Below are 144,179 nucleotides of genomic sequence, written 5' to 3'. Positions count from 1 at the left end.
TGTCTTGCATCCCATTTGCCAAAATGGCAAGCAAGGCAACACAACGCAATGCATTAAGTATGCTGAGTTTTATACCACTTTAAGTTGTTGTTGATGTGACAAACTTAGCAGCAACTTCAACTGATAAACTTAGCTGCAACTGTGCTAGAGATTTATGGGAGATGTGCTAAAATATCTGTCCACATGATAAAGCTTTTCATCAAGATTTCATGATATAATAACAATTATGAGCAATAATGGCAGGGCCGGCCCGCTCATGAGGCGGGGTGAAACTTTTGCCTCAGGCGGCAAATTTCTAGGGGCGGCATCCGCCCGTCGGTGGGTGCGGGGAGCCGGCCGCCCAGCTGGAGGGGTAGCGGGCAGGACGGGGGTATTGGGCCTAGCGGCGGGGAGGGGGGTCGGACCCCCCCTCCCTCGCCTGGGTCCCCCATCCTCCGCTCCCCTCCAGCCTTAAATATATCAGAAGCGCAACTCTCGTAAGAGGCAGTGGGCGGGGAGGACTCACCTCTTCCTCGCTCGATCCAGCGTGCGCTCCACTGACGTCACTTCCTGCAACGCCGCCCACTGTATTGTAAATGGACGGCGCTGCAGGAAGGGACGTCAGTGGAGCGCACGCTGGATCGAGCGAGGAAGAGGTGAGTCCTCCCCGCCCACTGCCTCTTACGAGAGTTGCGCTTCTGATGTATTTAAGGCTGGAGGGGAGCGGAGGACGCAGGGGCGTAACTAGAAATCACTGGGCCCCCCTGCAAAACTTTGGATGGGGCCCCCTCCCGCCAAAGAATGGGGTAGAAAGACTGGGGGTAGAACAATGCTGTACCCAAGATCCTGCTGAACACAGCATAGGGACTGTACAAATCTTTGCAAAACTTTTTATGATTCGTTATCAGTGGCAGAGCAGATGCAGCCATTAGAATAATTGTGCAGAGAGCAGAAAGTTCTTTCTCTCCTTGCTCTTAGTTATCAGTCTCTCAGGATGAGGCCCCCTGTGGTCTCTGGGCCCCCCTGCGGCTGCATCCCTTGCAGGGTCTATTGTTACGCCCCTGGGAGGACGGGGGACCCAGGCAAGGGAGGGGGGGGTCCGACCCCCCTCCCCGCCGCTAGGCCCAATACCCCCGCCCTGCCCGCTACCCCTCCAGCTTGGCGGCGGCGCCCCCCCCCCCCCCCCCCCACGGGGGGGCGGCGGCAGCAATAATTTTTTCAAAATTTGCCTCAGGCGGCAAAAAGTCTAGGGCCGTCCCTGAATAATGGGCTATTATATTTTAGGATGGTTGGAAAAGCACATATAGTATTTTCATAGGGCTTTGTAAGACTGTCGTTATCAATATTAAAGGGAATCTAAAGTGAAAATAAACTTATGATATAATGAATTGTATGTGTAGTACTGCTAAGAAATAGAGCATTAGGAGCAGAGAACAGAGTCTCATTGTTTCCAGTACAGGAAGAGTTAAGAAACTTCACTTGTTATGTATGCAAAAGAGCTTCTCTGAGCTCCCCGACCAAGCTTGTTTGGCTACAGTGCTGTTTTCTGAAGCACCTATCTCAACCTGTCTCTCACTGTTTCTTGTTTGTTTAAGGTTTCAGTGCAGGAAAGTTCAAAGGGTCATTAGCTCTGCTCTATTTCATAATATAGAGTAAAGTTAGTAAACTGCAAATATTAGACGATGATACAATGATACTAAGCAGCCTGGCGTTCTATTAAGATCGCCAGTCTGGCGACAGGCCGTTTTTTTTTAATTTAAAAAAAACTATTGCATGCACCCAACTGAAAGTTGGCTGCATGAAAGCCCACTAGAGGGCGCTCCTAATGCGTAACAAGAAAGGCCGCGATGAGCGCCATGGCGACGAGCGGAGTGACGTCATGGACGTCAGCCGCCTCCGATCCAGCCCTTAGCGCTGGCCGGAACTGTTTGGTCCGGCTGCGCTGGGCTCGGGCGGCTGGGGGGACCCTCTTTCGCCCCTGCACGCGGTGCATCGCCGCGCTGCGGCGGCGATCAGGTAGCACACGCGGCTGGCAAAGTGCCGGCTGCGTGTGCTCCTTTTTATTTGATGAAAATCGTCCCAGCAGGGCCTGAGCGGGAGCCTCCGGCGGTAATGGACGAGCTGAGCTCTTCCATACCGCCAGGCTGGTTTTTAAAATAAGGCAATATAACTTAAAATAAAATGAAGAGACTTTGCTACTGATTATATATTAATATTCCGTACTACACATACAATTTATTATCTCATATGTTTTTTATTTGCTTCAGTGTCACTTTAAGCCTACAAAACCAAGCGGAAGGAATGGTCGGAATTGGAGAATTCTGAATCTGCAGACATTCTGCAAAAATACAGAATTTTGTGATATTCAAGTTTGCATAGCGAAATTCCAAAATCTTAATTTATTGCTAATTTTCACGTTGTTGGCCCTCAAGCATGTAGGTACTAGCATGCTTATGGCAATCCACAAGCATTTTTTGTTTGCTTTTATTTTGTCACAATTTATACGAACACACTGTCACATAACTTTGTGATTTTATTTATTGGAATTTTATGAATACTGACTTTTAACTTGGAATTGCAAAATTCTGATGCAGAATTTGGAATTCTGCAAAACCTCTGTGTTCATCCCTACCAATTTGTAGCCATGACTGCACAACTCTGCCTTACACCTTACACATGTTGAAGACACCAGCCATAACTCCCTCAACCATGCCACTCCCTAAATACATACATGTACCATATATACTTGACAATGAGTCAAGAAATTTAGGATGGTCTCAATAGAGGAAAGTTGGGGGGTGGACTTATCTTCGAGTCAGACCTAAATTTGGGACATTACAACTGCAGGGAGCCGATAGAAGCCACAGGTAAGTGTCCGTTTTTGCTTTCCACCACACTTGCCCCCCCCTCCCCAGAACCCCTTTAAAGAGAAATTAATTGATTAAAAGGTTAATGCATCTGTCAATGCTGCTAGTCTGACATTGTCAATGTCTAGTAAAACAAACTCCTTATGGTCCACAAGCATCTTCTCCCACACTGTTCTGCTGTTATATTAACTGTATTAATGGCTGCACTTGGGGGGGGAGGGCATATTGATTGGCTGCACTTAGGGACCAGGAGGGGCTAATAGCTGCACTTGGGGAACAGGAGGGGATAACGCGCGCAATACATTTTCACTGCATCTGTTAATCCCTCCTGATCCCTAAGTGTGGCCATTAAACCCTCCTGGTCCGCAAGTGCAGCCGCTACCTTTGCTGGGTAGACTTTTATTCGAGTACCGTAATTATAATTAAGAAGGGTCAAATTTAGGGGTCGACTTGTACACGGGGTCGACTTGTATTCGAGTATATAAGGTACATAGGCCAATACAATTAAACCTTGGGTTGCAAGTAAGAGCGCTTTGCAAGACAAACAAATATTTTTACAAAATTTTGACTTGATAAGCAAGCAATGTCTTGAGATGCAAGCACGGAATGTATATACGCGCATGTATATACGTCATTGCAACTGAGCTGATGGTTCTTCTCCCTTTGATACTACAGGTTTGTAATTAATCAGATTGTAGTGACTGTTCAATGTCACATTTGGGGTGAGCCAGAAGAGAGCAATGATTCTGTTATAGTGAAAGTCTTGTTTAGAATTTTACTTAACATGATACAGTACTTTGCATTACATTTTTTATGTAAATGTTTTTGGATTGTGGAACAAATCATCCTTATTCGGAAATTTGCTTTGATATAAGAGTGCTTTGGATTACAAGCATATTTCTGGAATAAATTATGCGCGCAAACCAAGATTTCACTGTACATTAGCACCCTCTTTGGAGATCCAGAGTGGGGGACAGTGACGTGGATCCAAAGGGTCTCTACCTCCTCACACTGGAGCGAGGAGGCGACTCGACATCAGGGGGAGTGACCGAGGTCAGTGTCAGCTTGAATGCTCTAGCTCCACAGTGTCGGATTTAGGATAATGCATCTCTGCATTAGTCTTCTGAGAAACACAAGCACAGATTTTGGGACCCAGTTACCGTTGCAACACACACACTCTCACACATTCACACCTCACTGTCAGAGCCGGGACAAGGTCCTCCAGCACCTAAGGCTAAGACACCAAAATGCACCCCTCCATCCCTTCTACCACAGTCGTCACACACTGATTGCTATGAGACTAAGAGGTGCCCCAGGACCCCCAATCCCCCCCAACACCTTAATCTCTAGTTATCTGGCTTGCTGTCACTGCCATGTATCCCCTTTTCCTTTTTCTCTTTGTTTCAAACACAGTAGGGGAATGATACCTGAGTGAGTTGTGCGCCCCCTCCTACCCGGTGCCCTGAGGCTGGAGCCTCCCTCGCCTCTGCCTCGGCCCTGCTCACTGTTACAGCTGCAAATGAAGCAACACTGTTATGTCATATTTATCGTTCTGTTAACAGTCCTGATGATTATCAGATAAAATCCTTTTCTACCTAGCTTCATGCCCTGAAGTAGAAATCACAAGCAATATTTTTAAAAGTAATTACAGTACTCAAACTAGACATGAAGAAATAGTTCTAAACCTAAATGCAAATGTGATCTTATTTTACTTTTCAAACTATACTGCACAAATGGCTTAAACAATATAACGTATTTTATGCATAAAGGAAGGAATTGTTATATAATTAAAAGCAATCCTGAAGTGAATGTAAAAACAAAAAAAAATACTTACCTCATTAGTCGGAAGATAGTCTTCAGATAACTTAATTCTCATACACATATACGAGACTTGTCAGCCAGGAGGGATCCAGATTTGACCCCTAGCGTAACAATGTGGGGCAGAGGCTATACTGACACGTCACTACCCTCTAGACTAGTGACATGTTTTTGTTGTTTTGCAGGTTGGAGCAGAGCCGACATAGAGGCAGTCGAGGAGCGTCACAGAGTGAGCAATGAGTGGGGAGAACAATGCCATAGGCCAACACTCAGCTTAATCGATCTGCTAGGCAGATCACTCGCTGGTGCACTGAGGGGGATGGGGGAGGGGGCTCAGTCAGTACACACACTAGATTCTTGACAGAGGGAGTCCTTATCGGCGTGTGTATGTATCTTAGAGTCCAATTGTTTATTTACCGCTCGGTGTGCCAAACTGTGCTCATGTTCCCTGTAGAGTAGGACTGCAGGTACAGAGATAGTCTTGATATGCAGTATATATATGCAATTGATATGTTTTCTTTTAAATAACACAATCATTAAATGGTTCATCAAAAGAATACATGCTTACCTTGTTGGTGGAAAGCATCTGGGTAGTCCAGAGGCCTTCCATACCTTCTTACACTTTGTTTGCCTTCTTAAAACAGAAGGTATTTGTGATAATTCAGGTTGGAGTGAGCATATGAGGTGTCCCATAATGCATCGCTGCTGAATATGCGAATCATCCTTAGTTGTCCCTGTAAGATAACCACACCTCCAGAACCACTGGAATGCAAGGATGTACCAGCTTGTTCATTGTACAGAACCACGATAATCCAACATGCATACTGACTGTTTTGGATTGGTTGATCCTCATCCATGCATAGCATGGAATAATGTGGCTCTATGGAAGTACCAAGCTCTGGAAGAGTGGGCTGTAAGAAGATGTGGTAAGCCTCCGGACTATCCACTCAGCAATGTGTGTGTCAAAACTGAATCACGCTAGAGAAACAGCACGTTGCAATTCAATGAAAAATGGCAAATCTTTGTGATTGGAAACCCACATGCATCAAAATAAAATCGAAATGGATGCAGTGAGAAATGGCCCTAAATGGCACTCGTACAAATTGGCACTACTGTGCATGTGTGTGTATGACTGCAGTAGGGACATTAGACGTAAGGTTAGTTTGGGGACAGGAACTGACGTGAATAATAGAAATATGCATTTTTATGAGCAGAGCTAGATAAAGCAATATTTTTTTTCCTGGCAATAATGTTAAAAGACAAAACGGGAGAGAAATATTGGCAAAATAGCTGTCTGCCTTACCACAGCTGCTGTACAGATTAATCCAGTGTATAAAAAAAAAGTTCTATCAAGAATTAGAGACATAATAAATAAAGATAGTAAAGTTGACTGTCTTAACAGGAAACTCCTCAAAAATGTCTTACTGATATTAAAATTGTGCTCTGGCAAGTTGACCCTTAGTATTTTAGTCAAGTACATTTGGATTCCTTAAAAGACTACCTATGCAGAGCTGTACAATACACTATGCAAACTCACTGCTCACACAGGTATATGGAGAATCGTTCTTTCCGCTCGTGTAATTATCTGCTCAGCTGTCTGCACGGGCAGACAGCTGTTTGTCCATTCTTTAGGTCTGAATGCTGCAGGTCTCTGGAAAAGAGACCTGTCTTCGCTTTGCAAGTTTCAGAGTTGCTCTGCTGAGGAATTTGCATACACTTGTCATGCAAATCGCCTAGCTGCCACAATTGAAGGCTTGCAGTATAAATACCATGTTCTCCCAGAATCCCTTGCTGGTCATGGTGGTTTGTTCCTGCAAACCCTCCTGGAGTGTCAGCCTTGCTGTCGTTTGCTAAGATTATCTTACAGTAATTCCTGGGGACTGCCCTAGGCATCCCTTCTAATGCAGTCAGGTTGTATTATCTGTATTGCCTTATTCTGTCTCTCTGTCTCGATTGTCTTGGCGCCAGCGGCGGTCGACAGGAAATCGTTCTGTCTGTCTGGGAGTGTAGGCCAGAGCTGCGGTTGCTACTGGCTGCTCCATCTGTCTGGATCGCATCCGCTCTAGTGGTAGCAGCGGTGGTTCCTTCTGTGCTCTGTCTGGGAATGTAGTTCCCACTTCATTTCCGTTGTTGTGTGTTCACCGTCGCTGGGTGGCGACTAGATTGGTGGACACACATACATTCTGTCTCTGTGTTCTATCTCTCTGTAATGCCTTGCATTGCTTCAACTCGTACAATTCCCATCTGGCATCTGTGGCAGTGCAGAGGCTGTGTTCGTCTGCACTCCACAGCTCCATCTGCCGGTGGGAATCTCCCTCTACAGGTGCATAGCACCATAGCTGGGTTCTCTCAATTTACACGCTTGTGGAGGAGTTCCGTAGTGTCGGCGCGCGTCCTGTGCGCTGACCACGGAAATAATTCCGCAATCGTTACACCTCCCTTTCATTCCCCAATAACTTTATCACTACTTATTACAACAAAATGATCTATACCTTTTTTGCCACCAATTATGCTTTCTTTGGGTGGTACTTTTTGCTAAGAATTATTTTAACAGGAAAAATAAGGAAAAAATTGAAAAAAATCATTATTTCTCAGTTTTCGGCCATCATAGTTTTAAAATAAAACATTCTAGTGTGAATACAATCCACACATTTTATTTGCCCATTTGTCACGGTTATAGCAATGTTTAAATTATACCCCTAGTACAATGTATGGTGATAAGGGCCTGTACACACTGCTGCGCTTGCGTTGCGTTTTTAAAAACGCAAGGTCTTTTGAAAAAGAATGAAAATCGTGATGACTTGTACACACTGGTGCGATGCGTTTTTAAAAAAACGCAAACGCAGTGCCTGCTGCGCTTTTTTAAGCGCAGCGCATGAAAAACGCATTAAAAACGCATGCGCTTGCGTTTTTGCCTGCGTTTTTCAGAAGTCAGTATCCCAGAAGACTCTGCAATGTCCTGATTCCTGTTGAAATGTAAACTAGAAAAAAAACAAAGGATTCTTTAGCCAATCAGCAATTACAAGAAAAACGCAAACGCACAAAAAACGCAGGCAAAAGCGCATGCGTTTTTAAAACTACAGGCACTTTAAAAACTTGCGTTTTTGCCTGCGTTTTTCAGTGTGTACAGGCCCTGATACTTTATTTGGAAATAAAGGTGCATTTTTTCATTTTTACATCCATCACTAACTATAAGCCCATAATTGAATGGGTCTTTTTCTACAAATTAATGTATATAGGTGTATGTGTGTAGGTGTAATTTACTAATGTCCTTGTGCATTACTTCCTATTAGCGTACTTTAAAGTGGATCCCAGATAAACTTTTACTCATTGCATAATTGTGTTCCTTTCATATAGTTTATAGGGCATTCCTCAAGCCAAATACTTTTTTTGTTTTGTTTGAATACTCTCATTCCCTATAAACTAAACAAGCCTTGCCCACAGCTTTTTCACAGTGCCTTGGCACTGTAGCAAGGGCTTATGGGAGCTCAGTCTGGGCAGGAGGAGGTTACTAGCAAGAGATTTCAGAGGCAGTGGGGAGGAGGAGAGGGGACTGAATTTACACACAGGCAAGCTGATAGCATCTCCAGCCCTCAGCCTGTGACAATGTGACAAACAGAACATGGCTGCTGTCATTGTATCACAGGAAGAAATAATCATATACTGTTGAAGCTGTTTGCAGCTAGATTTGCTGTGTAAACTATCTAAACTTTAGATAAGATATATAGACAAGTTACTTGTTATAGTTAGTTTTTCATCTCGCATCCGCTTTAAGTATGCAAATAGGACGTAATGCGTGGACATGATACGTCGGAAGTTACAAATGATCACGGCATCTCATTGATTCTCCTTCGTCCGCTCCTTAAGACCCCCCGAAGCTACTTCCGAGTCGGTCAGGTCTGTGAGTAGTGTGCAGGCACTGGCAACGCATGTCCTTCATCATGTGCCCAAGGTCCGAAGCGCTCTACACATGTACACGACATCATGACTACAGTGTGCAGAGCGCTCCCAGGCAGGGGAGCGCAATCAAAGATGCACGTTGCCGGGCTTCACCTGTGCACTATTCACCGACCTGGCCGATCCGGCAGCAGGGCCGGATTTCTGGCTAGGCCACCTAGGCCATGGCCTAGGGCGCCAGAAATTCAGCCCTGTTTGGGGCGGCTGAGGGGCAGTAAGTGTATGAAGCAACAGGGCAGACAGTAGCAAATTACCGGCAAGACGCCTCCGGGCCGCGCAGCCAGTAGTTGCAGCTTGCACTCCCCCAATCCACTCTGCTCTCCTCCCTCCTTCCTAAACACACACTTTGACTGTGCCTGTGGCCTCACCCATTCGCCCGCGGCCACCCGCCCTGCATTATGAGTTTGCAGATAGGCATTGGCTAGCAGGCAACGGACAGCAGGCTTAACGGGCAAGGGTCTTGCATCTGGTGATGGATGATCATGGATGGATGGATTAGATGCGCCCGACTCTCCGCCGCGATACATACATGAGCGCTGGCAAGGCTGGATTCTGTACACCATGGTCAGCAGCCAATCGCAGTGCTCATAGACAGCAGGAGGCGCTTGGGCTTCCAATGGCATGGCTCGGGGTGTGGCTTGTCTAGCGCTTCTAACTCACTGGCAGGTGTTGGACAATGTACTACTTGTGGCGGCAGTGGGGGACAATTCAAGATCCCTCCCGGTGGGCAGCGATCATCGTGGGGTACTGGCCAGGCAGCGCAAAACAGCAGCCACAGCAAAGGCAACTCACATCATGTTAAAAGCACATGGCTCTGGATTGGGAACTTCTCCAGGGCGCAGACAGAGTGATGTCACAAGTAGTGCACAAAGAGAAATGAGAGTGTTGGATGCCTAGTGGTGTGTACGGTGAGGGGTTTGTTGTGCAGAAGAAGAGGAAACAGAGGGGATTTACTTCATAATGTATGCATAATGCACTGTGTGCTGCAATGTTGGACCAGAGCTTTCTGCAGTGATCGGTGCTGCGTGGGCTCTCCAGCCCGCAGCACCGATCAGGATTGAGCCTTGGCGATCAGACTTCTCCCCTTTTTTCCCCACTAGGGGGATGTCCTGCTAGGGGGGGGTCTGATCGCCGCCGGCTGTTTGTGATCTGCGGGGGGGGGGGGGGGGGGCTCTTCAAAGCCCCCCTCCGCAGCGTTTTCGGGGCTCCCTCCTTCCCCTTACCTCCCTCCATGGGCTGCGCAGGACGGATTTCCGTCCTGCGCATTGAAGGATAGGCTTCAGCCTATCATATGCCGGCGATCCCCGGCCAATCAGAGGCCGGGGATCGCCGATCTACACCACGACGCTGCTGCGCAGCAGCGCCGTGTGATGTAAACAGCGGGGATTTCTTCCCCGCCTGTTTACAGTTCGCTGGCGAGCCATGATCGGCGGCTCTCCGGCTGTTCACGGAGATAGCCTCCGTGAACTGGCATGGAAAGTTTCCATGCTATACCACTAACGACCCGCCGACGCCTATTGGCGTTAGGCGGTCGTTAAGTGGTTTTAAGGGGATTACTTTTGCACACTACCCTCCCCACTATGTCAGTAGCTGTACTTGGAGGAATTTACAATCTAATCCCTGCTGTGTCATGTCAGTGACTGTTCTCAGAGGAGTTTACAATCTAATCCCTGCCATCATATCGGTAACTATACTCAGGGGAGCATACAACCTTATCCCTGCTGCCATATAACTAACTGTAGTCAGAGGATTTTACAATCTAATCCCTGCCGTCATGTCGGCAACTGTACTCAGTGGAGTTTACAATCTAATCCCTTCCGCCATATCACTATCTGTATTCAGAGGATATTACAATCTAATCCCTGCCGTCATGTCAGTAACTGTACTCAGGGGAGCTTACAATCCACTTCCTGCCACCATGATGTCACTACCTGTACTCAGAGGAGCTTATAATCTAATTCCTGTCCACCATGTCAGTAGCTGTACCCAGGGGAGCATACGATCTAATCCCTGCCGCCATTGTCAGTAGCTGTAACCAGAAAACTGTGCGTATGTTGAGGGGGGGGTTGCGGTTGGTCATGGGGTGGCTGGTGATCTTTGGCCTAGGGCAGTAAAAAGTACAAATCCGGCCATGCCCGGCAGTAGCTTTGGGAGCCAGTAGGAGGTAATGGAGGGGGGCAGAGGAGAATAGGGAGAGATGTAGACATATGGACTGCTTCCTACACATGTCTAACCCCCCCCCCCCCCCTTTTTTACAATTAATAACCGCTCCGGTATTCTTTAAACTAGGGTGGTTGTTTTTGGCTGCTACAAAAAATTACTAATTACTACTACTTGTAAGAAAAAAAGATTATGTTTATCGCTTATAGGGCCACAAATGATGTGCTGCTCAGGGCCACAAAGACCTCAGCTGCACCTAGATAGCAAAAAGGCAAATTGATATTTAAATACTGTTTAATTTGTGGTTCAGAATAAAAGGAAGAAGTCGCTACACCTTGTCACTTTCCATATAGGTAAAATTATACTTCCCACCCCTTTTGAGATAAGAAAGAAGGACACTTAAAGAGACACTGAAGCGAAAAAAAAATGATGATATTATGATTTGTATGTGTAGTACAGCTAAGAAATAAAACATTAAGATCAGATATATCAGTCTAATTGTTTCCAGTACAGGAAGAGTTAAGAAACTCTAGTTGTTATCTCTATGCAAAAAAGCCATTAATCTCAACGACTTTCAAAGTCGTGGAGAGGGCTGTTATCTGACTTTTATTATCTCAACTGTAAGTGAACTAATTACTTTTTCTCTGCCAGAGGAGAGGTCATTAGTTCACAGACTGCTCTGAAAGAATCATTTTGAATGCTATATGTTGTGTAATCTGCACATATTAGAGAATGATGCAATGTTAGAAAAAACACTGTATACCTGAAAATAAAAATATGAGGATATTTTCTTTGCTGCTAATCTTCTAGTAATTATTCATAGTACACAACCAATTCACTATATCATATATTTTTTTTCGCTTCAGTGTCTCTTTAAAGAGAAACCGTAACCAAGAATTGAACTTCATCCCAATCAGTAGCTGATACCCCCTTTCCCATTAGAAATCTATTTCTCTTCTCAAACGGATAATCAGGTGGCTCTATATGGCTGATTTTGTGGTGAAACCCCTCCCACAGTGTGATGTCAGTGCCTCACAGTTCTGAATTCCTGACATCACACTGTGGGAGCTTTGTTGCATTGTGGGAATGCCAAAAAAGCAAGCAGCATCTCCTTCCAGTGACATCACCTGTCAGCAGTAAAAAATATCTCCATGTGATAAATGTCTGAATGTGAATCAGGGAGAGGAAAGATTTTACAATAAGCAAACACTGACAATCATTTATACATAATTATTGTAAAAAATAAGCACCTTTTTATTACATTATTTTCACTGGAGGCCCTCACCCGACAACAGAAAGAATTCAGAATTAAAAAGACACAGTTTTATAATTCAGACAACACTGCCTGGTCCTCTCTATCATCATTAGTTCTCTCTTCAGTAGAAAAATACATATATATTTACATAGATCTGTACACGAATCCTGAAAGATGGACAAATGGGGAACAAAGCGGGATAGAGGGATTTAGTTCCCAAAGAGACAGATGGGAGCTGAAGCTCATCACTTGAACGGATTGGTATACATTCTTCTGACAGTACGTTCACCATCTCCTCACTACCTCTCACGTACTACATTCACGGCTAAAGTTTCTCAGTCAGGTGTATAATATAGTAACAGGCACAGAGGAAGCAGCTGCTGTGCTGCACGTTGCGCTGGCCAGCCGGGCCCCCTCCTAGCCCTGTGTGCTCTCAGGGCAGCTGAGGGTGTGTAGAGCAGGGCGGGGCGTGTCCCGGAGTCAGTGCCCAGCACACAGCTTGCACCGAGCCGCATACCGGGAGGAGGAGAGCTGCAGCCTGAGCATCCAGGAAGCGGGGCTGACACATTGCGGGGCTCCCCGGTACCACACACCGCCATGGGCTTAGAGAAGGAGAAAGCTGACGCCCGGATCTTCATGGATGAAGAGGAGTTCAATCGCTCCACTATGCCTATGCTGTCTGAGAAGACCTACACTGCCAACCACCATGATCGGGACCCGCACAATCTCAATAGTCACCTGAAGGTAAAGCGCTGGCATGATGGATGGGTGAGAACTGTGTGCTTGTTGCTGTCACTCAGAACTGATCGCCAGCTGGTTGCGGAGTGCTATCGCAGTGTATGTGGATGGGAAAACGAGTCTCCTGAACTTGCAAAACTACAGCAACTTCACTTGTTGACTGGCAGATCACGTTTTGTTTTCCAAGTGCTGATGGTGCTTCTGCTCCTGTTAGGGTTAGACATAAATACACTGTATGTAGCTGTATGTCTGGGGTAGCAGTGATGATGACATGATACTGATAGATGTTCTCTGTGTTATATTTTACAGCTTGGCTTTGAAGATGTGATTGCAGAGCCAGACACCACTCACAGCTTCGACAAGGTGTGGATCTGCAGCACTGCCCTGTATGAAGTCAGTAAATACCTCATCTACAAGGTGCTCACTGTGCTCCTCGCCATCCCGCTGGCCTTCGTCATAGGACTGGTCTTTGCCATCCTCAGCTGCGTGCACATTTGGTAAACTTACTTTGCAAAAAAAAAAAAAGTTTATTAAGTTTATATGTTTATGGTTTTTTAAGTTTTTATGTGGTTATTAGGACAAAATTACTAATATACTGCGCACATATCACCAAATATACTCAGGCCTATCTGAAGCAATGTCGACGACGCTCATATCCTATCATCCAAGCATTCATGTTTTTAGTCCTGGAGAAAACCCCAAGCAAGTAGTGGTGCCCCCTACCCCTTTTTCCTCACTACGAACCAAACACTTCCTCCCCCCCCCCCCCCCCCCTTTTTTTTTTTTTTACGGAAATCTGTCACATTGAATCCTGGCAACCCATCCGCTATTTTAGTTCTATTATAGATTCCATGATGGAGTCCTTCCCCTCCTATATTTGTGGAGTAGGAGAGAGCAGAGCATCTGTGGCAATGTTTCCCATTAAAATTTGCCACAGTTTAGTGCTTGCAAGTGTCAACATACACTGTATTTTGTTCATGTGTTCATAGGGATGTTTTACACTGAAAATCGCAGAATGCAAACAACACGATTTTACAATGCTATTCCACAGCGAATGTGCTTTGCAATATTTTCCAGGGATACAATGAGAACCCATGCAGGATGTTTGCGATCAGGCAAAATCGGATTGCAAAGGCATTGTACCAGTGATTTCTATTGTTGCTGTCTGTGTCAGTTTAAATATTCCTCTAGGCCTGGGACCCACAAGCAGCTCTTTTCAAAGCGCTTGTATTTTGAAAATCTCTTGCTAATGCAAAGCTATGAGGAATTTTGTAAAAAATCACATCCCTCAAGTGGGATCCCACTCATAGCATTACATTAGCAAGAGCTTTTCAAATCACAAGTGCTTACAAAAGGCTTAGAAAAGCACTGCTAGAGGGTTCCAGGCCTTATAGAGTTTGGTTCGCTAGTCCACTTTAGAGGACCCAGCAGGAAACCTCATAGGGAACAGTTCTTCAATCACAGCACCCTCTACAGCACGAAGTGTGACTGAATAATGTAGGCCTATTTGTAACCTAGCAGTTTGAGAGGGTGCTGTCCACCTAATCACATTAGTGGAATTTTCCTTTGAGGTTTCCTGCTGGGTCCCCTGAAGTAGACTAGAGCACAGCTTTTTATTTGTAAATTGATTCGATCAGGGATGTGAAACTCCAATCCTCAAGGGCCAAGGTCCTCACACATTTTTGGCAAAGTTCAAATTCATTGATGGGGCTGAGTGAAGAAAGGTGTGGTTCATCAAGCAGACAGGAAGACCATGAGAGTCGGGCCTCATTCACATTATGTCCACTTCTGTCCGCTTTTTATCAGCACATCAGTGTTACAGATTGATACGTGTTGCTGTAAAGCAGACAGAAGCGCACCACTGTTTGGTACTGTGACAAGTAATACAAAGCTTGTGGCTTCAGCTGACATGGATATTAGAATGGATCTCTGCTGCCCTAAAATTGATCATTTACCACATATAGGATATTTATTTCCAGCTTAAATACACCTGAAGTTTATTTTTTTTGTTTTGAAAAAGTTATGTACAAACCTTGGACCTCGGTAGAGAGATGCCGCTCTATGCTGCAGAGGCTTCTGTGTCCCCTTGCAGTGCACCGTTCAAGGAGAGTGTTCATACCAAGCTTATTTGACTTGCTCCAGTCGAATGCTGTAATTTTCTTCCAAATGTGCTCCAGGCCATCAGAATTCATCCTAAATTGGCATACATGAGTAAGGTCTGGGCATGCCCAGTAGAACAAAGTTGCTGTTTGAACACTCGATCGCTGGGAAATCGCCTGAAAATGGTGCAGGCGACGCGCTTGCGTTTCGAGATTTTGGGCGATTTGCAGCGATTAGCGCAAATCGACGCAAATCGCCCAAGTAAGAACGAGCCCATAGGGTTTTATTACACTAGCGTTTTTAAAAAGCGCTAGCGTTTGAGCGTTTGCCGAAATCGTGGCAAAACGCTCTAGTGTGAATGGGCCCTTACTGTCTTTCGTGGCAGTTGTTTCACATGCTTGCCTAGAGTTCAGCTTTACACCATGTTCCCTTTTGCTTTGATGACCTATCATTCTGTAAGTCCTTAAAGTTTAGATATAGTCAGTGTTCTAAGACTAGCTGTATAGAACGAGTTGCTCTGTTTCTTCCCACACAGCTATGGAAAATTCAGGGCTGTCCTTTCCAGCTATGGAAAATCCTCCAGTCAAAATAGCAGCGCCAACAGGGTCCACTTGTAACCTTCACAGGACCTTTAAACATAAGCAGAGACAAAGAGGGGAGCCCTCATAGGTAGTAATGCCTTATCACAACACCCTTGTGCTCAAAAGGTTAGCTGAAGTGATCAAGGCTGTCACCAATAGGTCAGGAGGAAATCACACTCCCCCCCCGTTTAACCCTGCTCACCAGATATCTGCTTGGGTATGTGGCATATCAAATCTCAGACGGTTTCTAGAGAGTGTAGACAAAGCAACCTTGCATAGTGTAAAACAGTTTAATAAGGCGCCCACGGCCCCCCTTTAAAATCCACGTACATAAAAGATTCTTGTATCAAAACATGTCATAGTTACACATCCAGGAACAGCTCCGGTCGCCTCCTCCGCGTCCCCGGCCAGTCTCCTGTGTACAGCGTGCGTGCGTCTCCTAAGCTCCGCCCTACGCGTTTCGTCACGGCTCGTGACTCATCAGGGGCTGGAGTGCGCACGCGTCCCACCGCATTAAATATGCGTAACCACTCCCACCCCTCGCTTACCAGCCAATAGATCTGAGCACTAGCTAATGCCTGGACAGCGTACGAGGCGGCCAGCTCACAAAGTTTCGCATCCCCTGCATACCCCCCTACCCGTTCTCCCTCCCCGTTCGCCACACATATGTACAACTCTACACAATCGTTAGATTCACTCATCCACCCTTCCCCCATACTGTTGCTACTTAAAAAAACAAAATAAAAGTCATCTATTAAGGACACTCTAGACGTTCAATAAGATATTAGCAATATACAAAACTAAACATGCAACACCTCCTAGATCGATGAATTGACTCCTAACACTTATATATAGAGCAAAATACTAATCCACACCTTGTTATACCGTTAGCATATAGTAACAGGGTACCCCTTTGGGCAAATCTAATGTACTCCTCCCATTTATATTATCAGGTATCCCCAGTTCAGATACAAACTAGTACACTTGCTATACCTCTTGTCCAGGCAGTTAATACCTCAATCATTAGATAAAGTAGTCCAACCGATATGCAATTCTGTGGGATTGAAAAATTAGAAGCACATTGGAGGGGGTGCAATAGGTTACGAGAGTTGTGTAAGTTGGAAACAAAATGGATCTATAAATTACAATCATTAACCCCGCAGGGCCTCAATATAGAGGTGGACATTAACTGCTTTTTATCTAATGATTGAGGTATTAACTGCCTGGACAAGAGGTATAGCAAGTGTACTAGTTTGTATCTGAACTGGGGATACCTGATAATATAAATGGGAGGAGTACATTAGATTTGCCCAAAGGGGTACCCTGTTACTATATGCTAACGGTATAACAAGGTGTGGATTAGTATTTTGCTCTATATATAAGTGTTAGGAGTCAATTCATCGATCTAGGAGGTGTTGCATGTTTAGTTTTGTATATTGCTAATATCTTATTGAACGTCTAGAGTGTCCTTAATAGATGACTTTTATTTTGTTTTTTTAAGTAGCAACAGTATGGGGGAAGGGTGGATGAGTGAATCTAACGATTGTGTAGAGTTGTACATATGTGTGGCGAACGGGGAGGGAGAACGGGTAGGGGGGTATGCAGGGGATGCGAAACTTTGTGAGCTGGCCGCCTCGTACGCTGTCCAGGCATTAGCTAGTGCTCAGATCTATTGGCTGGTAAGCGAGGGGTGGGAGTGGTTACGCATATTTAATGCGGTGGGACGCGTGCGCACTCCAGCCCCTGATGAGTCACGAGCCGTGACGAAACGCGTAGGGCGGAGCTTAGGAGACGCACGCACGCTGTACACAGGAGACTGGCCGGGGACGCGGAGGAGGCGACCGGAGCTGTTCCTGGATGTGTAACTATGACATGTTTTGATACAAGAATCTTTTATGTACGTGGATTTTAAAGGGGGGCCGTGGGCGCCTTATTAAACTGTTTTACACTATGCAAGGTTGCTTTGTCTACACTCTCTAGAAACCGTCTGAGATTTGATATGCCACATACCCAAGCAGATATCTGGTGAGCAGGGTTAAACGGGGGGGGGAGTGTGATTTCCTCCTGACCTATTGGTGACAGCCTTGATCACTTCAGCTAACCTTTTGAGCACAAGGGTGTTGTGATAAGGCATTACTACCTATGAGGGCTCCCCTCTTTGTCTCTGCTTATGTTTAAAGGTCCTGTGAAGGTTACAAGTGGACCCTGTTGGCGCTGCTATTTTGACTGGAACTTTTGGGGGAATCATCTTTCTCTTTTATAGTGTGCCGCCTGGAACAGTGGTGATTATAGGACACTGAGCGCAGTCTCACTTTGATAAGTACTGTATGGAAAATCCTGAGATCTCCTTTAGAGGTGCAGCAACCATTTTCACACATGTTGCTGACTCTGAAGTTTCCTCTGCTGTCGTACTAATGTGCTTAACACATAAGGCATTGTAATGTAGCCCCACAGAATGGAAGGTATGGGACAGTGCAAGCTGGACTAGTACTCTAGTTCAGTGCACAGTCCCACAGTTCAGTGGCTGGATGGTTTAATGGTTAAGGGCTCTGCCTCTGACACAGGCGACCAGGGTTCGAATCTCGGCTCTGCCTGTTCAGTAAGCCAGCACCTATTCAGTAGGAGACCTTAGGCAAGTCTCCCTAACACTGATACTGCCTATAGAGTGCGTCCCAGTGGCTGCAGCTCTGGCGCTTTGAGTCCGACAGGAGAAAAGCGCGATATAAGTGTTCTGTGTTTGTTGTTTGAATATGTTGTCGCTTTATATCAACAATAATTCTTAGGTGTTAAGAAGACCTACAAGGACTTATTGAAATATAAGGTGGACAACAGTATGACAAACGTGTTATGTGTACAGTGCGGCAGTGGGTGCATCTGGGCCTTTTTATTTACTGTACTTTATACACTGTTGCCTATATGCAGAGAACAGCACGGTAATCACATCCACTTAGCAAATGCACTGCTCTCCGTTACTGTGCGCTTTGCATCTGCTCCGCCGCTGTTCCGCCTGCTGTCATCCACCGCCACTGAAATACTCACATGTCCCCCGGTTTTGCCACTAATGACTCCTCCGTTTAGTCTCAAAGCCGATAAACGCGTACGTACGAAAAGGGCGTCGGGAAAAAAGGGCGCGTGGTATAAACGTTAAATGGAAATATCGTTTATAGAAATATTGTGTAGAATTTCGTTTAGAAATAGTGTTTTAAGAATTTATAAATCACTAAATAATGTGTATGAGATCCGCAATTCTTAAAACGTTAATCTTCCCTGTTTGTAAAGTGAAACTTATATTTACGTTTATTAAAAACCCTCCCTGTACCTATCCCTAACCCCTAGACCCCCTGTTGGTGCCTAAACCTAAGACCCCCCTGTTGGTGCCTAAACCTAAGACCCCCCTGTTGGTGCCTAAACCTAAGACCCCCCTGTTGGTGCCTAAACCTAAGACCCCCCTGTTGGTGCCTAAACCTAAGACCCCCCTGTTGGTGCCTAAACCTAAGACCCCCCAGTTGGTGCCTAAACCTAAGACCCCCGTGTTGGTGCCTAAACCTAAGACCCCCCTGTTGGTGCCTAAACCTAAGACCCCCCTGGTGGTGCCTAAACCTAAGACCCCCTATGGATAATAATGTTTTACAGACATTAATAAATAAAAAATGTAAATAAAAAAATGTAAATTATTTTTTGGGGTGGATAATAATGTTTTAGAAATGTTTTAGAAATAGTGATTTAGTATCTTTATAAACGTTATTCGTCACGGGCTCATTTTGTAAAGTTAAATCATCACAAACATAGTTATAAATCCTTAAAAATCTCCGGGCGCCGTTTGTTAAAACGTTAATAATCTCCGGCGCCTTTTTTTCCCTGTTCGGCGCCCATTAAACGATATTTATAATGGAAGTGAATGGGGCGCCCTTTTTGTCCACTCGTCTCATGCGCCCAAATCTACTGCTTCCCGATAAACTGAATGGAGGCCAGCAGGAGCATGGGGCACCCCATAGGATTACAATAGACTAATTCTCCCTAGCAACAGAGAGAATTTTCATTGGTTAACCATAAACCAATGAGATTTCTCCTTGATGCTGAGGATTCCCATCAGTTTTTTGCAACCCATTAGAGATCCCCATGCTTTTGCCTGGCACCGATCTGTTTACCGGAACCTCGGGGAGGAATCAGCAGCAGCGGAGCCTGGGGAACATGTGAGCATTTGTGTGGCGGTGATCATAGCGGATGCAGCGACCAGCCTAGTGAGAATGGACACTGTCCATTGTAATACGCTTTAATTCGGTCTATTTTGTGTATTCCGGTTCGGACTCTGTGTTCTGTTTGGCACATTGTGTTTATTTTATTTTTTTATAGATAGAAGGGATCTTATTTTTAACAATAGGATCCACTTCCTGTGTTTAGTAGAGGTGCAGAAAACATACCAAATTGGTACATTTTCTTCACAAATGGAGACCGAGCTTTAGTCTCATCATTTTGGATTGTTCAGAGAAGCTCCAGGTTATCACAGCACAACCATACCAAAATTAGAATTTAAATAAGTGTAACTTAATCTGCATCTTAGAGCACACCTGAACTATGAAAAATAAAGATAACTTTTACTTACATGAGGCTTCATCCAGCCCCTCTGGTATTTGAGGCTCCTTTGTGCCTTCCGGGTTCTATTCGTTGTTCAGCTATCCACCTCAGAAAGATCTCTGACAAGGTTTAGTTATGGTCTACTGTGCATCCATGGTCCTATCTAACAAGGCTTAGTCGTGGTCTACTGTGCATGCATGGTCCCATTTGTGCACCTACATGATTTGCTTCTGCCATTCTGTGCATGAACAGTACAATTGTTTTGCAAAACGCGCACGCGCAGAATGCTCCTGACGACTGAAGCTTGATCGAGGAGACCCATAGACGTGACCGCTCATGTGCAGTAGACCACGACTAGCATTGTCAGAGGTCTTCCTGAGGGGCTGAAGCAGAAAGCTCTACCTTTCTTATTTGTACAGAAATCTGAATGAGAACATATTTAGGATGTGTTCATCACTATGGTATTATTGCTTTTACTCCTGACATGCATAGGCAAATGACAAGTACTACTACAGAGACCAAAAGAATGCCAGCAGCATGCCTGATTTATTTCTTATTGCTTGACCTACATTTGAACCTGCAAATTATCACCTTCCAGCTAAGAAGTAACAGATTTACACTGTACTTGGTGTTCCTGGCCTAGGGGAGAGTGTGCCTGTTGCATAGTAGCTGAAGTATTGGGTGGATGAGTAGGCCATCAGTATACAGAGGCAGGTCTATTAATTATATTTGATTTAATGGTCAGATATGTCTCAGTAAAGCAAGTATAGTACAACCATATATGCACATTTTCTTTTTTGGCATAATCACATTGCAATAATCTGTAACTCCTCGGAATGTGTTAAGATTCTTTTAAAATCCAAAAAGTGAACAATTGCATTGTGTGCCTTATGCTGCTATACACTTGACAGTCTGATGGGCAGAGGGCACTCCTAAATAAGATCTGTTCAAATTAATGATATCATCAACACTTGCTTTTTCTCCTATCATACTCAAAGTTCTGCATTTGGCATGTAGCTGGAGATAGTGGTGGGTCAGCACCACTTGTAGCAACAAAGAGGTTAATGTGTTGTATGTCCAGCAACAAAGTGTGAGGTAGGTCCATGGTTGCTGGGTGCCTGAACTCAGCAGTGTAGGAAAAGGGGTTGTAGAACTTGCTACTGCATTCATGCCCCAGCTCTATGTAGGACCCTCTGTCAGCCACCTTTTGTGCACTTCGTTGGTGTTAAATGAAACCTGTAGGGAAAAAAGTGCGGTACTTTCCTCAGGAGAAGGCAGCCTCTGGATTCTCCAGAGACTTCCCCCGTCCTCCACCGGCCCCTTCCCTGCGCTGTCTCCGTACGAAAACCTTGTTGTGACGGCTCACACATGCGCAGTACCACAGGCCTGCTCGAGCTTTGGCAAAAGAAGCTGTCTACGCAGTAGTACAGATCCTATAGGGCCTGGCTTTTTCTGCCGAAGCCCGAGCGAGCAAAGACCATGCTTCTGCAAAGGCGCAGTGTGGCCATGCTTTGGTAGTCTCAGAGCTTGACCAGCCTGGAAGAGGAGGACAGGGGAAGCCTATGGAGGGCCCAGAGGCTTCCTCCTCCCTTGGTAAGTATCTAAATTTGGTCATTGCAGACCTCAAAGACTTGTTTGAAAGTCATAAAAGTTACAATGATGCGCGCTTTGACTTGCAGCTGCCATTAATAAACTGTTCCCCACCTCTTGCTCAGCATTTCTCACAGCTGCAGTCCTTGGAAAAATAGCCTGCATGTGTCAAACCCTCAATTACCAGACGTCTTGGCCCCTCTACAAGCTGGCTTAAATTTGTATTTCGCTCACAATACTCTTAAAGGACAAATGTCATCACGAATATCCTTGTTCTGCACCAAATTGTCTTTGGATCAATATTGCTAGACAAACTTTTCCAAATGGGGTGTAGCCAATTTTCTGCTTTTAATTATCTCTCTCTTTTACATTTCAGGATTGTTATGCCTTTCGTGAGGACCTGTCTTATGGTGTTACCATCTGTGCAAGCAATATGGAAGGGCATTACTGACAGCCTCATATCTCCTTTATTTGAAAGCATGGGACGGTGTTTCTCAACTGTCAGCGTGAAAGTCGATCATAGCTAGGCACGTTTCTGCACAATTCACATGTCAGGAATATGCTAAATGTTGATACTGCTTAGTACTTCACTGCTCTGTTCAATATGTACTGTTGATGAAATATGTCTTTAACAGTCCCATGTGTACATTCCAGCTCTACTTCAGATGCCACTAAAATATAGGTGCACGTCTGTGAATTGCCTTCTCAGTGTTGGGTAACCTGCATATTTTGTAGATCTTAAGAATCCCTAGAATCCCGCCCCCAGAGGCTTCAGTCTGATGCCTGGTTATAGATGATTAGAATACTAGGCTGCCCTGTTCCTTGCCACCACACGTCAGATCATTCAGTGGCTGCTACATTAGTAGTTTACCGTCAGTCGGTATTGAACCTTACACAATCCAGGAGAAGAGAATAAATCCAGCAGCGTGAATCTGCCTCAGAATCCAAATTATTTAATTCTGAATACCGTAATTTGCTATCAGGGAGTTCTAAATTTAGTTTTAAATACCAAAAATATCTGTTTATTTCAGTGCTCTGCGCTGAAGGTCCTCAACCCCTGTGAGAAGCATTCTCAGGAGCTGCAGTGTGCAAAATTTGTGAAAAAAGGCACTCACATTTGTGTGAAGGAAAGTGCCTGTTTGCTATTATGTATTTAAAGTAAACCTGGGAAACAGTAAAGGCAAACATTCAGATACTTACCTTAGGAGAGGGAAGCCTCTGGATCTCCAAAGGCTTCCCTGTTCCCCTCTGTCTAGGCGTTGGGACCCCTGAAGTTCCACGTAGCTCACCCGCACTGTGTAGACAGTTTGCACCTGTGCAGCAGCAGAGAGCCGCGACTTGGTGTAAAAACCTGAGCTTGTTTGGCTCGATAATAGTGCAGAGACATGAGCTGACTGCCCAGTGTGGGCAAGCTCCTTTGACAAGCCGTTGTAGATGGTCTTGTGGGGCTCTTTGCACTGGAATGGCGAGGAAGATGCCAGTGCTGGAGGCCTCTGGAGGATCGAGAGGCTTCCCTCTCCCAAGGTAAATACCCACATTGTTGGTTTTTTTTCTCTTCAGATATACATTAAAGAAACACTTAAGTCTCCGAAAATTCAGCTTTTTATTGCAAAAACCTGTTCGACATTATTGCCCTAACTAAAACGCTGCATGCCCGCGGCTGAACTCTATCTAAATCGCCCCCAAACTCCCCTTGCAAAATCCACGACTTTCTTGGTCGTGGATTTTGCTGCCCCGGGAGGCAGAGCTCTCAGCTGCAACTCTGCCTCCATGCGCGTCAATCCGCGCATATTTCGGCCGCTCCTCTGCCCCTCTCAGTGAAGGAAGACTGAGGGGGGCGGGGGAAAGGCGGAGATACACGCTGATAGACGTGTTTAGAGGCAGAGCTGCAGCTGAAAGCTCTGCCTCTCACGGAAGTGCTCCCCGCAGTGTGGTCACACTGCGGGGAGTTTGGGGGGATTTTTCAGCTGCGGGGATGTGGCGTTTAGTTAGGGCAATAATGTTGAACAGGTTTTTGTAATAAAAAGCTGCATTTTTGGAGACTTCAGAGTCTCTTTAACCAGTTCGGCCTATCTGGACGAGCTTCCTCGTCCAGATAGGTGCTGCTGCCGCCGCCTCGGGCGCGCCCCCGCGCGCGCTCCCGCTGCCCGCCGCTAGCCCCCCGATCAGTGAATGGGAATAATAATTCCCATTCACCGATCTATCTTCCCCGCAGAAATACCGACGCTTTCTCTCCAGAGAGCGCGGTATTTCTGCCCCCAGGAAACATTTCCCCTGCTTTAAAGAGACTCCGTAACAAAAATTGCATCCTGTTTTTTATCATCCTACATGTTACAAAAGCTATTCTAATGTGTTCTGACTAACTGCAGCACTTTCTACTATAACAGTCTCTGTAATAAATCAATGTATCTCTCTCCTGTCAGACTTGTCGGCCTGTGTCTGGAAGGCTGCCAAGTTCTTCAGTGTTGTGGTTTTGCTATGAACTCACCCTTTCTGGCCCCTCTATGCACACTGCCTGTGTGTTATTTAGATAAGAGAGAAGAGAGAAGAGAGAAGCTGCTCTAATCAGCTGGATAAATCGTCCTCTGAGCTGGCTGGGCTTTCACATACTGAGGAATTACAAACAAGGGCAAAGCTGTTTGCAAGAAGAAAAGAGCAGCCTGAAACTTCAGTGCATGGGGAAAAGAAACACACAAATGATCTCTTGAGATTCAAAAGGAATGCTGTATACAGCCTGCTTATGTATGGATGTATTTTCTATGTGTGGACATACTGTACATCAACCTACTTCCTGTTTTGGTGGCCATTTTGTTTGTTTACAAACAAACTTTTTAAAACTGTTTTTAACCACTTTTAATGCGGCGAGGAGCGGCGAAATTGTGACAGAGGGTAATAGGAGATGTCCCCTAACGCACTGGTATGTTTACTTTTGTGCGATTTTAACAATACAGATTCTCTTTAAAAAATTTTTCACTGTGGCCATCTTGTGGCCGAATAGTAAACTGCACCACAATTCATTTTTAATAAAAAAAATATATATATTTTACATTTAAAATTAACAGTTTCCCTCCCACACCAAAAATTACCCACATACACTTTTTTTATTAAAAATAAAAATAAAAAATACAATTAAAAAAAAACAAAAACAACATTAATAGTTACCCAAGGGTCTGAACTTTTTAAATATGCATGTCAAGAGAATATGTTATTATATTATTTAAAATTATAAGCTTATAAATAGTGATGGACGCAAATTGAAAAAATGCACCTTTATTTCTAAATGAAATATCGGCACCATAAATTGTGATAGGGACATCGTTTAAATGGTGTAATAAGCGGGACAGATGGGCAAATAAAATACATGAGTTTTAATTACGCTAGCGTATATTAATTTCAAACTATAATGGCCAAAAACTGAGAAATAATGAATTTTTTTCATTTCTTTCTTAATCTTCCTGTTAAAATAGATTTAGAAAAAAATAATTCTTAGCAAAATGTAGCACCCAAAGAAAGCCTAATTAGTGGCGGAAAAAACAAGATATAGATCAATTCATTGTGATAAGTAGCAATAAAGTTATAGGCGAATGAATGGGAGGTGAACGTTGCTCGGATGCATGAGATTTTCGGACTGCGGTGCTGAACCGGTTAAAGCAAACCTGAACTGTAAAATAAACTTATGGAATAATTCATTGTATGTGTACTGCTTATGGTAAAAAGGCCTTTCCTGGAGTTTCACATTCTTATTTTCAATTTATGGGCTGCAGTTTTAAGTGTGAAGTCGGCCATGTCAACGTGGTGTAAAATCTGGTTCATTCATGTCTAACACAGGGAGACATTTTACAGCCAGATACAAGCGTTTTGACTTCAATTTACTTTTCAGAAGAGCTGCATCCCACTGCATAATTTGCCTAGATAAAGCACTGCATTATTAACCATTGCTATGAAATAAAAAATGGAAAGTGAACAGAGGCAAACTCTTAACCGTGACCCATGTTTATCCTATCATGTTACATGTCAGTTCAGGTATGCTTTAATACAGTACATGGGAGTGATTTTCTAAAGGAGACATGCTGTGGAGGGAAGTGTACCTCATTTCAAGTTTCCAAAAGGTTGCTGTAAGGTAAATTCCTGTGCATCCGAACGGATGTTTGTCATAAACCGCATCAAAAAGGAACAATGGATTTCTACAAAGTCTTCCATAGTAATTCCTAAATCTTACTCTGATTAGGTTCAGTTTTTATATATATATATATATATTTATATATATATATATATTTATATATATATATATATATATATATATATATATATATATATAATTTTTTTTTTTTTTTTTTTCTTCAGGAAAAGATCTTGGCTTTAAAGCTAATGAAAATGGGATGTTTGGAACATGAGGTAGAAGATGAAACCCCATTGCCCACAGTCATTAAATGATGAGTTTATCACAACTAGGAGCAGTATAGAGGGTTGTTCTGACAAGGGTAAACACTAACATACCTGTAGTACAGTTGTACTGCTCTGACTCAGACTGCTGCAGAAGCTGGAATGGAAGACTAAGTGCACCAACATTTCAGATATACTGTAAACAATTTCTAGTGATCACAGGCTAGTGGATTTCAGTCTGGCCACGAAGAATGCAATATCATCCAGTTTTTGCAACCAGAGGCACCCTTTATATTGCCTGCCACCTGATTAGCTGCTTTCCACTGTTCAGCCCCTTCAACTAATCATCGGTATAAAGTGGACCCAGCTTGCTATTAAACATGGATGACAGGGTGGGGTACTGAGAGAATCATCCTAGCTAAACTCAGTGGGAACACAAGCCACTGGGCGTGTATTATTTAAAAGCTTCTTTTCAGATATTATTTGGCATCTCTGGTTATATTTCATTCTTTCACAAGTCAGCTTTTCTGTGAAGATGCAGAAATCCTGCTTTCTACTTCCTTTACCTTTGCAAAGCAGAATGTTTATTATTTCTATGTATACCAATGTGTCAACAACACTATTTGTACATTAATAAGAGAAAAAATATTGTATATTAACTGAAAATGCACTGAAATGCTATTCTTGTACATTTTAAATAAATATATTGAAATATTTTGTTTATAGCATTTGTGCATTTAATTCCTATGTGCTTTTTGTTTAACTTATTGTTATTGTTGTTATTATTCAATATTTAGCACTGACCTCTTCTGCAGCACTGTACAGAGTATAATGTCTTGTCACTTACCGTCCCTCAGAGGGGCTCGCAATCTAATCCCTACCATAGTCATATGTCTATGTATGTATCGTGTAGTGTATGTATTACAGTCTAGAGCCAATTTAGGGGGAAGCCAATTAACTTATCTGTATGTTTTGGGGATTTGGGAGGACACCAGAGTTACAGGAAGAAACCCATGCAGACATGGGAAGAACATACAAACTCTTTGCAGATAGTGCCCTGACTGGGTTTCGAACCAGGGACTCAGTGCGCAAACTGTCTACGCAGTGCGGGGTGAGCTCCGTGCAACTTCGGAGCACCTTTATTTACTCATGAAGAATACAGGAACATGACAAGGAAAATCAAGCTGTGTGAAATGTCAATGCCATTTTTAGTGAATATTCAACATATGTTTGTGAGAATTCTTCTCATAACATTGTATCTGAAAACAATATTTTTGTGTCAAAATGACACAAAAATGTGTACATTTTGCGTGTTCATCTAATATACTGGCATGCAGTTCTTACTGAAGGTTACCTCTGTTTATACCACTGATATTTAAAAAGTTTAGACCCTTAGGTAAATATTTACATGTTTTTTTTTTATTGTAATGTTTTGTTTTGTTTTTATATTAAACATTTTATTTGGGTATTTTTTGGGAGGGTGGGATGTAAACAGTAGTCTTAGAGTGTAAATGTGTGTTGAGTTTTACTTTTTTTACTCTTAGTTGTAGTTTTACTTTTTGGCCACAAGATGGCGGCCATGAGTTTGTTTACATGATGTCACTCTAAGCTTAGAGAGACGCATGGGGGACGCAACAGCCAGAAAAAGCGAAGCTTCTGAGAGAAGCTGTCGCTTTTTCTGCAGGGGAGAGGAATCAGTGATCGGGCACCATAGCCCGATTCACTGATTGCTAGGCTAACGAACCGCGGCCGGGAGCACGCGGACGCGCACATGGCCTCCTGGGCGTAGCTAGTACGTCCAGGAGGCCAAAGTAGTTAAACCTTGTTGCACTGTGGGAAATGACGGCTGTTTCCAACTGCCAAGCAACCTGTATTTCCCTCTGTGCACATGTATATCTATAAAAAAAACACACCCACATTGTTAGTGGGTGTGGTTATTGATAATAACAGTTGGTGCTGTCTTGTTTTTTTCTTGTCTGCCAGTAGTAAAGATGATTACGTGCAAGCTCATTGTGGATCAAACAACATGAACAAATTACTGTACATGTCAATATCAATCATTTCTTGATCTCTCTTCTATTTTTTATTGTCTCACTTTGCTATGTACTTTTTCTTTTTTTACCCTACTACTATGGTATTTTTCAGTAAATTTCCTCTTTAATGAGTTTCAAAATAGCCATATTTTGTTAACCACTTGAGGACAGCAGTGTTAACCCCCCCTAAAGGCCAGGCTATTTTTTGATGAATTGGCCACTGTAGCTTTGAGGCCTCGCTGCAGGGCCGCACAACTCAGCACACATGTGTCCCCCCCCCCCCTCTTTTCTCCCCAGCAACAAAGCTCTCTGTTGGTGGGGACTGATCGCACCCCAGGTGTTTGTTTCTTTTTAAATAAATATTTATTAGTTTATTTTGCTAATATTTTAAATTTATTTTTTTATTCATATTATAATTCCCTCTGCCTCCCTCCCCCCGCCAGTCAATCAGTGTGATCGGCTGTCATTGGTTTCAGCCTATGATAGCGGATCACTTCCGCAGCTACAGTATAGCGTTGCCTTAGATCACAGCGCTGCCTTAGATCACAGCGCTGTATGGGTTAATTAGACGGGGGTCTCACCGTCTAACAGTCTCAGAGCGGCGATCGCTGCTGGGAGACTGAAGGCGGAGCTGCGAGCGCATCGGCACGCGCGATCTCCTGCAAAAGCCAGGACCTGACGCTAATTGGAATTAGGTGGTCCTGGGGCTGCCACGGTCACGCCCATTGGGGTGACGCGGTCTTTAGGTAGTTAAACTATGCAGGAATGATGGTGAACCTGATTTGTGTACAGTCTTACCACCAATTTTACCTTAATGAATCCACTATAAAGCCATACCTTGATGAAATGATGAAAATATTTCTAACTCTTTAAAGAGAACCCGAGGTGGGATTTCATTATGTTAGTGGGGCACAGAGGCTGGTTGTGCACACTAAGACCAGCCTCTGTTGCCCCATGGTGTGCCTCCATGTTCCCCCTGCGCGCCGCTATACCCCCCACAGTGCTGGCGACACGCAGCGCGTCGCCAGCACAATGTTTACCTAAGCGCTGTCTGTCAGCGCCGCTCCCCCGCCTCCTCAGCATCGGCGCTACCCGCCCGCGTCCCTTCCCTCCCGCTGATAGGAGGGAAGTGACACGGGTGGGTAGCGCAGAGGCGGGGGAGCGGCGCTGACTGACACCGCATAGGCAAACATTGTGCTGGCGACGCGCTGCGTGTCGCCAGCACTGCGGGGGGTAAAGCGGCGCGCAGGGGGGACATGGAGGCACACCATGGGGCAACGGAGGCTGGTCTTAGTGTGCACAACCAGCCTCTGTGCCCCAGTAACATAATTAAATACCACCTCGGGTTCTCTTTAAGACTTAAAAGATGTTTCTGTCAGAACTTCTGCCTTCATAACAACAAACCTGGTAGATTAACTGTGGCACAATTACGAACACAGTTGAACTCCTACACCACTTTTTGTGCTGCCCTGGACTATAAAGAAAAAACATATTGAACTAAAAAAAATATGTTTTTCACTGCTTTAGAATGAATACAGAATGAATTAATGTCTATGTTATTAACATATCTTCGTCAGAAGTTATGTAATATTTTCTTCTGGTTCCATGGCAACAGAAGTAAACAAGGCACATACTATGTTTGGGTTAACACCAACTTTCATACAACACACACTTTGTCATACATGATACAGTCAATCAAAGTGCTCATTTTCTGATGACTGTTTCATTGTGAGGAATACCTGCAGCAAGCACAGACTGATTCAGGGAAGACAGTTCCTCCACAGAATATGTCACATCTTGGTAGCTAAATAAAAAAAAATAACAGAAACTGAGTGACTGAGAACACACGATGGAAATCCTCAGGTCAACACAGTTCAGAGCCATAGTTTCCATAGTAAGTTTCCTTACTAATTAGTACGGTATACCTTATTTCGGCGCATATTGACACACTGTTGTGCTGCTACCCTATTTGATTTAAAAATAAAAGAAATATACGCATTGCTTGATTAGATTGTGAGCCCCTCTGAGGGACAGTTAGGTGACAAGACAATATACAGTGCTGCAGCGCTATACAAATACTAAAAATAATAATGACCATTGCAAAGGCGATGCAATTATATTGCAAATGGTACGTTCAACATTAGCAGTGTAGAGCGATGGACTCCACAGGCATAACGCAATGCATGCAGTGCAGTACCAGACTTGTCTGCATTAACATTTGCTTCACTGTAAGTGACGCACTGCACGCGTAACATGGTTTGCAACTTTCCCCTGTGTTGATTTGCTATCCTATTTTCACAGGCAAAGCAATATAGCTCCCCAGTGTGAACCTTTCTGTGACTTTCCCTGTCTCCACCTTTCAGAACTATGATATGCCAAAGATAAGGAGTGTCTACACACAACAGCTTTTCATTATTCTACGCCTGTGGCTTTATGGCAAAGAAAATGCACAGAAAGGGTTATTGCTCTTAAACTATTTGTGTTTTCTTCTTAGGACGAGCAGAGATGCAAATTATACCAAGTTCATTATTCTCACTAAAATCTTGTTCTCTGTAAGACTCTTATGAGATCTCAATTACGTTTGCTGTATTAAACTTTATGACTGCAAGGATGGTAAATCTTTTGACGTTTTAAGACCCTCATCCCTCTGCCTTATTAGGCAAAAGTCAATCCAAACATCTGTAGTGAAATAGCAGCTATTTTTAGGATTCGCTATCAAGCAGTTCTAAAAACAAATGGCCAATTGCTGAGAAACATCCAACATTTAACTGGATCAGACTCCCCCATGATTAAAACTATTTTTAATTTTATGAATGCAGTTTTTCTAGTGCTAACCTACAGTTTATAAAACAAAAAAGGACTTCTGTGGCTAAAGATGGACCAAGACATGAAGAGGACCTGTCTCCAAAAGCATTTCAATATAGTGATACTGTATATCTGTAGCTGTTTTGACATTCATGAGGCCTTAACCCTGCTGTCCACCTGTACAATACAATAAATGGAGGAATCAGGCGGAGTGAATTTACTTTTCATTGATACTTTAGGTAGTTCCTCATATTACAAAGTTAAGAAAAGGTGGGGGGAAAGGCTGCACGTCCCTAAACACATGCTGTAATTGAATGGTTAATCGCACAGGCATACACCGCCTCTGCCAGACTGAAAAATGCATGCCCTGCCTGTGCGATTAACCATTCAATTGCAGCATGTGTTTAGGGACGCGCAGCCTTTCCCCCCACCTTTTCTTAACTTTGTAACTATGTAACTGTCAGGTTAGCTGCTCCCAGCCCCTCCTCCTGAGTTTCCTGTTTGCATAATAAGTAGTAGCAGATTTGCATATGATTTGCATCTGAATTGAATGCAAAGTGTGCAGAAAATCTATTTAGGTGCTGCACACTGAGCTGGTGGTCATTTCAGATGCAGCCTTAGTGGTATGCGCTGGCGTTCTCCTCGCTGTTCAACCAAATGCAAGTTACACATTTTTTTTGCTTGGCTGCTTCCAAGGTTTTAAATTTAGGTTAGGTCACTTGCCCGGAGGTCTGCCTCACCGTGGCACAAGTGTCTAGTATAATATATTTTGCATGCAAACCATATTGGAAGCTAAAGTTCCTCCTAGTTTAATAAATGTTAGCACTTGTCTTGGATGCAGGGCATGCATTTTTCAGGCTGGCAGAGGCGGTGTATGCCTGTGCGATTAACCATTCAATTGCAGCATGTGTTTAGGGACGCGCAGGCTTTCCCCCCACCTTTTCTTAACTTTGTAACTATGTAACTGTCAGGTTAGCTGCTCCCAGCCCCTCCTCCTGATGCTGAAACCAGGAAAGTTAATGTAAAATTGGGTATCCTGAATAATTAATTGCATTCTTTTATAAGTCATTGCAGTGCCTCTAATTTTTTCATATTATAAAATAATAATAATAACTAATATTAATATTAATGTATACCATTAAAATTCATGTATTCCTTGCATTTACATTAAGTAAAAAAAAGACTGCACTCTACTCATTCAGGATGAAGTCCTGTGTGAGTACACTCTAGAGAAAGTCAATGTGATGCAAATAATTTCAGCTTGTATGTAAAATGAATGCACATTTTATGCAAATTATAAAACATCCGACGTTGTACATTCACTTGCATCGTAGAAGCTATATGCTGCCTAGATTAAACACTGGGGCCTTCTCTGGAAAATAATGGAATATTGGAATATATTCTCATGGAAACATTCTTCTCTGTTTATGGGAATGCTTCCTAGCAGTTGCCATGATTTCTACAATTTTCCATGCCTTTCATTTGTGTGGATTTAAAATAATGTCAGTATTTGTGTGACAGTCTCTTCAAATTATGTTCACCCCTTTTGAGCTGCAGGATGAAGGAGGAAAACAGGATAATTTAACCCATTAAACTGTGAGTCATCATAGGTGACATAACACTCTGTCTAGTAGTTGGAAAGTATGGGCACTATCTCCCTCCCTCTCTGTAGCAGGTTTGTGGCTTCCTGTACACTGCACACATTGAAAAACTGATGGAAAAACAAGAGCCTCAGTATCTGTATTTGTATCCATTTTATATTATTATTATTGATTTATATATATTTATATACATATTACGTGGTGCTGTACACAGTAGGAAAACAAACAAGGGGTACATAATGATACAGACAATTATTTATTTATTTATTGTATTTATAAAGCTCCAACATATTACGCAGCGCTGGACATTAGTTTAGGTTACAGACAATATTTAGGGGGGGACATACAGCAATATGACAATACAGGAATACAAGAAAAAACAGATCACACAGCACAGTATGAGCATAAGGTAATGCTTAGTCAGTCACTGGATGGGAGCATGGAGATTAGGCAAGTTAGGTTCACTCAAATGCATAGCATGGGTGCACAGTAATGGAGGTGCATGATCAGGTAGGACACAAAAGGAGGAGGACCCTGCCCAAAGGCTTACAATCTGATGGGAGAGGTAGGGACACAAAAGGTAGGGACCAGAGTTCAGCTGCTGGTTTAGAGCACTTGTGAGGGGTGGTAGGCCAGAGTTAAAAGGTGAGTTTTGAGGGCCTTTTTGAAGATGTTGAAGGAAGGGGCTGCCCTAATGGGTGGAGGTAGGAAGTTCCATAGGGTTGGTGCAGCTCTTGAGAAGTCCTGGAGGCGTGCATGGGACTGGGTGATGCGGGGGGGGTGGGGGGGGGGGGTCAGGTGAAGTTCATTGAAGGAGCGGAGTGAGTGGCTATGTGTGTACCTCTGAGTGAGATCGGAAATGTAGGATGGACAGGTTTTGTGGACAGATTTGTAAGTCAGGCAAAGTATCTTGAATCTGATTCTGGACTGGATAGGAATCCAGTGGAGGGACTCACAGAGGGGAGCCACCGTGGTGGAGCAATGGGAGGAGTGGATAATTCTGGCTGCCGCATTCATGATGGACTGCAGCGGGGCAATTTGGGTCATAGGGAGACCAGACAGAAGGGCATTGCAGTAGTCAAGGCGGGAAATTATGAGGGCATGGATGAGGAGTTTGGTGGTGGCAGAGGTCAGGAAAGGGCGGATCTTGCAGATGTTACGGAAGTGGAGGTTACAGGACTTTGTGAGGTTTTGGATGTGGGGATTGAAGGAGAGTGCAGAGTCCAGGGTGACACCTAGACAGCGGGCTTGAGAGGTAGACAATGCTATACATCAAATTTGGACACAGGTGAAAAATACAGAACTGGTGATTACAATCACAAATGTAACATGATGAATAAAATGTATGACAGAGTGCCAGCTATGAAATGAATAACAAATTCCAAGACACAAAAAGGTGAGGGCTCTACCCTTGCGAGCTTACAATCTAAAGGAATGGGGGGAAACAGGAGGTGGGGAAGTATGCAGTATACACACAGGCAGTGCGTGTTATCTAGTAAGGAGGAAAACTTGACCAGAGGTCGAAGGGGGAACTGCATAAGTTAAAGCATATGCATGTCAGAAAAAGTGAGTTTTAAAGAAAACCTGAACTGAAAATTAAAAGTCAAAATAAACATACACAAGTCATAGTTACCTCCTGTGTAGTCTACTCTTCAATCTATTTTTGCTCTCCTGCGTCCTGTTTGTCCACTGTGATCAATGGAATTCTTCGTCCTCCATTTTGAAAATAGCCATTTCCCCATAACAGCTACCTGGTCAGCACACAGTTAAACTGTAACATCGCCCACTTGAGCCATAGGGAAACATGGACACATCAGTTCTGCTCTCAGCTGTAACTGACAGCAACTGATATATAACTGACAGCAACTGACATATTTTAGTTCTGACAAAATGTTGTCAGAACTAGAAGGGATCACTGTAAGAAGAAAATGGTGATCTTCTGAGAGGAACTGATGGCAAGGTAACTATGTAATGTTCATTTGAAGTTACCTCATGTGTTTATTTTAAATAATTTTACTCAGTACAGGTTCTCTTTAAGGGACCGTTTAAAGAATTCAAAGTTTGGAGAGCAACTGCTGTGCTGTGGAGGGGTATTCCAGAGGAGGGGTGAGGCACGTGAGAAGTCTTGTATACGTGAATGTGAGGAGTTAATTCTAGAGTACAAAATTCATTTTCACAGTCCATTTGCTTCGGTGAGTAGTGCTGTGCAGAAGATGACACAAAATCAGGCTTGTTCCACTCAAATCGGAAGTGATGTAAACAGTGCACTGAAATGCACTTACAGGAGGCATTGTTTTTGGAGGAAACAGATCCAAAATTGCAGACAAAAATGTACCTGAAAAAAATCAAAGAGTGCATGTAGCCTTAAAAGATATCTGAGCTGAAAAAGAAAAGTTAATCTACTTACCTGGGGCTTCTCCCAGCCCTAATGCTGGGTACACACTATGAGATTTTCTGGCCGATTTACTGTCAGATCGATTATTTCCAACATGTCCGATTTGCTTTCCGGTCGATCTCCAAACATTTTCCGATCGATTTTCTATTAAAGTTAACGGAAACCGATCAGAAATCGATCGGAAAGCAAATTGGACATGTTGGAAATAATCGATCTAACAATAAATCGGCCAGAAAATCTCATAGTGTGTACCCAGCATAACAGTCTCTGTGGCCCCTAGTTGCAATTCCATAACCCTTCTGTAAAATCACCAGTATTTGCCCCTCTGGGGGTTGCACTCCTGTAGATAGCAGTGTTCTGCGCTTGCACAGTTTCAAGCTATGTACCCACGTTGTGATTTTTCCAATGATCGACCGACAATTTTTGAGTGCCGAGTGGTCATTTCCGTGATATTGCAACATGAGTACAGTCACACGACCACGCAATAACGACCATCATGGTGGATTGGATCGCTGAAATCCCCAACGATTCCTGCGCAAAGTACCGCGATTGCTTGAAGTCTCGTTCACTTCCAACATGTAGTGTGGTGTGACGTGCATACTCGCCAACAAGAAGAAGCGTCGCTTGACGACTCATCGGGTGGTGAGTACGGGGTTTAAGGGCTGGTGCCCACCACTGAGCGCTTTGTGATTTTAAAAGCTCCTGGTAATGTTATCCTATGTGTGTGTGTGTGTGTGCACACTGGAGCGAAGTGATTTTGTAAAAATCCCCCATAGCATTACATTAACAAGAGCTTTTAAAATCTCTAACGTTTAAAAAGCTCTTGTGGTTTGCACCAGCCCTTAGTCTCTGTGAACTGTGCAAAACGCTCCTGGCCTGGGAGCCCCTATGGCAGTGTCCTTATAAGGAGCTGAAGGTTATTCTTGGAATCGTTTCTTACCTGGGGCTTCTTCCAGCCCCTAGTAGTCTATGTGGTCCGGTTGCTTTATTAATCACAATCGCTGAATGCATTGGTGGTATCAGGGATGTTAGGCCTCATCTCAAGGTACTAGAGTTTCTGTCATAAAGTCTTCAAAATGTTTTTCTTGTTTTTGATCCATCCCTTGAGTAGTGGTTCTGAAGGTTACCATCTCCTCATCTATAATTAATACTCAAGCAATGCCAAGACACCTCTTGTTATAGTATTACAATGCAAACTAAGTAGTAGTTCTCAACATCAAGCAGCAAAAAACAAAAAAAAAATAACATTGGGTATTAAATAGGCAATTAAAACACTTGAAGCATGTGTATATGTATTACTCTATAGATTACTTACATATTTATTTATAATATAATATCTTATAAATAGGGTCAATAGATCAGTAGGGATGACGGGCAACTGGTATCGTTTTATAATGAAATAAATATGGCAGGCTCCATATTCTTCTCCCTACAGTTGTCTTTTAAGTTGGCCTTACAATCCAAACTATTTCAATGTAGCATTTACCGTTCCTGGGTGAAGTTCTGCTTGCTGTTCTTGAACTGATCTTGCTGCAGATGCTGTTTAAACTTGTCTAAATTCTGTAGTCTTGACCCTGTGACCTTTGAATTTTCTTTTTTCCAGCACATTTTACTCTGGTACTTTGATCTGGGTTCTCTGGCTACAACCTCTAGCATTTTTTCTAATTACTATTCAGACTATACCTATAGCATTGTCTACCTCAGACTGGTTCTTACTCCAGCAGGTTTGTTACTGCCCTGGCCAATGCTGAAACTGCCGCAGGACTGCAATGTGGCTACAAGGTCATCTTTGTGATCTTTTTGGCACCTGGCCTTTACAGCACCAGAACCACTTCAATCAATTGTACATACACTGCCGCTAAAGAGATCAAATTAGGGCTACATAAGCTGGCCAATGGCCTGTGCTGATAAACTTGACTACATTACTGTGCCATCTCAGCTGCTTTGATCCCTTTGACTCATATCTATTTAGCTCTGGGCTCTTCTCTTTGTCTGCATCATCAGAGGTCTGGAGGCAATTGTTTTGAGGTGGGGGTTACTGTTAAATAGTAAGAGATCTTGATTAAGGAGCCACCTAACAATCGACTGTCTTGCTGCACTATACTTGCAATAGTACACAGAGAGCCTTAGCTGAAGCGTCTTTGAATTCCTTCCTGAGGTTGATTGGTCAGATCAAAGGAGCAATAGTAATCCCCAACAGAAAATTTGATGATGCCTTTTGCTGGGTCTCCACACTGCCCTCTTTTGAAGGTGTATGGATCCACTCCAAGAGCCCAGGCGTCCAAACTATGATTAAAGGGACACTTAAGCCAGAAAAAAAATGAGTTTTACTCACCTGGGGCTTCTACCAGCCCCATGTAGCAGTCATGTGCCCTCGCAGCAACTCACTAATCCTCTGGTCCCCCGCTGCCAGCTAGTTTCATTTTTGCCGTCAGGCCCGACAGGACTGGCCACGCATAGCTTTCTCCGCATTCCCGACTGTAATTAACGCTATTGCGGACCGCAACGCGTACAAAGATACGCGTTGCCGCATTACCTACACATAGATACGCGGCAACGCGTATTTTTGTACGCGTTGCGGCCGCAATAGCGCTAATTACAGTCGAGAATGCGGAGAAAGATACGCGTGGCCAGCCCTGTCGGGCCTGTCTGCAAAAACGACACTAGCTGGCAGCGGGGGACCAGAGGATTAGTGAGTGGCTGCGAGGGCACAGGACTGCTGCAGGGGGCTGGTAGAAGCCCCAGGTGAGTAAAACTCATTTTTTTTTCTGGCTTAAGTGTCCCTTTAAGCCTCTTTGAGATGGATGACTGAACTCTACACTTATCAGGCAGTTCAGCATCCAATCTGACAGCCATGAGCGCAATTCAGGTGCATTTAAAATGCAGTTGAATGGCAGTGTTTGTAACACCACACGGACCATTGTTTGACATGCAGTGACGTTACCCAGCAGAAAAAATGCCATATCCAAAGCAGGTGGTTTCCTGGTTCGGCGCTCAGTCTCAAACGCCAAAGCTAGGCACCGCTATAGCACTTATGTAGTGTAGTGCAAGGCCAATTCAGGCAATTGCCAGACCCTGAACTACTTCTCCCTCTGACTTGCTATGATTGGAAGGGGAAATGTTAGCGGCAGCTGGGTATGCCGTAATTCGGCTCACCCTGCGCTCGGCTCAAGAGCGGCTTTATGAAACGTATGTGCCATGTCTGGGCCAACTCGGAGGTGACTTCGTTGGAGGGGCTCTTCGCGTATGTGTTGTATGCCCGTTGGTGAGTTGGGTGTCGGGAGAGCCGAATGATAGCTCTCCCTGCTGCTGCAAAACACACCGGCAGTGTTCAATACTATTGCCCCTCCGAGTTGTAGCAACACTGAGGGAGATGTAATTCAGAGTCCATCAACCGCCGGAGCGGAATTACCCTTACACGCTGCTATGGGGCACCTGGTTTCGATACCCGGTGGTGAGCTCCATGCACCAAAACCACCTGCTTCGAGATCTTCAACCTCGCTGATGCATGGGTGCAACTGACAGGCGGAGAATCCCCAACCTTCAGCCTCCGGTGTGAGGAAAGCTTTAATCTTAGCCAAATTGGGGAGTTTTCATGATCGTGAGGGAACCCCCACAGCCATTCCCCATAGATTGGGGAAAGGTTAATCTCTATTAGGTGTTTATGATCCCAGTCAGGAAACAGCCATTCAATTCTTTTTTGTTGAAAGTGAAAGGAGAATTCTTTCTATCAAAGACACTGACAGCATTAAAAACCTTGCAGGCTTATCCTTTTCCTACACAACGCCAAAACAAATACTGAAGTCCTCAAGATAAGCACGTAGTAGGTTTCACCAGGGGAAATATTCCAAAAGGGAAATACTTCAGATAAGGATCACTGAAGCTGTGATGACTGAGTATTCTAAGCAGAATGTGTAACATGGGTCGTAAATGAAATATATAGTGTGGTTTTGCAATAACAGGTTTTGTGCAATGCATAGCTACGTTTCAAAGCTAATATGTCATAGATGTTCAAAGATGGCAAATGTCCTTTCTTTGTTGTCTAAACTGTATTTTTCTTTTCCATTTCACTATAATTGACTTGTATTAGACAGCTTGCTTAGTGTTCTGTTGGAAGAATGCACATTTTCTAACAAAGCACACTTCCAACTAAAATATTTTGTTGTTTTTGTTTTGGTTAAAGTTTTGTTGGTAAAAGTTTTGTAATTGACCTCTGGTCTAAAGATTCCAAATCAGATTACTCCCTAGTATGGATGATCAATGAGATGCAAATATTTCCGAGTTTGTGCAGGATTATGTAAATTTTATGCAAATGTATGCACCTTGAAAATGAACCAAACTATTTGAACCTGGGTGGGATATGATTGGTCCATTTTCAAGCTGCATATGTTTGCATAAAAAAATTACATAATCCTGCATGAACTCAGAAATATTTGCATATCATTGATCATCCCTACTATGTAGGTTGTCGGTGCAGAAACAGAAGTTGTAGAGGTCACAATTGAAACAGTATCCCTCCTATGTGACCATTATACAGTGCTGCCATTGTCTTGTGTATAGTGACCACTGCCGATGTGGTCTCCACTATGTATATTACAGGTCAATTCCCCAGCGCTCCATGCACAGTACTGTTGCGGTAGCAGGATCAGGTGAGATGCAGCAGGTGTTAGGTAGTGAGGTGTAGTAGGTGGTAGCAGCAGAGGTTAGTTAGTTAGTGAAGTGTAGTGTAGTTGATGGTGGCAGCAGGGATTAGTGAAGTGTAGTTGATGGTGGCAGCAGGGGTTAGTGAAGTGTAGTGTAGTTGGTGGTGACAGCAGGGGTTAGTGAAGTGCAGTTGGTGTAGGCAGCAGGGGCTAGTTAGTGAAGTGTAGTGTAGTTGATGGTGACAGCAGGGATTAGTGAGTGTAGTGTAGTTGATGGTGGCAGCAGGGGTTAGTGAAGTGTAGTGTAGTTGGTGGTGGCAGTAGGGGTTAGTGAAGTGTAGTGTAGATGGTGGTGGCAGCAGGGGTTAGTGAAGTTTAGTGTAGTTGGTGGTGGCAGCAGGGGTTAGTGAAGTGTAGTGTAGTTGGTGGTGGCAGCAGCAGGGGTTAGTGAAGTGCAGTTGGTGGTGGCAGCAGGGGCTAGTTAGTGAAGTGTAGTTGATGGTGGCAGCAGGGATTAGTGAGTGTAGTGTAGTTGATGGTGGCAGCAGGGGTTAGTGAAGTGTAGTGTAGTTGGTGGTGGCAGTAGGGGTTAGTGAAGTGTAGTGTAGATGGTGGTGGCAGCAGGGGTTAGTTAGTGAAGTGTAGTGTAGTTGATGGTGGCAGCAGGGGTTAGTGAAGTGTAGTATAGTTGGTGGTGGCAGCAGTGGTTATTTAGTGAAGTGTAGTGTAGTTGGTGGTGTGGGTTAGTTAGTAAAGTGTAGTGTAGTTGGTGGTGGAAGCAGCAGGGGTTAGTGAAGTGTAGTGTAATGTAGTTGGTGGGGGCAGCAGGGTTAAGTGAAGTGTAGTGTAGCAGGGGTTAGTGTAGCTGGGCAGTGTAGCTTAGATACAGTTTAGAGGGGAAAGGTCCATAAGACACCCCTGCACCATAGATACACCTAGTTTTAGGTTATTTTTTCCTTTGATTTTTGCGTCTTATATTCCGAAAAATATGGTAGTTACAATAGTGCACATTGTATTATGGCTGTGTTGTAGTGCAGGTGTTCTATTAAAAACGTAGCCTTGCGTTTGTAATAAAGATATATATTTTTTGCCTGTTTGAATTTGCTGTTAATCTTTTACACCCAACATGTCCAAAGTCCAATGAATTGGGCAGCACGGTGGCGTAGTGGTTGGCTCTCTCACCTTGAAGTGCTGGGACCCTGGTTTGAATCCCAGCCAGGTCAACATCTGCAAGGGGTTTGCATGTTCTCCCCATGTCTGTGTGGTTTAAAGGAATAAATACATTTCAGTTAATGGATCAAAAATGTGGAAAGCTTACGCTGAATAGGCAGTATGAGATCTACAGACACGTACTGTTGTACTGCAGAAAGTGGTACAGCCACAGCTGTAATACACAGTACAGGTATATGTATACTGTAATAAGGATGAGCAGTTTTGTGGATTACAGCACCTATTTTGTTCTGGCGTTTCACAAGCCCTCGGGATGTGTATGAGCTCAACAGGGCTGTCATCTATGCCAAAACCAAGCAGAACAAACATTGGAAGATGGCCAGCAGCAATCATGCTCACAGCCACCTCCTTCCCCTCCTTCCCTAACTGTGCCTGTACACAATGCTGTATCTTCCTCCCTCAGATCCCTTAAATCATACCTCCCTGAAATCTCAATCAGAGCTCCTGGCAACTGAAGGACAGCATGTCTGGTGGAAAATACATAGATGAAGAGGTAGGACTGCTCAGAGAGTGTGCAAACTGCGTGCTGTTTACTTATAGAGTGCTATTTCAAACTTTTTTTTTTTTTTTTTTGAGCTACCTGTGTGCTTGCCTGTCCCACGTGTAAAGAAATGCACTGAGGCATGGGATGAAATAATGTGCTTATTATCAGTCCTGTAATAGAGAGACAGAGGAATTCTAGCTGGTACAGCTCTGTGCAAAATCATTCTCAGTTGATAGCCCTGACATGGGCTCCTTACCTCCTGGAAAATACGTTTATGTAATAAAACCTTTGCTTGGGGGAGTAGAGAATGGAATGTTGGCTCTTTTAGCAGAGGATTTATGCTGCAGGAGTGGTGTTTGGCACCCCTGTGCCTGTGCAGAGAAGGGAGTTGAGGAGAGAAGATTTGTTTTGCACAGGTGTGCTGTACATACCCACATGGTGAAGTCAGTTGTGTTCCATGCAGCAGCGCACATCTCATCTCCTCTTGCAGCTGTGTGACTGTGAATGAGAGTCTTGTAAGAGGAACTGCTCACAAAACCAAAATTACAGACTTGCACTGGAAAAGCCTTTCTACATAGGAAATCTTCAAAGTGCATTTTTGTTGAATCATGGGACGCCTCTCCCTTTTCCATGCTAGGAACATTTAATGTCTTTGAGTTGTTTTACTGGCAGACAAGCACTGAAATAATGCTACTAAAGTGCAACAATCCCAAACTGCACCACCTAATGTACTTAAGCATGTCAAAATATATAAAGTTTACACAGGAGAATAAGATTCCATGACACTTTATCGCTGGGTTCAGTTGCTGTGCTAGCTGTACATCAGTAGTATATAGAGCAATAAATCTCAAACTTCTATGACTCATGTATACAAAATGACAGATGCCTGGGGACCACCCACTTTTAATTTTGTGAAATCATTTCAATGAATGTGTAACTGATGCTGAATTACATTTATGGAAGGCGCTGATATTTTAAATTATGCATTTTTGTTTTCTGCAGTGCTTATGAGAGGGTTAATGTTGGTCAAGATTAGGCATTTGAAAGAGGTTCACTTTAAAGGACAACTGAAGCGAAAGGTGTATATGGAGGCTGCCATATTTATCCCCTTTTAAGCAATACTTGTTGCCTGGCTATCCTGCTGATCCTCTGCTTCTAATACGTTTAGTCAGAGACCCTGAACAAGCATTCAGCAGATCAGGTGTTTCTGACATTTTTGTCAGATCTGACAAGATCAGCTGCATACTTGTTTCTGGTGTTATTCAGACACAGACACAGTTGTACTGTTCGAACTCTGAAGCTACAGAGGCTGGAATGGAAGACTTATGCTGGATACACACGTTGCGTTTTGCCGGGCGATTCATGGGATCGATTCCATCGATTCGATTATTTCCAACATGTTCGATCGTGTTTCGATGGATACAGCCGTCGATTTTGCATATTAAGTATGCAAAATCGACGTCTGTATCCATCGAAACATGATCGAACATGTTGGAAATAATCGAATTGATGGAATCGATCCCGCGAATCGCGCGGCAAAATGCAACGTGTGTATGCAGCATTAGAGGTAACCTGAGGTGAGAGGGATATGGAGACTGCCATATTTATCCCCTTTTAAACAATACTTGTTGCCTGGCTATCCTGCTGATCCTCTGCCTCCAATACTATTAGCCATAAACCCTGAACAAGCATGCAGCAGATCAGGTGTTTCTGACATTATTGTCAGATCTGACAAGATCAGCTGCATACTTGTTTCTGGTGTTATTCAGACACAGACACTGTTCTAACTCTGAAGCTACAGAGGCTGGAATGGAAGACACATTGGGCTTGATTCACAAAGCGGTGATAACTCAGTTATCACGCCTAAAAGACTTTAGGCGTGATAAGCGGTGCAAAGCTGAGTTATCACCGATTTGTGCTGCTCTTCGCGCGAAGCTCCCGCGCGCAAAGTTTTGCGCGCGTAGCGCACCGCGCTGCGCGCGCAAAGTCCCATAGGGCTCAATGGACGCTGCGCGCGAAGCACGGCACACTGCGCGCGCAGCGCGGTGCGCTACGCGCGCAAAACTTTGCGCGCGGGAGATCGCGCGAGTTTCTTCTTATCACTCCTAAACTGAGTTTAGGCGTGATAAAGGGCTTTTCACAGGCGTGCAAACACTTTGCACCGCTTTGTGAATCAAGCCCATTGCCTGGCTGTCCTGCTGATCCTCTGCCTTTGTTTAGCTATAGCCCCTGAACAAGTATGCAGCAAATCAGGTATTTCTGCCATTATTGTCAGATCTGACAAGAATAGCTGCATGTTTGTTTCTGGTGTTATTCAGACACTACTGCAGCCAAATAGATCAGCAGGGCTGCCAGGCAACTGGTATTGTTTAAAAGGAAATAAATATTGCAGCCACCTTATTCTTCTTACTACAGTTGTCCTTTAAGAAAGGAGGTTTAGGTAAGGCACTAGGAATGGCATTTTGTTATGGGTATCAGTTAGGGTAGCTGAATGATAGGGAACAAACTATGATAGATTTGGCAATACTAGCATTAGGTTGCCAAACTGCTGTACCAATATCTGAATAAATGGTGAAAAAAATCAAACATATCCCCCAGTCATACCTTATGGCTGAGCACCACCCCACACATGGCAGAGGCCCATCAGTGCTTCCTGAGCTTCAGCTTTTGGCTAAGTTCACACTGGGGCATTGTGATGACTTGGACAATATAATCGCATAGCAAAAGCGATGCAACTATCTATGCATGTATTTGTACTTGTATTGCTGGATATCGAGATTGTACAGTGTTTAAACTTTTCATGTATCTATGCGCCACACTATTTGTTTAGTACTATATGTACAGCACTATGCAAAAATGTTGGTGCTATACAAATAAAAAATAATAGTAAAAGTAATAGCATGTTCATATCACTACTTTAGCAGTGCAATGCAGTGGGATCCGCCAGTATAGTGCGAGGCATGCTGTGCCGTATCCGACCACGTGGGTATTTACAGTTACAGTAAAGCACACTTTTCATTAACTGGTTGCTTCACTACATGTGTCTCATAGTGGGCATAATGCAGCACTCCCCCCTCAGTTGCATTGCAATCTTGTTTTTACAGGCCACACAATGCCTCGGTGTGAACGTAGCTTGGTACACACATCCAATTTTGATTGGCCAATAATACGACTTCCATGTAGAATGAGAGCTTACCTACACAATCTGTTTATAGTATTCAAAATCTATTCATTTTCATTTTAAATGGAAATAGTAAATTTGGTCAATCATTAGCCAATCAAAATTGGATGTTTGTAAGCACCCACGAGCTCCTTTCACACTATGTTCATTGTGTCACAATGGGCAATATAATCACATCAAAACGTAATGCAATTATATTTAAATGGGGCCTTTCACACTGGTAGTTTTGCAGTGCGGTGCAACGAGTCCCACTGGAACAGCAGTGTGTTACTGGGCGACGTCGGCAGTTCAACGTGCAATGCAAGCACAAAGGTTATTTCACACTATGGGCTTGATTCACTAAGACAAATAGCATGCCTTATCCGAGTTAACACTCCTTTTTAGAAATAACATGCCATATCAAAGTTAACACGCCTTATCAAAGTTAACACGCCTTATCAGAGTAAACGTATGCCTGCTAATTGGCAATGTCGGGAGTTCCACTCGTCCTGACCTGAACCCCTGCAGATTCGTAGCGCTTGCTATGCTACTCTGATAAGGTGTGTTAACTTTGATAAGGCGTGCTAACTCGGATAAGGCATGTTATCTCTGATAAGGTGTGTTAACTCAAGTAAGGCATGCTATTTGTCTTAGTGAATCAAGCCCCACGTCTGTTGTGTCATGTCCCAATGGACAATATCATTGCATTATAACGCAGATGCAATTATATTTCAATGGGGCTCTTATATTGATTGTGGTGCGATGCAACAGGTTCTAGTGGGATAATGCACTGCATGCAGTGTACGTTTACAGTGCAATGTACCTTCATGGTAGTGTATGCCTCACAGTATGGTCGTACTGCACCGTTATTGCGCAATGTGACTTTTCAGATGCCTTGTGTTGTGATAAAAGCACAATTTCATCACAACGTCATCTTCATATTATGAAAGGAGTCCAAACCTATGGACTGTATGCTGCAATGTACGTGTCGTATCGCATTGAAAATGTGCAATGCAACTTTTCGGCAGCGTTGACGTGCGATCCTATTATTTCTGTAGATGCGCACTGCAATGGATCTAGCATGAAAGTAGCCTAAAGATGGCAACAAACGATACATTTAAAAAAAATCTATTTTACAGGAATGCAATAAAAAATGATCAGTTTTTTTATATTTGAGAAAGAAATCTGATTGAACGTTCAGTTTTTATTGTACAAGTCAATTGGGAGTGGCTGATTTTTATGAAAATTGAATAGCGTAGGATAGATTGTAGATTTCTTGATTTATACACCCAAGCAATTTTTTTCATAATTGGGGAAAAAAATGTACATGTGTGTGTGATGCCATCAGAAAAGTTGATAGTGAATCTCAAATTAAAAAGAAATACAGTATAAAAGTGTGTATCACCTTTAGAGAGATGCTGGATTATGACATTACAACAACTAGTTTAGCTAATAGGATAACCCAAAGAGTGATGGTTTGCTTTACTAAAGCCTACATTTTTCTTAAGGTGGATACACACATTCAGTTTTGATTGGCCGGCCGGCCAATCGGAACCCGCCGGCCAATCGGAAGCGCCGGCGGGTTGTTAACCCGACGATCGCCGCATAGGAAGCGTATAATACGCTTTGTAATGTTTACAAAGTGTATTATACAGGCTGCCTCCTGCCCTGGTGGTCCCAGTGTCCGAGGGACCACCAGGGCAGGCTGCAACCACCCTAGTCTGCACCCAAACACACTGATCTGCCCCTCCCTGCCCCCTGATCGCCCACAGCACCCCTCAGACACCTCCCTGCCCACCCCCCAGACCACTGTTAGCACACAATCACCCCCCTAATCACCCATCAATCACTCCCTGTAACTATCTGTCAACGCTATTTTTTTTTTTAGTCCCTAAACTGCCCCCTGGGGACTCCTGATCACCCCTCAGATTCTCCCCAGATTCCCCACCCCAGAGCCCACCCCCTGTGTACTGTATGCATCTATCCCCCCTGATCACCTGTCAATCACCCATCAATCACCTCCTGTCACTGCTACCCATCAATCAGCCCCTAACTTGCCCCTTGCGGGCAATCTGATCACCCACCCACACCATTAGATCGTCTGCAGACCCGACGTCAGATCACCTCCCAAGTGCACTGTGAACATCTGTTCTCTCCTCTAAACACCCACTAATTACCCATCAATCACCCCCTGTCACCACCTGTCACTGCTACCCATCAGATTAGACCCCTATCTGCCCCTAGGGCACCCAATCACCTGCCCACACCCTCAGAACGCCCTCAGACCCCAGCCCTGATCACCTTGCCAAAGCATTGCTTGCATCTATTCCCCCCACTAATCACACCTTGAGACACCCATCAATCACCTCCTGTCACCACCTGTCACCCCCTAGCACACCTACCCATCAAATCAGGCCCTAATTTGCCCCGTGTAGGCTCCCGATCACTCGAACAAACCCTCAGATCCCCCTCAGACCCCCTTCCGATCACCTCCCCAGTGCATTGATTGCATCTATTTTCCCCTCTTACCACCCCCTGAGACACCCATCAATCACCTCCTGTCACCCCCCTAGCACTCCTATCCATCAGATCAGGCCCAATACAACCTGTCATGTAAGAGGCCACCCTGCTTATGACTGGTTCCACAAAATTCGCCCCCTCATAGACCACCTGCCATCAAAATTTGCAGATGCTTATACCCCTGAACAGTCATTTTGAGACATTTGGTTTCCAGACTACTCACAGTTTTGGGCCTGTAAAATTTTTTTGTGAAAAGTTAGCGGAAATTGATTTTTATTGTTTTTTCACAAAGTTTCATTTTTCACTAACTTGTGACAAAAAATAAGATCTTCTATGAACTTACCATACACCTAACGGAATACCTTGGGGTGTCTTCTTTCTAAAATGGGGTCACTTGTGGCGTTCCTATACTGCCCTGGCATTTTAGGGGCCCTAAACCGTGAGGGGTAGTCTAGAAAACAAATGCCTCAAAATGACCTGTGAATAGGACGTTGGGCCCCTTAGCGCACCTAGGTTGCATATAAAAGTGTCACACATGTCGTATCGCCGTACTCAGGAGAAGTAGTATAATGTCTTTTGGGGTGTATTTTTACACATACCCATGCTGGGTGGGATAAATCTCTCTGTAAATGGACAATTGTGTGTAAAAAAATTCAAAAAAATTGTCATTTACAGAGATATTTCTCCCACCCAGCATGGGTATGTGTAAAAATACACCACAAAACACATTATACTACTTCTCCTGAGTACAGCGGTACCACATGTGTGGCACTTTTTTGCACCCTAACTGCGCTAAGGGGCCCAAAGTCCAATGAGTACCTTTAGGATTTCACAGGTCATTTTGCGACATTTGGTTTCAAGACTACTCCTCACGGTTTAGGGCCCCTAAAATACCAGGGCAGTATAGGAACCCCACAAATGACCCCATTTTAGAAAGAAGACACCCAAAGGTATTCCTTTAGGAGTATGGTGAGTTCATAGAAGATTTTATTTTTTTTCACAAGTTAGCGGAAAATAACACTTTGTGAAAAAGAACAATTAAAATCAATTTCCGCTTACTTGTGACAAAAAATAAAATCTTCTATGAACTCACCATACTCCTAACGGAATACCTTGTGGTGTCTTCTTTCTAAAATGGGGTCATTTGTGGGGTTCCTATACTGCCCTGGCATTTTAGGGGCCCTAAACCGTGAGGAGTAGTCTTGAAACCAAATGTCGCAAAATGACCTGTGAAATCCTAAAGGTACTCATTGGACTTTGGGCCCCTTAGCGCAGTTAGGGTGCAAAAAAGTGCCACATATGTGGTATCACCGTACTCAGGAGAAGTAGTATAATGTGTTTTGGGGTGTATTTTTACACATACCCATGCTGAGTGGGAGAAATATCTCTGTAAATGGACAATTGTGTGTAAAAAAAAAATCAAAAAATTGTCATTTACAGAGATATTTCTCCCACCCAGCATGGGTATGTGTAAAAATACACCCCAAAACACATTATACTACTTCTCCTGAGTACAGCAATGCCAATTTTTTGCAGCCTAACTGTGCTAAGGGGCCCTAAGTCCAATGAGCACCTTTAGGCTTTACAGGGGTGCTTACAATTTAGCACCCCCCAAAATGCCAGGACAGTAAACACACCCCACAAATGACCCCATTTTGGAAAGTAGACACTTCAAGGCATTCAGAGAGGAGCATAGTGAGTCCGTGGCAGATTTCATTTTTTTTGTCGCAAGTTAGAAGAAATGGAAACTTTTTTTTCCTTTTTTTTTTTTTTGTCACAAAGTGTCATTTTCCGCTAACTTGTGACAAAAAATAAAATCTTCTATAAACTCACCATGCCTCTCAGTGAATACTTTGGGATGTCTTCTTTCCGAAATGGGGTCATTTGGGGGGTATTTATACTATCCTGAAATTTTAGCACCTCATGAAACATGACAGGTGCTCAGAAAAGTCGGAGATGCTTCAAAATGGGAAAATTCACTTTTTGCACCATAGTTTGTAAACGCTATAACTTTTACCCAAACCAATAAATATACACTGAATGTTTTTTTTTTATCAAAGACATGTAGCAGAATAACTTTTGCGCTCAAATGTATAGGAAATTTTACTTTATTTGAAAAATGTCAGCACAGAAAGTAAAAAAAGTCATTTTTTTGACAAAATTCATGTCTTTTTTGATGAATATAATAAAAACTAAAACTCGCGGCAGCAATCAAATAGCACCAAAAGAAAGCTGTATTAGTGACAAGAAAAGGAGGTAAAATTCATTTAGATGGTAGGTTGTATGAGCGAGCAATAAACCGTGAAAGCTGCAGTGGTCTGAATGGAAAAAAAGGCTCTGGTCCTTAAGGGGTTTTATGACTGCATGGCTCTCCCTTTAACTCATAGTTGACTTCACTGAAGCAGGAAGAAGAAATGCGCAATCCTTTATCCTTTGGAAATATTTACAGTAACCATTCTCAAAATAAAAAAAGTCTGCTAGGCAGATGCTTTTCCTTCAAAACCAAAAGGAACGCTTTCCATGAATTACTTAAAAATGGCGTTACCAGAAGTCCCTCAATTTGCTGGAGTGAACAGCTTGGTGTGACTGGATAGTGTTCTTGTTTCAACCAGGGCTAGATCAGCACTTCACTGACTATCTTCATGAAAATGTTATATCTTCCATCATAGGTATAATAAAGGTCCCCAGTTTGATTTTCACCACAGACAGCCCCAAGCTTCTAATTTGTTATAGCTACTGAGGTGTGGAAAACACCTCCATAATCAACTCAGGGAGTAAAAGATGATCAATAGTTGACATTTTCATTGACTTAAGAAGTAAGAAAAGATTAATTAGAAATTTACAACTGCCACACTTGATTAATTAAGAAGTTAAACTATATGACAGGTAGGTCCTGAGGCGACAAACATGTTGGTACTTCTTAGTTTTCTACTTTTTAAAATCAACATACCTGCTACATAGATGATGTTCTGGTATTGAGTCTATGTGACTTTTTCCTGTAACACAGAATCTATAGGCAGAGCAGAACATACACAGTATGGCTAAGTTAAAGAGACACTGAAGAGAAAAAAAAATCTGCTCTAATGAATTGGTTGTATAGTACGGATAATTACTAGAACATTAGTAGCAAAGAAAATATTCTCATATTTTAATTTTCATTTATATAGTGTTTTTTATAACATTGCATCATTCTCTAATATTTGCAGTTTACACACTACTCAGCATTCAAAATGATTTTACAGAGCAGGCCAGTGAACTATTGAACTGTCTTCTGGAGAGAAAAAGAAAATACAGTGACTGACACTTGAGATAACAAGCTTCAGAAGATAGAGATCTCTGCGACCTTGAAAGTCATGGAGCTCAGTGGCTCTTTTGCATAGATAACAACTGGAGTTTCTTAATTCTTCCTGTACTGGAAACAATATTAGACTTATGTCTTTGCTCCTAATGTTTTATTTCTTAGCTGTACTACACATACAAATCATTATATCATAATTTTTTTTCGCTTCAGTGTCTCTTTAACATGCGCAGGCAGTGGTACATGAGTAGCTGAGCATTGCTAAGGTAATGTGTGTTATGTGTTAGCATATGCTTCTGTTACTTATGTACAGTGGATCACGCTAATTGTGCAAAGTGCAGTAATCTGCTGATAATAGTACCAGTAATGGGCACTTGTTGTGCACTTTGCCTGTGCATATCAAATTTACTGGTGGATCGTGCATAAAGCCCCATGTGTGTTGTGTAATGCCTGGTCTACAATGTGGGCGCAATGCACACTGTGTAAGTTAAAATGTGTACATTATTTACAAAGTATAAAGAATTGGTATGCAATGTATGTAGAGTTATCCATAAACACACTGTAGAGAGTGTTTGGATAAATGTGGTCTGTTACAAGTATACAGCAACACAGCGAGAAGCTTAAAAACAAGAAGAGAATCGAGAGCCCAATATGGTGCAGTATTGTCAGGTAAAATGAAGAGTTCAATACAATTTTATGTATATATATACTCACAAACACGGGTTACCAATAGGCAACCACTTTAAATGCAGGTGGGGAGCATTAGGACCTGACCCCACTCAGGTTAAGAAGTCGCTCTCTGTAGATAGTAGATGGGGATGCACCCCTCCACCCAGGGTGGACTAGAAGATCAGCAAAAACTCGGTATACAGAGGCGCCAGAGTAGAGTAAAACGTTTTAAAAAACGCTTAAAAGGAGAGGGGGATGTTAAAGAGAATCTGTATTGTTAAAATCGCACAAAAGTAAACATACCAGTGCGTTAGGGGACATCTCCTATTCCCCTCTGTCACAATTTTGCCGCTCCCCGCCGCATTAAAAGTGGTTAAAAACAGTTTTAAAAAGTTTGTTTATAAACAAACAAAATGGCCACCAAAACAGGAAGTAGGTTGATGTACAGTATGTCCACACATAGAAAATACATCCATACACAAGCAGGCTGTATACAGCCTTCCTTTTGAATCTCAAGAGATCATTTGTGTGTTTCTTTCCCCCCTGAGGGGGGAGTGCATAGCAGAACCACAACACTGAAGTACTTGGCAGCCTTCCAGACACAGGCTGACAAATCTGACAAGGGAAAGATACATTGATTTATTACAGAGACTGTGATAGTACAAAGTGCTGCAGTAAGCCAGAACACATTAGAATAGCTTTTGGAACTTGTAGGATGATAAAAAACACGATGCAATTTTTGTTACGGAGTCTCTTTAAGGTGGACTCACCTCCCTCTTACAAAAAAAGAAAACTCACTTGAGTCTCAATAAAATAGAATTGTCAAGTAATTTATTCAACTCCACAAATGCAACGCGTTTCGCGGGCGTGACCCCGCTTCTTCAGGCAAAAATGGGAGCACAACTCAGTGGGTCAAGCAATAAGTTTGAGCGCCTCTTGCATTTGTGGAGTTGAATAAATTACTTGACAATTCTATTTTATTGAGACTCAAGTGAGTTTTCTTTTTTTGTAAGAGGGAGGTGAGTCCACCTTAACATCCCCCTCTCCTTTTAAGCGGTTTTTAAAACGTTTTACTCTACTCTGGCGCCTCTGTACAGCGAGAAGCAAACGTACTGTATGAACTCACCCTGGGAGAGCCATTATTTGTCTGTAGGCCTTACATCAGAGTCATCACTAGACAGTTCCTTGTAGAGCCACTATAAACTTAGAGCACTTACTTAACAGGGTAGAAACAGGTATGCAAATGCATAAGAATGTCCCTCCCAGCCCAGGGTCACATTATAGCTGATCATCCACTTGCATGTATTATATTCACTTGAAATGGGATATTTGCCTTTCTATTGGCATACACTATGAGGATAATGCTAAGTTGTGCTGTCATGAATCTCACCATACACTGGAAACCTATGCAGTGCAACAATGTACAGTATTGACATGTATTGAATGTACTGAAAGAGAACCCGAGGTGGGTTTGAAGAATATTATCTGCATACAGCTGCTGGATCTGCCTACACAGCCCAGCCTCTGTTGCTATCCCAAACCCCCCTAAGGTCCCCCTGCACTCTGCAATCCCTCATAAATCACAGCCACGCTGCTGACAAACAGCTTGTCAGAGCTGGCTGTGTTTATCTCTATAGTGTCAGTCTGCTGCTCTCCCCGCCTCCTGCAGAACTCCGGTCCCCGCCTGCATCCCTTCCCTCCCTGCTGATTGGAGGGAAGGGACGGGGGCAGGGACCGGAGCTATGCAGGAGGCGGGGGAGCAGCTGAGATTGACACTACAGATGTAAATACAGCCTCACAGCACGGCTGTGATTTATGAGGGATTGCAGAGTGCAGGGGGACCTTAGTGGGGTTTGGGATAGCAACAGAGGCTGGGCTGTATAGGCAGATCCAGCCTCTGTATGCAGATAACATTCTTTAAACACACCTCGGGTTCTCTTGAAAAACAATTCATGCCTTGTTCACAGTGTTCAGTTGTGTTGCAGAATAATTGTGCATGTCGACTTACTGCCCATACAATTCTATGGGACAGTTCACAGCACTACGTTGTAACTGATCACATTACTCTAACTCGCTGCATGCAGACTTTGCATTATAGGGACTCTGAGGAGTAAAAATAAATGAAATTGGTACTCACCTGGGGCTTTCTCCTGCCCGTCATCACGAGCATCGGCTGCACGTCATCATGCCGGCCGATGCGCGTCATCACGGCGGCCGGCGTGACAGTACTGCGCATGTGTGAAACCGACAGGGGACGCCGTGAAAGAGCCAGGAGGACGCCGAGGGACCTCCCGACCTATGGTGGGCTGGAGAAAGCCCCAGATGAGTACCAATTTCATTTATTTTTACTCCTCAGAGTCCCTTTAAGTCTATGTCCAGTCTCCATTGCAGTTCACTTTCATTATAACATGTATGTTATGCAACTGACCACTGTGAACCTAGCCGAAGAGATTTTTTCTTGTTGTGCATCCTTTTTTTTGCTTTCTTATTGCAAAAGGAAATGTAAAGGAACTATTTTTGAGGGCATTTCTTCACATTGCTTGTGAGTTAAAGGGAACCTGATGTGAGAGGAGTAAGGAGGCTTACATGTTTATATCCTTTTAAATAATGCACTTTGGCCACAATTCACTAAGATCATCTCTTGTGTTACATAATTCTGTGCTGTTTTTACTGATCACCATGTTGAGAAATCATTTAGTATTCACTAAGCAATTAACCTCAGGAAAACCTTAAAATAAGGATTCTGTCTTTAAATTAAGGAGTGATTTCTAAAGTTAAGTTTTCAATCCTTAAAGCAATAGGATCAGCCATACTATGCCAGAGAAAAAAACACATATATAAGTAGATAAATACTTGATCTACTTACATAACACATGTATTATACTGTCCACGTTTTGATTTCAGTGAATGTTATATAGTAAATGATGAGAATTCTGTTCCTGGTGGGGACCATGTCTTTTGCCCACAGTTAAGGCTAACTTGTGATGTCATTTCTGCCCTTTACTTTTTTTCTTGTCTCCTCCAATCGCTGAGTCGCCTCAGCCTTGCTTGTAAACACAAGTAAGTAGGGGATTAGGTTTCAGATAAGCAGCTGGCAGGGAAATAAAGGGAAGAGGAGGAATAGATTATAGATAAAAAGAACCCCCAGCATGCAATTATTTGGCAACGACTACTAAAGGGCCAGTGCTCCTTAAGTATGTGATAACTCCAAATCAGCAGAAAAAGTTTTGAAAGTTTTGAATGCAGGCTTAGCATCTTTATCACTTAATACACTCAGACCAGTTGCTGTTGAAATTTGATTTTTATGGTGACGATACCGCTTTAAAATAATGACATACTTCTAAAGTGAAAGATAGGATGTTAATTTAAAGAGAGGAATGCAAGTGTTAAGTGTGTAAGGAGTTATCACCTGACTGAGCTGTGTCATTAAGTGGAGTGTTACTACAGACTGCAATGTACAGTGAAGCATTCTGACCTGTCTGCTCTATTTTTTACTAGTTTATGCTGAAGGGGACTCTGTATAGAGAGAAATATACACAGCAGGTACAGAGAGATGGAGGGAGAAAGAGCATATACATACACACAATCAAGCATACACATATACTCACTCACCCACAAATTCACATACAGAGACACAGAAACACACTGACCTAGCCAAACACAAACAGCCACAGCCTCTCTCTCCATCCCTGGCTTTCCTAGCTGTAATCATCCTGGCAGCAGGAGGAGTGGAGCTACATCCTGCCTGCATGTGCTCCTCCCGTCTCTACCTATTGCATGTGAGAATAACTACAGAGGTGATAACTTAAGGACTGTAGTGATAACACAACACTCTCACTGTGAAAGCTTATCACTACATGTTAATAAGGCAACTCTTTAGTGAATTAAAACTTAAAATACAACTTTATGTAGGGTGATAAGTTTTCACTTATTTTATTATCACCAGCACGTTGCTAGTGAATTGTGGCCATTGCCTGGCTGTCATTGTGACTGTGCGGCAGAGCTCTGGCCAGCGTCTGGAACCAGGACAAGGTGAGTCGTTCCCCGCCCGCTGCCACCACTGCACTAAAAACTGGAGGGGGAAGCGCAGGAGGAGGAAAGGGGGCCCAGGTGAGGGAGGTGGGAGTTGGGCCCCCTTTCCACCACTGTGTGCTAGCAATTTCCCCTTCCAGGCTACCTATACAGGGATACCTGTAGCTAACTACCTATACTGGGGACACATATAGCTAACTACCTATACTGGGGACACCTATAATGTGCTACCTATACTGGGGACACCTATAACATGCTACCTATACTGAGGACACTTATACTTAAATACCTACACTGGGGACACCTATAGCTAACTACTTATACTGGGGACACCTATAACGTGCTAGCTATACTTGGGAAACCTATACTTAACTATCTACACTGGGGACACCTATAGCTAACTACCTACACTGGGGACACCTCTAGCTAACTACCTACACTGGGGACACTCACAGCTAACTACCTATACTGGTAACACCTATAGCTAACTACCTATACTTGGGACACCTATAACTTGCTACTTATACTGGGGGCACCTATATCTAACTACCTATACTGTGGACACCTATAGCTGTCTACCTATACTTGGGGGCAACTATACCCAGGCTCTAGGCCCTTCATATGGCACTTGCCTCAGGCCCTGCATACTTTAAGGCCACCCAGCATTGCAGGCAGTAGCAGCACCCAGCAAAGCCCTCCCCAGCTGATATATATATGGGCACATTGTTACTTAATTCTGTTTTCTGGGGAACATGGCTACTTCATATATGTATACAGCGCCCCTTTGGCTACTAAATTATTTTATTTTGACGCACCAGGCTATTTATGTGAGGTTGACACCAAGTTGTGCCAGGTTGTTGTGTAGGATGTTGGGGCAGATAGTATTAAAGGCAGACTGAAGTCTAGGAAGAAAATCTTAGCTTAGGTGTCAAGTCTGTCGAGGTGTTCTGTGATGTACACCAGACTGATGTTGATAACATCCTCAACAGACCTGTTTGCTCTTTATGCAAATTGAAGTGGGTCCAGGATGGAGTCGGTGGAGTGCTTTAGATGAGAGAGGACCAGTCTTTCAAGGATCTTCATGATGGTGGGAGTGACTGTAGTTATTAAGCTCACTGATCCGATCCCTGGCTTTTTGCATACCGGAACGATTATGGATTTTTCAAGTCAGGCAGCCTAAAGGTAGGTTTCAAAGAGCCTTTATTTCATACTGCAATAATTATAATCCCATGTTTCGAGGCAACATAGCACATGGATCTGGAGGGACATTCCTCATCAGCACACAATGAAATCACACTGCTTTCTTAGATAAAGAGGCACCCTGTTTCCTCAAACCATTGGATTATTATTGGTGCATAAAATAAAGGTTTTTGAAACTTGCCTTGGGATCAGTTCAGATGCAGGAAAATGATCTTAGAAAGCATATGCAAAGGCAATGAATGGGCTATAGGATGAGTGCTCACTATGCATGCTGCCTTGCACTGCATTGCTGCATGTGAGCACACTGCCCATAAATTGTATGAGATGTTGACACCTCTGTGATGTAATGGACCACATTGTCCAAACACATTTTCTACCCTGTGATTCTGGTACGGTGCATTAGTGCACATGTTCCTTAGCAATTCTACATACTATAGAAATAGCGTGTGCATTGCATTATGCACATCCTTCCCAACCCATCACACTGCAGTCTGATGATGACATAACTGCATCCCATACCATTTCTCTCTGCAGTGACTTCAGTGCTCTTACTAGAGACCCACGTTTAGCATAGCCTCAGGATCCCCAAAGAAGTTCTAACAACTCTGTTCCCATTATACAGGGAGTGGCTTCCTGCAATTCTTTTCTGGTAACTCGATCATTTCTCATCTACAGCCATGCCAAAAAAGGTGGTTGCCATTGCTAAACTGTGTTGTCTGCCAAAAAAACTTTACTTGTGAGGACTTGCAGAGGATTCTATTGCCTGTAATATAAAAACACTTTCAGAGCAGAAGCTGACAGAAAAATATTACATTTATTTACTAATATGCCTGTTTTTAAATGTAACTGGTTGTTTATAAAGTAGATACTGTAGATAATTACTGTGCTGAGGACTGACCTAAAGAAAGATCTTCTTTCTATTCAATTCTGAAGTGAGTCATAATTTTACTTAAAGAGACCCCCTAGCAGTGCATAAATATGAAAATCTGCACTTACCTGGGGCTTCCTCCAGCCTCCGTAGCCTGCGGAGTTCCTCGGCATCCTCTGGGTCCCATCCATAGTCCCGCTTGCAGTCCCGTTAAGCTGGCGACTTTGGCTGAAGTTGTGAGCTACTGTGCCTGCGCGGCCCATCAACGCACCCAACACTATCACGCACCCATCGCCGTAAGCCTCTACGCATGAATGGTTCAGTCTTTATAGATAACCCCTCATGTGCAAAAGGCTCATGGTGACGGGCGCATGATAGTGTCGGGTGCCTGAATGGGCTGCGCAGGCACAGTAGCTCACGACTTCAGCTGAAGTCGCCAGCTTGGCGCAGCAGCCAGCAGGACCACGGAGGGAACCCAGAGGATGCTGAGGGACCTCACCAGCTAAGTGCAGATTTTCATTTCTATGCACTGCTCAGGGTCTCTTTAATGGAAGTTTTGTTGCAACCATGGCAACATTATTTCATTTGTGTCCGGAATGCTCAAACTCTTGACTACTGGGAATGGTCAATAGGATGCAAATAATTTTAAGTTGATGCTATTTTTTATGCTAATTGTATGCAGCTCTAAAACTCCCACAACGGCATTTAATTTGCTTACTTAGCCAAAAATGTATTCAAAGACACTACTGGAACTAAGTTCGTGTTAATATATCAGCTCATTTATTTCGGCTTGTGAATGCTTACTAAAATAAACCTTGATTAAATTGTAATGAAAACCTTTTACTACCTATAGCAGTAAGCCATAGACCCTAGCAGTAAGGCTTTAGAACCTAGGAGTAAGAATAAGACCTCTTGCACATATGCAAATCTAATTTTTTATATGATCCGATTTTTGATTCTGATTAAAAAAACGTAGCAGCGTGCAGTACTGTTTTTAATCGGAATAAAAAATCAGATCGTATAAAAAATTGGAATTGCATCTTGTGTGCAAGAAGCTTAAAGACTCGTACACACACCTGCCTATGTCGGTTGAGGCCTTTGCACAGCGACCCCTGACGTCCAACCGGCAAGCGATCCACCCGGCAGATCAACTCAGCGACGGTTGATTGCCTTGTTCACGCCTCTCTCCTGCCAGCTGCGTGACATCATGTATGTGCCACTCTGTCATCCCTCTGCCTCCCTGCATAACAACACAGCATGTAGTCAGCTACACAGCTAACATGCGTCTGTGCAGCCCGGCTCATCAATGTCACCCAAGGGGATCGGTTCCCAATCCCAGATGGGTGACATACATCAAAGGTGTGTATGCACCTTTAGACCCTAGCAGTATGCCTTACAACATAGCAGTAGGCCCTATACACTAGCACTAAGCCTTAGACCCTAGCAGTAAGCCTTACAACATAGCAGTAGGCCTTATACCAGAGCAGTAAGCCTTAGATCCTAGCAGTAAGCCTTAGACCGTAGCAGTAAGCCTTAGGCTCAACATACACCATACAATCTTGGTTGTTCAATCTTACCACTTTCATGTAGTAGAAGAGCTTATCCAATCGATCATTCAAGGTATTTTCAATCTGTTGGCCTTTATACTACATAGATGTGGTAAATCTGTACAACCAAGATTGTATGGTGTGTGTTGAGCTTAAGGCTCTAGCAGTAAGCCTTAGGCTCTAGCAGTAAGCCTTAGACTCTAGCAGTAAGGCTTAGACCCTAGCAATAAGCCTTAGACCCTAGCAGTAAGCCACAGTCCCTAGCAGTAGGCCTTACACCCTAGGAGTAAGCCTTATACCCTAGATATACCTTTATATCTGCAAACTTGGCTCTCCAGCTGTTAAGGAACTACAAGTCCCACAATGCATTTGCCTTTATGAACCATATCTGTGGCTGTCAGACTCCCGCAATGCTCTGTGGGACTTGTAGTGCCCTAACAGCTGGAGAACCAAGTATGCAGATCACTGCCCTAGCAGTAACCTTGACACTGTCTGACACATCTGTTTAAAAAGATCACTTCAGGCGAATGTCCAGCAATGTGATGCAAATGAAGCAGTGAATGAGGAAAGTCCATTGAGATTTGTCTGGTGTTCCCTCATAAACAAAACTCTATCATATTCTTATGCAAAACAAAAAAACTACACGTCAGCTGCCTGAGTGTCATACAGACATTGATAATTCCTCGGGTGTAGCAACTATCAGCTAACTAACCAGGCAAAGTATGTTGGGTGCATTGAAAGTAGAATTCCACACAAAATTAGGAAACCTCCCCTTATTCCAGGTAAAAGTTCACTTCAATATTATTAGATGATTTGTACACAATGAATATCATTCTATTAGTCAACTAAACATGCAGTGACATTGCTGAGTAAGAAGTAGTGGAAACTCCAATGGCTCCAACAAGCCTGCAAGTAGCTTTACCTTTTGTGCTGTGCTCTGTGCAGAAAAGAATTTAATATGGCCACAGGCCACACTTTATATCAATGTATTGTTGTATAATCCAAACACTGCAGGATGTCCAGGTATTCCTTTGTAAATTACATATAAATTAGGGATAAATGATCAGCAGGGCCGGCTTTACCATAAGGCACTGTATAGGTGCCTGATGATGTGCTTATAAGTGCCTGATGATGTAAGGGTGGCTCACTCCCCTCCCCAGTGCCTCCCTTCCTCCCTCCCTACCCAAAGTCCTGATGAGAGGTTACTCACCCGGCTCTTAGCATTCCACTCACAAGATCTCCCTTCAGTCGGGGGCACCTCTAGCTACTTAATACTGAGGTTCCTCTAGCTACCTAATACTTGGAGGACCTCTAGCTACTTAATATTGAGAGTACTTTTGGCTACCTAATACTAAGGGGCACCTGTAGCAACCTATGATGGGCAAGGAAAGTAAGGGATAAGTGACAGCTGGGCCAGTCAGCACACTTGCGGTGCAGTTTGGGGGTTTGTAGGTAGTGGTGGGCTCACGAGTCTGTAAGCACTCAAATTCGTGATTTAAATGAGGCTTAATTGCCTCAGGTGTGCGGCTGGGAGAGAGACGGTTACTTACCCATAGGTCTGCTGTCTTCAATGTGTTTCAAACGTCTTTCACGCGTCCTATTGGATGCGTTGCAAGACTCACTACCGTGCACTTCCTCCTTCAAGCTGTAAGGAGGAAGTGTGCGGTAGTGAGTCTTGCACATGCCCAATAGGACACGTGCAAGACGTTTGAAACACATAGAAGACAGCGGACTTATGGGTAAGTAGCCTCCTCTCTACCAGCCGCACACCTGAGGCAATTAAGCCTCATTTAAATCGCAAATTCGAGACCTTGCGACTCGTGAGCCCATGCCTGTTTGTAGGTTCATGGAGGGCAAAGTCTAAGGTACCAGGACATCTGTGCCTGTAGGCTCCTGTGAGGTAAATCCAGGCCTGATAAGTGTGTGCAATAAGAAATATATAACGGTAATCTTTTAGGGCCCTTTCACACCAGAGGGATTTTTCGGCGTTTTAACGCCACGGCTGAAGTTGGCGTTTTGCTAGGTAAAAGAAAGTCCATAGACTTTCATTTTACCTTTCACATCTAACTCGGCGTTTTGAAGCGTTGCGTTTCAACGCTCCCAGGAGCTTTTTCAGGGCTGTTAACAGCCAAAGTTGGCTGTTGGCGTTTCAATGATAGTCAATGGAAAACGCCAACTTCAGCGTTTTCAAAGCCTTTTCAAAGCGTTTTACAGCTATCTTGTTTACTTATTTTTATAGAAGAAAAAAAAAAGGACGTTTTCATATGGGCTGTAAAACTCTTTCAAAGGGCTTTGAAAACGCTTTGAAAACGCTATGTATTGGCGTTAAGCAAAAGGCTGACTTTCAGCCTTTTCTACCGCAGCCTCTAGTGTGAAAGAGCCCTTATGCAGGCAGTGATGATCAACTTCTTAATTTCTAGGCAAAATGTAATTATTTCTTCTTCATTTTGCACCCTTCCACTCAAAGGGCTGGTGCACACCAGAGCGGTTCTGGAGCGTTTTTTAAAACGCTTGCAGGGGGAAAACCGCTTGGCTAATGAAAGTGAATGGGATGGTGCACACCAGAGCGGTTCATTTTTTCCACAAACGCAAACTCTAGCTGCAGCATTTTTTAGATTTCTGAGGCGTTTCTGCCTCAATGTTAAAGAATAGGAAAGTGAAAAACAGCTCTGAAAAACGCTAGATCAGAGCGGTTTTCCAGGCGTTTTTGTTACAGTAGTTGTTCAGTAACAGCTTTACTGTAACAATATTTGTAATCTGCTACACCAAAACGCTCCAACAAACGCTAGGCATGTGTCGAAAACATGCCTAGAATCGCTCTGAAATCTGCTACAAAAACCTCTAGTGTTTTGCAGATCTGCTAGAGGTTTTTGGTGTGCACTGGGCCAAACTGCTGACATCCTTATAGTCGTACACCTTGCGATCATATGTACGCAAGGATCTGTCCTCTGAAATCTCTTTCCAAACAGCATATAGAGATAGGACATGTAGTAATATTCTTATTATTTAATTCTATAGCACTGCCATCTTTCCATTACAGAGTACATAGTCATGTCACTATCTGTTCTCAGAGGAGCTTGCAGTCTAATCACTACCATAGGAATTATTGCCCAATAACGCTACCATAATCTAAGGCCAATTACCAGCATGTTTTTTGGACACATATATAAGCACCCTAAATACAAACTCTATGCAGGTAATGTCCTGGCCCAGATTTAAAACTGAGACCATTTACAGGACATGACTTTACATTACTTCGACATTTTTTCTTCTTCTCATATTAAAATATTAATTGTATTTGCCAGGCATCTCCAGATACTAGACATGTTTATGTGCCCCCCCCCCCCCCCCCATTCACATTTATGATCTAGCTTCTACACCAATGTAGAAGACATGACAAACGATTTAGTCAGATCCAGATCTACTTAAATTCCATAGGAATACTATGCAGCATTATTATTATTATTATAACAACATTACAATGGCTTATGTTTAAAATCACAAAAAAAAAAAATTGTGGAGAAAGTGGAGTCGGCATGTAGAAAGACTTCTGTTTCTTCATGAAACTTAGGGTCCTTTTCCATTGGCGAAAGTGATGTGATGCAGCTATGCATCACTTTCGCCAGCGCCTGCGTCACTTCCGCATCTCCTGATGCGGAAGTCAATTGAAGGGATGGGACTCGGCTGCCGTCAGATGCAGCCATGCGAGAATCTGCAGCTCGGATCACTCCGCACAACATGCACGCAGTGGAAACTCTTCCCTTGCCGTGAATTGGCTTCAGCGGCGATGTAGCCCCATCGCACAGATTCTAGTGGAAACGGGCCCTAACTTGAAAGTAGAATGCTGCCTTCCCTGACACTTTTTTTTAAAATAAGGGGTTAAGTATTTGGAACCTAAAGAAAGCCATATCTCTCCTTAATAAGGGCCGGTTTCCACTACATGCGGATTCTGGATGCAGAAAATCTAACACCAATGAATGCCCATTTCCTATGGACCCATTTCCACTAAACGCAATTTTTCTGATGCAGAATAATTATGGATGGCATGTTGCAGATTTCTGCATGAGATTCTGAATGCAAAAAAAACTGACTCCAATGAATGTCTATAGACCTGTTTCCTCTAATGTGTTCATTGTATGGGAAACAATGCATGATGCAGAAATCTGCAAATTGCGTTTAGTAGAAACAGGCCCATAGGCTTTCATTGGAGTCAGTTTTTCTGCATCCAGAATCCGCGTGTAATGGAAACAGGCGGTAAATAGGCACATCCAGAAATCTGGATGCAGAAAAACTGATGTAGAACTGATCCAAAACTAGTGGAAATAGTCCCTAAAACATGATTCCAAGACTGTCTTTGTGGACTGTTTTCACTTTTTCCACTAGAATTAAGGAAGTGACATTCCTTGGACTTTTTGCCTCTTGTTCTTTTTTTATTTATTTATCTGTATTACTATGCTGTCAGCAAAAGAGAATGTTTTCCTTTAAACCTAAACTGGTGTTATGATTTGCTTTACTACCTAATCACTTGATTTAGTCTACAAACTACACAAGATGGCAGAGCGGTGAAAGGAGTTTGCAGTACATTTTATGTACGGTATATCCATCATCTATGGACACCGGCATACTACTTTTATCTCTTTCTTCTATCAGTCTCCCTGGAAAATAACGGGCCTAAATCCCAGGACAAATAAAAATGCTTGGAAACTAAAATTAGTTATAGCCCTCATTCAGGAGAAACAGACAATTGTAGAAGACCTCATATTCCGGGAAAAATCTTGAATGGTGAAGCTCTACAGAGCACTGTCTTGTGTATAGAAAGCTGAAGAGGTTGTGTTAATCAATAAATCATTACAACAACATTTTCTATATAAAAAAGCAGACACGGGGAGAACATACAAACTCCATGCAGATAGTGCCCTGGCTGGGATTCCAACCGGGGACCCAGCGCTGCAAGGCAAGATCGCTAACCAGTACGCCACCGTGCTGCGCATGGTTAATGAAAAATGATATGGAAATAATCTAACATAAGCTAATTTAAGGAGACAGTATAACATTAAGAAAACTCCTGTCCCCATCCATTCCCTAGACAATTGCCCAAAATGCTCCGTCTCTAAACCAGATTTAATCTAGTTGTGAATTATAATCCAATTTTATAGAATTTCACATTGATGTTCATGCCGTTCTATCTGTGTTACCCTGAGGCAAAGCTATGTTTACCTTGTTAAGGTCCATACACTGACTATACAGAAGTTGCCACAAACAAATGGCAAATATCGTGGAAACAACTGTACCAGTGACAAAGACAAATGACGAGTGTTTCCAACTACTGTATATACTTGCATATAAGCCGACCCGTGTATAAGCCAAGGTACCCACTTTTACCTCAGAAACCAGGGAAAAAAGTGATTGACTCGCGTATAAGCCCCTCCCTAGTAAAACCTCCTCCATAGTAGCCAAATGTGCCCCCAGTACAAGTCAGCCCACCTCCCCATAGCCAGATGTGCCCCAAGGTTGATACAGCTGTGTCTCAAGATGCCACTAGATGGCATCATTGATATGAGACACAGCATTGCCACACAGGAAGAATCCCCTATCATTGAACCGTTGATACATTGCTTGCACACTCACTTCCCAAGCCAGGGGACACAGGCAGTCTTGAGCAGTGCACTCTGCCAGGGCCGGCCCGCCCATGAGGCGGGGTGAGGCGGGTTCCTCAGGCGACAGGAAGTGGAGGGGCGGCACCAGATGAAGTGGCTGTGACCAGGGCCGGCCCGCCCATGAGGCGGGGTGAGGCGGGTTCTTTAGGCGGCAGGAAGTGGAGGGGCGGCACCAGATGAAGTGGCTGTGACTGAGCGGGGGGAGCCAGAGCCGCGGTGAGGGCAGCCCGACCTCTCCCTCCCTCTCCCCGGGCCACCCTCCATGCTCCCCCCTCGGACTTGCCCTGCTGGTCTCCTCTCTGCAATGTAGCCGCTGATATAGTATATATCAATGTAGTCGCTGTTTACACAGGAAGCAGCCGCGTGTGTATCAGCCGGCTAGGCAGAGAGGAGACCAGCAGGGCGGGAGCGGCGATCGGATCCAGGGAGGTGAGTAACAGGCTGTGTACAGCAGTGCTTCCCTGCGCGCTAACTCTGCTGCCTAAAGTCCGAGGGGGGAGCATGGAGGGCGGCCCGGGGAGAGGGAGGGAGAGGTCGGGCTGCCCTCCCCGCGGCTCCGGCTCCCCCCTCCGCCATTATGAGGGGGCACCTACCTGGGCAAGCTACCTATCTATCCTATACTGGGGGGCACCTACCTAATCTAACCTGTTTTGGGGGCAGCTACCTATCTATCCTATACTGGGGGGCACCTACCTAATCTAACCGGTTTTTGGGGCAGCTACCTATCTATCCTATACTGGGGGGCACCTACCTAATCTAACCTGTTTTGGGGGCAGCTACCTATCTATCCTATACTGGGGGGCACCTACCTAATCTAACCTGTACTAGGGGCAGCTACCTATCTATCCTATACTGGGGGGCACCTACCTAATCTAACCTATACTGGGGGCCATCTACCTATCTATCCTATACTGGGGGGCAGCTACCTATCTAACCTATACTGGGGGGCAGCTACCTATCTAACCTATACTGGGGGGCAGCTACCTATCTAACCTATACTGGGGGGCAGCTACCTATCTAACCTATACTGGGGGGCAGCTACCTATCTATCCTATACTGGGGGGCAGCTACCTATCTAACCTACACTGGGGGGCAGCTACCTATCTAACCTACACTGGGGGGCAGCTACCTATCTAACCTATACTGGGGGCAGCTGCCTATCTATCCTATACTGGGGGGCACCTACCTAATCTAACCTGTACTGGGGGCAGCTACCTATCTATCCTATACTGGGGGGCACCTACCTAATCTAACCTGTACTGGGGGGCAGCTACCTATCTAACCTATACTGGGGGGCAGCTACCTATCTAACCTATACTGGGGGCAGCTACCGGTCTATCCTATACTGGGGGGCACCTACCTAATCTAACCTGTACTGGGGGCAGCTACCTATCTATCCTATACTGGGGGGCACCTACCTAATCTAACCTGTACTGGGGGGCAGCTACCTATCTAACCTATACTGGGGGGCAGCTACCTATCTAACCTATGCTGGGGGGCAGCTACCTGTCTCACCTATGCTGGGGGCAGCTACCTATCTAATCTATACTGGGGGCACCTACCTAATCTAACCTGTACTGGGGGCACCTACCTAATCTAACCTATACTGAAGGGCAGCGACCTAATCTAACCTATACTGGGGGGAAGCTACCTATCTAACCTATACTGGGGGCACTTATCTAACCTGTATTGGGGGCACCTACCTACCTAGCTAGCCTATACAGGTGGCAACTATACTGGCTACCTATACTGGGGGCACCTACCTAACTAACCTATACTGGGGGTACCTACCTATCTAACCCATGCTGGGGGCAACTATACTGGCTACCTATATTGGAGGCACCTACCTAGCTAACCTGTACTGGGGGCACCTACTTATCTAACTTATACCGGGGGGGGGGGGGTGCCTGCCTATCTAACATACTGGGGGCAACTATACTGGCTACCTATACTGGAGGCAACTACCTGGCTAACCTATACTGGGGGCAACTTTACTGGCTCACCCATGCCTGGCCACCTATACTCGAGGGGGACCTATAGCTGGTTACCTATACCGGGGGGGGGCGCAATTTTTACACCCTCGCCCTGGGTGCATTTTAGCCTAGAAACTGCACTGTTGCCGCCGGCCTCCGAGTCCGATGACTCTGAGCTCTGCGGCCTCTCCTGTCTCCTCCAAGGCTGCATGCTGGTGACGCTGCCTAGTGCCTAAGCCTGCTGATTTGATGGCGGCGGCTGCCGCCCGCTCTGCTGCCCTGGCTGCGGCTGATTGTCACGGTCAGTCACTGAGCAGCGAGCGCCGCCGACGTGTCGATGATGATGATAAGGCTGGCTGGCGCCGGCCGCCGCTCATGTTATGTAGAAATATTGGGGGGGGGCGCCTTTACGATCTTTGCCTCAGGCAGCAGAAAGTCCAGGACCGGCCCTGCACTCTGCACACCATGTTGCAGGAGATGGGGGGAACAGACACAGCAGGGAACCAGCTGGCAAGAGCAGGATCACTAGTGCAGGATCCTTACACTCTTCTGTCAGTAACAAAACCTGCTCCAGCATCCGATTTGTTTCACTGACTTGCATATAAGCCGGGGGGGGGGGGGGGGGGGGTAACTTTTGAGCACATTTTTTGTGCTTAAAAATTAGGCTTATACGCTAGTATATTAGGTATGTTATCGGCACACCAATGTTGCAAATGCATTTAAATACTGTGTGCAAGTGGAATCGACATTACATCACATGACTTGTGCATTAGTTAGGACAATGCCATTTCAACTACACTGTACACACATAGCCTGAGTTTATCCGCTGGATGGGTTGGGAAAAATGCCCGATATGGATCTCTCATCATTGTCATTTTCTGTGATGATTGTCACTCGATACAGCGAAATCTGTTGTTTGTTGGTCACTTCTACCAACTTTTGTATAGTGTGTGTACATAACTTTACTCCATTGTTTATATCAGTTACAGCCTCTCAAAAGTAAGAAGTTATCTGAGCTTTAATACCTTATCAATCAGAATGGGTATTCTTTCAAACTGGATCTCTCCCTCAGCCTTTTCACTCTGTGAACTACAAGAGTGTTTACATAAACTTACTACTAGATAGATTAGAAGCTGAATTCCAGAAAAAGGAGTTAACCCAAAAAAATTCCAAGACCTGGTCTCTGAAATGATTCTTCATCCTGATCAAATAGAACCAGTTATGTAAATTGTTAAGCTTATTATCTTTACCTATTTATTTTACCTAATAAAAAGATTTAAAGGGGGTTTACATAAATAAGATATAGGTTAAAAGCCCCTTTACTATTAAGTTTACCACTCCTGTTGCCGGGGGACACATATGCTTTAAGCAGAGGCTGTCAGGAATATACTGGGGTGCTTATGATGTAAGGATAATATTTTCATTTTCCTGACTGCTATGTACTTCAGATGCGTATGTATGGGTCATCATCTGGCTTTGGGGAAGCTGTACTTGTCTGTGTGACAGTGTGGAATACAATTACCCTCAGTTTCTCTGAGAGCAGGGAGCTAATTAGAAGCCCTATTGTCCCACTATACAAATCAGGACATAGTCAGGGAACTTCAAAGACCTACATTTGCATCTAAAGAGGACTTCAGTGAATAATGCTTGGGTAATCAGACAATGGCAGAAGTGAAGTGTTGAAGTCCTTGACACTTGAAACATTTACACTTCTGTTGAGGAAGTGAAGAACTGTAGGCTAAGTCAGGAAGAGTAGCTGCACCAAAAGTTGACATGTGTGTTAAACACTATTTCATTGTGAGGAAATTGAATTATTGCTGGAGGTGCAAACTATACCCTGTAAATTACATCTATTGGAAGTCTTTTCATGTATGTGGGCTATTGTACATTTTTCACAGGTGGATGTTAGATCTCTGGGGATCCAATTATGACTGAGGATGTAATTAAATCTAGCCCCCCCCCCCCCCCTCCCCCCCGTCCACACAGGCTTACAGCCTCGGGGCGAATATTTCATTATAAAAACCAGGGGACAGCTACCTCAAATCAGTCCTTTTCTGACGGTAGCGGCAGCTGGTCTCCTGGCCCAAGCTAGTGGACTCCTGGTCTAACCAGAATTGTGTCCGTCCACAAAAGTCCAAGGTTCTTCTATCTGGATTCCTGTATTTTTGGTAAGCAAATTGCTTGGTGTGTATCTTTGTAACCTCTTATTTTTGTAACTTTTTTACTTTGTTTTTGTAATTTCTGTATATATTATTTTCTGCATTGTTCTATGTTTTTATGGAATATTAAATCGTTATTTAATAAGCTTGACTTCTGCGGTACTAAACTAACACTCATAGCCTAGAGGAGACTGCAGTGTAGCTGTGTATAAGTCCATGCCTAATTGTATGTTTGAGCAACACTACCATATGAAATTGTAATTGCATTGTGTGTATGGGGCACTTCTGCGCTCGACAGCCGAGTGGGAAGCCTAACCGTATCGTTCGGAACGACTGTTAGTGGTTTTGCTGCACGACAGTGTAACTTGCATTACAAATCATTGTCTGATTGTGCTGTGTTACTGTACAACTGTACTGTGTGTGTGGGTGCGTGGCGTTCTCGTATTCGGCCTAAGCGCAAAGCTGACCCAAATACGAAAATGCAGATTGCGTGTTTAGCCCTCGACAGCTGAGGGGACGTGTCTAGCAACGCTAGTGGTGGCAGCGGGAAGTGTTTGAGGGGTTCCAGCCTTGTTTGTAGCTTAACCACTTGAGGACCGCCCCCAGCCGATGGGCGGCGGCAAAGACCGGGCCCAAACGACCGCAATACGCCCATCGGCGGGGGCGGCTGCGGGAGTGTCTGTGCGGCGATTGCGTCATTCGTGACGCGATCAGCCGCCGGGGACTGGCTCCGCCCACCGTTCGTTGTAACCCGCCGGCCGTTCGGAAGCGCCGGCGGGTTACTAGCACCCGGATCGCCGCATGTAACAAGTATAATAGGCTTTGTAATGTATACAAAGCCTATTATACTGGCTGCCTCCTGCCCTGGTGGTCCCAGTGTCCGAGGGACCACCAGGGCAGGCTGCAGCCACCCTAGTCTGCACCCAAGCACACTGATTTCCCCCTCCCCTGCCCCCTGATCGCCCACAGCACCCCTCAGACCCCCCCCTGCCCACCCCCCAGACCACTGTTTGCACCCAGTCACCCCCCTAATCACCCATCAATCACTCCCTGTCACTATCTGTCAACGCTATTTTATTTTTAAGTCCCTAATCTGCCCCCTACTCCCTCCTGATCACCCCCCCACCCCTCAGATTCTCCCCAGACCCCCCCCCCCCAGACCCCCCCCATGTACTGTATGCATCTATCCCCCCTGATCACCTGTCAATCACCTGTCAATCACCCGTCAATCACCCGTCAATCACCCCCTGTCACTGCCACCCATCAATCAGCCCCTAACCTGCCCCTTGCGGGCAATCTGATCACCCACCCACACCAATAGATCGCCCGCAGATCCGACATCAGATCACCTCCCAAATCCATTGTTTACATCTCTTATCTCCTCTAAACACCCACTAATTACCCATCAATCACCCCCTATCACCACCTGTCACTGTTACCCATCAGATTAGACCCTAATCTGCCCCTTGCGGGCACCCAATCACCCGCCCACACGCTCAGATTGCCCTCAGACCCCCCCTTATCAATTCGCCCGTGCAATATTTACATCTGTTATTCCCTGTAATAACCCACTGATCACCTGTCAATCACCCATCAATCACCCCCTGTCACTGCCACCCGTCAATCACCCCCTGTCACTGCCACCCATCAATCAGCCCCTAACCTGCCCCTTGCGGGCAATCTGATCACCCACCCACACCAATAGATCGCCCGCAGATCCGACATCAGATCACCTTCCAAATCCATTGTTTACATCTCTTATCTCCTCTAAACACCCACTAATTACCCATCAATCACCCCTTATCACCACCTGTCACTGTTACCCATCAGATTAGACCCTAATCTGCCCCTTGCGGGCACCCAATCACCCGCCCACACGCTCAGATTGCCCTCAGACCCCCCCTTATCAATTCGCCCGTGCAATATTTACATCTGTTATTCCCTGTAATAACCCACTGATCACCTGTCAATCACCCATCAATCACCCCCTGTCACTGCCACCCATCAATCACCCCCTGTCACTGCCACCCATCAATCAGCCCCTAACCTGCCCCTTGCGGGCAATCTGATCACCCACCCACACCAATAGATCGCCCGCAGATCCGACATCAGATCACCTCCCAAATCCATTGTTTACATCTCTTATCTCCTCTAAACACCCACTAATTACCCATCAATCACCCCCTATCACCACCTGTCACTGTTACCCATCAGATTAGACCCTAATCTGCCCCTTGCGGGCACCCAATCACCCGCCCACACGCTCAGATTGCCCTCAGACCCCCCCTTATCAATTCGCCCGTGCAATATTTACATCTGTTATTCCCTGTAATAACCCACTGATCACCTGTCAATCACCCATCAATCACCCCCTGTCACTGCCACCCATCAATCACCCCCTGTCACTGCCACCCATCAAACAGCCCCTAACCTGCCCCTTGCGGGCAATCTGATCACCCACCCACACCAATAGATCGCCCGCAGATCTTCTCTCCTCTAAACACCCACTAATTACCCATCAATCACCCCCTATCACCACCTGTCACTGTTACCCATCAGATTAGACCCTAATCTGCCCCTTGTGGGCACCCAATCACCCGCCCACACCTCAGAACGCCCTCAGACCCCAGCCCTGATCACCTCGCCAGTGCATTGCTTGCATCTATTTCCCCCCTCTAATCACACCTTGAGACACCCATCAATCACCTCCTGTCACCCCCTAGCACACCTACCCATCAGATCAGGCCCTAATTTGCCCCGTGTGGGCTCCTGATCACTCGGCCAAACCCTCAGATCCCCCTCAGACCCCCTTCCGATCACGTCCCCAGTGCATTTATTGCATCTATTTTCCCCTCTAACCGCCCCCTGAGACACCCATCAATCACCTCCTGTCACCCCCCTAGCACTCCTATCCATCAGATCAGGCCCAATACATCCTGTCATCTAAGAGGCCACCCTGCTTATGACCGCTTCCACAAAATTTGCCCCCTCATAGACCACCTGTCATCAAAATTTGCAGATGCTTATACCCCTGAACAGTCATTTTGAGAAATTTGGTTTCCAGACTACTCACAGTTTTGGGCCCGTAAAATGCCAGGGCAGTATAGGAACCCCACAAGTGACCCCATTTTAGAAAGAAGACACCCCAAGGTATTCTGTTAGGTGTATGATGAGTTCATAGAATATTTTATTTTTTGTCAAAAGTTAGAGGAAATTGGATTTTTATTGTTTTTTTCACAAAGTGTCATTTTTCACTAACTTGTGACAAAAAATAAAATCTTCTATGAACTCACCATACCCCTAACGGAATACCTTGGGGTGTCTTCTTTCTAAAATGGGGTCACTTGTGGGGTTCCTATACTGCCCTGGCATTTTAGGGGCCCTAAACCGTGAGGAGTAGTCTAGAATCCAAATGCCTCAAAATGACCTGTGAATAGGACGTTAGGCCCCTTAGCGCACCTAGGTTGCAAAAAAGTGTCACACATGTGGTATCGCCGTACTCAGAAGAAGTAGTATAATGTGTTTTGCGGTGTATTTTTATACATACCCATGCTGGGTGGGAGAAATCTCTCTGTAAATGGACAATTGTGTGTAAAAAAAATCAAATAATTGTCATTTACAGAGATATTTCTCCCACCCAGCATCTGTATGTGTAAAAATACACCCCAAAACACATTATACTACTTCTCCTGAGTACGGCGGTACCACATGTGTGGCACTTTTTTGCACCCTAAGTGCGCTAAGGGGCCCAAAGTCCAATGAGTACCTTTAGGATTTCACAGGTCATTTTGCGACATTTGGTTTCAAGACTACTCCTCACGGTTTAGGGCCCCTAAAATGCCAGGGCAGTATAGGAACCCCACAAATGACCCCATTTTAGAAAGAAGACACCCCAAGGTATTCCGTTAGGAGTATGGTGAGTTCATAGAAGATTTTATTTTTTGTCACAAGTTAGCGGAAAATGACACTTTGTGAAAAAAAACAATTAACATCAATTTCCGCTAACTTGTGACAAAAAAAAAAAATCTTCTATGAACTCACCATACTCCTAATGGAATACCTTGGGGTGTCTTCTTTCTAAAATGGGGTAATTTGTGGGGTTCCTATACTGTCCTGGCATTTTAGGGGCCCTAAACCGTGAGGAGTAGTCTTGAAACGAAATTTCTCAAAATGACCTGTGAAATCCTAAAGGTACTCATTGGACTTTGGGCCCCTTAGCGCAGTTAGGGTGCAAAAAAGTGCCACACATGTGGTATTGCCGTACTCAGGAGAAGTAGTATAATGTGTTTTGGGGTGTATTTTTCCACATACCCATGCTGAGTGGGAGAAATATCTCTATAAATAGACAATTGTGTGTAAAAAAAATAAAAAAATTGTCATTTACGGAGATATTTCTCCCACCCAGCATGGGTATGTGTAAAAATACACCCCAAAACACATTATACTACTTTTCCTGAGTACGGCAATACCACATGTGTGGCACTTTTTTGCAGCCTAACTGCGCTAAGGGGCCCAAAGTCCAATGAGCATCTTTAGGCTTTACAGGGGTGCTTACAATTAGGCACCCCCCAAAATGCCAGGACAGTGAACACACCCCACAAATGACCCCATTTTGGAAAGTAGACACTTCAAGGTATTCAGAGAGGAGCATAGTGAGTCCGTGGCAGATTTCATTTTTTTTTTGTCGCAAGTTAGAAGAAATGGAAACTTTTTTTTTTGTTGTTGTTGTCACAAAGTGTCATTTTCCGCTAACTTGTGACAAAAAATAAAATCTTCTATGAACTCACCATGCCTCTCACTGAATACTTTGGGATGTCTTCTTTCCAAAATGGGGTCATTTGGGGGGTATTTGGACTATCCTGGAATTTTAGCCCCTCATGAAACCTGACAGGTGCGCAGAAAAGTCAGAGATGCTTGAAAATGGGAAAATTCACTTTTGGCACCATAGTTTGTAAACGCTATAACTTTTACCCAATCCAATAAATATACACTGAATGGTTTTTTTTTTATCAAAGACATGTAGCAGAATAACTTTCGCGCTCAAATGTATAGGAAATTTTACTTTATTTGAAAAATGTCAGCACAGAAAGTTAAAAAAGTCATTTTTTTGACAAAATTCATGTCTTTTTTGATGAATATAATAAAAAGTAAAACTCGCAGCAGCAATCAAATAGCATCAAAAGAAAGCTGTATTAGTGACAAGAAAAGGAGGTAAAATTCATTTAGGTGGTAGGTTGTATGACCGAGCATTAAACCGTGAAAGCTGCAGTGGTCTGAATGGAGAAAAAGGCTCTGGTCCTTAAGGGGCGAAAAGACTGTGGTCCTGAAGTGGTTAAATAAGGCTGTTCCCCACTTAATCTGATCAAACCCGCAGTCGGGAACCGTATACGCAGGCGTGCCACGGGCCGGTTCCTGACAGAGGCAGCCTTAGATTACGTGAGGCCTGGGGCGAGTGTCAAATAGAGCCATAAGCGTAGGCCATCTAACATACCACCATGCTCATGGCCTTTTCCACTTCTAATGCAGTGCACCTTATTATTGTTTAAAAACAATTAAGTTTGTTATAGGCCACTAAGCCAACTAATAAACTGGAGATGGGTACTAAGCTGGCTGGAGAGCTAGGGATGGGTACTAGGCTAGCTGGGGTGCTACGGATGGGTACCAGGCTGGCAGGGAGCTAAGGATAGGTAGTGGCTGGCTGGGGAGCTTGGGTGTGTACCAGACTGGCTGGGGATGGGTGCAAGGCTGAATGGGGAGCTCCTAATGCAGTTTCTGCACCACCACCAGGGGACAGGGTGATATTTGTTATGTCTGTTGGCCTGACTTTACTGGCTGACTCTGATTCTTTTGGTGGTATTGTAGAGTCTTTACCTGTTTAGCAAATTCCAAAATAAGATGCTCCTGAGTCCTGTGAGAGGTTGTCGCAGACTTGCAGTGGTCGGTGCTGGGTCAGTGGTATTTTGCGCACCCATGGCCGGGAGTGCTATGCACCGGACATAAATCAGCGGGTCAGCACCTGAGCATAAGCCATCCAGGAAGAACGGGGCTCTCAGTGCAAGCGCAGTGGGCACTTGCCCCCCCCTAAGGTCACCTCTACTTTAAGGCCAATACCACCCCACCTCACTCACCTTTCCATGAGTAGTACAGGAAGAGCTACAGCAAATGAATGGTTAAAAGCAGATTAGTAAAGCTACAGCTATCTGTTATTAATACCTTTTATGAATCTCTTCATTCATTGCTATTCAAGGGTAATATAAGGGTAAGGGTAGGACTAACGTAATGTAAATTTAGCTATAATCATGAGAAAATGTTAGTGTTAAAAAAAATAACTGGTCTCTAGCTCCCAGTATGGTTTGGTTAGGAATCAAACATGTTGATGGAAATCCTGTCATTTACCAGCTTTGCTACTGATGAATTACTAAATAGCTATATCTCTCATTAGCGGAAGTGGACAGCGGTCCTCACGAAGATCTTCCATGCGTACGTGCAAAAAAGGCATCTGGAAAAAAGGGTACAGCATATAGACAAAATTATACGTTTTTATCTAAAACAATATTTTTTGTTTCTATATTATAAACGGAAATCAAGTGCAAAATATGTTGAAATAACGGTTATGAAATTGCAAAATAGCGTCTGTAACAAAAAACAATATTTATACTTGTATTAAGCATAATAATACAATTGTAGATATTACAGGTATTTTACTGCAACTATACCTAACTGTACTATCACACAGAACTCTCCCTATACCTATCCCTAACCTCTAGACCCCTCCTTGGTGGTAATAAGCATAGTTTAATAAATTGTATATATTACAAATATTGTACTGGAACTATACCTAGCCCTACTCTCACACAGAACCCTCCCTGTACCTATCCATAACCCCTAGACACCCTAGCAGTGCCTAACCCTAAACCCCCCCTGGTGATGCCTAACCCTAAAACCCCCTGGTGATGCCTAACCCTTACCACCCCCCAGGTGGTGCCTAACTCGAACCACCCACCTGACGGTGCCTAACCCTAAGCACCCCTAAGTGGTGCCTAACCCTAACCACCCACCTGGTGGTGCCTAAACCTAACCAATCTCCCTGGTGGTGCCTAACCCTAACCAGCCCCTGGTGGTGCCTAACCCTAAACATACCCACTACACAAACACCCATACACACATAGAAACAATAATATGTTTGATACCGTAAAATACTTCACTACAAATAACATGAATAGAATAATTTATATATTTGTAATAGAATAAATAGCCTTACAATCACGTACGCATTAAAAATCTTAAATTAACGGTAATATTAAAAGCGATATATTAGTTAGATAACAAATATGGAAACTATAATTTACGTATTATAATTCTGAAAACAAGGTTAATACCAAAAGCGATATATTTGTAATACAATGAGCTTGATATTTAAGCATTATAGTTATGAAAATGAATTTTAAAACTATAAAATATGTGAAAACGAAAATGTACTCATTACACTCCTGAAAGCGAAATTTAAAAACGATAAAATAAGTTAAACCAAAACTTAATTTGTTAACGAATTTGTAAACAATATTTGTCATAAACCTTATTCTGTAAACGAAAAGTTTTGTTATCACGATCCCTGCAACTGCTATTTGTCGGGTGCCCTAATTTCTTCTCTGGCGCCCAATAGCCGATATTTTGCATTGCAGCCCATGGTGCGCCCTTTTTGTCTATTAGCCATATGCGCCCTTTTTTCCTTCTTCCCTCAAGACTTTGAAAAGTTCCTGAATCTGTGTGTGTCTGTACATATAGTTGGGCCTGTTTCGAAAACAAGCGCTAGAATCTATGCCCGCGACCCCTGTCCAACCAAGGCAGCTTGCTGCCTGCACACTCAGGCTGACATGGACGCAGAATATATATAAATATATAAAACATCTCACAGCTACAGATTGCAGCTATAGATAATTGATGCCCAATGTCATTTTCAAGACACACTGACTGCAAGCCTGGGGATAGGCACATACATTTTATTTGCTTCTTGGCAATGTCACAGGAAGAGGAGAAGGTGTTTGTTGCCATAACTTTGACAGAGTTCATTTCTGCATATACACTTTAAATTTACAGTTCTGTTGCCATTAGTGATCATTTCAGGTGACTTTACGGGAGCCATTGCTGTATAGACAAGCTGATTGTCTATCCATTAAACAGCTTGTCCTGTTTTATGAAATGGGAAAGACAGATGAAGAGGACCTGCCCAGCAGTTAGAAATTCAGTGGACTTTTCAGTTGATGAAAATCTAATCTGGTCACTTAGCTTTATAAAATTTTAATGTGGACCTTCCGATTCCATTTTCTGATATCCTATGACTGAGTTTGCCTAATAAAACGGTTTGACATATGACTTCATTAAATGTATTAAGGTAAGCTAAAATTTGGAAATTAGTGTAGCCAAGTTACAGACCTGGTGAATTCTGAGAAGAACGTAAATCTGTATTGAGAAACCTCAGGGAATCCTTAGACATTACCTCTAAACTTCACCTTCAGGCAACCTTGTATTGGCCATGCACTCCAAGTGATACCAAAAATAAACTTATTTTAAATTGTCCTCTAATCCAAAAACATCCCCTGGCTTGCTGTTCTGATGAAGAAATGAGCTCAGACAAATGCTATTGAGAGGCAGTGGAGCAGCAACAGAAAGGACATGGCATCGCTCAAGAAGAATAGCTCTGTGAATATATTACCATGATATAACTGCTTCCATGAACCAATGCCACAATGCACACAAATGTTCCATTTTACAAGAGGAGTGTGCTAGATGGAAAACATTTTTGGGGGACGAGGGGGGAGGTTTTGACACACATTTCCCAAACATTTTTTTTTACATCGCCCTATTTTATACTGGTAAAACTGGCCATATAAATACTTTACGAGCCTGGTTCACACAATCTGCACATTTCCAACCAATCCAGTACTGTCCGGTCTTGTCAGTTATGCATCAGTTTTGCATCCCTTTTTTGTATCAGTTTTACCTGACTGGACCAGAAATGTACGCCTATTATGTGTGAACACAGCCATAGAAATACAAGTCGTTTCCCCACTTTACATTATATTTGGCGCACTCTAGACCACCAGGGAAGCTATATTGGAAGTGAAGCCCTAGATCACCAGAAAAGACATATAGGGAGGTAGGGGAAAAGCACTAAACACTAGGAAACTGTATAGGGGACGGTGGGGGCCACACGACACCGGGGAACTGTAGGAGGACCACTAGACAAAAGGGAACTGTATAGGGGAGGGAGATGGACCACTAGACACCAGGGAACTGTATAGGGATTGCAGGGGAGCCATTAGACACCAGGGAACTTTATAAGGGAAGAAGGTGGCCAGTAGACATTGAGGTTGGCCCGCGACTAGGTTCCAGTGTTCAATTCCAGCCCACCTTTGTATTTGAGTTTTACACCCCTGCTCTAGCCTCATGAACTCTGTTGCCTCCCTCACCGTCCTCCCCAGTGGCTCCATTCCACTGTAATACCCCCAAGTAATATTGCTTCATTCGTGCCAGTCAGGCCACTGTGCGCATGTGTGGCCCAGCCGCGCACAGGCCGTCATAGACTCCCGTTGCCGGGAAAGTTTTGCACCTGCACAGATAGTACTGCACAGGTGCAGAATGCTCCCGGCACCGAGAGCGTGAAGGGGGTGTGTGCGGCTGGTCCATGCATGCGCAGAGTTCTTGTCTCAGGTTTCCTTTAAATTCTACAAGTCGTGTGACAAAATTGTTTCATACATTGCTATAGTCTTTGTACCATTTTTAATCCATTGGGCACCTCAGACATAACAAACTGTCAAACCTCCTGTGCTGACTTGAGGAAGCCGCAGGTATGTATAATTTCTTTCTTTTATTAGATCTCAGGTACACTTTAGGTATGTATAGGCGATCCCCTTCTTACAAACAGCTTATGTTCAGGGAGTTTATAAACTGAATTTGTTTGTAAGCCGAGTCATATATTATACATAGGGGAGTGAGGATAAATGACTTACTTTCAGATCGCTCTGCATTCGGACTAGTAGTATAAACATTGTTTAGTTTGTTTTAAAATTCTCACACAACAGTTTATACAATACGGTAAGATTTAACAACAAAAATAAGTAATAATAAAAACAATACTGTATGTTTTGAAACAACTTTGTATGTATAAAAAACTGTAACTTGTGTTGTTTGTAGGTAGGGGACTGCCTGCATGTGTATATGCATGGTTGGATTTACCAGTAGGCACAATAAGCATGTTCCTAGAGCAGGCAGGTGCTACGGAGATGACTATGGCCAGCTCTACTACCCTTCCTTTGCCTGCTGATATCTGAACAAAGCTGAACTACTGGGGTATCAGGGGCACTTGAAACCAGGATGCCGGGTCTTCTTACTCTCCCTCCATCCGATACAGGCCTCCCCGACCTCTCTAAAGCTCCTCCAGTAGCCTCCAATATCCGCTATGCAAGGTGGCAAAGGAAAGCAGGTGGTGTTATAGCTACATCTCCTCGCACATTGCAGTCCCTCTTCTCCCTCTTTACCTACCCGAAGACTATTTTAGCCTCACATTAATCTCCTGACTGCAATCCCGACACTGAGATTATTTGGAGGTGGGAATCGCCAGGAGAGTGAGGCTGGCAGGACAATAGGGACTGCAGTACATGTCAATAGAGGTAGAATGAAACCCATTTCCTCTTCTGCTCTGCATTGGGGAAAGGGTATGGCAATATGGGGGCAGGGTTCGACTGGGCCACAGTAGTACAGTTTTTTCCCTCGGTGGGCCCCACCTCCAGGTCTCTGGTGCCCCCCCCCCCTCCTTGTCTGACAGAGCTCCAATTGCTGCCTGCAGCACAAAAATTATCTTCTCAGTGCTATAATCACTCATGCTGAGAGCAGTGGCGTAGCTAAGGAGCTGTAAGCCTCGATGCAAATTTTACAATGGGGCCCCCAAGTACTCTATACATAACAATTGATACGACGCACCAAAACCTGGCAATGGCAACTACAGTGTCAGAGGTGCAAGAAGGGGATGGGAAATAGCTTGTTAATGATTACCACTGTTCAAAGTATCTACAGAAGTGATTATTATGAGCACAGGACCAATAGAGAGGTAATACTGTAGTTGAGGGAGGGCCCTTCAGGGCCCCTTTGGCCCAAGGGCCCCGATGCGGTCGCAACCTCTGCGGTCCCAACCTCTGCAAAATAGGACATTACTTTATATTGAAGGAGGGGGCTCTATGCAAAGTTTTGCTGGGCAGCAGTGTCTCTGAATTACAATGCTGCTAAGATCATGTACATTTGGCCCTGTCCATAATACATCATGACCACGCCCACCGTCCGGTGCATGGCCATGCCCTTTTTTCACCGCAATCATGGGATGTGTGGGACCCAGGTTGAAATTTCTTTGGTGGGCCCCCAGTGTCCCAGTCCGACCCTGTATGGGGGTGACATACATTGGGGACACTGTCAATCTTTGGAGAGGGAGGGGAGAGTAAGGGAGTGGGGCATGATTACATTTGGGGAGCATGGCCATACAAGGCTGCCAGGTGTCTAAAGGCGCCTATCATTGGAAGTATTGAAGGTTTTCATATTGATTAATCATTTTAACCTGCCTGGCGTTCTATTAAGATCGCCAGGCAGGCTGCGGGAGGGTTTTTTTTTAATAAAAAAAAAACTATTTCATGCAGCCAACTGAAAGTTGGCTGCATGAAAGCCCACTAGAGGGCGCTCCGGAGGCGATCTTCCGATCGCCTCCGGCGCCCAGAATAAACAAGGAAGGCCGCAATGAGCGGCCTTCCTTGTTTTGCTTATATCGTCGCCATAGCGACGAGCGGAGTGACGTCATCGACGTCAGCCGACGTCGTGACGTCAGCCGCCTCCGATCCAGCCCTTAGCGCTGGCCGGAACTTTTTGTTCCGGCTGCGCAGGGCTCAGGCGGCTAGGGGGGCCCTCTTTCGCCGCTGCTCGCGGCGAATCGCCGCAGAGCGGCGGCGATCAGGCAGCACACGCGGCTGGCAAAGTGCCGGCTGCGTGTGCTGCTCTTTATTTCAGCCAAATCGGCCCAGCAGGGCCTGAGCGGCAGCCTCCGGCGGTACTGGACGAGCTGTGCTCGTCCAGACCGCCCAGCAGGTTAAGGGGCTAAATAGCTGTTAGGGGAGTTTAGTCTGTTTAAAGGTGGCCACACAACATACAATTTTTTAAATATCTGTTCAATTCAAGAATTGCAATACATTTTTCTGAATGATTGTAACATTTCAAAAATCTGACCAATGTACCACACACATATGTTTATATTTTTCCTCAATTATGATCAAAATGATTAGGAACTCTGAGAAAATTGCTTGGGTGTGTATATTAATAAATTGACAATCTACCACACACCATTTAATTTTCATAAAAATTGATCCGAAAAATTTACTTTTATCGGATAAAAACGGGAAATCTGATCGGATTTCTTGCTCGAATGATGAAAAGCTTTCGATTTTTGGGGGTAAATTGAATTTTTTTATCAAATTGCCGTAAAATCGGATCATTTTATTGTATCAAGTGTGGCCACCTTAAAGAGACTCTGAAGTGAGAATAAATCTCGCTTCAGAGCTCATAGTTAGCAGGGGCATGTGTGCCCCTGCTAAACCGCCGCTATCGCGACGCTAAACAGGGGTCCCTTCACCCCCAAACCCCCCACTGCAACACTTGGTCGCACACTTGGTCGCTCCTGGAGGCAGGGCTAACAGCTGCAGCCCTGCCTCTAGTCGCGTCTATCAGCGGCGCATCGCCGCCTCTCCCCCGCCCCTCTCAGTGAAGGAAGACTGAGAGGGGCGGGGGAGAGGCGGAGATACGCGCTGACAGACGCGCGTGGTGCAGGGCTGCGGCGGTTAGCCCTGCCCCAACCAGGAAGCGCTCCCCTGCTGCACCGAGGGGATTTGGGGGTGAAGGGACCCCCGTTTAGCGGCGCGATAGCGGCGGTTTAGCAGGGGCACACATGCCCCTGCTATCTATGAGGTCTGAAGCGAGATTTATTCTCGCTTCAGACTCTCTTTAAGTTAGATTTATCACTTAGTCTTATGAGAAAGCATCATGTGAGGACGCCAAGTGCCAGGATTATGGGTAGTGTAAGAACGTATGTAAAGAGCACAAAAGTGTTTTATTGCCATCTGTGTGCTCATCTGACAACCCACACCCCAATTTCTATCTGTGGAGAAAGTGGGTGGGAAACGTCTCCAACAAAGACCGAGATCACAACAAATAAAACCTGTTATGTAGTATGCGAGTGTTAGTACCCCCCACTAAAGATTAATTGTTGCCCCTCATTCCTTGTCCCTGGGACCATCAAAAGGATTTACATTAGAGGTCTACGGGAGTCCCAGCAATGGGTTGGGAAATCAGCCCAATAAATCTACAGGTAGTAGTAGGAGCCGAGACAAGGTTCCCAACTTCCCATCTCCTTTCATGCAATCCTGAAATAAAGTGATAAAGTGATTTAGTGTTGGACAACTTCTTGTGGTGCTTTGGGTCGCAGCGCATGGTGAAAATTATCCTGTATGCTGCAGTTTACAATTGTTGACTTGTGTTTTTCTATTTTATTAGTCTACTTTAAAGTGCAATGCGTTTTACATAATTTGCAATTAAGCTTGGAGCTCATCCTTTATTAAGTGATACAATAGTACATTTGAATGTACATTGAATATTTCAAATTTTTGAAATAAATTAAAGGGTACCCGAGGTGAGAGTGATATGAAGGCTGACATGTTTATTTCCTTTTAAATAATACACATTGCCCAGCTGTCCTGCTGATCCTCTGCCTGTAATAATTTAAGCCACAGACCCTGAACAAGCATGCAGATCGTATATGGCAAATCTGACAAGATTAGCTGCATGCTTGTTTCAGGTCTGTGATTTAGACCCTATAGACCAGAAAGATCAGCAGGACTGCCATGCAACTGGTATTGTTTAAAAGGAAATAAATATGTCAGCTTCCATAGGTCTCACACCTCGGATTCCTTTTAAAATACCAGGTTGGTTGTCACCAGGCAGCGCAGTTGTATTAGACATAACTGTAGCTTTGGAAACTCCTGTGCCATCATTACTCACGGATTACACTGGGTTTAGCTGGGAGGACGCAGCAGTAAATACGTGGGCACAGTTAACCTACAAGATGCCTCTGCTAAGAGATTAACTCTCTGTGACCTGCACTACAGTTAGTCAGTCTTTATAAATGGGTAAAATACAAGAGAAATGAGAAATGGTTTCTTACTGCAGGCAAGACAGGGGATATGAGAGGTACATATGGCATTTATAAATACATTGGAGAAGGATTGGGAAAGGTTAAATGCTTTATTATAAAAACAGCACAGAAGAACTGTAACTGTGGTGCTGGCCACAAAGAGCTGGTCTATCTTTGTATAGGGAAAATATAGATGGGGTCAAGTGATGGATCTGTGCTTTGAAAACAGCACTAACTCCATTGGCAGCAAGCAACTATGGGGGCCAGCCTGGCAGTTATTATAAATATATTTATTGCAAAAAGTATGCATTGCAAAGAACTTTATCATTCCTAATGCAAATTTACTGCATTCACATGCATCCAAAAATGGAAGGCTTCACTGTTGCTTTAATCACCCTGGCGGTTTATTTTTTTGTGGCGCTCGGCCGCGGGTGTTTTTTTTTTTTTTTTATCATGTAGCTAGCCTAGCGCTAGCTACATGATTCCCCCCTCCCTGCGGCATCCCTCCCACCCCTCCGATCGCTGCCGGCAGGGGCGTAACAATAGACCCTGCAAGGGATGCAGCTGCAGGGGGGCCCAGGAGCCACAGGGGGCCCTGTCCTGAGAGACTGGTGGCAAGGAGAGAAAAAACGTTCTGCTCTCTGCACAACTGTTCTAATAACTGCATCTGCTCAGCCACTAATAAGGAATCATACAAAGTTTTGCAGACAACGATTTGTAGACAGTCCCTATTCAGTGTTTAGCAGGGTTTTGTGTACAGACTGCTGTACCCCCAGCCTTTCTACCCATGCCCAAGTGCTATGTCCTGTAGTGATGCTTAAAGGGATACTGTAGGGGGGTCAGGGGAAAATGAGCTGAACTTACCCGGGGCTTCTAATGGTCCAACCGCAGACATCCTGTGTTAGCGAAGCCACTCACCGATGCTCCGGCCCCGCCTCCAGTTCACTTCTGGAATTTCTGACTTTAAAGTCAGAAAACCACTGCGCCTGCGTTGCCGTGTCCTCACTCCCGCTGATGGCACCAGGAGCGTACTGCGCAGGCCCAGTATGGTCTGTGCCTGCACCATGCGCTCCTGGTGACATCAGGGGAAGCGAGGACACGGCAACACAGGCGCAGTGGTTTTCTGACTTTAAAGTCAGAAATTCCAGAAGTGAACCGGAGGCGGGGCCGGAGCATCGGTGAGTGGCTGCGCCATCACAGGATGTCTGCGGGGGACCGTTAGAAGCCCCGGGTAAGTTCAACTCATTTTCCCCTGACCCCCCTACAGTATCCCTTTAAGGAGTCTGGGCACAGAAAGAAAGCGCTTTCTGCTGTGTGCACAATTGTTCTAATGACTGGTGGGGGTGGGGTTTGGTGGGAGGGGGCCCCATCCAAAGTTTCGCAGGGGGGGCCCAGTGATTTCTAGTTACGCCCCTGGCCGCCGGCGATCATACTCAACAGCAAATCCCACTCTGAACGGGATTTCCTGTCAGGGCTTCCCTCGTCACCATGGCGACGATCGTCATGACGTCAGGGGGAATCCCGATTCTCCCCATAGCGCGGCCTGGCAGTGATTGGCCAGACTGCGCTGAGGTTCTGGGGGGGCCCTCTTTCGCGGTGCATAGCGGTGGATCGGCGGCAAGCAGCGGCAATCGAACTAAACACGCAGCTAGCAAAGTGCTAGCTGCGGTGTTTTAAAAAGAAATTGTAAAAAAAGGCCCACCAGGGGCTGAGCAATTCACCGTGGCGGTAATGGACGAGCTGAGCTTGTCCATACCGCTAAGGTGGATAATACAATACCCATGGATGCATTTATTTTCAAGAGCATCTAATGTGGTGATAACATGCAGCTGTCCAAGCCATGCAGGGTCTGATTTAATTTTGAACAGAGGTGCCAAGAGAGCCAGGGCAAAGGCAAAGATGCTAACTTGAGCAGCCACCCAATAGGATTTCAGTAAACCAACGAATGACACAAGAATTCTAACTGGTTGCTGTATGTATGCTCCAGTTTTGTTTGTACTGGTTGTGTTAAAACCAGTCTGCCCCCGCTTTGCAATTAGGGCCCCCTACCCCCCCAAAAAACTTTTTTATACTCCCACAGAACCCCAAAGCTGCAGCAGAGACATCACACTGGGCCTTCCAGATAGGTCTCTGTCTTTTCTAAGATTAATGCTGCCACTTAATTTGGCTGCATGGTGGCTTAGTGGTTAGTGCTCTAGCCTTGCAGCACTGGGTCCCTGGTTTGTATCACAGCCAGGGTACTATCTGAGAGAGTTTGTATATTCTCACTGTGTCAGTGTGGGATTTCTCTAGGCACTCTGGTTTCCTCCAACAACCCAAAAACATACAGATGACCTTCCCCCTAAATTGCCCTCAGACTACGATATATACACTACATGATACATACATGGACATATATGACTATGGCAGGGATTAGATTGTAAGCCCCTCCGAGGGACAGACAAGACAATCTTCTCTGTACAGTGCTGCAGAAGATGCTGGCACTATATAAATACTAAATAATAATAGTAGTGGCCTGGCATCTTGCTGAAATCTATGTCTAGTGTATGGAAGGATTCAATCCCTCTCTGATCAGATTCTGATCTGAGAGCGATCTATCTTTGGTATGTCTGGTGCCAATCTATTAAAGTATGGGCACCTTTACAGTCTGGAAAAGGGAGTCGTTTGCCAATCATTAGAGGGTGGCATCTGGCATGATCCAGAAACTCCTTCCCAGTCCCATACCCGCACAGTTTAAAACTGATTAACCAGCAGCAATTGGTTCTAGCACCTTGTATGCTTCAGCTGAAGTCAATTCAAGAAACAACCAACCTGCTAGCTAGTGACCCTTCCACCCTCTTGATACTTCCATCATCACACTTCTATCATTAAACTGCCCAAAATTCATCAAAAATTAATCAGTCAGACATGTTGGTAGCCATATCTATGGCAGTTTTAATATAACATATTAAGGCAGCCATACATCTAGCAATTCTGATTTCAATTCTGACTTTATTAAGTGATCGATTTTCAATTCTGACTTTATTAAGTGGTCGACTTCAGTATGTTACATAGTTACATAGTTATTTTGGTTGAAAAAAGACATACGTCCATCGAGTTCAACCAGTATACCAGTATGGTTGACCGATAGTCGATTGACTTATGGCCCACACCCTACAAGTGATGTTCTATGTGATTCAACTTCACTAATCGATCTGACCGATGTTGTGTTTCCATGCTCTGAATGCAAGAGTCGATATAATGACATGAACATTAGCCGATTCCTGTGCGACCAATCAATGTCTTCCATCCTGCTCAATCGACTAAACTGGTCAATTCCACATATCGGCCACTTTTCATCGATTGGGCATACTGGAACACACTTGATTCTCTTTTGATTCTATAAAATGAACCAATCAAATGGCCAATAGTACAAATCGCTAGATGTACAGTATAGCCACCTGTAAATTAACTATAAAAATTGATCGATACCTGTATGACCATCTTACATGCAACATGTGGCATATCAAGGATGAAACTTTGGTCACTCTAGCACCCAGGACATTATAATCTGCATTCTGGCCCTATGGACTCTGTTACTAACTTCAGCAATGGATTAATTGGTAACACTGAACGCTGACAGAGACAGAAGTGCATTCCAGCACAGTAACCACCCCAGTGATACATTCTTTCCTGCTTTCACACTGAGATGAAATGATAGAGCACTGTAGGGCCAGTGATGAGCTGCGTGCTAGTGGATGAGGAGAGGAAAGGTCCCGGCCAGCCGGGGTGTGGCGCATCCAGCAGCTACTTCTCCTATGGAAAGTTTGCGCAGTCCACCGCCCGAGGGTGTGACAGGCAGGGATTGCCTCTCTGGGAGGGGGTGAGGGGGATCGGAATCCCCGAGGAATGAGGAATATTCCCGATGTGATGACCCCTGCTGGAGAGAGCCAGTGCTCTGGTACAGAGGGGTGTGGTATTTTGCATGGATCCTCTTATAAACCAAGCCTTAGTTGTACACTGCTAGAGAACTTTGCTGTGCTCTAGTGACAGCTCTGCCTCTGCCCATCTATGGTAATACGCTGCTAAAAGTCTTTCTTTTCCCTTTTTTCTCCTTCTCCGTGTCTCCCATCCTATACACCTCAGGGTGTACTGTATACAACACCCATCATCCGAAACCAAGGCAATATCTATAAGCCGAACAACAAAGTCATGGCAGACGACAGTGAGAAGAGTGCCCACGACGTCCTCACCAAGGAGATCGACCTGGTGGACAGAGACCCCAAGCACCTGAACGATGATGTAGTGAAGGTGAGCGCTGGGGACGGGGGTGGTGGGAAGGGGTGAGGTGACAGCAGTCTGACATTAACCACGTGTGTGCTGCACTGGATGCTTCTCACTAGAGGGACTGCAGCACTGCCATCATATATAGTCATGGGTAACTGTACTGCCTATGGGAGTTATGAAGTTATCTCTTTATTGTGTTGTACATCTGCATGTATGAGCTTGAAATTATTTCTAACTTTTATAAAGTTGTTATTTATTTATTTATAACTTATCTCTTGTACAGAGCTATGTGCAGCTATTATGTGAGTCTACTCTCCCACTGTCAGAGAACGTTAACTATAAAGTGCCCATTAACGGCACAATTCTCCCAACAGATGTGATCTTTGGATGCGATTTTTACGATTGAATTGCACATAACACTTCAATGTGTGGCGAAAATCACTGGTCTGTTGGAACAGAAAACGTAATTGATCCAAATGTTGGATTTTACGATCGAATCGGAAGAGAGGAATTGCCCTAATTGACCCGATTATGGGAACAATCGATAATTATCTTCTGTTTACTTTTGATCGTAAAAATTGCATCAAAAAGGTTGCATCTGGTGAAAAAGTTTTTCTGTTAATGGGCACCTTAAGAAAGATGCCATGCTGGCACATGTAGTCCTACAGCTAGGGTGTCATCTGGTGTGTGATATTAATTGTCTACTTTGCAGAGAGTACAACTTGTTCATGGGAAGAAATTAGATGTCAGAGCTCTGTATAATGCAATATTATATATTAACACTGGGACTAGATCCTGCATATACTCCATGGTGCCCTGTTCCATTTCTCCATGCAAAATACATTTTCATTATACTTTGCAATCGAGCATTACATGTGTTCTTTTATAAGTCACTGCGAGGAACAAATAATGAGATGTAAAGTGCAGTTCCAACTTCAGCCCACAGTATCCAGATCATAGATTACAGCTAATGGGTACTGTGATGCCATACTGTTTGTGCTTCACTAAATAAGCTTACATACTTCACTGAGTTTACAATGTCTTGAACTTCAGATGGATGTGTGTCGCCAGTTTTATCTTGCGCTTGTCTGCTCTTAAAGTGAAAGTCAATGCAAAAGTTACTTTGTTTAGTTTCAATGCAAAAATTACTTTGTTTAGTTTTAGATAGAATAGGAAGTGTCTGAACCTCTTTTAAGTTTTTATAGTTTTTTGTGTCCCCATTTTAATGATTTCTCCATATTGTCTGCCCCAGAAGCATAGCAGGAACTTAAAGGACTTGTTGCCAAATAAACCCAACTACAGATGTTCTGGCTACAGTTGGATTTGAATTCACCTCAATTTCTGTGCCAATTCCAGCTGTCACAGTGGCAGGCAGTATGGGGAAATATCCTGAAAGGAGATGAAGACAGCAATAAAATCCTAACTGAGACTTTGACCCTTCCATAGTTTCAGAAACTGAGAGTAAAAATATTAGACTTGTTTACCACTTTTAAGAGTGACTTTTAAAATGATTCCTGTGCCATATCTGCTACGGGGCCTAAAATACCACTAAGAAAGTATTGCAATCATGGACTTTGACATCTGCTTATGATCCCTGACCTGATGTAATACTCAAGCCTGATGATTGCATTGGGGGAGGGGCCTAACTGCATGAAAACCACATGATTGGTTATATGTGGAGCTGAGAAACGGTTGGCACAGGAAGAGGTGCTGGAAGGAAAGTGTGTCACAGCCACCACCCTAGGCCAATGACTGTGTAGTAAATGGGAGGAGTTAATTTTTTTTTTATGTCTCTTCAGGTTTGTCTTAAAGGACAACTGTAACGAGAGGAATATGGAGGCTGCCATATTTATTTCCTTATTAAACAATACCAGTTGCCTGGCTATCCAGCTGATCATCTGCCTTTAATACTTTTAGCCATAGACCCTGAACCAGCATGCAGCAGATTCAGATCTGACAAGATTAGCCACATGCTTGTTTCTGGTCTTATTCAAACAGTACTGCAGCCAAATAGATCAGCAGGGCTGCCAGGCAACTGGTATTGTTTAAAAGGAAATAAATATGGCAGCCTCCATATCCATTTCAGCAGAGATGTCTTTTAAAGCAGACCTCTACCTAAATGAAAAAAATATATAAATAATTTAATTTGGTCAAAACTTTTCTTACCATTCACTGGTGTCTGCTTGCTAATCTGATGCTCTGTGGAGCCTTGGCTGGTCCTCTAGTGAGCAGAGAAAGATGTAGCTTTAGGTAATCCTGATGTCGCCTCTACAACTACATGATCATTTTATGACGTCTTTTCTCTAGTGGTGTAATGCTGAATACACACGGTGCGTTCGCGCACTCGATTTCCCGCTCGATTCCCGTCGATTCGTTTATTTCCAACATGTCCGTTTTGGATTTCGATGGATCCTTAGGTCGATTTGACATACTTTGCATGCGACCTAACGATCCATCGAAATCCAAATCGGACATGTTGGAAATAAACGAATCGACGGGAATCGAGCGGGAAATCGAGTGTGCGAACGCACCGTGTGTATCCAGCATAAGAGACCAGTGGATTATAGCAGAAGGGCCTGCTTCTACTACCTGTGTAAGCAGGGCTGTGGAGTCGGAGTTGAGGAGTCGGAGCAATGTTGGGTACCTGGAGTTGGAGTTGGTGGTTTCATAAACTAAGGAGTCAGAGTCAGAGTTGGAGTCGGATGATTTTAGTACCGACTCCACAGCCCTGTGTGTAAGACATAACAGGTCCCATCAAGACTGAGGGCTGTTTAAAATTCAACTGTATTAAATTTTATATAATTTTGTAAAGGAATGTAAATTGTAAAATGGCAAATCCCAAATACAATTTCCTACATGAATATTGTAGGATTGGTACTATGTGTCGCTTTGAATTCTATAGTGAATTCATATTTATATTACTGTCAAGAAACGCACACTACAACACATTTTGTGTGAGTTCAGATGTGTTTGAATAGATGGGGGGAGGGGAAAACACACACTGATGCAACAAAAATAACTAGCACACCTGTGTTTATGCAGGGCAAACACAAGAGGCGTCAATGGGAGATCATTTAAACCAAAAAATACATCGTAAGCCCACACACCAATATGAAAAGGTTGAAGTTATCGTCTTTAATCCAATAAATGGTGCATGGTAAAGCAAAAAAGCCAACAATTGTTTCAGGGCATCACCGGCACACCTCTGTCAATGCAAGGAACCATTGAACAGCCAGCAAGCTTACGATATATATTATTTTGGTTGTACCTGCAATGGCATTCTACTATCCCCTATCCCAGAACCACAGGAAGGTGCTTGGCCTCAGGCCATAGACTTTTCATTTGAAAGGGAACCTGAAGTGAGAGGAATAAGGAGGCTGCCATCTTCATTCCCTTATAAACCATGCCAGTTACCTGACTTCTGTGTTGATGCTCTGCCTCTCATACGTTAAAGTGTACCAGAGGCCGATTTAAAAAAAAAGTTTTATACATACCTGGGGCTTTCTCCTGCCCCATGCGCACGGATCGCTCCCATGCTGCCGATCTCCGCTGCCTGCAGCTCCGGTATTGGGTGCCGTTAGTTCTGCCAGTCGCGACCAGTCTGCGCAAGAGGAAGTGCGCTCTCTAAGTATCTCTCCGGCGGCATGAGAGCGATCCATGAGCATGAGGCTGGAGGAAGCCCCAGGTATGTATAAAGCTTTTTTTAATTGGTCTCTGGTTTCCTTTAAAGCAGAAATGAAGATAGATTTAAAACAAACTGTCTCACTTACCTGGGGCTTATGCAAGCCCCTAGCAGCCGTCCTGTCCCACGCCAGTCCTCCACAGGCCTCCGTTCTCCTGCCGCCAGCTACTTTCGGTTTTGCCACTGGGCCACTGCTCCTGCGCAGCTCTGGCCACACGTATCCTTTGTGAGCCAGTCCGCAATAGTGCTATTGCAGATGGGAATGTGTAAAAAGGATACAATTGGCAGGGCTGCACTGGCCTCGACTTACAAGTTGAGGATCTTAGCGGGAGAACGGAGGCTCTAATACACTAATGTCTGTACACTAATAGCGGATGGAGCACTGTAATACTTACCTGGTCCATGCTACAACAGGTCTCTTCTTCTTCCGTGAGCTCTATGCTGCCACCCTTCAGCTCCCGATCACATGACATGCATTGTGAGCTGCAGCAAGGCAGCATACAGCGTGCGGATGCAGGAAAGCAGAGGAGACCCAATGCTGCGTGGACCAGGTAAATATTACAGCGCATCTTGCGATACTCTGCAAAATGGGAGGGAGGAGGAATGGGCTTCAGTAGCCCCCTACAGCAGTTACAAAAAAACAGTATTGGAGAGAAACTAGCCCTTGTGTGCTTGAAATCTAATGGGTCAGAGAGGATACAAGAGGTAAGACAATAGGTAAGCTGTGTATCTGAAAAAGATGAGCTCCTATGTCACATTCTGCAACAAGCAAAGCCAACGATAGTTACCTTTTAATACCTTTTAATATAAGAAGTTGATCACGTTTGGCCAGCATGTACATGAGCATACTTCTTTCCAGGTATGAAGAATTCAACACGCCTATTCATATATCGGCCATGTTAAAACATCTACTATGGGTGGTCATGGCGCAAACACTCCCCACCTCAATACTGTTCATTCATCTTTTATCTTCATTTTTTTAATTTTTTTATGTGTGTGAGTTCCTTTAGGGTTTTGGGCGCACTGGTAAAAACAAAATCTTGGTTTTACGGCATTCACAGGGATGGGCCTTTCCTTCCTGTTTGTGCATGATCTGGGAAAGTCATCCAAAGGATGTTCCAGGTGAAAGCTCTGTTTTCTTTCCTTGTTTTTACATTGTGTTTGACATCTGTTCTTTTGCCAGGAAATAAACTCAGTGTCAACCTGGAATGACTACAATGTAGTGGAAGACATTATTCTTTTAGTTTAATTAAACATCAAGAGACTAATCTCCAGAACCTGAAAGCCAGAAAAGAGCACTGAGACCAGATTAGCTGTATCACCTATTGCAAGCTGCTGGTGTACAGTTCAGCTATTCTTACACATGCAAGTACAATTATCTGCTTCCTCCTCCAAAGTGTGTGAAAAGAAAAGTACATTGGACTTAACCTCTAATGGAAGGTAGAAGGCAAGCCTTCTGATGGTTGGTGATATGACTGACGACAGTGTGGGGACAGGGTTTTCTACTACTAGGCATGGCTATTGCTGGGTTTCAATGTCTTTTCCTCAGACAGCTGTGATATTGATACTTCTAGTAACAGAAGAAGCTCCTTCAGCCTTACAAGGCACACTTAGGGTTGCAACGGTATGAAAATTCACGGTATGATAACCGTCAAAAAAAATACCACGGTATGACGGTATTACGGTATACGGTATTACGCAATTATTCTCATTCCAATCTACCTATAAAAATGTCAAAAAAACAACAATCCCAAACAGTACCAAAAGTAAATCTCATTCTCCCCGTGTCACATGACTGCCTATGGCAGAGAGGGCAGATAATAAGGCCATTTAAAAGCACAGTAGGTTAATATGTCTGCTTCCATGAATCAGGAAGTAGAAACTGTGCAGATTTATTTTAGGATTTGTATCAGCTGTAACAAAGAAAGAAATTGCTGTTGCATATCTTTTTGAGCAGAGAGGACGTTTTGAGTTCAGGTCCACTTTAAAAATGCTGGTGGTAAACTTTACTTTACACCTTAGTGTACCAGAGATGAAGCATAGTGAAAGTTTTATATATACCTGCGGCTTCCTCCAGCCTCATCATGCGCACGGATCCCTCCCACGCCGCCATCCTCAGCCTTTTCTATCGCTGGTATTGAGTCCGGTAACTTGAGCCAGTTGCGGCCAGTCTGAGCATGCGCAGTGCGTTCTCTGCAGCGGAGAATAATACTACGTAGGCATAGTAATATTTTCTGCCAGAGACAGAGGGAGCACACTGCGCATGCGTAAAACTGGCAGCGACTGGCCAAAGTTACGGGACTCAGTAACAGCGATAGAAAAGGCTGAGGATGGCGGCGTGGGAAGGATCTGTGCGCATGATGGGGCTGGAGGAAGCCGCAGTTACCTATAAAACTTTCACTATGCTGCGTCTCTGGTTTCCTTTAAAGGGAAGGTTCAAGCAAAATAAAAAAAATGAGTTTCACTTACCTGGGGTTTCTCCCAGCCCCATGCAGCCATCCTGTGCCCTCGTAGTCACTCACTGCTGCTCCAGTCCCCCGCTGGCAGCTTGCCGACCTCAGAGGTCGGCGGGACGCATTGCGTACATTTTTACGCATTCCCGCTAGTGCAGGAACATTAGCACATAAATTTTTACGCGTTACTGGTTCAATGCGTACATTTTTACGCATTGAACCAGTAATGCGTAAAAATGTATGTGTTAATGTTCCTGCACTAGCGGGAATGCGTAAAAATGTATGCAATGCGTCCCGCAGACCTCCGAGGTCGGCAAGCTGCCTGTGGGGGACTGGAGCAGCAGTGAGTGACTACGAGGGCACAGGATGGCTGCATGGGGCTGGGAGAAGCCCTAGGTAAGTGAAACTCATTTTTTTATTTTGCTTGGACATTCCCTTTAAAGGATACCAGAGCTGAAAAATAAAATGCAAATGGGTGGAGCGGACATGAATTAGGTGAAGTCCTGTGCTAAGCCACTGCGGACGATTTCTTTTAAAAGTAGGGGGACAGAGTAGAACAGGGGGGAGCGGTGGGCATGAGGACACATGACATCACACAAACACACGTACATCAGGCAGACACACACACACACTCACACACTGTACACACACACACACACACACACACACACACACACACACACACACACACACACACCACTCACAACATCACAAACATATACATCAGGCAGACATTCATCCATCAGGCAGACATAGCTCAGGCATCACACACACATGCCATACATTACACACTGGCTGCATTCAAACACAGCACCTCTCACGCAGCAACATTGCTTATCTTGTGTCATAAGCTTCAGCTTGTCCACGTGCAGTGTGTCTCTCGCTCCTTCTCCCGGGCGGGCGGCATACTCATTTTCATGGGGGAGGAGAGCTGGACATTCCTTTGAACACTGATCTGTATCAGTGTTTATGTCAGCTCTGCAGTCGGGGGAGGCAGGGGGCTGCATACATCTAGCAGGAGGGAGAACGGGCTGTTGCTTTTTCTCATTTCCCGTATTTATTTAGGTAGGAATGACCTGGTGACTCCCCCTCTGCCTTTGTGGTACAGTCCACAATAAAAAACCACAAGCGGAAACATTGCGGGCGGGCGGGGGAAGGAAAGATCTCTGTGTGCTCTCCAGCCATGGCCGCCCGCGTCATCACAGGACGCGTATCACCACCCAGCTCCTGCTCTCATGTCGGCAAGCCTCCCGCAATCAGGAACTAGCTTTGGGAGCTTGCCTTCCTAACGGAGGGAGACGGAGAGCAGGACAATGCCGGAGCGGTGGCGGGGGAAACGGAAATGCAGCCTAAACCGGTATTTCCTAAAAGTGCTTACCGTGATTACCGTGCATTGTAAAACCATGGTATACCGCGATACCGGTAAATCGCGGAAACCCTAGGCACACTTACAGTAGGCTTGACTTCTGCCTCCTTTTGAGCTTCTTTCTGGAGACAGGATAAGATGTTAATTAAAGCGGACCCAAACCAAACATTTTTTTTAATGCAAAATATTTAGTTGCACCACTCTGACACATACAAAGATAAATAAACACTTCTTCAAGCCTATGAGCATTTCAGTGCATGCTTTTCACCCTTCTCTTTTCATAACTAGGGTTATACAGGTGGCAGCCATTAGCAAGATTTTGTCCCAGCAATATGAAAGGAAGGGAGGGGTTCCTCCAATAAATGTAAAATATTTTATATTTGTCATCATGCAGCTGAAAAAAGGCTGCTATTTATTATTATAATTTAGAAAATAGATTTTATTTCTGAAATCTTGTATTTTTAATTTGGGTCCACTTTAAACGAGAGCGAGATTAGGGGGAGGGTGGTTTGGGGCCAGCAATAGTCGGAGTCCAGATCTGGATATACTAGGGGACGGTCCAATTTAAAATGTTGTTGTACTATGGAGGCATGCAATTGTACATGTGTGCTAAAGTACGTTTCTTCTATAATAGTTAAAGCCAAAAGTTCAGACATATTTTAAATGCATTTTATAGAACATTGTTGTGTATGAATTATTCCAGCTCACGCCTCCTCCCAGTCAGTCTAAAGCAGGGGTCTCAAACTCAATTTACCTGGGGGCCGCAGGAGGCAAAGTCAGGATGAGGCTGGGCCGCATAAGGGATTTCACAAAAAAGTCAGCTCCCGCCCTTTCAGCTTCAGCTCTGCCCCTCTTGACGTCAATCACGGCGCATCGTCGCCTCTCCCCGCCCCTCTCTGTGAAGGAAGAGTGAGAGGGGCGGGCAGAGGCGGCGATGCGCCACGATTGACGTCAGGAGGGGCAGAGCTGAAGCTGAAAGCTCTGCCCCTTCCAGGAAATGCCGGCGGATTGCCCCCCCCCCCCCCCCCCGGGTGATTTGGGGGCTCTGCAGCCCTCGTTTAGCGGCGGGGATGCGGCAGATTACTTGGGAGCACTGAAGCGAACAATAAGGAAGCTTTTGCCGGCGCGGGCCACAAAATTTTGTATCGAGGGCCGCGAGTTTGAGACCCCTGGTCTAAAGCCATGAGAGGCTGTCAGCAGGGAGATGTGGCCTTTACTTACAGAGCACTCACTCTCCTCTGCTCATGACCATGTGATTGAAGGGGGAGTGGTTCAGGCTGGCTGGATGTGTGCATGTAGCTACCAGTCCATTTAGATCTCTGAACTGGTGGAAAAGAGTTTCCTTTATTTATTCTTCAAAAGCTACACTTTTTTTTACCTAAAACTTTTTTGTGTTAATTCAAATCATGTTCCATTAACTGCACAGGAAAACTTTGTCTGAACTGGGGCTGTATATAATGGAAGAATTTTGATTAGATGTTGTAGGCAAGTGCTTTTTTCTATTTCATTTTTATCACTTTTCCTTGGGCTCACTTTTTTGTAAATCAGCCCTATATTAAAGATAATGATACATTCTCAAACTGGCATGGATGTCAAGGTGCTGGTTTACTATATGAGTATCATTTTTTTTAATACTGCTTTTGCCAGTTTGCAGCAAAGGCCAAAACACATGTGAATGTAATATTTGTTTTGCTATGACTTCCCTTTGATTGAATATTTGACATTAAAAAGAAACTCAACCTAGCGCCACTTAGGCTAATATCAGCAGAACGTGCCTCCTTAGGCCTCGTTCACATCTAAGCGGGAGTTGCGCAATTCCTGCTAACCGCAAATCGCTAGCATTTTTACAAAACGCTACTCCTATTCTACCCTGTGGCAGTGTTCTCACTGCCACTATCATGGGCGTTTTGCGATTATTGCTAATCACAAATGTGTTACCTGCAGTGGTTTGCCGGCGATTCTGTAGCGATCACGATTAGCATATATAGAACCGCTAATCGGTATCGCTCCCAAAACGCTACTTCGTCCAGTGATTTTTCCGCATTTATAGTGGAAAAATCACTCCCACAAAACGCTAGCGGTAATCGCTAGCGTTTTGCGATTTCCTAGTGTGAACTAGCCCTTAGGCACTCGTGAATCACCTCTTCTGCTGTTTAGTTGCATTTTTTTTGTTTGTCTATACAAACTGCTTTTGCTGATGTATAATCATCGTAAGTGCTTATGTTTTATATTGTGTGTTTAAAATGAATCTAACGCTGCTGTGATTTGAACACCTAAGCCCAATCAATAGCAGAAATGCTTTCACTTTAAGATGACTGGATCTCAGAGGTTAATATTCAGATGCACAGTAAATGACAATTCCTGTCTCTTTCTTAGACTTTATTGTGTTTATTGTGTTCTCGTCTTTTCCCGTATAATGATTTCCTGTTTTATGGATATCACTCTTTCACACTTAAAGAGAACCTGTACTGAGTAAAAAATATTTAAAATAAACACATGAGGTAACTTCAAATGAACATTGCATTGAACCTTGCCATCAGTTCCTCTCAGAAGCTCACCATTTTCTTCTGACAATAATCCCTTCTAGTTCTGACAATATTTTGTCAGATCTGAAATATATCAGTTGCTGTCAATAAAATATCAGTTGCTGTCAGTTATAGCTGAGAGGAAAACTGATGTACCAGGTAATGTCCATGTTTCCCTATGGCTCAAGTGGGCGATGTTACAGTTTAACTGTGTGATGACCAGAAAGCTGTTATGGGTAATGGCCATTTTTAAAATGAAGGATGGAAAATTCCCTTGATCACAGTGAACAAACAGGATGTGGGACAGGAGAAAGACACTGAGGAGTAGACTACATGGAAGGTAAGTATGACTTGTGTATGCTTATTTTGACTTTTAATTTTCAGTTCAGGTTTTCTTTAATCATCTTTCTTGTAGTTGTCTTTCAATCTCGAGTGTTTATCCTTGGCCTTCCCAGATGCTGAACTTTGTGCAGTAATGTTTTCTTCTCAGCCTTCATGCAAACAAATTATCTCTGTAACGTGCCATTTCCATGATGCACCCATAAGTGCTGTTATAAGTCCTTACTAATATGGTTGGAAAGGGTTTTCAGGGTGGTATGGATAGCAATGGTTAAATTAAACATGTGCTGGGAACGGAGGTTGGCCCTTTGACAAATATGAGGGTTGGGGAGAGGGGGGGGGGGGGGGCAGCAATTTAGGGACAGTAATTAGACTGCTCAAATGCAGCCTGAAGTTTGCTTTAATGGACTTGCAATCCCACTTTAAAGTGAATCCTGGTCGTCAGCATTGGCACCACACTTGCCTGGTCAATAGCAAGCAAAGCTACTGTACAGTACAGTCATAGGGATTGAGAATGTATTTCATTATGGTTTTCCCTGACAAATATTTGATTTGTCCCTTAAGCATCCTTATTGGTTTATTTATATGGACTGATTAGTCACCTCACCAAGCACAAGGTAGGGAGGAGCCCCTTGTTTAACATTGGACAAGTGCCCCCTAGTGCTTAGCAATTTCAGTAGCACTAAGATTAGGGGTTATTTATTTATTTATTGTATTTATAAAGCGCCAACATATTACGCTGCGCTGGACATTAGTTTAGGTTACAGACGATATTTAGGGGGGGACATACAGCAATATGACAATACAGGAAAGAAAGACCAGATCATGCAGCACAGTATGAGTACAAGGTAAAGCTTAGTCAGTCACTGGATGGAGCATGGAGATTAGGCAAGTTAGGTTCACTCAGATGCATAGCATGGGTGCACAGTAATGGAGGTGCATGATCAGGTAGGACACAAAAGGAGGAGGACCCTGCCCAAAGGCTTACAATCTAGAGGGAGAGGTAAGGACACCAGAGGTAGGAGACCAGAGTTCAGCTGTGGGTTTAGAGCATTTGTGAGGGGTGGTAGGCCAGAGTGAAAAGGTGAGTTTTGAGGGCTTTCTTGAAGATGTTGAAGGAGGGGGCTGCCCTAATAGGTGGAGGTAGGGAGTTCCATAGTGTTGGAGCAGCTCTTGAGAAGTCCTGGAGGCGTGCATGGGACTGGGTGATGCGGGGGGCAGTTAGGCGAAGTTCATTGGAAGAGTGGAGTGAGCGGCCAGGTGTGTACCTCTGAGTAAGATCGGAAATGTAGGTTGGACAGGTTTTGTGGACAGATTTGTAGGTCAGACACAGTATCTTGAATCTGATTCTGGACTGGATAGGAAGCCAGTGGAGGGATTCAAGGAGGGGATCCGCCATGGTGGAGCGATGGGAGCAGTGGATAATTCTGGCTGCCGCATTCATGATGGACTGCAGTGGGGCTGTTCGGGTCATAGGGAGACCAGACAGCAGGGCATTGCAGTAGTCAAGGCGGGAAATTATGAGGGCATGAATGAGGAGTTTGGTGGTGGCAGAGGTCAGGAAAGGGCGAATCTTACAGACTCCAGAGAGACCCCAGCCATCCTGTACCATCACGGATTGGGGCTGGATGATAAAAGGATTAATACCTATTCCACAGAACTTTCCAGAATTGGACTACATATCTCTGTGGGACTTACCGCAAAGGAAACTGCTCAGACTGTAATCAGCTATTATTTTCATATTGAACCCTTATTATTTCTGTATCCATTTGTTTCTTTCGCTATATTTTGTTCTGCATTATTTCTTTAAATAAACGATTTAAAAATCGTTCGTCTAAGTGCTGTTCTGAAACAAATCTCCGCCAAAAGAATTCACATCTTCAGAGAGACATGTTACCATAACTGTTTTGATATTAAATATTGTTAGTTTTGCTATCTCTAGAAAGGTTGTCTAATTAACCCTTTTTCCCACAGGATTTAGCTAGAGTTAGAATTGGCGCATTCGCACGCTTTTATTGCGGATTGGTGGCAGCGACCTGGCCTCTATATGAGAGCACAGATTGTATCGATTGTATATACAATCGAAATTGGACTGTGTGTGGACTCACCAACCAATCCAAAAGGTTACTTTGCCTGCAGTTCTGACTGTCTTCAGGATTCCCTCAGGGTCTGAGGCTTTATGGTAAACTGCAGCAAAGGGAACAGGAATTGGTGGGTGACTGCGCATACGTCACATTGCCGGCAGCGGTGCGACCAATCTTTGGCGTCACTCTGTTCACCATTTTACAAACCATCGGATGTGCCTATTCCCCGAATGGTAACGGTGTCAGATTAGACAAGATTGGCGCGTGTTGTCGCATTATTACCTGACGACCCAGCAACCGCTATTTTAACGTCAACTTGCTCACAGTCTTACAAGCCATTGGAGGCAATTAATCCCTGATGGTACTGGAGTAAGTTAGACGAGGTTGCCATGACTGAGGTGAGGGGAGAGATTGGAGAGATGCTGCAGTCAGGAGTCACCCGTCTCCCAGAGTAAACCCCGGATAAGATGGTCTTTCTCGCTGTGGCGAACCCTACAACACAAAAGGAGTAAGTTGCTCAGTTCAAGGCATTGTGGGAATGCCTAGCCCCACCGCAACGATTCCTTGTTTTTGTAAATCACCTTAAAAAGTCTCATCTGTTTGAAGTAAGTGAACTTGATGTACTGTTGAGAGCTGAGTATGTTATACAGGCAAGCTTGGTAGACATTTAAGGCACCCCTGCTCTTGGCAGGCATAAAAGGCACCCCTGCTTGGGACAGCTTATCAGTTCTGTTTTCCCCTATCTCTTATTTCTTTGTTTTTCTTGCTTTTTAGGGCCCTTTTCCACTAGCGGCGTTTGCGATGCTGAATCGCAAAAACGCAAACCGCTAGCGATTTTACAATCGCTACGGTTTGCTTTTTAACATGGGAATCGCGGTAGGTCATTTCCACTACCGCGATTCGTTTTTGCGGGGAACGCGAACGCGCGGCGGAGCGATAATTGCCGCGATTTTGCTATGCAGTGCATAGCATAGCAAAATCGCGGCCGCAAACGTCGGGGGAATCGCCGGTTTTGCGATTCAGCAATCGCTAGCGTTCAGCGTGAACGCTAGCGATTGCAGGTGGAAAAGGGCCCTTACTGCTAGGGTTATTTTCCCATTACAATTATTTTAGAATGTGCTGAGTGGATAGGAATGAATTTGTGGGTTTCCCAGTTACTCATTTAGGGCGTTTCACTGACATTGGCTAGAGCAGCATCACATTAAAATGAAACAGGCCTGTGTCATCTTTAAAGAGAACCTGTACTGAGTAAAATTATTTAAAATAAACACATGAGGTAACTTCAAATGAACATTACATAGTTACCTTGCCATCAGTTCCTCTCAGAAGCTCACCATTTTCTTCTGACAATAATCCCTTCCAGTTCTGACAAAATTTTGTCAGAACTGAAATATATCAGTTGCTGTCAGTTATATACCAGTTGCTGTCAGTTACAGCTGAGAGGAGAACTGATGTGTCCATGTTTCCCTATGGCTCAAGTGGGCGATGTTACAGTTTAACAGTGTGCTGACCAGGAAGCTGTTATGGGGTAATAGCCATTTTCAAAATGGAGGACGGAGAATTCCATTGATCACAGTGGAAAAACAGGACACAGGAGAGGAAAAATAGATTGAGGAGTAGACTACACAGGAGGTAAGTATGACTTGTGTATGCTTATTTTGACTTTTAATGTTCAGTTCAGGTTTTCTTTAACCAGATGTAATTGAAACTTTTAGTTGCATTATATTAATAATAATACATTAATTAAAGTATGTTTATAACAAGTATATTATTATTGTTATTATTATCAATAATAATGTATAAAGCGCCAATATACATTGTATTGTAACATTAAAGTTACTGAAAATTATAAAAATAGCAACTCACCAACAATGCTTTTGGCTGTGTATAGCATGCAATGTAACAACTACAGCTAAAGACTTTTAAGCTCTACTAATTTAAAAATCATGATAACTAGATCAGCATTGCCCTGCAATTCACCCTCCAATACACCCTCCTCTCCACTGCTGGTTTCAATAGAGAGTGATTTAGAAGCCTGCACATTGCAAACAACATTAAGCCCTTGTCCCCATGTGGGCTGGTATAACCCAGATATTGCATGGCCCACCTACCTGGGGCTCAATTCCTTGTGCAATACCAACCCAAAATTATCCATAGCGCTCGGGAGGGGGGAAAGTTAATCTGCAAAAAGGGTTGGCAAAGCCTCTCCCCTTTTTCAAACTGCCCTCTTCCAGTGGTAAAAATACAAGATCGTCCTTACCTTGTGCTGCCCCCACATATGTGATGAAGGGGGATCATCCTTACCTTGTGCTGACCCCACATATGTGAAGAAGGCCTGTAGAGGAACCTATGGTGAAATTGCTGGGAATCCCCTTTAATCACAAGCGTAAATTACCAAAAATGTTAATTCAAAGATGATAACATATTCATCTCTTCTTTTTTTTTCTTTGTTTTCTATAAGTCTGATGTCTTTGTGTGTGTGTGTGTGTGTGTGCGTGTGTGTGTGTGTGTGTGTGTGTGTGTGTGTGTGTGTGTGTGTGTGTGTGTACATCTATCTTCTATCTTTTTCACCTGTAACCTTCTTTATTTTTCTTTGTTCTGATATTCTTCTGTCCTCTATTCTTCAATAATCTTGATTTGCAGTCTGCTGCTCGGTGTTCGGTCCTGTCACAACCTGACACAATACTCATCAGGAGCACTGTTGTTAGGAATTGTGCACTAGGGCGCCCTACTGGCCCTGTACATATATATATATATATATATATATATATATATATATATATATATATATATATATGTTTTATATATGTTTTATATATGTACTACATTTGTACAGAGGGTTGTAGTTAATGAGTACAGTTAAGAGTAAGTAAGCTCTATCGATGTATTTTCTGCAGTAATAACACCACTTTATGATTATCATCTGAACACATTTATAAATAGGCACCAGCAGGAAGATGATACCATTTATTGGATAGCTTAAGTGAAAAAGAGTACGTTTCCGCTAATAAGCCTTCATGGTATCATTCTGATTCAAACAAAACGTATTGCTTTTACTAATGGCTAACACAGTACAATACTTTACTGCTACTACTAAATAGGCACCATAGAGACTGAATGGTGCAACATGGTATACTAAATGCTAGTCTCTGATCACTTTGTGAACAGGAAGTAATCCATTGTTTGCTAAATCAGGCTTCTGTCTCTTATTTCCTTTGGGCATCTACAACCCTATTTCCACAGAAGATGTGACACTGTAGTATAACAGAATTTCACATTAATATGTTACCTTAAAGTGGAAGTACTTTTAACATTTGGGCAGCACAGTGGCATAGTGGTTAGTGCTCTTGCCTTGCACTGCTGGGTCCCTGGTTTGAATCCCAGCCAGGTCAACATCTGCAAGGAGTTTGTATGTTCTCCCCGTGTCTGCGTGGGTTTCCTCCCGGCACTCCAGTTTCCTCCCACATCCCAAAAACATACAGATAAGTTAATTGGCTTCCCTCCCTAAATTGGCCCTAGACTACAATACTTACACTACACAATATAGACATATGGCTATGGTAGGGACTAGATTGTGAGCTCCTCCGAGGGACAGTTAGTGACAAGACTATATATACTCTGTACAGCACTGCGGAATATGTTGGCGCTATATAAATACTAAATAATAATAATAATAATAACATTTACTCCTATTGCTCCTCTATTTGGTATTTATAATTATGTGTGTATTTAGGTATTTAAAAAAACAAAACATTTTTAATAATAAGGCATCTGTTTTTTATTTATGTATTCAGCCACTCCTCCCGTGACAAACTGCCTGGGCAAGGTGCCAGGTACAGTGCTAGTCTGATAAGCCGCTCCCTCTCTACAGAAGGCCTAGTTCTAGGTAGAGACATGACTCATGTAGCAGTACCCTGGACAGCTCAAAGTGGTATTCGCATAACCCCCTGAAGCCCCCTCCTAGATCTTTTTCTGTGTTTTCTGATAAAAGATAATAATGCTCAGGGCCACATAGTGTCAGAGGAAGACAAACACTTGTGTAGGTGTACAATCCCACAACTAATAAGCATAGTCAGGAGGGAGGGGCTGGAGGAAGGAGCTGGCTGGCAATTGACATATGCCAACCAGCATATGGAGGTACACTCCACCAGACAGTAAATATTAAAATGACAACATCTGAAAGGTAAATTGAAACATGTATTCCTTTATTTTCATCACAGTAGTACAATGTATCACGTTTTAAAAAATTAGTATTACATTTTGTAATTCAGGTCCACTTTAGCATGACAAACTTAGGCCTCTTGCACACTGCAAGTGATTCCGATTCAGATTCCGCTTTTTAATCAGTTTTTACATCCATTTCATATTCCGATTTGCAGTGTGTAGGGAGCAAACTGCAAATCGGAATCTGAATCGGATGTAAAAACTGATTAAAAAGCGGATTCGGAATCGGAATCACTTGCAGTGTGCAAGAGGCCTAAAGGAGATTTGCTGCACCCTATCAGTGGTTACTGAGGACCAGCTTATAATATGCTGTTCTTTGTGGAAAGTACAGCCATGTTATGGTATTTCATGTATTAGGAGGAAGCATAGTCAGAACCTGATATCGAGGTCATTTCCATTCTGTACAAACATGCACAAGTTTGTTTGGTGTCCACAAGGTCTCCAGACTGTGTAACAAGGGCCACCTGCACAAACTGTGCATAGAAAACATTACACCAGCATATGGCATTAGCACAGAGCTTGTGTAATATGGTTTCAGTTCGCTGTCAAGCAGCTGCATGGAAACTCTGAAAACACCCTCTCTGCCCAAGTGAAAATATATCACAAGTCTGTGGAAAGTGAACACATGTAAATCTACTGTGAAAGATAAACTGTATCCAGCGGTGTGCCTGAAATCCACCTTATAACAGCACCTTAAAAGCATTCCATACCACTGATGGTAAAATGTGAAAATGACTTCCTTTGGAAACACATACGTGTGTTTCTGTCCTCAGGAGCTATATAGGTAGTATGGAATGAGGTTCTCTCACGGTTTTAACAACTATTACACCATGATGCAGGCAGTGCTGGTACTATAACAAATTTCACAAGCAAATATTAGTTGCAGAGCAGATAGCCGTCCTCATTAGCTGCATTCTTTCCAAATGTGCTGCTGTACAAGTCTGACATTGGTTGAAAATATTTGCTAAATAAGTAAACAAGGCTGTGCCTGGGACAATAGGCCCTAGATTCTGTACTGTCAGCTTCCCACTCTCCTCAGTGGCAAAGGCAAATTCCACATCTCCCAAACCACCAGCTCCCAGATAAAAGTCATTGTGACAACTGAACATGAGCAGCTAGAACACAGATCCAAAAGAAAGTCTTTTTTGTGGAGCTTATATTTTAAATCTGAAATGTATTTTATCTTATGTCAATTCTTACCTTTTTTATGTAAGTTATTTAAAAGCCTCTGTTCTGGTACAGTTTTTAATTCATGCCTTGTCTTCCTGCCTACTCTCCACCCCTGTACTTCATGTATCGGTTTGTCTGGTCCATAGGCGTTTTTAATATGGGTCCATGTGATGCAGAGCCACTATATCAGTGACATTTTATTTATTCTAATGTTGTTTAAAAGGTGTTTTGTTAAAATTCTATATAAAGTTAACCCAAACCACAGTAAAGAAAAAGAGTTTCACTTACCTCCTGTAGCCATCCTGTGTCCACAATGATCCTCCCATTCCCCTCCATGGCTTAGTTTAGTTTTCTGCCGACTCACAGTCTGCCCTGACCACGCGCATCCTCGTTCGCATTACTTTTGGCAAGAGTGTCCTGCGCAGTACAAGGTTTTCTCTTACTGCGTCTGCACAGGACAATCATGGGAACATGAACAGGGATGCGCGTGGCCAGGGCAGACTGTGAGTCGGCAGAAAACTAAACTAAGCAGTGGTGGGGGACGGGAGGATCTATGAGGACAGCGCAGGCGCAGGATGGCTGCAGAGGGGGCTGGTAGAAGCCCTAGGTAAGTGAAACTCTTTTTCTTTACTTCCGTTTAGGTTTACTTTAAAGAGACACTGAAGCGAGAATAAATCTCGCTTCAGTGCTTATATTCAGCAGGGGCATGTGTGCTCCTGCTAAAACGCCGCTATCCTGCGGCTAAACGGGGTCCCTTACCTCCCCAATCCCCTCGTGCAGTCCCGGGCAGTGCTTCCGCATTGAGGCAGGGCTAACCGCCGCAGCCCTGCCTCACGAGCGTCTATCAGACGCGGACCTCCGCCTCTCCCCAGCCCCTCTCAGTCTTCCTTCGCTGAGAGGGGCGGGGAGAGGCGGCAATGCGCCGCTGATAGACGGCGCTGAGAGGCAGGGCTGCGGTCGTTAGCCCTGCCCCAAGAGCAGCAAAATCTATGACCAAGTTGGACGTAGATTTTGCAGGGGGAGATTTGGAGGGTAAGGGACCCCCGTTTAGCCGTGGGATAGCGGCGTTTTAGGAGGGGCACACATGCCCCTGCTGAATATAAGCACTGAAGCGAGATTTATTCTCGCTTCAGTGTCTCTTTAACGGAGGACACTGCCTATTTTCTCACTCCTATCTCATATTTTGCCACACAGGAGAAAAAATCTTTACCAGGGTCTGATTGCGTGAAGAAATAGTTGTCCTCCTAGCAGACCTCTCCCACAACACACTGACCCTGATTCAACTCCTAAGTTTTTTCTTAGGTGATATTATCAATAAAATTCCTTTTGAAGTGAATGGGAAGTGGAAAAAAAAAAACAGATACTTACCTAAGGAGAGGGAAGGCTCTGGGCAGCCTCGGACTGACCCACCGAACTGCCGATGATTCAATCGGTGAGCCCCGCCTCCTGGGGGCCCCAGAGCCGGCACAGCGCAGGAAGGGGGGCAGTGGGCACACAGAGCGGTGGGGAGGGGGGAAGCTTCCCCCCCCTCCCTCACCTAGGGGCCCCCCCTTTCGCGCTCCCCCTTCCGCACTCCCCCTCCCTCCAAAATTTCAGCCAGCGGCAGCAAGCGGGGAATAGCTTTAGCGGCATGAAGACATCAGTCATCAGAGGAGATCAAATCGCTCTGCATGCCGCTGGCTGGTATCCGTCTCCTGCAATGCACTGACCAATCACGCTCTCACAGGAAGTACTGCAAGAGCGTGATTGGTCAGTGCATTGCAGGAGAGACGGAGACCAGCCAGCGGGACGCAGAGCGATGGATCTCCTCTGATGACTGATGTCTTCATGCCGGTAAGCTATTCCCCGCTCGCTGCCGCTGGCTGAAATTTTGGAGGGAGGAGGAGCGCGGAAGGGGGGGCCCCTAGGTGAGGGAGGGGGGGAAGCTTCCCCCCTCCCCACCGCTCTGTGTGCCCACTGCCCCCCTTCCTGCGCTGTGGGACACCTGTGACCTGCGCCTGCGGCCTGCCTACCTAAACGGGGGGGCTCCAGGTGAGGGAGGGGGGGAAGCTTCCCCGCCGCTCTGTGTGCCCACTGCCCCCCTACCAAGCTGGGGGGATATTAGACCTACCTAACTTTGGATACCTGTGAACACCCCCTAAACTGGGGGGGGGGGGCTCCAGGTGAGGGAGGGGGGAGCTCCAGGTGAGGGAGGGGGGAAGCTTCCCCCCCTCCCTGCCGCTCTGTGCCCACTGCACCCCCTTCCAGCATGGGGGCCCCCACTAATAGGGGACCTGACTTTGTGGGGATATCTGCCGCCAATTTGATTGCATTTTGTGGGGATATCTGCCGCCAATCTTTTTGCATTTTGTGGGGATATCTGCCGCCAATTTGATTGCATTTTGTGGGGATATCTGCCGCCAATCTATTTGCATTTTGTGGGGATATCTGCCGCCAATTTTATTGCATTTTGTGGGGATATCTGCCGCCAATCTGTTTGCATTCTGTGGGGATATCTGCCGCCAATTTGATTGCATTTTGTGGGGATATCTGCCGCCAATTTGATTGCATTTTGTGGGGATATCTGCCGCCAATCTATTTGCATTTTGTGGGGATATCTGCCGCCAGGCTGAAACTTCCTCGGTGGGCCCTTAGTGTCCCAGTCCTGGCTCTGGGGGTCCTATAGAGCCTTGCCGCTCCACTCACAGTCTACTCATTCCAGTGCTGGGTCCCCATTTGAATTCCCTGCTGCAGGAGGCTTTGGAAGTCTTCGGGGGCCTGAGCGCTTCCAAAAATGGGCAGCTCTGCACTGTGCATGCGTGAGCGTGAGAGAGAGCTTGCTAGCTAGCGTACGTCATTCCCTTCAGCTCTGATATTTTTATAATCTCTCTCAGGTGCTCACTCTCCCTGAAGATCAATAATAAAGGAAATGTCCAGGGTGATTAAAAAGTAAAGATTCCGGGGGACTAAATGCTCCAATCCTTGTGAACTACTATTTGGCTGCTCAGATAGCGCCATTGGCAGCTTTTAACGCAGGCCAGGCAGCACCGCTCTGGGTAGACCTAGAAACACAACTCCTTAAGCCCTTATCCCTCCCAGGAATTATGTGGGCTACTAAATATCCTAAACACCTAATTAACAAATTATCTCCAATCTCCTTTCATTCACTAAAATTGTGGGACTCGGCCAGATTTAAATATAAACTACAAGCTCCGGTCTCGTGTATGACAAATATCTTCCGCAATCCTGATTTTATTATGGGCCAGCGACCGGCCGAGTTCCAATGGTGGATATCAAGAGGTTTTACGAGATTGGGTAAATTTATGTCAGCATTTCGTCTGACTAACCAGACTCAATTTGCAGCTGATCACGGTGTTCCTGTGGAGGAGTATGCTCGTATGTTTCAGATTTTTAAATTTCTACAGACTCTAGATCGTGAACATGATACTCTTATTTATGTTCCATTTGAGGTTCGATGCAAGAATTGCCCTATGGATAGTGGACTTATAACTGAACTGTATTTGACGATCTCGCACTCCAACTCGGAACCAAAGTTGAAGGCCCAGTTGGACTGGGAGACCGATTGCGGCAGTACTCTAACTGATGAGAGATGGGCACATTGTTGCTTAACTCTCACTAAAAATTCTTTATTTTATTCCTCCATAGAGACATCTTTAAAATTACTGCATCGTATCTACTACACCCCATCTAAACTTTATATGTTTCACTTATCGCATTCTGATGCGTGTTTTCAGGGGTGTGGACAGAGAGGTGACATGATTCACACATGGTGAAGCTGCCCCAAGGCGGTTGTGTTTTGGAAAGGTATATGGAATAGTCTTAAACTAATCCTGGGTAAGGACTTTCCCTTAGACCCCACGATAATGCTGCTTGGGAATAGACCCTCTGGAGTATCCTCAGAGCAACATAAATTTATCCAATTTGCTGTGGCCCAAGCTAGAAAATACCTGGCGGCTCAGTGGAAGAAACCTATTCTTCGGTCTGATCTAGTTTTTCTGGGCCTTAACCAAACAATGCTATCTGAGCATATCAGTGCAAAGTTAATGGACAGGATGGAGTTCTTCTTTAATATTTGGTCGCCATGGATCGACTGGCAAGATAATCAGGGCCTTTCCTACACATTACACACTTTTTAATCCTCTCCTATGTGCTAATATGGTTTATAACTATATATCAATAGATGGGACCAACTGAGGGCCTTTATTGATAGATCAAGCCTAGTAGCCTACCAATAAAATCAGTGTAGTAACACCGGTCAGAAATATATGATAGGTTGTACACCAATCTCCCCCTCCTTTCCCACACTTTCCCTTCCCCCCTATACTTGCGCTTTTAAAAAATATGCACCACCGGCATGTTGTGGTAATTCCACTCGTGGTGCCTGCCTGTATTAGAACTTCCCATCCCCTACCCCTCTCTCCTTACCCCGCTCCCTCTCCCTTTATGTACCTTTTGAACAATTCGGAACATAACAATAATATGAGTGTTTATGGTAAATAGCAAGATTCACTAAGTTAGATATTTCTATTTTAGTTTTCAATGTATTAGACATTAATGGTGCAGTATCTTTATTTAACAATTACATTTGACAAAGCAATATCTTTGTAATCCCCATGTGTGGGGAAATTGTGATTATGATGTTATGTGGTTTTTTTTATCAATTAACACCCTTGAAACGAAAAAGTAAAGATCTACTTACCTGGGGCTTTCTCCAGCCCCTGGCATCCGTCCTGTGCCCTCCCCTGCTGGTGGCCCGGAGTCCCCTCCAGTACAGGAGGCACACTGTCGTCATCCGGACTGTACTGCGCAGGCGCAGTGGTTCTGAGCTTGCGCAGTACAGTCCGGATGACGTCATTGAGCCGCATGGAGAAGCGCAAGCAGATGCCGACCTAGTGAGGTCGGCATCTGCAGCGGAGGGGACCGGGAGCCACCGGAGGTACGACGAGGGCACAGGACGGCTGCCAGGGGCTGGAGGAAGCCCCAGGTAAGTAGATTTTTACTTTTTATTTATCCTGGACCTTCTATTTAATAAGGTAATAATGATATCTCCTTTGTGTTACAGCATATACCTAAAATTCATTAACTGCCATAAACAATTCAGATTAATTTAGGTTTTACTTCTTCAGCATTGTCCTTGTTACTTTCTAAGTGAAACAAGAAGCTCTTTTACGTGTCAGCATGTGTCTCAGCTGTAGTTTTCCTTTAAGATGACTCATTTCTATTTTTAATCACTTACACCTACTTATTCCAATTTTCTGCAGAGCCTCATGTGTATGAGCAGAGTTTTCCCAAACAGTTGTTAGGCAGCTGCAGGCAAATGTACTGGATCTTTTTTATTTGGAAGCAAAAGGAAAAAAACAGGCCAGAATAAAAAGCGCTATAGAAGTGGTAGAATGTTTTTATGGAAAGATTCTAATGAAAAACAGTCTTATCTTGAAAACATTAATTTTACACTAAGGCTCGACTGCATTTCCATGGCAACTAACTCCCCAGGGAAAGAAATTCTACCCCAAACAGAGGATGTTTGTCTAATTGTCAAAAGCTATTAAAATGAATCATCAAAATAGAATGTTCATACACTAAGATCTATATGAATCTGTTGTGTACAAACACATAAATGAGTAAATAAACTCAGGTTGAGGTTCCAAGTTGACTGCTAGTTAGGTTAGGTGTCAGTTAGGTTGACAGTCTTAGTAATTTACACCGGCTCCAAAGCCATTTGAATTTCTTAGGTATAACTGAACATATACACACACTGCATTGGTGTGTGTGTGTGGGTGGGGCTGGGGGGGGGGGGTTGCTACTTAATACTGATATTTGAGGGTTACAAAAATGACCTAATGCTACTATAGAGGGGGCACACAAAGCTTACTTAATATTATCTGGGGGGTACTCTGGGCTACGTAATACTACTGTCTAAGGGGCACAAAGGCTGCCTGGTTGTCAGGGGAGCACACAGGGCTACCCAATATTGTAATCTGAGGGGCAGAAAGGCTACCTTTTACCATTGTCTGGGAGCATTCAGGGCTACCTGATACTTCACTCTGGGGGGTTCATAGGGCGACCTAATACTATATGGGGCACACATGACTGCATAATACTGCTATCTAGAGGCACATAGATCTTCATACTAATAGTTGTGGGCCCAGTTTCTGCCTTATACTGATATCACATGGCTACCTAATAATGTTGTCTCGGTGCACAATGGCTACCTATTACTGCCATCTGGAAGCACACATGGCTTTCTGGGGGTGCATGGCTACTTAAGTCACATATCTGGAGGCACGTGGCTACTTAGTTCTTGGACATAGGGGCATCTAGCTACTTAATCCTTTTATCTGGAGGCACATGGCAGCCATCTTGATGTTAGATTAGATGCAAGAAAACAGTCTATCCCTGTCAACCACAAATGTAAGACAGATCCCTAAAACAGTTACAGGTTTGTGGTATTATGCTCACTGTGCTTTTAATGTGAAGTGTCATTGAGCTCCAGGATCAGTTTATCTGAGGGCTGTATTTGACTGTGTGTGTGTGTGTGTGTGTGTGTGTGTGTGTGTGTGTGTGTGTGTGTGTGTGTGTGTGTGTGTGCGCGCGCGCGTGTGTGTAGCGGTTGGGGGGGGGGCGGTTATCTCCAGGAAGAACAGTATTGAGGTAGTGAACAGACACATATTTCAAGCTTGCACAAAATTCCAGCAGAGGTGAAGTGTCCCATAGCCTCTGCTAAGTTTCAGTAATGTCTCTTCTTGGACTTCAATAGCCGGGGCACTTTAGTTAATTCTCCTCAACTTCCACTTTGCTTGTTGCTGATCAAGGGGTGTATGCATTAAACTGTGTTAAGCAGCAAGAAGTCGTACGCACGATGAGTAGAGCATAATGCATGTAATTTATTGCATTCTGCTCTACTCATCGTGCAGTAAGACTTTACACTGCTTAGTGCAATCACCCCTTTGGGACTTAAATTGTACCCAAAACGAGGTAAAATAATGAGATACTTACCTTAGAATACGGAAGCCTCTAGAGGATCCCACATCCTGCTAGCCCAATCCATTGCCACACGTGGACCCCTAGAATATATCTGACAAAAGCTTGTAGCATATGTTACGTGGTCTCATCAGGCACGAGTGCGATCGTATTGTGCCTGTGAGCATGGCTGGGCCTGCGCATTAATCTCATCCACAAGAGGCTTGTGCATTAAGGGGGCCGCTGACACAGTCTTCAAGAGCATTTAGGCAGTGGCGGACGCCTCCAGGACATGGGAAGCCTCTGGAGGAGGAGCCTACTCGTCGGGTTTGCTTCAAGCATAGTAGCAAAATTCATGGGTCATAGTGATACTGCAAAAGATTTATCAGCCGCTGTTGCGTACTACGACAAGATCCCACTGATCAATGCTAAGGAGGGTGAAGGATGACTTGTCGCCCATCCCAAGCATTTAAAAAATAAATTGGTAAAAGTCATAATTGAAATTACTGCTGGTGACAATATTTCATTCTTTCTAGCTTCTATTTCATATTTTTCTCCGTAGCACTACAGCAGGTAGAACAGTACCTACAGGTGCAGCCAATGTTTTTCAGCACCCAAGTTCATAAAGTGCCAGTAAGCCAGACTCTTATATAGCCAATATTTTATTCCCCAACCAAAATTGTCACACGTTTTTTACTTTAGTAGAAAAAAATACAAATAGACCCACATGTTTCAGTTTGTGCCCTTTGTATGTTACGTAGCACTGCAACCACTTTTGGTGAAACTGGCTTTTTAAAAGGTATAATAAGTTGAGCATTATTTAAACTCACTGGATTCACATGGTTGAAATATCATTTTAGATGCATTGTCTTGCTATATAGCAACTGCAGTCTGTAATGTAGCTATGGTTGTTATAGCAACTAATAGCCTTATCTCATAGTATCAAAAAAGCACTGGTATGCAATAACATGCACAAAACTACTTGTTGCATGGTTCAGTTTTGTGACTAAATACGGTAAATGTGTGATCATATTTTTCTTTCATTGTGTAATGAAAGCATACCTCCCTAGTAATCATTTTAAAGAGAGTTTTCCTTATAGAGTCCTGGGACTACATATCTAAATAGCTATGTGTGTGTTGCAGTTTAACTTTCTATACCATACAAACGTATGTAACCCATCATTACTTGTATACCTTCTCAAACCATACGTTAATTAGTATGTAACCAAACCGATTAAAAAGCATTTCCTAACATCATAATGACATCACTTGTTGAAACCGTAAAGCCCACGTTCAGGAAAACTTTTATATGAATGTAATAAGTAAATATTTCAAATTAATTGTGCGGCCTCCAGGGAAGACATGAAGATCTGTGATGTGATTTTTGTCAACAGGAGTTTCCTTTTTTATTTTGCAAGCATTACATCATTATACAAAAAAAGACTATTTTAAACAGTATATTAATAAGTGCCCAAATCTGTATACACATTTGGAGATTTAAATAACATAATATTGTTTCTGAAACTGGCCGGTGGAGGTAAAAGAACTAACATCTATTGATGAAGAGAAGGGGAAGCAGCTTGAACTACAGAAGCTTTTAAGGTGTTCTGAGGAGAAATGCTGTTGCAATTTCAAATACATCACAAAATATTATCATAATCTATTTATATTGCACTGACATCTTCTGCAGTGCTTTACAGAGCATAGTCATGTGGCTAACTGGCCCTCAGATGGGCTTGTCACTGAACAGCATGTCTGTTCAGTCCTTGTTCCAAAAACCAGAGGCGGGACAAGGTCCTCCAGCACCCAAGGCTGAGACAGCAAAGTGCGCCCCTCCATCCCTCCCACCCCAGCCGCCACACACTGATTGCTATTAGACGAAGAGGCGCCACAGGGCCCACAACCTCCCCAACACCTTAATATCTAGCTATCTGGCTTGCAGTCACTGCTATGTATCCCCTTTTCTTATTTCTTTCTGCTTCATACACAATTAGGAATGACAGCTGAATGAATTGTGCGCCCCCTCCTACACTGCGCCCTGAGGCTGGAGCCTCTCCAGCCTATGCCTCGGCCCGGCCCTGCCTAAAACCAACACACTAACGCTCACTCATTGTTTATGGCAACAGAAATAGACCACTTATATGTAGCTTTAAGACTAGATATTGTTTTTAAGGGGAAGATTAGAGTTATGCATCGGGACGTGAAGAGATTGGACAAACAATAAGGGAAAAGCTGATACTCAAAGCAGCAGTGACTCCAATGTCCAAAATCTGGCACCCACACCTAAACCACTGGTGCTGAATTAACACATATGCCTCACTGTAAGCCACTGGGGCTAACTAATGCCTAGTACACACCATACAATTTTCTGTTAAGGCTCGTACACACGTCAGATTTTTCTAAACGACCGGTCGTTTGAATGTCCGGTCGTTTGGACGTCAAATCGGGCATGTGTACGGTCGGTCGTTCAGCTAAGACTGGATTTCAATGATCCGCCAATTTCAATGATCCAGTCTTATCAGCTGAACGACCGACTGTACACACACCCGATTTTAAGGGGGCCATACATTAGCTGACCAACCGACCATCCAACTTGATTATTATAATCGAATTGGATGAAAAGTGGTGCTGCCAAGTGCATGCCCGACCGACAAAGCGACCAATTTCGGGACAGAAATTGGCCGCACGCATGCTGGAAAATTTTAGGCCGAAGTTGTTTGATCGGGTGCGCGGCGGTACGGCGGCCAAATTGCAAACGAGCGACGAGATGACGAAACCCCCGCCGCAATGTATAAATGTATGTAGTGTAGTGCATTTATACATTACCTGTCTGGTGTCAGCCTCCACGCTGTCTACGTCCATCTCGCCAGGTTCTGCATACATGCTGGTGGTGCATAGCGTCTGACGTCAGACGCTATGAGCCGCTAGCGTGTATGCGGCTTACCCGGCAAGATCAGATTCGATTAGAGATACATTTTTCTCTTGGTCGAATCTGCCCATACTCATTTTAATGTATGGTCACCTTTAAGGTCCGTACACACGCTAGATAGGCTGGAACGACGGGTCCGTCAGACCCTCCCGCTGGGCGGGCGTTCCAGTGACAGTACAGCGTGTGTACAGTCTGTCAGGCAGACTGATAAGGCTGTTTCTGAACGATCCGCCCGGCGGATCGTTCAGGAACAGCCTTATCAGTCTGCAGACAGACTGTACACACGCTGTACTGTCGCTGGAACGCCCGCCCAGCGGGAGGGTCTGACGGACCCGTCGTTCCAGCCTATCTAGTGTGTGTACGGGCCTTTCGATTATTTTCTGTAGAGACTGGTCATTATCTCTGGTGCATTGTCTTCTGGCTATCTCCTGCTGAGTAGAACAATGCTAATTGCTAGGCAGATAGATGGTTAGGTAGATAATTTCCAGCATGTTGGAAATTATCTATCTGACAGGTAAAGCTGGCCATACACTAGGCCGATTACCCGCCGATCGACAGCAGATTCGATCACTGGGATCGAATCTGCTGTCAAATCGTTCACGCAACACGCTAATTTTCGATTTATTTCGGCCCGAAATAGATCGGTCCCGTCAATCGCGCCGTGCGGAAAATTACCGTCGATCGCCGCGGGTAAGAAGCGCATCGCTAGCGGCGTACGACCAACGCAGGTATACATTACCTGAAGCTGGCTCCCGGCATCTTCTCCGCATCACCTCCCGGCTCCTGGCATCCAGCATAACTTCCTGTGTCACTGCAGTAACAGCGGAAGTACAAATAGAGGGCGCTCTATTTGAACTTCCGCTGTCACTGGAGTGACAGAAAGTTATGCCGGATGCCGGGATGCGGAAGCTGATGCGGAGAAGATGTCCAGGACCAGGCTTCAGGTAATGTATGCGGGGGCCCGGGGGGCGACAGCGGCAGCTCAGCAGATGGTGAATCGGTTTCAGGCTGAAATCGATTCACAATCTGTTTGCAGTAAAGGCAGCCATACGATCCCTCTCTGATCAGATTCGATCAGAGAGGGATCTATCTGTTGGTCGAAACTGATGGAAAATCGACCAGTGTATGGCTACCTTAAATCTAACAGAAAATTGTATGGTGGGTACCTAACATTAAGGCAGCCATACACTGGTCGATTGCCACCAGATCGACCAGCAGATAGATCCCTCTGTGATCGAATCTGATCAAAGAGGGATCTATTGGCTGCCTACACTGCAAACAGATTTTTAATCGATTTCACTATGAAATTGATTCACAATCTGTGAAGCTGCTGCTGCCCCCTGCATACATTACCTGATCCGGCCGGCGCGAGTCCCCCGGTCTCCGCTGTCTCTTCTCCGCTCTGGACTTCAGCTTCACTTTACTTCCTGTCGAAGAAGTTTAAATAGTAGAGGGCAACAGGAAGTAAGTGAAGCCAGCTGGAGCCCAGCACGGAGAGGGGACAGCGGGGACACGCGCCGGTGGAACAGGTAATGTATTGCTGCTAGCGTCGGTCGTCAGACATTCGAATGCCACTATCAACGCACTCCCGACCTGCCGGTGATCGAGCAGAATTTTCCGCGTGGACAGTTCGACAGGATTTATCGATTGTGGATGGAAATCAGTCGATCGGTCAGCGTTTGCACATCGATTTCACAGCAGATTCTAATCTGCTGTCTATCGGCGGGAAATGGTGTAAGTGTATGGGCACCTTTAGTTCATACTCCTCACTGAACAGGTAGACAGAAGTGAGTTGACTGGTAGGTGGGCTTGTAAAGAAACTTTTTTGAGCCACAACTTACACCACCCCTCTTCTTATTCTTCTGGTTATGTGCATTTGTGTGGTAGCAGATGAAAGTTTGTCTTTCAGAAACATGTGCCCTAGAGATGGTTTTGCTCAGTCTTTCCATTAGTGTGTATAACTTTTATTTATTTTATTTATTATTCATTTTTTTTGTTGTTGCTAAGAAATACATATTTATTCGTGACAACACTAAAGGAATGTTACTCCCGCCCTTGTCTGCTGATAAACGTTTAATCTAGAATAGAGGGTTTGAGCATTCCATAACAGTTTAAGGTGAAAGTGTTCCTTTCCCAGCAAAGGATGATAAGAAATGAATTTGCTACTTGACATCACAGACTGTGTTTCAACACAGTGGGAGGACTGTCAGTAAGCGCCTAATCTGGTATGGCAATAAATAACACAGTGTGTCATAAGAATATGATGAGCAAAGCTGAAAACCACACCACTCTTTATTCTGTTACCATGTATTACAGTCAAACAGAAAGATGGCTGAGATGTGCAATAGTGCTTTATCTATTACCTACGAACTTTGCAGATTTTCATGCTTGCAGACTGCATCCATGTATGTTAAAGTCCAACCCCACCCAAACTTTTATTTCAGTTTTGGACAGAGAGGAAAGGGCTTACAGTACATCCTTTTTATGTATATTGTTGCTGTTAGTGTGCTTAGTGGGTAGGCAGGGATTTTGACCTGCCCTGACTTTTTTCTTTCTGGTACACCTTTTCACCCTGTCCAAAACTGAAGTAACTTGTTTCATGTTTTTTGGTGTAGAACACAAAAATGAACGCTGCTGCAGTCTGAATTTCCAGTTGGTACATTTTGAAAATGCCTGTAAGGGAGGGATTACACTTTCATCTGCGGGAGTCAATTCCCCGCCAGCATTTTGCCACACAATTGTGCAATTTGCGGAGTGTTTTAACTAGTGGTTTTGTGTTGTTTTTTGACTATCATTATATGCAGTTCCACATGTTTTTTTAGATTCGGTAGAACGATGTGGATTTTCACAAGTGTGTCCCTGCCTTAGTGTATAGACTAATCAGCAAGCTCATGGTGAACCAGAACTCATTGGAACTCAATGGTCCTAAAAGCCCCCTTTTAAAATGCTAAGAAAAACAAAAGTTTGCTTTCTTAAAACAGAAAGAATTTGCGATAATTCAGGTTGGAGTGAGCTTGAGATGTCTCTCAGTGCATCACTGCTGAATATATGCATATATTCAGCAGTGATGCACTGGGAGACATCTCAAGTTCACTCCAACCTGAATTATCGCAAATTCTTTCTGTTTTAAGAAAGCAAACTTTTGTTTTGCCTTAGTGTATCAGAGGTATGTACTGGGAGTTTTTGCAGGAACTTCTTCAGTGCTATTTGCTATCAGTAGCCCACAAAAAGCATCAAACATACTGAAGCATTACATATTGCACTGATGATCTGAGTCCCAAACTGTTGCATTTAAGGTAAGTACATTTTTTTTGTATTATAAAAATGTGTGTACCTCGGAATTTAATGGTGCCAACAGTACAGTTTTTAGGAAACAATATTTTGGATCAGATTATTTCAGTCATATTGTATAAGAACAGAAAAGCTGGTGGGCCCTGACTAATCCTGACATTATCAATCATTATCACATTATTCCTTAAAGAACTGGTCTATCGGTGCAGCAGATTTTTTCATAGATACAATCATAACTGGTTTCAGTATCAGGAATAGTTTGGCTTCTATAGTGCGGTGTATAGATTAAATAAGCTCTTTTCTCTCACTCTAAATGATGCTATCAGAAATGCAATTGTTTGCTAAAAACAGTTATTGATGCCTGTTTTCCTCACAAAGGTAAAAAGTAATACTTTATATGGCTCTGTGCACTGCCTTGGAGAAATGCATTAAAGGTAATGGCCTCAATTCACTAAGCTTATCTCCTGTCTTTAATAACTCTTCTGAGCTGTTTCTACAGTTATGACCATGATGATAACTGTAGAAACAGCTCAGAAGAGTAATTAAAGACAGGAGATAAGCTTAGTGAATTGAGGCCATTATATTTTAGACAAAGGGTCATGATCATGTGCAGTTTATCAATGTATCTGTATTTTAAGCAAATAATACTTTGCAAACATGCAGAAATGCTACCAACTGCTTGCACTGCCACATATTTGGGTGGATCCCTATATTAAAGAAGAACAATGCCTAATGCCAGCATTTAGTATAGTCATTTGAATAGCAATGCTTTATCTTTTAAAATAACATTGTTGATGTCCAGCAGTGGCTTCATTCTGGCATGAGATCTCTTATGCCCAACATAAACTCATCCAGTTCATTATGAGCACCACTAAAACCTACATAGCATCTCAGTGGCTGCAGAGAACCCTGTCGTATCGTTGTGTCCTTGCCCGTATCCATACTACTATGCTAAATTAAAAAATCGAAGTCAATTTGCTGGACAGGACCCAACATTTTGAAAAGATATGGTCGCCATGGACCCAAACTGCCTCCTCTATTGGTGTTCAAAAAGCCTTGGAATCTTTCTAAAAGGCTGCTCTGCAACTTACAAATAAGAAATTGATAAGTGATATATTGCATTTGATTCCACTCCTGGCACGGTACGGGTGAATCCTAAAACTACTTTTAAAAACTTACAGCTCTTTCTAATTGATGTTACTAAACTCTTTTTTGTTGAGTTTAGTTGTTTTTATTTTTCCGTTACTAAAGTAACATAGAATTCCTGACAAAGCATTTGATAACTTTGTACCACTGTAACAGTTTTGAACCGAACATCCCACTACAACTGCTATAATATATTGTTAGTTTTAGGCTGCTTCCACACAGGGACGTTACAGGCGCACGTTAGTGCAGCCTGTAACGCTCCCCAACTCACAGCAAGACAAAGTCAATGGGGCTGTTCACACTGCCCACGTTGCGTTACATGTAACGCTGCACGTTCTTCAGAACGTGCAGCATACTATAGCGTTCCAGCGGCTTAAGCCGCGTTAGACTGTTTGCACATGCTCAGTGTTGGGGCGGAGAGGAGGCGGGGAGAGGCTGCTACGTAGCCGCGCACATGGCTACTCAATATGCACTGCACTGGTGGCAGCTGATTGGCTGGCGGTACCAGGTGATGCGGAGTGTTTCACTCCGCATCACGTGGTCCCGCCGGCCAATCAGCGCCACTCTCACTGCCCTAATGCGGAAAGAGCCGCTTAACGCGGCTCACTCAACGTCCTCTACCAACACCGGCAGGCAGTGCGTTAGGGGATGTTATGCAACCATAACGTCCACTATAACGCAACGTCCCGGTGTGTAACTAGCCTTACTGTATGTGACACGCAAAAAAAAAAAACCTGTGGTATGTATATTCTATCACTACTTGTATACTCAAGCTGCTACCAAATAAAAGTCTATGAAACTAAAATAACACAGTTGTAAAAAATATTGTGCAAAAGTATCAGAACCAGAACTTTCCCTGCAGCAAAGTAGATAGAGGGAAACTGTGTTAACTCAGCTGCACTGATAGACAATGGGTGGTGAATTGTTGACTACAGTAACTCAGGAGGACTTCATACAAGGGTCATTCAGCATTCATTAAATAGGCACGTTCTATGCACCACATGTCCACACTGGGTCATTTTAAAAGGTAAGACTGTAATCATTAACACTACAACACTTCTGTGTTCTAGACTGGCTTTCTTTTTCTAACTTTAGTTATGTGTTTGCCATATGAATACTGTATCATGGTTCATCTGAACAATGTATGTCTAGGCTAGCTAGACTGCCACTAACTCGTTTGAATTGAGAATATTTAATGGATTTGGTCTGAGTAGTTGCATTATTTTCGTACACAGTGCCCAATGCTCTCCATGCCCTCTGCATAAAGTTCGTGCCAGTTTATTCAGCAGTACATGGAGCCACAGCAAAATCTTGGCACACGCATTACTGGTGCTTTCAGTCATCCTGTCTTGTATGACGGTTTAAAAAGGAAAAGTTCTTGCAGATGACTAGATGTTTGAATGCATATGGCTTCACTAACCTGATTTTTAGTAGCAGTGGAGTATTGTACTGTGTTAGCCATCAGTAAAAGCAAGAGGTTTTGAGGTTTCGAAGCAAGAAGTTTTGAAAAGGATGACACCATTCATTGGCTAACTAAGGAAAAAAGAGCAAGCTTCCGGCTAATAAGTCTTCTTCAGGCTCGATATACAAGAACTGAAGAAGGCTGAGTAGCCGAAAGCTTACTTTTTTTCATTCCTAATTCAAAGCCTATTGCTCATTATGAGTGTACTCCATTTTACTAAATTACTCTACACAGACTGTAAATGAAGGTTTTTTTTTCCAATCGCTAAGCCTGTAGCACTTTAGTATTACACTTCTATTGGATGATCTAAAGTTGATGTGTATCTATCCACATCAGTATTTACAGTTTGAGAACACTTCATGGTCTCTACCCTGTTTTAGAGTCAATTTTGTGAGTATATATATATATATATATATATATATATATATATATATATATATATATATATAATTTAACTATAAGACTTTGAGATATGAGAGAAAACCAAACTGGGCAAAACATACATGCTCCATTTAGATCATGTCCTGGTTGGGATCCAAACCCTGGAAGATAATGCATCGAGATGAGAGTGCTGACTACATCAATCTGCCCTGGACTCTAACCTTGTCTAGAAGACAGGAAGTGCGAGTTTGGATCCAGTGGAGATAAAGTCAGTGATACAATCCTCAAAGTACCGGTAGTTAAAAAAAAATAAATAAACATGTTTCAGTCCTTGAATTCATATTAAATGCAAAATATATGAATCATGTAAACCTTTTCTGTAAAAAAAATCATAATCTATGCAATGTTTGTATTATTTTTCTACAAAAATTAAAGCCCAATTCAAGAAACAAGGATTTTAATTTCGAATTGTGGGGTAAGGAGTTGAAAATATTTTCAGATTTTTTTTATTGATGTACCATGTCTCCATCAATGAGAATTTCCAGGAAAGGATGACAGAGACAGCAACAAATAAAATATCTAGGGTTGAAGAGTGCATTATTAGTACGGTATTACCACTCCTCATTTCCTGTCTTTGGTTCCTCAAGTTTCCATATTAAAAGAAACATGAGGTGAAAGGGATATGGAGGCTGACATATATATATACAGTGGAGGAAATAATTATTTGACCCCTCACTGATTTTGTAAGTTTGTCCAATGACAAAGAAATGAAAAGTCTCAGAACAGTATCATTTCAATGGTAGGTTTATTTTAACAGTGGCAGATAGCACATCAAAAGGAAAATCGAAAAAATAACCTTAAATAAAAGATAGCAACTGATTTGCATTTCATTGAGTGAAATACGTTTTTGAACCATCTAACAATAAAAGACTTAATACTTAGTGGAAAAACCCTTGTTTGCAAGCACAGAGGTCAAACGTTTCTTGTAATTGATGACCAAGTTTGCACACATTTTAGGAGGAATGTTGGTCCACTCCTCTTTGCAGATCATCTCTAAATCCCTAAGGTTTCGAGGCTGTCTCTGTGCAACTCTGAGCTTGAGCTCCCTCCATAGGTTTTCTATTGGAGTAAGGTCCGGAGACTGACTAGGCCACTCCATGACCTTAATGTGTTTCTTCTTGAGCCACTCCTTTGTTGCCTTTGCTGTATGTTTTAGGTCATTGTCGTGCTGGAACACCCATCCACGACCCATTTTCAGTTTCCTGGCAGAGGGAAGGAGGTTGTCGTTCAGGATTTCACGATACATGGCTCCGTCCATTTTCCCGTTAATGCGATCATATTTTTACACAACACCAGTTACCTTGCGGTCCTGCTGTTCTTTCTGGTCAGAAGAATCTTGTGAGAAGAATCACACCTGAAACAAGCATGCAGCTAATCTTGTCAGATTTTTGTCAGAAATATGTAAACTGTATGCTTGCTCAGGGTCCATAGCTAAAAGTATTAGATGCAGAGGATCAGCAAGACAGCCAGGCAATGTGCATTGTTTAAAATTAATTAAATATGGCATTCTCCATACGTCTTTCACCTGGGGTTCTCTTAAAACCATGGAAATCCCAGGGAGAGGAAGTAAGAGACAATCTCTCCAATGTGGACACAGACCGCAATAGCCACCAACACTTTCTAATTTGTACCTCTCTTTTCAATACTCATGTTAAAAAAATGGAATTGGCCTTTTCCATAATAAATCTCACTTTTGTAGTAAAAAAAAAAAAACCCAAAAACAAAATCAAGGCTCTGGACGTTGGGAGAGTCTGTTGATGGCTTACAAACTGGCAAGGAAAGTGAATGTATCTCTTCATAGGCAGGTTTGCTGAGAAGACCAGAGCTGTGGCTGTATCATCATTCATGCTCCATGATTTCAAAAAGGAGAGCAATAATGCTCAAAATTTCTTTAACATTTCTTACACAAGAAGTATTTATTGAGGGGTTTATATGGCCTAGAAGCCTTCTGCGAAATCTTCAATTTTCCCAAAGCATATCATTTTAGTCATAAAGCTGCACCCATTGCTCAAAACTGCTCTAGAAGGCAATGTTGGAATACATACAAGTGAATAGAGGGAATGCAAGTTAAACAAACACATTTTTGCTACACTAGTGGCCAGCTGTGTTCTGAAGTTTGGCTGTTATAAGTAAGCGCTTTGATTTGCGTATACTAGCTGACAAGGTTGTGCAGGTCTGGCATAAACTATAACCTAATTTGGAGGGAAATCATTTTTCCGTATTAATTTTGATCCAGTTCTGCCTGTGATGTTTGGTTTATATGACATTTACAACCAGGCCTATGAATCTATTACAGAGTAGCATCCTCAAAGTACTATAGTTCATTAATGATTGCTCAAGTATAGTGAAAGAATGAGAACTGATCTAATCCAACATATAGAAGGATGTTGTCATTGATTACATAATACTAAGAGTGAAATTCCAAAAATTAAAATTTTACTCTAAACATGTATCAGCGCTACTTACGTGTCTTTGTAATTTCAGTTTGCAGACATCTACAGTATGCATTTACATAATTGACTATAATTGACTATAAGCCTAGCTTTCTAGCATGACAATCTGTACTTTGTAGTACACTATTTTTCAGTAATAACAGACAAATTTAGCTTCACGTTTCTGCAGAACTAATTAGCTGCACAGATCAGGGACAACTGTTGCTGGTTTTTCCACATCTGCCCAAACTGAGTGATTGGCAGGAATCCCTGACACTTGAAGGAGGCTGTATGATCAGTGTGGTGTATGGAACTCATGACCGATCCATGGGCCATCCCTACTGATATCTGAGTTTGGCAACACTGTAGCCCATGTGCTGCACTATACCATAGCCCAGGCCTAAAATAACAACACTAGTCACAAATTGAGCTGCAATCTAGGCATTGAGTAGCAACTAGTGCTGCTGCACCAAAATCACCTGCTTCAGGAGAAAATTATTGGACTAGTTAGGGAGCGTAATGCCTCTAGTTATGTCCCCCATTTTGTCTCCCTTACAAATGCCATCATTACTTCATTTTCTACGGTTCCCTGATTAGTGCCACCATTATGTCTGCAAATATGCCCCCTAACTAGCGTCACCAGTATGTTCCCCCTAACGTGTTAAAATGTTCTGCTGTATTAAGTAATGTGCTTGCTTTTCCCTGTACAGCAATGAAGCACAGAAGCAGGATAAGCACATGCCAGCTATGGGGAACTGAAAAGTGCCTGTCTGGCTTCCAGGGCTGAATTTACCATCAAGGTACTGAGGCTCGATCCTACAGGCACCTCATTGTGGATAGGTGACTCACCCCCTTCTTGAATGCCCCTCTCCCTCCCTTCCTCCATCCTCCCCATGCAGAGTGGGGGGATAAGTATTACTGGGGGCACATCTGGCTATCTATACTGGGGGAGGGACATCTGCTACCTAAACTATGACCTAGATAGTACTGGGGCACATCTGGCTTCCTATACAGGGAGGGGACATATCTGCCTATACCACAAGGGCTACCTAATACTGGGGCACATTTGGCTTCTTATACTAGTAGTGTGGGCTACCTAATATTGCGGACATATATACTGGGGGGGAGGGGGGGTACCTAATACTAGGGAGCCGACTCTAGTTACCTAATACTCGAGGTCTTTCTCTAGCTATGTACACTCAGGGCCACCTTTAGTGGGGGGGGGGGGGGGTTCCCTTAGCTACCTCATACTTGGATGCATCTGTGGCTACCTAATACTGGAGTTATACATCTGCCTAATATTTGGGGGCACCTTCAACTACCTATACTTGGGGTCAACTCTAGCTGCCTAATACTTGGGGGCACCTCTGGCTAACTACTCCAGGCCAGGAAGAGATGACTGCTATGCCAGCCAGCACACTTTCAGTGCAGCTTGGTGGTCAGGGAGGGGGGGTCAGGATTTGTGGGCGGAGTCTAGGGCACAAAAACATCTCTTCCTATAGGCTCCTGTGAAGTAAATTTGGGCCTGCATGCTTCTATGCTGCATTACTGTACATAGAGAAAAGGGGGAGCTGCACAGCAGCATGTGTAGGGATGCAGTGGTTGGCACAATATCAAATATATGCAGAACAGTTGTGTGACCTATCTACAAACTGAGAGTTTTGTGTGGCATGTTGGGTGGAGAGCTTTGACTATTTATTTTTATTGAGGTATACAGTGTATACAGTATATGATCAAAATGAAATTCAGGCAATACTATGATGTTATCGCAGCTTGATAGTTTTCCCAGGACCTAGCATTTATTTTTGGGATTCAGGCCAGATTTGAGTGGGAAGTAAGTAATCGTAATGGGACAGTACTGGCAATGTTCTAAACTGCATCTGACAGCAAAGACTTACTAACAAGCCAAAGATATGACAGAGCATTTTTCTTTGTAATTTAAGTGTAAACAGAAATGTCCATGATTTAATGACGGAAAATGTATCACACCTTATCGTTCTTGCCCTTTGAAGGAACTGTTGGATGTCATGGATCTGTGGGATATGGTTTTTGATAAATAATTGCAAACTTTTCCACCACAATGACAAACTGAGGTTAGCCTTCTTCTGAGAATTAACTATTTTACAAATAAGTTCTCTACAACATTCTGGGATGCTGTTTCCTCTCTGGAAAGGGAATCAAGAGCATATTTGAACATAATTATGTAGCTTGAAAGATTTAAAGAAACTCAAAATAGTTCTTGTTCATTATTTTTCAGTTGAGTCAAAAGGTGGAAAATATAACTCAGGTAATGCAGCTGCCCTATCAGCATTAGAAGGTGCGAGACTATTATATTCTATTTCTGGTTTATCTCTAGATTAGAACTCATCTAAGAACATAAAGAAAAGACTGAATTTAAAAAAAGGTTTCACATCTTTAGCAGATTTGTAATTCACTTTGAACTATAGCAAGTGGCAGTATGATAGCCCAAAATAATGCTCAACAACTTTTGTTAGTGGTTTTTAGTAAACATTTTGCTGAAATTGTATTATTAAGGAAAACTGTTTTAGTCGTATGGATTATGTGAACATTAGTGATGACTAAAGCTGGCCATACACTTATTGATTTCCACCTAGTATATTTCCTACCATACACCGTACATCAGTTCCCTATCGATTGCAGCAGGGAATCTATTGAAAATCGATCGAACTGCAGAATTGCACTGTTCGATGCATTGCACAGCTATAGGCCATCGATCTGCCAATGCTCTTGCCCCGCCTCCGATTGTTTTAAATTTTCCATCCTGTTTGATCGATACTTTCGATCGATTTTTAGTCAAAATTGATCAAAAATCGGTTGATCTGGCATTTTGTTGAGTAGACTCCCTGCAGATTAATCGAACCGCCTTAGCGGATAGCGGCCCCCAACCATTGAGCAATCTGCACGACTCATCAACACCCACACAACGGCTGATTGCCCATTCCCCGCTTACCACGTGATGTTGCACATGTGCTGCACCATCGTCTCTCCACCCCCCACATAGCAACGGAACACATCCACGGTTACATGTCTGTACAGGCAAGCTAGCAATGTCGCCCTAGGTGAACACGCGACATAAGTCAGAAGGTGTGTACATACTTTAAGAAGGACGTACCAGTGGAAAAACAATGAATCTTGATGAACAAAGTAAAAATGTTGACATGGAAGATGCTGGCGCTACATAAATAAACAATATTAATGTCAGGCTTGTCTGGTCAATGACTATAGGTCAGGCTGTATGCTCATATGACTGACCTATAGCCCGCCGGTAACATCTGCGAGAACTCCTACCTAGAACAATACTACAATACACCCTGCAGGTAGATGTAGCATACAGACTGACAGATAGTATTCCACCGACAGAACCTGTAACTAAAAATGCAATGGGCACAGTGTTAACAAATACACCTATATATAAAGCCACCTGTGGCTTAGAAGATGATAAAATCCAGATGAATGAACCAGGTGACTGTAGAGACAGAGTCCCAGGATGACATAGCAGTCCAGATATACTTCTAGAGATATCGTAGTCGAGGGAAGCCAATAGTCGGATTAGGCAGCGTTCAATCGAAATCCAATTAACAGTAAGAAGTCAGCAACAGGGGATCAATCAGAGGTAGTGTGGTCAGGATACAAAGCAGGATTCGGCAACAGGAATCAATCGGAGGTTATCAAGGTCAGGACACAAGCAGAATTGGCAACAGAAATCAATCAGGAAGAGAGCGCACACCCAGCAACAAGCCAAAGCAAAATGCTATCACGGGCGATGGCTGGGGGTGCTCACCAAGCTTACATACAAGGACTAACCAATCAGAAGCAAACAGAATTGAACACAAACAATAGATGCTCAGCGTGTCAGCTGATCAGCTGACACACAATACACCCACGTGGCTACTGTTTACATCGGCAGACGGCGTACTGAGAACGCGTCCTCCACCGGTCCAATGAGAGCTGCGCAGCCTCCTGCGCTCCAGTGACGTCAGCGGCTTGCCGAGCCCCGGAAGTCAGAGCCGCAGCTTGGGTCTCTGCCTTCTGCCGCTGACGTGCACCAGCGGTGCTTACAAATAATAAGGTTAATTCTAGCTTGATTGTGGCATCTCTTGCACAATAAATACATAAGTCCAGTAGAGTAAAGCAACAAGTAGTTATAAAGTACTTTACAGCGTTAGTGTAATGATCTCCAGGCAAAAAATTCAAACTCTTTAGTAGATAGTATTGTACACAAAGTTAAATAGACGTATACTATCTTAGCAATTTAGCAATAAAAGCGTTAGAACTGGTACGCACCATCCAATCTTCACTCCCGATAAACAACCTGATAAAGATGATTGAGTTGTTAAACGATTGAGTGAATTTTTCTGTTGACTGTTCAGAAGCAACAAAGAAATTATTTCAGGCCTGCAGACTTGTTGTCATCCTAAAGGCAAAAATTGGGAATACTTAAACAATGGAACTTAACATAGCATAAAGGTGTGTATTAATGCAGACAAGAACATGACCCTGTGCTGTCCTGGTCCTCATATATCCAATCTGGTGGCAAGTCCACAAGCAGGATATGAGAATATTTAAGACTTCAAATAGGCAAAGTAAGGTTATGCAGCTAAGCATAAATCAGCGGAGAACATAAAAATATATTTTATTTAAAAAATGTCAAGTAAGTTCAGGTACACATTAAAAAATTTTAAATCTGCAAAAAAAGTTTGTGGCGCAGTTGTTTACATTATAACAATGAGTCATCGTCAGCCTGCACTCCGATCCTCAGTGTTTATAGATGATATCAACACTTCAACAGAGTGTTGGTAATGAGTTTACAGAGTCAATTTACAACTGTAATTTTATAGGAATACAGAGGCGCCAAAAGAATAAAAGTATCTAAAAAGTTTACAAAATAGAGAAGGCAATGGTGGACTTACCTCCAAGCAGACACAAGATAATTTTTGATGTAATATCAATAAAGCAGTTTATGTATACACTCCACAAGATCATACAATGCTTTTTGCAGGATTGACCCCGCTTCTTCAGGCAATAAGGACGGCGCATGTACAGTAAGGTCTATAACTCAGCTAAGCGCCTCTGTCTTACAACTGTAAGCAGTGTGAGCAGTTTCAGAGAATATCAACACACACTGCAGTTAGCTTTTCAGGACAAGCCCAGGGTACTGGTTTATACTGAGTTCTACTGGCTTGCAAGTTAAAATGAGTTCAAATTAATAATGCAAGTATTTTTTATTATTTAGGGCTCCATCGTGAGGCATTTTCAGCACACTTAAAGTGTTTCTGAGACGAGGGGGAAGAAAAATGTTATACATATGTGAGGCTTCCAGCCTCTCCACGCAGATTGCTCCCTTGCCATTGTCCAAAGCCTCTTAGATCCCTCAGTAGCAGCCCCGTTCACTGCTCACAGTCGTGGGCCAGTCAGTGCAGTGCGGCCAAGCACATTACCCCATCTTGCTACTATGGCTGCGAGCGTTCTGTGCTGAATGCTGGGCTGGCACGCTCTACTGGCCATGGAGAACAGGGCTGCTACTGGGCGATCTAGGAAGTGAGGGAGCGATCTGCGTGGAGGGGGCTGGAGGAAGCCCCAGGTATGTATAACATTTTTCTTCCCCTTCATCTCAGGTTCACTTTAAGTATATGTACCGTAGCACTTCATGTATTAGTATTAACACCATGGATTTACGTCATTGCCTGTAACAAAGATAAGTAGATCAGCAGCATAGCTTGGCTTATATTTTTTTTTTAGTTGGCGTCCTGTTACCGTCCGGGATAGGAACATCTCAAACCATATTTTATTTCTGATTAAAATTAGAAATTACAACTACAAAGTGTTCAGTTTACTAACATATACAGAATGTGGTGGGAGCCTTTGACTTTTAAAGCTAGTGTTTGTGATTTTGTTTTATCAACAGCCAACATTGTTCTGGAAGAGAAAAACAAAGGACCCCCTCCTGGTCTAATTGTTTCTGATGTTCATTTTCCTCACCTCTTATACTTTGGTGGCAGTGTGCCATTGTTTAGTTTATAGAGTTTGGATTTTATAGAGTGTAAGGGCAGAGGTTGGTAAGTTTACAGATGATACAACTGACTGTCAGAGGCCAATATAAACTACATTTAGCATAAAGGATGTTTAATATCGCACTGTACAGTCAATGGAATTTGTGTAGTCTCCATAGATATGTCGGTGGAGTAGCTTTTTGCAGCACAGCATTCTATATTTAAATACCATTTTAGTACTAAATGGATATTAACCAGAAAACTGACTTCACAAGGTCTTAAAACTGTGTACAACTGGAAATAAATACTGGTCGCCTTTCTTGCACTCCTAACTTTTAATATAATAACTCTGTCATGTTGGAGGATAAGTACCCACATTGACTCACCTCTCCAGTATTGAGCATATGCAAATCTACTAAAAATTGTGCCATTTTAATACGTTTAGTTTTTGGCAATTCTTTTGTAAAATGTTGTTAGAACTAAAGATTTTATTGATAAATACTATATATACAGGTCTTATTAGATGGGGCATATTTTAGTAAATAAAAGTTTGTATTTAGTTCAAAATTGCTTTGCTCAATTCCTTCCACTAAGTGGATATTAAAATGCAGATGACATTTTGGAGGGCTCGGCATGTCTGAATGTTATTAAGATTTTTTAATAAATTGAAATATGTAAAGGTTTCTTACTAATAAAACATCAGTAGCAATTCCAAGGAATAATTCATCTAAGAATTCCTTTGATGTCATTCCTAGGAAATGACAGCTCCCTCGCCCAATATAACAGCTTGTTTTATACTACTCACTCTCTCTATCAAACTTAAATAATTTTTCTAAGATGCCTTGCATTGCTGATGGGCAAAATGTGCCATCTTATTCTGATTATATATGAGTTACTACCTGTGCTGATTGAGGTGAGGCCCTTAGACCATCTTCGTTAACTAACTGAAGGATACTCATTTCAGTAAATCATCAGGAAAAATATTATCAAACTAAGGATTTGATGGGAGGAAAATATATATGTAAATTCTGGAGCTGTCTGTCTGAGACGTAACTTTAAAATTGGATAGAAAGTCATTTGCAGGCAAAAAGTCGTTCCCACGTGTGCACCGGGTTATTTGCAATTCTATTTGCTATACAGATTTACTTATCTAATATGAGATGAGTATAACTTTTGTAGATGATTATGGCAATGACATTTAAATGATTTCCTGCTGTATAATTTTGAGAAGCAATTCTGTAACCTTTGAAATAAATAATGTGAAATTGTATGAACACGGGATGAAAACTTTGGACTTGTTATCATCATCAACCAATGTTGTGTTTATTTATGTGTAGAAATGAGGCAAAATATAGCCAGAGGCAAAATTAGCTAATGTCTGAATCTGTGGAGACTGCTTCAACAGGAAGTGGAATTTAAATGAATTACTACATCATTTTTTCAAAACTATCTTTTTAAGGGTCTCAATGAATGGCTGCTAGGTTTGGAAAATGGACATGCAAGTGCTTCCCTCAACCAATCATTGCTGCTTTAATTTGGGAGACTTTGGTTTGGATATTCTTCTTCCTTCTAAAGATGTTGTCATAGATTTTGGGGAAATCCATCCAATTTATCTCTGTGTATCTGCCATAGTTAAATACCCAGAAAAAGCAATCTCAGGTAAGCACAGAGTTATGTTCTTGCTGCAACCACATACATCTGTGTGTTGTCCATTCCTCTTCTTGTTTCTTCTGGCCCTCATAATCACTTCTTGAAAAAAATGACTTTTTGCTAAAGTCAAATTTTTAGACAGTGAAGAAGTAGGCTTGCTGTGATGTTCCCTCTTATCACCCTCCCGTTTCCTCCACTTAAAGGAAGTAAATGGGATGGGGAAGATGAGAGAATGGGAGGGAACATCACAGCAAGCATGTCACTTCCTGTCCTGACCCAAGCTAAAAATAAAATTTTTGAAGGAGTGATAACGGGGACTAGGAGAAATGAGGAGAGGAACAGACAACACACAAAAGTATGTAGATCCAGCATGAACATATATCTGTGCTTAACTTAGGTAGTGTTGCCTCAGGTCAGGCGTGCTTTAATTATTTTGCTTCTGACCAGAATTTGAATTAGTGCCGCTAGATTTTAGACTTTAGATAACATCACCATGTCCAACACAAGTCATAATTGATAGCCAGGTACTTTGAAACTTTGACAAGAGTTTTCTTATATATCATATTCTTTGTTTAAACTTTTTGAGTTCACTTTAAACGTTAAGTACATGGAAGTATTACTCCATTCATTCTTTTACACTATTTCCTAATTTTCCAACATAAAATGTCTTGAAAACATAAATATTACAGAAAGCAAAAGGATCCTCTATGTGATGATGTTTTCTGGTTTAAAACAACAGATTTATAGAAATTCCAAACCCATGGTTTTCCTTTCCTTTTGAACAGGTTCAATCTACTTTTACCAGCACAAAAAACAGAATTGTGGTATTCTGGTTTCTGTGCAATCTACAGAACCTACATCTGATCTGGTACTTGAATATTTAAATACTTCTGGTATTTTTTGGCATCAGTATTAAAACATGCAACCTCCAACATTTCCCTATTATATAGATGGTTATACAATGACTGTCACAGATGTTTATGTCCCTGCTATGAAACTGCAGCTATTTTCCTGTCTAGTTAATCTTCTGGGTCAGACAGAATGCTGACCGTGCTTGATTCTTATTCATGCTTATTCACTCCAGACTATAATGTGTTTAAGTGTCCAGTTTGGTCATTACCATATACATTTTCCTAAATAAAAAAGAACAGTCTTATATAAGTATATTAGCACTATGATAGGCTAAAATTAGCTAGTTCCAATTTATTTTGCTAGGCAGAAGACATTACTTATTATTAAGTTGACCACAGAGATTGTTTTAATGAAATCATGGCAAAAGAATCTAATATGCCCAATTTCAGGTGCTTTCAAATAAGTCTGTTTAACATTTTCCATTTATCCCATTTAATAAAGTGATGGTATTTGCATGAAATGAATTAATTCATACAGTTAAAGTTAATTGGCTTACCCCTAAATTGGTCCCAGCCTACTACAGTATGATGGCCATATGAGTAAGGTAGATTAGACTGTGATCCCCTCTGAGGGACAGTTAGTGACAAGACTATGTACTCTGTAAAGCGCTGTGTGTGTAAGACTAAATAATAACAATTAATTTATTAATGGGTCTTAAGTTTACAGTTCACTTGCATCGATGTGATCACCTTGTTTAACTGGTCATTTTGCATTGTAATTGTAGTAACATGTGTAACTTGTGTGGCCAGTGTCTTCTATTTCAAGTTCAAGAAGTGCAATGCTCACAAACAGGATTTTGCACAATGCTTACCAGCTCAATGAATTAACATGTGGCCACATTACACACATAAAAATAGGTACCTAAAGTATTTTCTGTAGTGCATATGGATGTACAAAAAGATACATTGTACATAATCTATTTTTCTTTCATGTATGATGACCTTTTAATCATTGCAGTTTTACTGGCTATAAGATAATGCATAAAGCAATAACATTTGTATTTAAAGATTTATATTTCCTTTATTACAGATTGACTTTGAAGATGTGATTGCTGAACCGGAGGGAACCCACAGTTTTGATGGGATCTGGAAAGCAAGCTTCACTACATTTACTGTGACTAAGTACTGGTTCTACCGCTTATTGTCTGCAATTTTTGGAATTCCATTGGCGCTTGTCTGGGGAATTTACTTTGCCATCCTGTCATTCCTGCACATCTGGGCTGTGGTTCCATGCATAAAGAGCTACCTGATTGAAATTCAGTGCATCAGCCGGGTCTATTCTATCTGTATCCATACGTTCTGTGACCCACTGTTTGAAGCCATTGGCAAAGTGTTCAGCTTTGTTCGAATCACAGTGCGCAAAGAAGTATAGATGACAATTGAAGAGAGCTTATAGTCACCAAGTGTATGTCAGTTACATGTTACTATCGTAAGAGCACTGACATAAGATCACTCTTTAGAGTTTGTATCCTGGGGAAAAATCTTTATTGTTCTTGAAGATTTAAGTTAAAAGTTTTTGTCTTTTTTTTTGAGAAGAGTAATCTTTTTTCTGTTACCAGCTACACGCCACTCAGTGGCATTTTGTGAAATACTGTATTTTTATTTTGTTATCCACATGTTGCTATCATTCATTGCTTATCATTAAACTCAAGTAAGCAATAAGTGGGCATCTATGTGATCAACAAAACAAGATTTTGATGATGATATTATTATATCATTCCTCTGTCAAGCTGTGTAGTTTAGCAAAATAATTTTCAATCCATAGTCTGAAGTTGACAGATATTTGGGAAGTAACCATGCAGCTACACCAAGCGAAGCTGTCAATGTTTAACAAATGTATATAAAGATATTTATCAGAAGCTCCATAATTCTTGTCAGTGGTGAAGCTTCATTATTTTGTTGCCTACTGCAGCAGAAAGAGGGTTGAATAAACAGTGGATGCATAACCTAACCACTTGTCACTCAGAATTACTGAAAGTGTTCTTTGTTCTATACAAAAAGTTTGTTTCTTTGTCAAAAATGCATATATACACATATACCACTTTTACAAATAAAAGCATATAGTGTTTATTATAGATTCCGCATTCTTAAATGCAAAAGTATAACATACATGGTGTCTGAAAGGAAAACAGTCCTATACAAAGGGCTTAATGCAGAAGGCTAACTAACAATTTTGTAATTATGATTTTTTTGTAACGGAAATGTCACGGGGGGTGATTTATTTACAGGGATTTACTGTGAAAGATTGATCACATCTCCTTTGGTAAATAGCCCTGGAATGTGTTCATAATCACAATATGTGCCAAATCTTAGTTTCTAAATGTAAAATAGATCATAGTAGCTCAGTTGTCATTGTGTAGAAAATGGGAGATTTCTTGTCATTTTTGATTCTTTCAAGTCTCCAAAGAATTTTCTGTCCTTTCAGGTTTACATACATGTATTGTACTAGAAAGATCAGACACTGTAAAGCGGCAAACCTAAATGAGAGCATTGTGAATATTATATAGTTTACTAATCAGCTCTATAATGCTATGACTAGGCCACAGGTGTCAAACTCCAGTTCTCAAGGCCCAAATCCATGCCAGTGTATAGGATGGACAGAGAAATGTGTTCTACTTGATGAGCCACACCTTTCCTGATTCAGTTCCAACAATTAATTTGAGCTGCGTCAGAAATGTGTGAGGACCTCGGCCCTTGAGGCCTGGAGTTCAACATCCCTGGTCTAGGCAATCCTGCTGGCAACAATTACATTTAAAATCCAACATTGTACGTACTCTTCCTTCCTTTTTGTTTAGTTTGTCCTGACACTCATCTTGATATTTTAATTATGATGCATTTTTATTACGCCGGTTTCATACTTCTATATGCTGTTATTTTTGCATGCTCCTCACTGTAAAGAATGACTTGTGGATATGATTTTCATGTCACTGCTTTTAATGAGATTATGCCAATGGGAATTAGTTAGTTACACAACCCATTTTATTTTATATTGTGCTTCATGCTGGCAAATTATAAGAGACAGGATCAATGTGATGTATCTAAGGCTAGTCTATAATGATTTTTTTCAGCATATTTCTGCTTTAGCAAAGCAATTCATCTACTTTATAATTCCAAATTCAGGACTCATTGCCTTTGTTAAACTAAATAGTAAGGTTATTGAAATGGTTGTATGTTTTATTATATTTACTGCAAATGTAATATATTGTATGGCTTAGTTAGACTTAATAAATATCATTCTAGAGAAGAGAAAATAGAAACCAGCCACTGCAAATATTAGGGTACATTGGCTAAAGGTGAAGTGAGGTGCAGTAGAGTGATTGGACATTGGCAGTAGAAAAAGGTGTTCACTTCTCCTGTAGACTAGAAATCTAGATAAAAGTTCAGATGTATTTATGTAATACAATGGCCCAAAAGGATGTTAATAAGGACTAAGGTGCAGACATTATGGCCCATATGCAATTAACTTTTTCTCCTAAGTCATATTCTCAAATTTGTCAATAAAATGCCTTTTAAATGACCAGAAAGCAAGAAAATACATTAAATAGTTTTGATAGTACTTTTCTATCTACTTTTTGGTACTTTTTCATTTGCAAAGTGCTGAAAAGTTATTCTAAATAGAGTTGAAAATGATCTCCTAGGAGAAAACTGAAGAGAAAAAGTGAATTGCATATGGGCCAATGCGTGATTGTTTTTTACTAGCATGATCACACAATTAAATATGCTATTAACACTGCCCTATATGGATTTCTGAAAATCCACACTTGATCACTGTGATGCAGAACAATGAAATCTCTGTCCTGAAACCAGCAACAATCCTGAACAAAGGGGATCTCCATATCTTAGGGATCTGACCAAAATACTATCATCAAAATACTGCTTTCTCCAAAAGGTTTTTTGTTTTGTTTTTTAAATCTAGGTAGCAACCAAATGTTGTGATTATATCATTTATGTTTGAAATAAAAAATATACACATATTTGAAGTGCCTTTCAGTATACTATGTTGCAAAATTCAATGAGGTATACAGAAATTTAGGTGATCTATTAAAGGTAATATAAATTTCCTTCAAAAATCCAATTTGAAGTTCCTATTTTTTTTTTTAATTCATTTGCACCATTGGATGTTTAAAATGATCACCTGTTCAGTGCTCCACTTCTTTTTACTAAGTCACTGCTTGGTCTAGATTCTGTAGTATGGTAAGCTATTCCAAAGGAAGCGAAGGGTGAATATTTACCCCATACTCAATTCTGCTGTTATGTTATCATTTTGTTTACTGTTTGTGAATTGAAAAAGGTCCCTTCCTTTGTACCAGGAAGTGAAATGCAATGCTCTCTAGCATTAATCTCTCCATAACTTTGTATTCAAGTTTAGTTTATTTCGCTTCAGCCTGTATTTTCACACATTAAAGTAAGGCATACTCTCTTACCAATTCACTGCAAATCTATGATGAAACCTGTGCTTTGCCAAAACAGAGTCCCCACTCAGTTGTGTAGTGGAGACGTGATGTCAGACCTTGCCTCAATAATGCACAAGGCATATAATGAAAGTTCATCATGTGGTTCTACACAGTTAGCATTGTCATGGTAAGGACACAACAGTGAATATGTAAAGAACCTTCTGAACGGCTTTACTAACTGAAAATGAATACTGCAGGTAACAAAGTGAAACAAAATCATTTGGAGTTAGTGAAGGAAAGCATGCTAACCACTGGTCCAAGAGAGTGGCAGCTTTCACTTCCAGGTGAGTTATACTGCATGCAGTAAACTCATAAGTTAAGGACCAGTTCACTAAGTTCAATCAGTTCAAGGCAATATTCTTTTGCCTTAGATTGGCCAGATTTGCTGCAAAATCCATTGACTTCTCGGTGAAAAACTAGGATAGTCCCAATAAAATGTAAATGATAAAAAATAAGCCTTTTGTGCTCTTGTTGTATGGAAAAATTCACTGACATAGCAATCATAAGAAAACCAGTATTATTATAATCTTGGTCAAATTTTTGTGACATGACAAGAATTGACCCAACTTGGTCTTCTCGCTAGTTAAAATATTATACTGCTTTAACTTTTTGGTACTCTGAAATAGTTTTCAGGTAAATACATGAACTCAAAATCAAACTTATTTGGTTATGTTTGTTGCCATTGGTTTTAAGGGGGCAAACAAGCCTTAAAGCAGCTTAAGCAAAGATTGCAATTATTTTGCCTGGTGCATGGGTCAATGAACAATCCTTGCCATTGGAAGAGATCATGTAGAGAAAGGGGGCAAGCATTTCCCAGTGTGGGTGCTGCTGCTTTTGGAAAATGATTGAGGAAGGTCCTGGTGGCAAAATAAACATCCCCTTCTTGTGAGTTACTACCGTAGATACAAGACTAGAAGAGTATAAACCTTAAATCTTTGTATTAAACCGGAACTCCAACTACATGTAAGGTTTTGGAGAAAGTGGAAACTTTCCTCTCATGGTTTTAATTGCAGCCTGGATCCACTTTTGTGGACACTTCCCTTCACTTTATGTCAAATTTGCACATATCATACTTACCTCCCTCGTAGTTAACTTAATCTCTTTCTCCTCTCCCTCCTCCTGTTTGTCCACTGTGATTGATCAAATTCTCCGTCCTCCATTTTAAAAATGGTGATGACCCCTTAACAGCTTCCGGGTCAGCAACCCATTAACCTATAATATTGCCCAATAGAGTCATAGGGAAACATGGACATTACCTTGCACATCGGTTGTCCTTTCAGTTATAACTGACAGCAACTGCTATTGTGGAAAAGGTCCCTAAGGCTTTCAAATCTGACTAGATCTAGTCAGAGCTGGAAGGAATCCTTGTTTGAGGAAAATGGTGAGCTTCTGACAGGAACAAATGTCAAGGTAAGTATGTAATATTCATTTACATTTACATCATGTGCTTATTTTAAATAATTTGAGTCAGTTTGGGTTCTCTTTAAGGTATTAATAAAAACGACATCAAAAGCAGGATATCTTTTTTATCTAGATAACTCAACTTGAAGTCCGTATAATAACTTGGCATATAATACATTTAGATGCATCTTTACAAACTTTTAACATATTTTTGTGAATTTAAACTGTGACAGTCATTTCTAATCTTTTGGAAAAAATAACTCCTGCCACATTTACAGCAACTGATTACACTAAATATACGACTGAAATAGATTTTCTTGTGTTTTAATGTACATATTAGAAAATATTTTCTTTTAGGTAAAAACATCTTTAAAAGATAAATACAGTGAGGCTGGAAGGTGGGTCACTGGAGCCACAAACCCATCAGTTTCAAACAGCTAACTGGGTTAACTGATTGCAGTTCACCCTTGATGACCTTTACTTTTTTGAAGAAAGATAGGTTATCTGGGGCTGTAAACCTTTGTAAACCACCTCCAATTTAACAAGTGAGCTTTGCAGTATTTGTGATGTACTCTTAATATATTTTTTTAATGAAGTGTAAAGAAAATGCTGATGTTGATGTAAACATACCAAAATTGTATAACACATACCGCATGTATTGTACAAGGTAGAGATGTGCACAATAAAAGGTTTAACATGTTTCAGTGTTCAGTATTTGATAAATGTGTGGAAAATTACCAGGGCTTAAAATAGAGAAATGTCAACACTATTTGTTCCGCAGCACATGCACAGCTCTTCAATAATTCACAGTGTACACAGATGACTACCTGATGCTCATATTGTGATTGGTAGGTGAGTTATGTTAACAAAAGCTTTAGTTTTAATAAACTTCCAAGGTGTTAAGTGCAAGACAAAGCTTACAATAAATTCTACATATATGGCAATGTAACAGAGTTCTCAGTGTAATTCACTTTGTTAGGTAGGAAGAGTAAAATTCTAGCATCAGTAAAGCCAATAATGAATGAACTCATGGTATTATTAGAACTTTATTACAAACTAGACACTTGTGAAAAGTGCTCCACTGCAGTAATAAAGATGTAAACTCTCTGCAGTGTGTGGGTGATTTATTGAAGATAAATTGTGGTGAACTGAATCTGTGTTCAGTTCAAGTATCCACGCAGCATTGTACAGAAATGCATTTTCACATTTTTGGATGTTTGAGGCAAATACCAGTTTAATTCAACAAGTTTCACTAAACTCAAACTTTTGTAAATCACATCAGGCAGGGTTTAGTTCATTGTAATGTACTGGGACCTGGGTTCAAATCTCGGCTCTGCCTGTTCAGTAAGCCAGCACCTATTCAGTAGGAGACCTTTGGCAAGTCTCCCTAACACTGCTACTGCCTATAGAGCGCGCCCTACTGGCTTCTGCTCTGGCGCTTTTGGTCCGCCAGGAGAAAAGAGCGATATAAATGTTCTGTGTTTGCCTATGTTTAGTTAGTTAGTTATTTCCACGGCACCCAGTCTTAAAACACGGTTGTGTTTTGTGTTTGTAGCCACAGTTTTGCATAGCCCCGGGACCTGCTATTTACTTTTGAGATGTTTTCATACAATGCAGTGAAGTAAATTCCTCCTACTCCCCCTTCCTCCCATTGGACTCTTTCAGCACCGACAGTTATGAGGGTTCATAAATAAATAAGTAAACGGAAAGACTGTAGACGTAAAGTGCATGACAAATATTACTATGATTTACTAATGCTCTGTAAAGGTGTGCATGCCAAAATCTGGCCAGGTGTATGCATAGTACGAGGCCAAACATGCTTGTTTAGCAATTCACTAACCTGTATATTACCACTCATACCTCTAGATAGATGGCACGGGGCACATTTCTTTCAAGTTATTCGAATAACTGAAGAAAATAAGGCAGAAAACAGAAGTATAAAAGAACCTAAGAATAGAAGAATGAAAAAGAAAAGAAAAAACATGTCAGGGAATAGATGTATACAGAAGACAGATGAAAAAAGATGTGCACAGATTTGAAAAACAAGCAAAACAGTAAATAAGGGCGCAGGAGCATCAGCAGAAAAAACGGTTCAGCCATAGGTGCCCATTATAAAAGCTGCAATTAGAGGCAAAGAAGGAAAATTTGGGCACCGGGAACTACCACAATGAAGCAAAAGTTGGGTAGATAAAATCAAATCTGCTGAAGTTTCTAGGCACCCATTGCACTTCATTGCTGCAAATTGCGGCTATGCGGCTGGGGGATTTAAGGTTGAGGCACGACGGGGGGAGAGCACAGTTAAGGGTCAGGTGACACCAGGAGGGGGTTTAGAGTTAGGCGCCAAAAGCCACGATTTGCATCAATGAGAGTAAAGTTGGGAGCAGGGAGGAGCCCAATAAAAAAGGCGGAGCATAGCAGGAAGACGCGGTGCCTGATATTTTATAGTTCTCTCTATTCAATACTTTTCACAAAAGAAAATCACTTTTGTGACGCTGCACCTGCATACACAGTGCCATCAAAAGGGACATAGCCAATCATCATACTGCCCAGCCTGTGCACATTTATTTAAAAATTTGATTAGGAGGTTGGCCACTATCTGGCACTGTGATGGCTGGCTATATGTACATGCACATGCATTGTTTCCCTGTTTAGCTCAATGAAGCCCTGTTTAACTACAGGTGTTTGCTCATTTAGTTTACTTAATGTGGATTAGGGATGGCTGTTTTTATTACAGTCATCATGACTAGAGCACAGGTGAGAGCAATGCATTGTCAGAGGGTCTTTAGCTTTGTACTGCATCACACATAAAATGTACAACACTTTGTGCACTGTTAACCTCCTTAGCGGTAATCACGAGTTCAGCTTGGGGTGGAAAAAACATGCCAGGAGCGGTATCCCCGAGCTGAACTCCTGGTAGCTACTGGGAGGTCTATGCAATGCGCGCAGCAGGTGTTTTAACTCACCTCTCGGGGGATCCCGACGTCGGCCGCCATTCTTCTTCCTCTCCTCTGAGGCTCTGCTTCCCCCTGGTGAGATTGCTGTCTGTGGTCATGACAACAGCCAGTAATCTCACGATAGGGTTACAGCGCCACCCAGAGGACAGAGGGAAAACTGCAGCGCTGCTCAGGGAGGTGAGTGAGTGCTGGACTGCTGCAGAACTCCCTAGCAGCATGATTTTTTCCAGGTTTTAGGATCTAAAACCATGCAAAAAAATTGCACTGTTTTTAGACCCTAAAATCCAAAAAGAATAATAACGCCAAGGGGGTTATTTAAAAGAACCTTAATACTGTACACATTAAAAATGTGAGAGCTGAAGGTTTTTTTTTTGCGGAGTAACTTTAATACCAAAATATCAACAAAAATACAATATAAAAAATATACAGTATACAGTAAGCAATAATAACATAGTAGCCAGTTTAGGTTACACTGCATTTTCCCAGAAACATTTTAGAGCTTTCAACATGTAACACACATAACTGCCAAAAAATAACCCAACAGCTTTGTTCCCTTTAATAAAACATGCTGCAAAGATTGAGCCCAGACTCCAGAAGAGAGCAAGTAACATAGGAGAACCAGATTCAAACAAAAATCTCAAAGAGAATCCTTCTGCAGCTGAACTTGGCTTAGACACTGAAGAGTTTAAGTAGTCTCTAATCATCGAGGGTAATGTTACCCAGAGGCATAAAGGCATCCTTAGTAAAGTCCATAAAAGGAAAATCTATCTTGGAAGACGATGCGGCTAAAATTAAAGTGTTGATGAAATGTGAAATTAAAAAAAAAAAACATTTAGAAACAACACACTGAACAGAGCATTTCTGAATTAGTTACAAGCAATGCTAAACATACAGATAAGAAACAACAGGGTGGGAAATGATTAGCATCCATCTAAGGCACACGTTACTCTCTTTTGTGGCTACTGAAGCACAAAATCCTGTCTTTTTTTTGTCTTATGTCCAGAATCAGTAAAGTTCAGAGACGTAAAGGGAGTCCGAGCTGTATATAGAATCAAAATCTGAACTTACCTGGGGCTTTCTCCAGCCCACCGTAGGTCGGGAGGTCCCTCGGCGTCCCTCTGGCTGTTCTCCCCTGCCTTCGCTCAGAAATGGCTCCCGGCGACACTGGGCCCGAGTGTCGGACTCCTTCTTCCTGAAAGGTAACGTCAGTCATCACCACGCTGGCCGCCTCGCGTCATCACGGTGGCCAGCGTGACAGTACGGTGCATGCGCGGTTTAATCGCACATGTGCCGTACTGTCACGCCGGCCGCCGTGTTGACATGAGGCGGCCGCCGGCATGGTGACGACTGACATCACCTTTCAGGAAGAAGGAGCCCGACACTCGGGCCCAGTGTCGCCGGGAGCCATTTCTGAGTGAAGGCCTGGAAGAAGAGCCTGAGGGACCTCCCGACCTACGGTGGGCTGGAGAAAGCCCCAGGTAAGTTCCGATTTTGATTCTATTTACAGCTCGGAGTCCCTTTAAAGGACAACTGAAGTGAGAGGTATATGGAGGCTGCCATATGTATTTCCTGTTAAGCAATGCCAGTTGCCTGGCCATCCTGCTGATCCTCTGCCTCTAATACTTTTAGCCATAAACCCTGAACAACTATGCAGCATATCAGGTGTTTCTGACATTATTGTCAGATCTGACAAGATTAGCTGCATGCTTGTTTTTGGTCATTATACAAATAGCACTGCAGACAAATAGGTCAGCAAGACTGACAGGCAACTGGTATTGTTTAAAAAGATATTCTTCTCAGTTCAGTTGTCCTTTAAAGAGGAACTTTACTGAATATAGCCTAATGAATAAAATTGTTTATTTTGTACAATATAAATTTTTTAAATTATTTAGCCAGTGTTCGTCCATCGTCCATTTGGTTTGACTCTGTAATATTAACAAGCTGACACATCATTGCATTGCAGCGGTTCTGGAGGTGTGTTTAGCTTACATGGACAACAAAGGGATGATTTGCATATTTAGCAGCGATGCACTCTGGGACACCTCAAAGCTCACTCCAACCTGAATAATCGCAAATACCTTCTGTATTAAGAAGACAAACTTCTGTTTTAATTTATCACAGATAGTGATAGCTTTTCTGTTGGCACGGTGCATCACTGTGTTTGTTTGACTGGGAGAAGAATGTTTTATGACAGCATAGCCTAGAGTAAGCATCATTGGGGAAGGGGGGATACCAATATACAGCAATATGCAGATTTAGACAGTATTTCTGATGCTGAAACCAAGATAATTAACATAAGAGTGGGTGTCTGGAATAAAATATTACACTCTACTACACTTCATCATGGTTCTTCTTTGAAGTAAACCTGAACTGTCTTTTTTTTATCTGTGCATTTTGCCCTGAGCCAAGATAAGGTACATACCTTTAAACTGTATCTGTGAAGTCCTATTCATCAGATAGTCACACATTCTACTTGTCAATTCACTGCTAGTCCGCAGCAGTATCTTCAGAGCCTGCCCTTATCCTTTTACATGCTTATGTAAACATGTTTATGTCTGAGAGCTTAGAGGCAGAAATTAGAGTCAGAAACAGAGTGTTAGATACAGGTAATGTCATTTTCAAAATGAAAAGTGGCAGGCTACATAAAATGAAAACAATACATTCTTCATCTCTGGCCATCAAGATTAAACAGCAATGTGTATTAAGCAATGTTAACCACAATTAAGCAACATTATTTAGGTATGTAGAGCATGACACAGATAAGATCTATTGAATAAATATTGAAATCAGGTTTACCTTTTAGTCACTCAAGAAGAAAGGATCCGGGCACTAAGTGCGGTAGTGGGTGCAAGGCAAAAGACGTGCTGACACTACAGCCATTTTGCATCCATCAAGCATCCTTCTTGACATGAAACCGACATAGTGCTGGCCTGTCTTTTGCCTTGCACCCTCTCCGCTATACCCACTGAACTCTATACTATGTTGTACTTTGCCAGTGTGCTTTTGAAGTTGCAATAAAGCCTCCATATTGTGGAAGTTCCCAGATCCTTTTTGGAAACTGTGAATCTTATTATTTCCTTTGAATGCTTGTCTAGGGAGCACGTCCAACCAAAAGCCTACCTTGTAGAAGGGTGAGTGAACAATTTGTTTATGCTGGATTTACCTTGCTAAACAGTGTGCTGAACTTAAAGGAATCATCAGGTCATTTTACAAAAATCTGCTTTACTCACCTGGGGCTTTCTCCATCCCCTTGCAGCCGACTGTCCCACGATGTCACCTCCGCTCTGCGCTGCTGCCCCAGTAGTTCTGCGCCTGCGTAGTAAACCGTGGACAACGTGGCCATGATTGACAGCAACGCTTGATGCAGGCGCAGTAAGGGCGACCTCGCTTTCACCCTTACTGTGGAGATGACAGTGTGGGACAGACGGCTGCAAGGGGCTGGAAAAAGCCCCAGGTAAGTAAAACAGATTTTTGTCAAATTGCCTGGTGATTCCTTTAACTTTTTCTACTTACTGTATTTTTTGGACTAT

General features: G+C 43.2%; 2 protein-coding genes across 3 annotated transcripts; both read left to right on the top strand.

Moving 5' to 3' along the window:
- The first annotated feature begins 12,465 nt into the window (after window positions 1-12,465).
- CAV2 (caveolin 2) lies at window positions 12,466-26,720 on the top strand. Its single transcript, XM_068276456.1, has 4 exons — window positions 12,466-12,780; window positions 13,084-13,271; window positions 21,997-22,147; window positions 25,965-26,720. The coding sequence occupies exons 1-3, from the start codon at window positions 12,634-12,636 to the stop codon at window positions 22,145-22,147; spliced, it is 486 nt and encodes a 161-aa protein (XP_068132557.1). The 5' UTR covers window positions 12,466-12,633; the 3' UTR covers window positions 25,965-26,720.
- Window positions 26,721-41,097: 14,377 nt separating this feature from the next.
- LOC137563691 (caveolin-1) lies at window positions 41,098-138,394 on the top strand. Of its 2 annotated transcripts, none has more exons than XM_068276454.1 (3): window positions 41,098-41,203; window positions 86,624-86,788; window positions 132,871-138,394. In XM_068276454.1, the coding sequence occupies exons 1-3, from the start codon at window positions 41,174-41,176 to the stop codon at window positions 133,210-133,212; spliced, it is 537 nt and encodes a 178-aa protein (XP_068132555.1). In that variant the 5' UTR covers window positions 41,098-41,173; the 3' UTR covers window positions 133,213-138,394. The 2 variants fall into 2 exon arrangements, with proteins under 2 accessions (XP_068132555.1, XP_068132556.1); XM_068276455.1 differs by lacking the exon at window positions 41,098-41,203 and adding an exon at window positions 86,246-86,438.
- Window positions 138,395-144,179: the final 5,785 nt, after the last annotated feature.

The sequence above is a fragment of the Hyperolius riggenbachi genome, chromosome 3 (assembly GCF_040937935.1).
Source record: "Hyperolius riggenbachi isolate aHypRig1 chromosome 3, aHypRig1.pri, whole genome shotgun sequence".
Lineage (NCBI taxonomy): Eukaryota > Metazoa > Chordata > Amphibia > Anura > Hyperoliidae > Hyperolius > Hyperolius riggenbachi.
This window is presented reverse-complemented; position numbering and strand designations above follow the sequence as displayed.

Coding starts and splice junctions, on each gene's coding strand:
- CAV2 (XM_068276456.1), top strand. CDS start 12,634: ATGGGCTTAGAGAAGGAGAAAGCTGACGCCCGGATCTTCATGGATGAA. Junction 12,781..13,083: donor ATCTCAATAGTCACCTGAAG/GTAAAGCGCTGG, acceptor TATATTTTACAG/CTTGGCTTTGAAGATGTGAT. Junction 13,272..21,996: donor CTCAGCTGCGTGCACATTTG/GTAAACTTACTT, acceptor TTTACATTTCAG/GATTGTTATGCCTTTCGTGA.
- LOC137563691 (XM_068276454.1), top strand. CDS start 41,174: ATGTCTGGTGGAAAATACATAGATGAAGAG. Junction 41,204..86,623: donor GAAAATACATAGATGAAGAG/GTAGGACTGCTC, acceptor TATACACCTCAG/GGTGTACTGTATACAACACC. Junction 86,789..132,870: donor TGAACGATGATGTAGTGAAG/GTGAGCGCTGGG, acceptor CCTTTATTACAG/ATTGACTTTGAAGATGTGAT.